At 40.2% G+C, this 138,673-nt stretch overlaps 2 protein-coding genes across 2 annotated transcripts; one reads left to right on the top strand and one right to left on the bottom strand.

Annotated features, from left to right (window-relative positions):
• Positions 1–17,105: 17,105 nt before the first annotated feature.
• FANCB (FA complementation group B) lies at positions 17,106–32,215 on the bottom strand. Its single transcript, XM_064475077.1, has 9 exons — positions 32,055–32,215; positions 30,365–31,403; positions 29,231–29,383; positions 28,633–28,725; positions 24,559–24,687; positions 23,516–23,682; positions 20,968–21,422; positions 19,593–19,830; positions 17,106–17,596 (listed from the first exon to the last, which is right to left on the bottom strand). The coding sequence occupies exons 2-9, from the start codon at positions 31,298–31,300 to the stop codon at positions 17,176–17,178; spliced, it is 2,592 nt and encodes an 863-aa protein (XP_064331147.1). The 5' UTR covers positions 31,301–31,403; positions 32,055–32,215; the 3' UTR covers positions 17,106–17,175.
• A 101-nt stretch (positions 32,216–32,316) lies between these two features.
• MOSPD2 (motile sperm domain containing 2) lies at positions 32,317–70,356 on the top strand. The gene is made up of 15 exons (XM_064475065.1): positions 32,317–32,455; positions 32,649–32,715; positions 41,620–41,775; positions 42,520–42,606; positions 44,408–44,562; positions 50,138–50,198; positions 51,395–51,433; positions 52,472–52,596; positions 57,158–57,328; positions 60,198–60,310; positions 64,026–64,122; positions 64,951–65,047; positions 65,713–65,842; positions 67,622–67,724; positions 68,263–70,356. The coding sequence occupies exons 1-15, from the start codon at positions 32,447–32,449 to the stop codon at positions 68,407–68,409; spliced, it is 1,557 nt and encodes a 518-aa protein (XP_064331135.1). The 5' UTR covers positions 32,317–32,446; the 3' UTR covers positions 68,410–70,356.
• The last annotated feature ends 68,317 nt before the right edge of the window (positions 70,357–138,673 follow it).

Genomic DNA, 138,673 nt, shown 5'->3' with positions numbered 1-138,673 from the left:
TCCTTGCTACGACCTTCTTTGAAGTAGTTGTAGAGGGCAATAAGGTCTCACCCCACGCTCCTTTTCTGCAGGCTAAATAACCCCAGTTCTCTCAGCCACTCCTCACAGGACATGTGCTTTAGGCCTTTCCCCAGCTTTGTTGCCCTTCTCTGGACATGTTTCAGCAACTCAATGTCTGTCTTGTACTGAGGGGCCCAAAACTGAACACTATTCGAGGTGTGGCCTCACCAGTGCCGAGTACAGGGGCACGATCACCTCCCTGCTCCTGCTGGCCGCGCTATTCCTGATACAAGCCAGGATGCTGTTGGCCTTCTTGGCCACCTGGGCACACTTCGGGCTCATGTTCAGCCAGCTGCTGACCAGCACCCCCAGGTCCTTCTCCACTGCACAGTTTTCCTGCCTCTCTTCCCCAAGCCTGTAGTGTTGTACCAAGCCTGGGGTTGTTGTGACCCAAGTGCAGGACCCAGCACTTGGCCTTGTTAAACCAGTTTACTTCAGTCCATTGATGCATCCTGTCCAGATCCTTCTGTAGAGCCTTCCTACCCTCAAGCAGATCAAGACTCCTGCCCAACTTGGTGTCATCTGCAAACTTACTGAGGGTGCACACTTTCTTCTCATAGTGTGTGTCTTCTTTGCTTGGTATAACAACACTTGAATCCATTTTACTACTGGAAAAGTGGGAGTGCCTATGCATTTAATGTTTTGTTCTTCTTGTTATTCTGGTGCTTCATCACACACGCTCGCTTCCCTTAGTACTTTGTTCCTACCAACCTTGATGTTTCTGTTACAAATCTTCCCAGCCTTTGGGCTCTCCCAGGTTCTGGGCAGCCTCCCTACCTGAGGTGAGGTACAGGCACAGAGGTGGCTGGCACAGCTGTATACCTGGCTCCAATTTTGCGCAAATGATCCAAGCAACACTTTCTGCTGGTAATGGCAGCAAGTGATACACCTTTGCTTGTGTTACCTCTACGTGCTCTTTGGTGGATGATGCAGAGAAGAACTTTGTATTGGAAAGAATCTGAGGGTGTTCATAGGTATTTTGTACACCACGAGCCTTAGCGATGGGGGTCTCTGAGAGCAAATGCTCTGCCCCCTCTGAACGGTGCAGCCCATGAGCTTTGGTTGCCGTGACTGATCAGAGTGATGGGCTCCATCCCTGCCGGGAGAAGTTGGCCCTGGGAACCACACAGCTACCTTTGCTCCTGCGAACCCACGCAGCCAGCTGGACACGCGCTGCCTCTGCACACGACCAGGGTGGGCCCATTTGTTCATTTTTACGTCTTGCCTCAGGTTAGTTCTCAGTGACTCATCTTGGATTAAGTGCCAACAAAGATCTTCACCATGTGGAAGGTGGTTGAATGAAGACCAGAACATGTTTTGGTTTGGAGAGAGGAAAGATATGTTTCTTTATCACCATATATTTCTACCCAATCAGCTTTTACGCACATGCATGGTACCCTATAAACTCCATAAATCTTTAACATCTGCAGTGCCTACAGCAATGCAACACAGCCTTAAAGAACTGATGATTTTCATTTTACTACTCAGGTCTATATTATTAGATGAATCGAGCTCCAGTGTTCAGTAGCTATAATTTACAGTTTTTCTTTAAGTAAAGACTGCTGGGTAGATCTTTTAAAAAGGGGTGAAAAACAGCTTTGAATTGTACAAATTGCAACAAACAGCTAGCTGTATGTATGCCAGTATGTGCCACGGGGAAGATGGATATTATAAATGTCCTGGGATTCCATTTCATCGTCTTATAGTAGCTTTTTCCCCACCACTGCATCCTCTTCAGTAATGGTGTTAAATAATGCATATGTAATTTTGTTGTTTTACGCTGTGTTTTGCTTCTAACACCAGACTGGGACTGTGTTTCCCTCCCTTCCCTGAAATTCATGGTCGAGGATACAGAAATTCTATCAGTTGTTCCTGAAGCATTTGAAGAATTACAAAATATTGTCTGAAGCACACACCACCTTTTTGTCCGTGTCTCTTGACTGAATCAGATGGTCAGACATTGTCGTGCCATCTGTAGTACGCCCTGCAGGTGGATGTGCCATGCCAAGAGATTTTGTTTGACAGCCTTTATTCATCAGATGGGTTTGTAGGCAGCTCGTTACCAAATGATGAACTTTCCTGTTTCTGGTTAATTATCAACTTCAAAGTCTGTTGGGTGAGATCAGCTCCCTTATAAATGACTATAGGTTCCTGTAAAAAGGACTTTTTGTTTCCCTCGGTCTTCTTTTTACTGCACCATTTAAAAGTAGACCAGCATTTCAGAAACTTGAATCACAATCATCTTTCAGTGTTCTATATAGATAACTTAACTGAAAAAAAAGAGATTAAAAAAAAAAGATTTGCCCAAAATAGATAAATAGATGTACAGTGTACCGGTCAACTTTGATAAATTCTTTGTTTCTGCTCTAGCACATTCACACTATTAAGATGAAAGGCCAAACCCTCTCCTGTAACTCCACAGACATCAGAGAAGTTGCAGAGAGAAAACTTTGGCCAGAATCATCTATAAATTAACTTTTCTCTCTTTTCTATGTGAATATAATTATATAAATATAAAAATTAGTTTGAAAAATTCATGTATTTCTCTGCTAAAAGTTGTGCTCTTTATTTTAGGAGTTTATAGCTTTCAGGCCAGGCACCGTTTTCTTCTGTGGCTGGAGATCATCTATTGCATTTTGGGCACTAGTTTATTTTCGGAAGCTATTAGTTTCATTTACGATCTTTACCATTCAGAGCTCCATTTCATACAAAGGTGGGTGGATGAACAATTCCTTTTCTTAACATCTTTCTGTGGGTCAACAGAAGAGAAATAGGTGCAGAGAAATAGCAAATTGCATCAAGAACAGTGGTGCATCAAGAAAGTGAGCGAGCAAAGAGTCAGATGCCATTAGACACAGTTCTCAAAAACACTTCTCATGCCAAGCCAGAACCAGGGATGGCATTTTACACCTGGTGAGGCACTGGATTTGCTGGCATCGCAGCAGTCATATAGTACACGTGAAATTTGTATTCCAGGTTGGGTCAGAGCAAGCATCAGTAAAGTGTCCCAGAAAGCTGTGTAAGGGAGGAAAAATTATATCATCCGTCTCGCTCATTGCACAGACCTGATGGAATCGGATGCCCCACACTGTCCTCTCTTAGCAGCGTAATACTGTCATCCCATGCTGACAGTGTTAGATGGTACCAACCACCAGCAAGCGCAGAGGAGTGCTGCCACAGCACCCTTCCCAGGGGTAGAAGCACCAGGTGCTTTGCCTGCTCTCTAGGGGCCATGGTCTCACTCCTCACACTGCAGGGCACACTTTGCCAGGTGAGTAGCTTTGAGCATTGGGTTGCACAGTCCCTCCTCACTCAGGGCTGACAGCAACACAGTACACCCATAGGTACCAGTCCCACAGGGAGGCTTAGCACCCTGCAGGAGCATCCAGACAGCCCCTGTGCTGCACAAATGCCGCTCCCCATGAATGCAGGTCAACCCACAAGGCTGATCCCTGGAGGAGATGCTCCTAGTTGGCATGAGGGTACCATCAAATGGGGAAATTCAGTGAAAAGATGCAGTGCTTGATAGTGCAGTAGCATACTGTCATGGTTTTAGCTGGGGCAGAGTTAATTCTCTTCACTGCAGCTGGCACAGTGCTGTGCTCTGGACTTAGTAGGAAAACAATGTTGATAACACACAGATGTTTTGGCTGTTGCTGGGTAGCGCTTGTGCTAGTCAAGGGCTTTTCCAGCTTCCCATGCTCTGCTGGGTGCACAAGGAGCCGGGAGGGGAGGGGGCACAGCTAAGAGAGTGGATTCAAACTGGCCAGAGGGATATTCTATATCATGTAACGTCATGCCCAGTGTGTTACCTGGGAGGGGCTGGCCGGGGGAGGGAGGCAGCAATCATGGCTTGGGCACTGGCAGCATCAGTCGGCGGGTGGTGAGCAGTTGTATCATTTGTGGGTTTGGTTTTTTTCCCCTTTTTCCCTTTTCCTTTTTATTATATTATCATTAATGTTATTATCATCATAATCAATATTATTATCATTATTATTTTATTTTAATTATTAATCTGTTCTTATCTCAACCCACAAGTTTTTTGTGTGTGTTTTTTTTCTTCTTTTTTGTTTTTGCTTTTGCTCTTCTGATTCTCTCCCCCATCCCAGAGGGATGGGGGGAGTAAGCAAGCCGCTGCATGGTGTTTAGTTGGATGACTGGGACTGAACCACGACAGTCCTTTTTGGGCCCAACGTGGGTCATGAAGGGTTTGAGATAATAAAAAACCATGACACCTGCAAGCGTGGGGCTCCTGGTATGAAATCATAACAGGGAAAACAAGGCAATTCCTTTCCACAGAATGGGTTCCGCCTTTGCATTGCCTCTGCAAGCAGAATGACGCAACACGGGAGATAACATGTCTTTGCAAAACACAAAAATAACTAAAGAATACACAAACAGAAACTCCAGAAAATATTTTCTTTGGGAAATGCATCTCATCAAAATTAAATGATGCTTCGCAACTGTATAGTGCTCTAATTAGGAGATAACAAATTTATGTGCTCTCAGAAAGCATCAGTTTTATAGCAGACTTCTCTAATCACGCTGATAAACTAGCTGTCTTTAAATACCGTTCTAGCCGCGAGTTTATTGCACGCAACGCAGCCGTGTAAGCCATTACGTGCAATTCCTGCTTTAATCACTAGGTGGCATTTGGAGGTGTTGGAAGAGTTCCAGTTCGGATGGCAAATGAAATGGAGTGTTACTTCTAGGCATTTATTACCTGGGCACGTGCAGCGGGCTGGGAAGTTTTTTTGTTTTAAATGCAGGTCTGGAAGTTCTTACCAGGAAAAAAACAACCGTGCTTTACAACAATGTTGAGAACCAGTAGAGAAAAAACATTGGGGAAATAAAACGCTATGAGGGAAATAAACATTTTCCTACGCACGAATGCACCAAGTCCCTCCCTCATCTCTCATATGGAAGCCCCTTGATTTTTTGCTGAGTGGCAAAGTACTAATAAAGACAAAAAAGTATGTAGCTCACATCAGTTACTTCCCCATGCAGTCATCTGTAGACATATGACTGTTGAGATGTCCCTTTCCCTAATATTTGCAAAAAACCTGAAGCAAATAAATGAACTACTAGGTGTAGGCAAAGTAAGTAACAGTGTATTTATTCACCTGAACAAATACTAGACTTCATTAGTATGCTTTAAGAGAGCAGCCTCTCAGCTGGTTTCCATCAGAAACTTTATCTTCATAAAGCATGTTACAAAGGAGCATATTTTACATCTGAGGAGGAGGCCATTTCTCAGAAAAAGTCCTGCTCACAAGCCTTTTATTGAGCCATTTATTTCCTCTGCCCCCTTCAGCATTGGACCCCTTTTCCCAAAGGCTCATAAACATGCAGCCAGGGCCATGAACACTAACCGTTGCGTTAGTGAAGTTGTAGAATTAAGGTGATTTGCTACCTTCTGCTTTACATCCCTCATGCTGGTTTATTTCTCTGGTGAAAAGCAAGAACTGAAACATGAATTCCAGCTAAAGGTGAGATGGCTGCATGAGACTAATGCATTAACCTACTCACCGCAAATGATTCCTCACCTGCATCCTAATCATCACACACACACTGCCAATCTTCAGCCACGATGTCAGAAATAGTCCTTTCCCGATGTGTTTGCTCTTCGGTCTGCCGCCTGCATCCACCCACCGCCAGCAGAGTGCTTCAGAAATGGATCCATTTCCATTCTGGGAACAGAAAGTCAGACGGTGCCGCTTCGCATTCAAACTGGAAATGGAGATGTTTATTTTTCAACATTGCAAAGTGATATCTAACCACCCACCTCATAAAAAATTATTTTGCTTCAGGTTTGAATCACAGAGTCCCTTAGCTGGGTCGCTCCCAGCCCAGCAGCAGCTGAAAAATGACTGTGCCAAGGCTACCCAGGCTTGTGCGTCCCAATCCTGTGTGTGCAAACAGATGAATACACAGCTTTTACTCTGAGCCATCAGTAAAGTACTCCCAAACTGGAATATGCCTGTTAAATTTGGCAAACTTTTTTTGGTAGCTATCACTGCATGGAAGAAGCCAAGACTGATGGAGAAAACCAAGGATTTTTATGAATTGGGTTGTGTTGAGAGAGAGGAAAATTAATCAAAATAACTCACAGCACAAACCTGATGCTCTGTTACCAAGCTCACAGCGCTTCCAGAGATATAAATAAACCAGCAGTGTAGTACCCTGCCACTGTCACTTTAGCAGTACATGCAGCTATTTATATGCATGGGAGCACTATTTCTGCCACTGCATTACCCAAAGCATTACCTCCGCTGTGACGTTGCAGCCGCAGCAAAAGCCACCTCCCTGTGGGCTGGGGACACAGGGCACTCGAGGCTAGCGCAGCCCATGGCAGCTGCTGGCAGCGGGTAGAGCATCCCCAGTGCCACCGAGTCTAAAACCCCAGGGAAAGGAGGATGCAAAAAGGCTTGGGCTAACAAAACTCCAGTTCAACAAGCACCAGGCAGACCCCTCTACCCCAGTTTCTGCTATTATCACTCCATAATGACTTTTATCTCCTTCACCTTTTAGGCTAGGACTGGAGGGGTGCAGAGGAGTGACCGAGTGCTCAGCAGTTGGCGCCCCTGGCCCTGTGACACCCTCCAGCCCAAGCCCAGCAGAGAGGCACTCCAGAAGCACCACTTGCTCAGGGTTGAGATCTCAGCTGGACAGCATTGCACTAGGTTTTTTTGGAGCCATCATGCCTGCTCCTCTGGTGACTTTCAAAACACTTAGTGGGCAAAACAAACATGAACCCCAACGAGAGGTGACCCTGAGGTCTGCCAGTCACTGCAAGTGCTTTTGGTGTTCTGTTTCATGCCACGCAAGAGTGAAACACCTTCAACAACACAGACCATGTCAATACTAACCAAAACAGGGCCATGGCTGCTCCCTCTTGCTTCTGCCTCAATAAGCCTTTTTCTCCCAGACTTGTGGAGCCAGGTACGCTGTCCCCCAGGACTGGCCCAGTCTCCCCACCCCGTGCCCTGGGACCACAGGTGAGGACCACCCGCTGGCCTCGGCCAAAACTGTGCTGGGAAGTGCTCATGCACGCTCAACCCTGGAGAAGCACCATCCCCATGGCCGGGGATCCCGGGGACTGTTCCCCTCCAGCCTTGCCTGCCGGGGAGCGACTGCAAGGTGGCTCCCAGCACTGACCTCCTCCTCCCTGGCAGAGCACGGGCTCCGCAGGGGGAGCGCAGCGAGACTGTCGTGCTGGCAAGGCAGGACGTGGAAAGCGGTTTCGTGGTCATGTAAAACTTCCTGCCTGCACTGCTGATAAACGCAGCCACAAAAGGTCGTCTTAAAAATTCTTTCTATCATTTTAAGACAGTCACCGTACAAACAACCTCACTTACAGCACCATCTGCTATTTTGCGTATCCACAAAGACCAACTGCAGACAGATGTGCTTTCAGTGAATGAGATCTTAGTCTACCATTGATTATTAATCAGTAGATACACTGCAGGCTAAAGTCAAGTAATTGTGACAGGGAGATTTAAATACAATTTTATTTATTCCAAGAGTATTTGAAGGGCTATATTTGCCAACTTCAAAAAATATACTGACATCACTTTTTCTTTTGGAAATAATATTTCATTCTTCAGGTATCAAGTGAACTGCACTATTCTTTCTTCAGTGATACAGTCTTGATTTTAAGACAACACAAATTCAACTCTGGTTTTTTTTTTTCCTTCAGAAAACACAAATCTGCAAATGGTTTTGTAATTGCAGTATGTTATAAATGGAGAAGCTCAGCACAGTTTACCGAGGTAAGATTTGCTCTGATTCAGAATAGATTGATAACGGATTCCAACATGAAGGTGAGGTAAATCAATGCATATCACCTGCAATAAAGATAAGACTTGTAAACTGATGAGATAAACCTTGTTTAAATGTATAAGAAAGAGCTGAGGAATTTATACACTTTTTTTTTAGTAAGTCATATAAGGTAACAATGTCGTTTAGCATCAACAGATGCCTTTGAAGCATTTTATCAGGATCAGCTATCTTGTAGAAGCTTCTTAAGATAAATAGCAGGTTCTGTACTAACATCACTATCTACACAAGACCACAGACGCATATAAAGAATGCCTTAAAGCAAGCAAGCTCATTCCCAAATTACAGTCTCACAAATCACCTCAGAGTACCCCACAGCTAGCTCACTGGTGGCCTAATGCTTGAGTTCTTCACCTTGCAAACTCATAAGAGAAATAGCTTAACTACATTGATTATTTCAGTATAACTTTTACTTAATAATACGTGTGACAAGGAAGTTGTGTGATTTTTGAGTAGGAGGGTAATGTCCAGAAAGCTCCTTATTTTTGGGTTGGCACGCTCAAAGCAATTTGATAATTCCTTCTGGAGATGTTTAGCTGAGTATCAGTAAGGACTATTTAGCTTTTGAATTACTCTTTGTGTCTCAAAAACTTTATGTTAGAATTTGGAAACATGAATGCCTAAGCGCATCTTTATTCCTTTGTTATGATATTGAAAGAACTTGAACCTAAAAGGGAAAGAAAAAAAGACATAGAGTATTTCTATAGTAACTTGAAAAAGGAATGGCGTTTCCTTGCCCTGAAATTATATGTAACCTTAATGATTTCTCGTAGTTCACAACTGAAATCTGCTTTTCTTTTCCAGCACACCTTTGGTATTCAAAGCACATGTAGTTTAGTATTTGTTCATTCAATCCTCAAAATGTGCAGTTTGCCATGAAGATTTACAACCTGAAATAGCATTATCAATGACTACAACAAGCTGTATTGTTACTTTGTTGAATACAGGCATTTTATTGACCAGTTTTATTACAAACTATTTCAAATAAAATTGAAGCATGACATCTGTTGCCAGCGTAAATAAAAAATAAGTAAGCACAGAGATTCAAATAAACAGTGACTAACTGCAAAATAAATGCAAGTCTAAATTTATTGCTGTGTTTATAATTCATTTGTTCTCTGCCTTTAACTTCGGAAATTCAGCCGAGTTGTATCTACTAAAAATTTACACTAAGTCCTGATAAAAGCCTGGGCAAAGGGGTAGAATATTTGTGAATCTGGGCCTGTGAAAGCCACTCAGCCACCCAGCTGAGATGAAAAGCAGGTTCTGAATCATGACAGTGATGTCCAGACCTTGGAAGCTCTCAGAAAGCCTTGCCATTGTCTTGGACAAGGCAAGGATTTAACCCAAGGACCGTACAGGGTCTAAAATGGAGTTCAGGGTGGGGAAAGGGGGGGCAGTGGAGAACAGGAGGCATTGCGCTGTATCCCAAGAGGTTTAAAAATTGGCAGAGAGGAAGGACAGTTATAGCTCTACACAGATGAATTGCCACCTCCCAGCCATATGAAAACAAAACGCTGGCGTGTCAAAGATTTTGTGATTTTTAAAAACAATGATTCTTAGTTTTCGGGTGTACAGCAAAAATTAAATACCGCAGCTGCAACACTAGCATGGGATGTAGGTGGGATGGGTTGAACAACCCATGTTAAGAGGGCATTAGAAATAGTACTGGGCAAGATGATGGGCCACGAAGGGCACATGGCAACGTGAGGAGTTCTCCCCAGATTAGCTGTATCACTGGGTAGGTTTATACGTGTATAAGCTGCCTAACACGCCACAAATTCCAGTAATTTAAAAAAAACAATGCACTTCAGATGGTGTTAAAGTAATCATTATTATACTCAGGCTATCCGCAGTCACTTAAAACATTCAAATCCTGGATAATTGATACCGTTAATGTGCTACTGTTAAGACATGCTACTTATTTAGAGAAGGTTAGTGTGGATTTTTAAAGTATCCAATTCACTCCAAGTGTTTGCAACAGACACTAAAAAAGAGTACTTAGTGTAGAAGGACTCCATTTCAAAATTACAAGAGTCCTCTGCTCTTCATCCTCTTTTTGACTACAACAGGTCAATTTATCAAGAAAATACACTAGTCTGCACAAATTCCTATCTCTTTGGTGGGAAAATAGAGTAGGGATTTAGTCTTTCCCCAAGCCTTTCCAGTAATTTCCTTTTCTTTTTTTTTTTTTTTTCTTCCAGAGAAGATTATACAGTTTATGTTATTTCAGTGGATTATCTAATTACAACTTCAGAAGACAATATATTAATGTTTGGGAAAAATGCGATAAGAAGGGTTCATTTATTGGTAATCTTTGATGATTTCTGCCAAGTTTATTTCATTGTGCAATCCTAAAAAAAAAGGAACAGTTTTTAAATTAGCAATTTCTTTCTGAAGTAAGACACCCCAGTAATAAAGTATTATGTTTTTTTACAGGCTCTGGGTGAAACGTACCAATCATCAAGCTATAATACGTACATTCAGAGCACATTTTTTAAAAACCTGAGCTACTTTGAAAAGAACGAGACTGATACATTTCCATAAAATCACTAAAAGCTGTCCTCTAACTAAAATCAAATGTTTATTGAGAAAGTGGTATACACTGCTGAGGTACTTTGCATTGGAATAGTTCACTGAGCTTTGCAGTGAGATGAAAACACTAAGATATTACTTCAGGAATATAATTTTTTTTTCATTTCTGCATTTGTGCAGGCACCCCTCTGGCCAAGTGGCAGGTAAAGTATGCTGCAGTGCACGTGACTAGAAACCACATGGAGTAAACTGAAATTATAAATTCTTGAGAGCGTTAGTTGAATAATCACAACTGAAATACTGTGTTTGAGTAACTAAATACAAGTCATGTTCCTTGAAAAAGTTAAGGGCATCATTGGGAAAAAATAATCCCAGTGAAGCCATCGGCATTAGGTGAATGGTGATTATCCCCCACTGGAACCTATAATTTCGGCTGTTCCTGCTGAGGTGGCAATTACTGTTATTCATAGGATGGTGGTTGTATTCATCTTCCTGTCTTTAATTCACAGACAGCCTTTGGATGGGGCAGTGAAAGACAATCCCACTCTTATATACAACATGACTGCTATGTTGACTCCCCAGCATGGCTAAGAATTTGTAATCTAATGAATGTCACCGCAAATGTCATCGCAAATAAATTAATTCTTACCCACGCTGCGTATCTGAAGAAAGTTCATGGGACCTCCAAGTCCAACATCTGCTTTTGAGGATTATTTTAGACTATGCTGACAAAAAAAAAACCAAAAAGCTGACAAAGAGCGAAGAGTGCTGCACTGGTCCAACTGTCTCGTATCATTTCTTCTTAAGTTGTGTTGAAAAATGTACATACCTACAACATTACATGATTTGCTCTGATTTCTATGATGTAACTATCTTGTGCAATTGATCTGGGGGAATTAAAGAAGCTGGTACACATTAGCCACATTTGGAGACACCTGGATGATTCGATCATTAAGAAATTTCATAATACTTTGGAAAAAGAAAGGAGAAAGATTCTGCCAAAACCCCCAGAAATTCAGTCCTCTCTGGATTTCAACAAAGCTTGTGTATTAAAAATTCATATACAAATATAGATTAAAAATTGTAGTAGTACACTAACACATCTAATGAGTGCTGAATTTTCTTTAATAAGGTTGAAAAGAGGCAAATTTAAAGCAAAGATTTAAAATATTGTAGGCAGCCCTAAAATCCACTGTCAATAAGCAGAGCTGAATTAAGAAAGAGCCTTAATTGCAGAAAAAAAAAATCCAACAGCTTATTATCATAAACACTCCTCAGCTGGGGCCAGGGGTGGGGTGTCAGGGGTGCAGACGGGAAATGTTTTTTCTATGTTACAAAATTAATTGCTCGGATACCCCAGGCACTTGCAAGCTTCATCAAGGTGCGTTTGCACCAGGAACCTGACTTTTTATCTGCAGACTATCTATTTTAACAGAGTTATATCCCTTGGAAAAGAAAATATACCTGTTTCCTACATGATAAAGCAAGGCAAAGTTAAATTTTGCATTTTAGAAGTGATTATCTTTTTGGTCTTTAGCATTTGATCACTGGAGCGAGAGGAGGAGGGAAAGCATGAAGGCTCTCAAAATACACGGTCAGCAGAGCCTGTGCAGAGGGAATAGCACAGACTGTACAGAAACAGCAGACTCCCACCAACCATGAATTTTAGAAGTTTTTTTCAGCTTTTGCTTTTCCCCTCATGCTTGAGAACACTTCAAAGGCAGGATTACAAAAGAAGCCATCACATGTTCGGTTCAAAACTGTAACTGGGGCTCTGGGGGGAGGAGAGGGCAGGTACAGAGGCAGCACACTCTGTTTTGAAGGACTCAGTACAAAGCACTTACCTTTATACCTCTCTGCGCAGGTAAGGATCACAGCCGGGCAAATGATTCACCACCTCTCCGCTTAGACAATAAGGAAGAGGATTAGTTAACCTGAGACTGCTTTGCCAACCTGTGGATCTGACCTAAATACCACAGTTAAGCAACAGGGTTTTGTGAATGTAGGACTGCAGGCAGGAACTGGACTGATACAAACCTCACACTTTGGCAGTCTTTGCTCTAACGAAGTGATTTATGAACATGTAGCTGCTGTCTGGCTCCTATAAATCATGAATTTCTCAACAGATTCAAGGGGTAAGGTTGTCTCGTACCAGAAACCTGAGGTCACAGAAAAGACCAAAGTAGTAGCACCTCCTTAAAGCAATAATTATTATGACTAAACAGCAGCATTAAACCTCCCACTCTTTTGCCTTTCCCCTGGGAGGATTTGGTAGGTAGGGCTTTTCTCTTGGCTAGAAACTCCTACTACATACTGATCAAGATGATCATCTTGTTCTTACCCAGTGGCATGCCTAGAGTGCAGAGAAGAGTACTCACACAACAAAAGTGGTTGTAGTTGACAAAGTACAAGAAAATGCCTAAACCCATGCCTTTATATCTAGCCAAGATTTTAAATTCTTGCACCGGCACCTATCTTCCACTTGTTTAAGACTTCATCTCTCCCAAGGAAGTAAGGAAGGGAGGAGAAGAAAGCTGCCACTATTTGGATACTCTTTTTCCTGACCCTATCATTTTTGTTAATAGTCTCTAATGAATAACTCACTCATGGATAAACATGCTAGCATTATTACTTTGTCTTAGCAGAGTCAGCATGACTCAGAAGTGAGCAGTCATAAGACTGTCACAGTTCCCAAACTATCAAAAGCTGTGGGAAAACAAAAATCAGCAGCTGAGAGAGAAGGCTTAATTCTCACTACCACGAAAAACCCATCAGCCTGTTGGGTGATCTGGAATATATACATACACACTCACGCAGAAACTTAAAGAGGAAATATTGCTACCCAACAGAGACTACTCTAGAGCAGACAGGTTTCTCCTGCCTGAGAACAACAGAGAAAAATCACTGTAATAAGTAAATTCATTTATTATACCAACTTGGCTGGAAGAACAGAGTTCTTTGACACACAATCTTTCTTCTTAGGGCCTTAAATCATGCCAACTTTAAAAGTGCTAAGATGGACATAAGTGCATTTAGGCATGACAGCTCATCCTTCCTATGCCAGGCTTCCCTTTTGCATCCCAGCCTTTTGAAATGAGTGGTAATAGAGCCATTGCAAGCTACACATCTACACGCTGATCACTGCCATGGCCACAGGGCTGGAACCATTGCTATAGATACCTGCCAGAAACCACTGACATCTGCTGGTTTTCAGAAATCAAAACTATGGCTTTTTGACCCTTTGGGGTCAAGACAAGTTGGCTCTGGGCATAACTTTACTACCTTGTCAAAAGTTTATACGTGATAAAGGTCCCTTCTGTGCGAGTTTGTGTGAAGGGGTTCTACAGCTCTGGATAAAAGAATGGTTACCAGCAAGCAGCAGCCTGCGGAGGTGATGATTACATGCTGAGGAGCATGTGAAAGTCTCCCAGGAACTGGTAGGCTCTGGAGACCTGTTGTCCTGTTAAACCCACCAGAACTGATAAATTCAGAACACCAAGAGCCTGCTGGCTGCATACAAAGCCTCTACCCACATTAGTATCAACCATGGGTTGCATTAGCTTGGATCACATACAAGCAGGTAGCGGTTGCTATATGCAGACAAAAGTCCTACAGGATTACACACACCTGATGAAGTAATGGATTCTCTAAGGGACTTTCTGAACTACCTACGTAGGAGCCGGAAGTCCCAGGGGTTGGGATTGGCCTCCCAGTTCTTGCTCCTACAGAGTAATAATGATTCTGTGAGTAAGTGTGTTGTGTGAATAGTTATATGCTATTAGTAACAGCTTTAGTAACAAAAAGCCTTCTGTTGGCTGTGCTCCATATCTCTCCCAACTTTATCCGCTATCCTGGAGACGAGAATGTACAGAATCAAGCACCCGACTATGTTCTCAGTTATTTCTTAGCAATACTAAACCCTAGTAACTGGGACTGCTGCTGCCACTAACTGATTTTATTTCTCAAATGACTTGCTCAAAAAAGTACATGCGGAACTCACTCTATGCAAGAACTCACTTCCAAGACTGTCTTGGAGGTCCAGAAAGTGGGACTCCAACTGTTCAGGACAGAAACACAGCCAGCCAACATAACCAGTTTTCCTAGTCTGTGCAGTTTGGACTCTCCATTTCAACACCAGCATGGGCTGAGATTAATCATCACTATAGACCACATAGACTGAAGGTTAGCACCTTTGGTTGCTTTTACTTCTGAAAGGCAAGTTTAGGAAGGCAAATATCTCTAAACAAAATTCCTGCTGCTGCCACTTGAAGATAAGATTCTAGAGAGCCTGAACCTTTGTTCAAACCTGCTCCATTTTCCCATGATTCCTGGCCAAAAAAAACCCACACCAGCAGAAACCTTCCAAGTATTTCCAGCAGACCTTTAGATTTTGGCACGGAAAAATATCTCCCATGCATATGCAATACACCTACCAATTGCATCACTACCACTGAAAGTTGTGCCATGTCATTATGCATTACTAGTCTGTTGGAGAACTGCTCCCAGGAATCTTAGAGCTGTTAGGAAAGCTTTTAATGATCTCATCTGATGACATGCAAACTCGGCATTCATGCCTCTGGAAAGACTCTTTGGTAGGAACTTGTTGTATGTGTTATTATCCTACTTTATTAATTTCACTTGTACACTTCTGCGGTTTCACTGTTTGCTTCTTCTAAGTAACAACGCCATGGAATTCGAAACCAGCAACTTCTGCCCTTCACAGCTTCTCTTCGTTTGTCCCACTCTAGTAGTTCCATAAAGGGATGCAAACTGAAGTGGAAGTTGCTCTTTAAAGACAGACAGACATATCACGGTTAGTTAGAACATGACTCTGGGCTGCTACAGTAGTGCTAATAAAAATCAACTGCTGGACTGTTTACACCGGTTTGCATAAACTCCTGAGCTGAACGGCAGCTTTGTTGCTCTCAAAGTTTCTGCTCAGCTGGTTTACCAAGGTCCTGCCCTTAGCTGCAAGCCACAGCATTACACTTGTAGATTTTGTTGTTTGTTTGTTTTATGTAAGTGTTTATAATCAGGAACTGTCTTCTGGAAATTCCAGTGACAACCGACTGCCGAGCCCTGACATCAAGCTCTTAAGCTCTGACTATGGGCTGAACAGAACTGCGGCTTAACAAAGTTTTTTTTAACAATTCTTTCTCATCCACTAAACACCGAGTTTCAAATACCTGTAACAATTTGTTAAGGCATTCTTGATACCTTGATGCAAAAATTCCCAAAAGAGGATACATTTAATATTTTTAATACCTCAAAAGTGAGACTAATTCACTAAACTGGGTTGAACTTATAAAGCACAGTGTTCTCTCATTTACTGGTTGTCTAGCTAGTGTTTTGTGTTCACTCCTGTTGCCAATATGAGAAGATGCCTCCGACTGAAAGCCACCGCCACTCTAATGCTTCTGGAGGACACACATACAGAAGTTTAATTCTGTATCTTTTTTTCCATCAGAAAGATCTTCTGAAATGCCGGTGTTCCTTTGAGTCAATAAATATCTTCCATTCTTCCTGCCAAACTTTTGTCAGAGTGCATACTGCAGATGTTAACTATTAAAACTTTGTTTACATGAAAACTGAAAAGCAAAAGTTTGACAACTTCAGAAAAATGACAAAACACACTAGGAATGTTTTGCTCGCATAAAACAGAGACAAAAGGAAGCAAATTATTGTGATTTGGGGTTTTCTAAGCTTTCTGCCCTCACAAAGCTGAAAAATGATGGAAAAAATTATTAAAAAGTAACTACCTCAGCAAATAGTACCTGCAACATCACTGGCAGTTCTCTTCCTGTATACATAGGCGATATCTTGTTCAAACCAGAAAAGGAGGAATAATAGGCAAAGGGTTCCCCATTATTTAAAAATCCTGAGACAGGCCAAAACCACTGAGAGCTAGTATCAGCAGACAATCATTTATGACTCAGCGAATGTGCACACAAGTCTTCTGACACTGAAGCTAGGTTAACATCCAACGAAGGACAGTTTCCGCCACAACTTAGCAATAAGATTAGCCCTGCTGCTACATTCTGAGTGGAAATGGACATCTCAAACCTGAAGGTGTTTCATTACAGAGTGAATCTTCATGAGTTCTTGAAATTTTGTAAGAGGCCTGATCTGGTTCTCCAGCTCCAGTAAATACTCCAAAATCTCTCAGGTCTGAGGGTGGACTTTAGAAGACAGGGCTGCAAGGTCCAGTCAGAGTTTTCTTCCTCCGGTGGTACCATTAAAAGTCATTTAAAAGGCTTGATGTGTCATGAAGATAAGCTGCCTCTTCTTTGAATTTGTCAAACCTCACACTCAAATTATCAATTAAAATTGGTTGCTTAAGACAGCTGCGGAAATTACCTAAGAGTTCTAAAAAAACAGTTGAAGTTTTACCTGTGTAAACAGATGTCTTTCAAGTTTAATAGGACTAGTTTAAGCAGTACATGCTTGTTAATCTTTTTAAATATAGTTCATTTATAGTTCAAGAAATTATTTTGGAATAGGACTTATTAGAAAATACCTTAAAAATAATATTTTTGAAATCTGTAACAAAAATAATGACTGCTATCTAATAATACTAAATTCTTGCCAAACCAGCTACAAGTCATCAACCAAAATACCAATATTTATCTGTAGAAATAACTGGGCTACAGAATAAAAAGTAATACAAATAACCATGAAACTAAATATTTAATAGTATAACTTTAATGAAAGTTTATTGAAAATAAATTTAGTGAGTAGTTTCTATGACTTGCTCAGTCTCCACACAATCATATCGGTATTAAGCTGGGCTTCTGTTATTTTCAAAGCAATTTCCTGGTAAAGGGCACCGTTCATTGTCCGATTCATACTTAGCGCACACTCTTCCCGTTCATTCCGAAGCAACTTTCTGAACTGCTGAACTCCTTCCTCACTGTCCAGTAAAGCTGCCACAGGAGCATCACTGATTTTCTTGGCAGGGTCATTCCCCCAGGTCAAACTGTTTTCAGCTTTACTTTCTTTTGAGAAGAACGAACTTCTTGAGGTAAGCATTTCTTTTTCCAAAGCCAGTGCTAACTTCTCAGTAAGTACACCTTTGCTTCCACGTCTCAGGAGTTTTACATCACAGTTTGGTGGAAGAACCCTAGTAAGGCTATGGAGGCACTGGAACAAGACAGTCAGATTTCTGTAAAATAAGATTATTATTGTTATTATTAAAGCTACCTTATATCTTCAAAATTCTATAGTGGAAAATAAAACAAAGCTACTTTAAATCAAACAGGGAAAAGCTTACGCTGATTTTGGTTAAGTATTGGGTACTGTACATACAAGAGTAAGCAACAGCTTTCTAATGGTGTGCACACTAGCCACTGTATGTCAAGAGAACCGACAATAAGCAATCTTCAGCAACAAATATTCTATGCTAAAATACATGTCCATGATTAGGGTTACATGTGCATCACTTGTTTCTTTAAAGAAGCAATTTATTGTACATGAAGGTCACACGCAATAACACAAAGGAAATGTGGTGTTTGGCCTACATTTAGGGGCAGAAAAAAAGTCACTTATATTCATAGACTGTCACTAGCAATAGGTATGTACAGCAGGGCTCTTAGGTGTCCCACAGCTTGTCTTTTTCAAATGGTCACTGCAAAGGGAACACTGCACTTAAAAATCAGACATTCCAAATTATTAAGAAACCATGATAAAATAGTGTTGGTAATCATCAGGGAAACTACTGTCCTGGATACTAGTGTAGCATATGACACAGTGTCAAATTCCTCATTCTAAGAGGAATGTAGAATTTGTCCAAAGTGTTATTCACAGATAAACTCCTCAGAAAATGTCTTTTGATAGGGGTGGGCTGGGTGGGGGCAGGGAATCTCAGGGGAAAAAAAACCCCAAACAAACAAAAAACCCAACAAAACCCCCCAAAAAACACCAAACCACCCACAGCCCACCCACCAAAAAAACCCAAAACCCTAACCCAGAAAACCCCACAAGCATCCTTAAGCATCTAGTTTGCTCACACAGATCAGAAAGGCATTTTTCTTTAAAAACTACATTGAAACAGAAGTACATCTTAACATTGCACTACTTGTAACAGATATGGTTTATTTTGGTTCTGAATGGCTGTGAAAAATAATAGTCTGTAGCTCCCGCCTATCACAGAGGTATCCTAGCTGGATAAAAAACCAACATAATAATCAGCATAAACTTGCGGCTCACTAACTTAATACAAAATTGGATCAAAAGTGAACAGTATCAAGTAGCCTAGCTTTTCAAGAGGAATCAAAAGTCTTGAGGCTTAAAACTTTGCCGATTGATTTCTTAACCATTTCAGCCTCTCCTCTTACATGAAAGACAGAAATCAAGTCCCAATTTGAGTAAAAGATTGAACCTCATTATGAATTAGAGACTCTTAAGATATATACCTTTTCTTTCTTTTACTTTTTAAGCTTTAACTCTTCAGGACAGGCAACATTTGTCAATGCTGGAGAAGTTCTTTTTATGTTGTGAGCCTTATTCACCTAAATCATAAATTATGGCATTATTACTAACTTTTTTAGCATAGTTTAGGAAATTTTAGACATGTTTGTCCGAGAATCTACATAAGTAGTCATGGAGACTCTTCAGATTGATTCCTTTTCAAAATCATGGTAGCTAGGAAATAAATATATCAGAAACGTACAAAGTTAGACAAAATTTATGTTGCAGTACTAAACTACAAAATGGCATTGTAATACATTTAAATTTAGTATAACTTGAGTTTGTTGTTGCTTGTTTGGCAGCTTTTAATGTTTGCTTTTAACACCCCCTAAGGATTTTTTTTTTAAAAATTAACACATTAAAGAAAAACTATATATTATACTAAGAATAGTGTAAGAAAAATGAATATAGAATTATGATGCAGTGAAATGAACAAAAGAAAGTACCAAGGAGATATTAATGGAGACTAGACTTGTTTTTAATTCAATGTTCCAGCCTAGACAAAATTAAACAACGCAGTTCGGGTTCTGCCATAGCTCCAATCTGAAAGTAATTCTGTTGTTGCTGATGGTTATTAGATCATCATATTGGAAGCCTATCGATTATGATTTTGGCTGTGGTTTGTGGTATAAAAAATAGCATAAAGTATGTATGCAAGATGAATATAATCTACGCTTTTTGAACAATTTTACCTGCAAAAGAGTGTTAGAACTCCTTCAAATGGACTTTTCAGGGTCCAGTTAAAAACTGTACCATACATATTTCCTGCTTTATGACAGAATATATTGTCATGGCATTCCTTAAATGGTGTGCACTCCATTTCTCCCAGTAACCACGAATTTACTGGAGTCAATGTGTAGTCAGAAGACACAATCTGGAAGGAGAATCTGACAGATACACCAAGAATAGCAAGTATATCCTCCATGGAACCTGCAAGAAAATACAGTAAAAAGATTTTTGATCTAAATAGTTTGATTGTGTTGCATGCATTAAATGTACTTAGTTTTTTGGTTCACACTCCAAGTTTTATGTGAAGTGTTTGCACCTGCATTCAGGTGTTCTTTGGAAATTTTCTCACCTAAATTCTTTTACCTACACTTCTTTCAAGCAAAATAGCTGATTAACAGAGCACTACCTATATAATGAAAGCTCTAAAGATAAATGCCACTTTGAGAAAAGAAGGCTATTAATAACCTCCTGTGATAGTAAGATGATGTGAGCTTTAGCCAATGATACAGCATTAAAGGAAGGAAGAAATTAAAATTCATTGCAAACGACCAAATGGATATTTCTCACCATGAGCAATAAGCCCAGATCAAAAATCAGTTCAGTCAGGAACATTTCAGAATCACAGAATGGCAGGGGTTGGAAGGGACCTCTGGAGATTATCTTGTCCAACCCCCCTGCTTGAGCAGGCACACCCAGAGCAGGGGGCACAGGAACGTGTCCAGGCGGGTGTTGAATGTCTCCAGGGAAGGAGAATCCACAGCCTCCCTGGGCAGCCTGTGCCACTGCTCTGGCACCCTCACAGGAAAGGAGTTCCAGCTTGTGCCCGGTGCCCCTTGTCCTGTCACTGGGCACTACTGAAGAGTCTGGTCCCGTCCTCTTGACACCCACCCTTTAGATATTTATAAGCATATAATATTTATTAAAAGGAAAATAAGTGAACTGAACAGATGTGTAGATGAGGAAAAGCTTCAATTCCTTTGGTATCATTTAAGAGGTAATACTATGTCAGGAAAAGAAAATGTATCTAATCAACAGTACCTTTTTATAGAAAAAAGCAAGCTTCAGCATTGTGTACTGAGACTTACATTCAAAATTAACCTTTGCAGATACATTTCAGCACCAATGCTAGCACAAAACCTTACAGCAACTCACTTAACATTTTTTCCATTTTGAAAAAAGTTCCATCCTGTATTTCACTCAGCTTTTAACTCCCAACAGGTCTATGTAGTTCATGTTCAGAGAGACAGATGTGATTACACCTTGAAAACTTAGCTTAGCATCACCTAAACAGAAGAATCAGCCATATATTTATGAATCCAATTATATCAATCCATTTACCTGTACAGTAACTGTTATCCTTTAGCATCTTTACTGAATATTTTCCATCTGAAATATCTTCCAGACTTAAAAAAATTCTCCCACAGTGTACAGTAATCTTTTTGCTCTCCTGTAAACTATCCTTCTGATGTTTTTGTTTCTTCGCATGTAGAAGAACTACACAACATACACGATGAAATGCCAATAATGGTGCGAGGCTGGTAACAGCAATGACTGTCTTTGCTCCATCCATCTGAACCCTTAAACACCTCTTAGGAAACTCTTTTTTCAGATCATTCTTGCTACGCAAGTCCAACTTCAACTTTTTCGGAGGAGGCTCAATTTCACACGAGGAGACAGCCAATGCTGAGAAGGCTTTGTTCAGCTTAATGATTTTATTTTGACACTCAATAGTTGGAGAAATCGAAGAGAAGTCTCGATCCATCACTAAAGATAAACTGACATCACTCAGTGACCTGTGAAAAATCCATATAAGATGGCTGCACTCCCAGTTTGTATTTTGCCTTCTGACAAATAACCAGAACTTTGCAGATATATACAGACATTTAAGACTACCATAAACTCCAATATCATTCCAGGATAAGTCAGACTGTGCAAAGAGTACAAGTCCTTCAAAAGACTATTTCATCTAAGCTTAGTACAAAGATTTTCAAAACGTGGACTGAATTTTCTAAGAGCTTCTAGGAGTTAGATGCCTCATTTCAACCGAAATAATTTGGATGTCTAATTCACCCAGAAAATGTGAAATATTCCACATAACCCGTGAATATACGCTATGACATTTATAATTTATTTTTAAAGGCTTTTCTTTTACTAAAAACCAGATACAGAAAGCATCAATTCTGCCCTCTTTGAGGACTAAAAGCTCTTCTGATATTCTATACGGTTTTAAAGATATTCAAAGAAAATTGAATGCAGAGAGTAAAATAAAAAGTTTAAAATACTATTACCTCAAACATGCAATTATTTCCAAAATATTTAAAGTACTTAATTTATTCAACACAGGGTTCGTTCAATGAAATCCTAATATTACTGTTTCAGATACTCACAATGAATATTTTATTCTGTCAATCAATTCAGTCTCAAGATGTCACTGGCATCTGAAAGTCTTAAGAATGTCTAATTTTCTTTACAGAGAAGTATCACCACATCATAATGCAATCTAAAACATCACTGCAATCTTGCATTAGTAGAAAGCACAAAAATAATCAATGAAGACTTACAAGTGTTGGGAGTGGAGAGAAAGCAAGCCCTTTTCCCCCAAAACACAGGCCTTTGTATACAGTACTGAACTGGAGCCCAGAAGACCTATCTGCTGCTAGCCTACCAGGTAACCTTTGACAAATGACTTCATCTTCACACATCTTTTCTCAACTGTTAAAATGGGGGAGAGGGCAATATTGCTGCTGGTTTTTAAAGAATGGTTCCAAATCTTCTGAGGATTTCTGAAGCTATACAGAAATTAAGTATTTTGTTTTCGAAAACAAAGTCATCATCAAAAAAGATAAAAGAATAAACACTGGAAAGGCAAAAAAATCTCTTGCCTCGGTGGCTCTTAACAGAGGCTGTCAAGATGATGAGGTCAACTTTCTTATAAAGTTGTAGCAATCTGGCAGTTGAGAAATAATATACCCGCAGCTCCAGCAGAATGGCCAAAGGGCGTAACAGGTCAGCTCCCTCACAACCACTTGAATGATTTTCAGTGGCATCAATAGTCTTTAAGCTTACCCTAACACAGCCTCAGTTACACTGCTTGTGGGAATATAGGTCAAAAGGTACGTTCTGACTCCACCAAAGTTTACATTGTAACAATGCATATCATAAATTTATGTTTCATGCAATCATGGTTTTTTTAAAAACTGTGTTCCAAATTAATTCCCTCCCTGTAAGGGCGAAATGACATAAGTAGTGTATACAACTAGAACTAAGCAATTAAAATGAACAGAATAAACAAATCATTTTGAAGGTTTAAGTATTATACAGCTGATTGTACCACATAAATTACCCAATATATAAGCTTAGCAAATGTTTCATTTGATTGTATACTGGGCTGAAGCATAGTTCAATTAAAAAGCTCAGTATTTATTAAGGTGATCAGAAAATTTAGGTTTTCTTTTGCACTTTAAGCAAATCACTCTTAAGGGACAGCAAGATGCTAACAGTAAGGCATCAGGAACTGTGTAGCTAGGACAGAGCTTTATCTACACCACATATTGATGTCAGCACAGCTATGTCCGCATGGACTATAAAGAACCATAACTTTTGTCAAAGAAAACTCTGTTGTAAAAAGCCTCCAGTAATGATGTGGTTATACTGACAACTGATTTTTGGCTATACAATGTATTTTTTTTGCACAGGACTAGAGAGAGACAAACAGTGGCAACAATACTGACAAAAACACACACTTGAAACACTTTATATACAGATATTCAAAATGAGAAAAGATCAAAGCTCAAAAGTCCACTCTTGCTACTGCAGAGCTTAACCTGCAAATTCAGTTTCTAAAAAAACTACTCAGTGAAATTGTTTGGTAAATTTATATACTTACAAGTAAAATGATTCAGTTAGTTTTACTCCAACTACCAAGCTGTCACCCACAACACGCTGCCACAATTTCTCTTTGAAGTGCTCTGGGACTTTAGACGCCAATGATGTCTCTTTACTAAGAGAATGAGGAGGATTTTCTACATCATCCCAGAGAGACACAAGACCTTCCTTACAGAAAAATGGGGTTTTAGATAAGTTAAGTGGAGATATTGGTCCTTTTTATACTGTGTTACTTCGTGTTTTACCACAAATGATTGCTGGAAGTGCTTTTAAGATACGTAAAATAAAAATCTATATTAACTAGTTTAATCTCTACAACAGACTCAAAATATAGAATTGCATTTTCTTAAAACACATGACATGAAAAGCACAACTTGTCCCCTCCTTGTAAGCATCACGTGTATAAATCTTGAACTGTCATACAATTAATTGTCCAAAGAATATTTAAGGTACTAGAATTTATTTTATATTGCTGCATTGATTGCTCGAAATTTTGTTGTCTAAACCTGGAAAGGGACCCAACATTAACTGAAAGGGAGATCAACTCCATTTCAAGTAAGTTAGGAGGCTTCTTCTGAGCAACATATTAAGATAACATTTTCCCAACCTCCACCACCTTTTCAGCCCACAGTTCACTCTACACCCATTATAAAATCAGTCTTGCTTACACAGATCTATGACAGCTCATTTTTTGTAACATGTTAGATCACAGACAGATATTCAATATCTAGGCAGCTGTGCCAATTAAGACTGTACAGTCCCCCTATTTTTTGTCACTAACTCTTTCTTAGAGGTTACTTCTCCACACAACTCAGTTGTCAGGAGGTATTGCGCTAATCAATTTCAGTAAAGACAACTGAATTTACTCGTATCTACATACATGGACAGGTTTAGGTAACGAACAGACTTAAAAAGCAGATTAATGAGTTTTCATAGTGGCAATCCCATCCCTACTGGTGAAAGTATGAAGTGGTTGAGGGAAGCACCCCCTACAAATGGCTTGGCAGAATTCAGAAGCGATCTGTACTCTCTTCTGCATTTTACCTCTGTTGCGCTTGGTAGAATATGGGTTCTTTCTTCAACAAGATCTATTAATGCTCTGCAGGATTCAACAATAACCTTCTTTTTGAGTCTTAAATGCTGCTGTAGCTCTCGAACAGAGGTGCAACCAGCCTGTAAAAGATAAAAATTATTATTAGACTTATGCTTAGGTCTACTCTAAAAAAGTATTGATACTGAAGCTACCAAAACATCTTTTCAGCTTTCCATTTTCATGCAAGTATCACAAGTCAAGATCCTGGTGTTCCTCAAGTAATGCTTCTAAAAATGTTTGTCAGGCTACTCTGCTGCCAAAATGTAAATCTAAGAATCCTGGCCTCTCAATATTAAGCCTGGAGTTTAAGATAAACATCTAAGGTAAATTTTCTCAAAGTATGTAGGTATTTAAGCCTCCATTATTATTCCTGCTTCACTTTTCCATTGATATCTGTTTCAATTTCTTCTCAAGACTTGTACTGATTATTGGTCAAGTAAATATATTGAAGAGTTGACAGTTTTTACAGACAGTTGACAGTTTTACAGACAGATATATATGCAGACTGTATCTCAGTTTACAAAAAAATAAAAAGCGTGCCAGCACCAGCTTCTTAGATTTTAAGAAAGCTCCTCAAAAGCTATTCTCTGGAAAGCAAGAACCTGAGAAGTCCAATGCTGCCAAGGAGAGCACAAAGCTCACTACTGGAATGCAAAAACAAACTTCCCCACCCCCCAAAAAAATCAGGATCAATCATAACCAGCTGACAAGCCTGAATAAAAAGCACTTCATGTAAACAAAGCGATGCCCTCTGCTCAAGCTGCAATGGCAGAGGGCATTTACAGCAAGTACCACTCATCATAAGTTCTGTAAAAAATTTGACACCTACCAAGCATCGTAAATACCAGATTTCAAGCAATAATCCAGTGCCAGACTTGAGTCAGGAGACGAAAAGGAAGAATTAAGAACAAAGATGATTCTACAATACCTTCCTAATCAAGGTCATCAGAATACCAAATCATTACTTACTTCCATTGGTGAGCAACTCCTGAATGAACAACTGAGAAACAGAAAGCAAATGGGGAAGCACAGACTGAGAAGCAGTCAAAATGGCCAAATATTCACTGATGTATGCTTGCTGACCAATCTGACTTTTGCAAGCCCTTTCTCCTCATAAAGCAACGCAAGAGAGAGACCAGAAATTTACCCCATGGCAAACACAAGACTGGGTAGTGCCCCCCATCAACTCTCTCTGGAACAAGAGACACACACATCCTTTCTGCCCTATACCAAGATGTACTGCAAAACAAGCATCAGCAGAAGTCACAATCTTTGCACCGTGAAACTAAGAAAACAAAACTACATCACCTTAAAATAGAAAGTAAACATCAACATAAAAACAAGGCAGTCCAGAGCCAAACACAACAGAGCTGTGGGTAAATCCAGCATGAATAGCAGAACAGATGAATCACTGTCAAAAGCAAAGCCAATTAAGGCAGAGGCTTAGCAGTAAGTAGAACAGCCAAGTGCTCTGACACATTGAAATTGAAGTTGCAGTATTCATAAATAAATAAATTAATACCCATACATACAGAGCTAAAACTACTGATCCAAGAACTGTGTCAATTTTACAAAGGCAAGAATATGAAAACGAAGATTCACAATTTAAAAGACTAAAAAACATCAGGAAAAACAAAGGTAAAATGGGAGAAGTAGAAAAAAAAGCCACAAGGAAACATAATTCAAAGATCAATAGGCTAGAGCTGCTCACATGGTAAATAACTGGTTCCATGTTTTTCAAGTGACTAAAATCCCTTATGAAAAAATATCAAAAAGTAAACAGGCAAATCCACAGCAACAGACGAAAAACTAAATACTGAAAACTTACACTAAGAATCATAATAAACATCAAATGTACGGAACATTTCTTAAATAATTTTCTACCCATCACCAAATCAGCATTATCAGAATGAGAGCAGAACAGTTAGATGTTGCAGCAACTCAATAAATCAGCAGTAAAGATTAAAGAATACCTGCCACAACACAGGCAAACTAAGTCAAAGGAAACAAATTAATCATTTGTTAAAAGAATTTGGCATTATAATCCTTATAAAACTGTTAAATACTTGGGGGGAGAACAGGACATTGGACATAAAATGACACTTCTGACTTATGGTATTTCTGCCAAACAGTCAACTAAAACCATGACAAACCCTGTAACCTCAGCTGTTGTAATGTAACTGCAGCATTCTGCCAAAGGAGGCAGATACCACTGGGGTATCAGAAGATACCAAAACAAGTGTTAAAGAAAAAACACCTTCAGAGGATAAAAGACTGGATTCAGGCTCAAAAGAACAGTTCAAAAACGCACAGACTGATATATTTTTCAATTTCACTACCTGCAAAGTGTAACTTCTATGGATTACTGTGTGTAACTTAAATGCAGCCCACTTATATGCAGGGGACCATAATTCAGTCCTGCTGAAGTTTTCACATGACTAAGAACAGCTACGCAGATGTGAAACAAGAGGTACACAACAGAGGTATGAAAAAGGGCTGCATCTGCTATTTCATTTTGCCCTAATATACAAGATTCCATAATGACTGATGAGACATGATTTGATTACAGATTTCTAGATGACCTGAATTTTGATGACAAATATCAAGGGGCACCACTCCCTGGCTAAATAACATTTGTAAATTCCCAAGCTAAGCAGGATCTGTGAATTATTGCATCAAAACAATCATCGGATGACAAAAACCAGCAAGAGTACTTCACTCTTCAGGGAAGCATACAGAACAATGGAGATCTCAACAAGGATGCAAAAGTATGGTTCAAAATATCTGCACCTACTTCCAAATTCATCAAAAAAATGTGCAAAATGAAGAACTAAAAGTGCAGGGTTGGAAGGGACCTCAAGAGGTTGGATATTAATCACAGTTCTACTTTCTTGTGCCTTCCAGGAAGGAATAAAACCTGTTGTCCAGTGTTCTCCAAACAGCTTTTATCTTTTAGAATATGTATAATATCTCTTTAGACATCTCTTTTGTAATTAGAAAGGCTTTTTCAGTCTTTCCCTAACGTGTCATACTCCTCCCTTACTCCCAGTACTAAACTTTTGCCAGTTAATATGCTTCATTTTTAAAAACTGCCGCAATATCCTACTTCAGTTTTCACTAATCCTCAAATGATGATGGTAATTACCTCCTGTCTCACTTAAAGCACTCTTAGCAAACTAACAACAGCCTCACATCATTGAATCAATGAGATTTATGCTATCTCCTAAAGTTTTGTTTTTTAATAATCTTCCTATTTTGTCAATTATTGCCTGTTTGGTATAGGCCAATGCATAAAACTGCAAAAGAACATCTTGAAGAGGATGCTGGGTGTTTACTAACAGGATGAAAGGTAGAAAGACAGGCAATTATATATTCCTATTGATTACTTGGACTCTGGCAAGTTCTCCCCAGCTTGTTTTATAAATGATGCTAATTAAAAGGACACACAGAGCTTCACCTACTGTATTTTGCAAAATTATCCTTATAAAACTGCTAATAGCAGGAGCAAAAACATCAGCAGGTGGTGAAATAACCATGGTCACTAATTTGGACAAAAGTAAGAGCCAACTTGACTGAAGTTTGTGGACAAAGAAACAGACCGTAACACACTATTTTCAGGATTAATTGCCACTCATCGGCACTCATTGCGAACATGGCATTACACCATCTCAAAGTATGTAATGTGGAGCAAAAGAAGTAAACGTTCTAATTTTATTAAACTGATATTTAAACATCTATGAGTAAAATTACTGTTATGAAGCTTTGACAGGATAGCTTCCGCATTATTTCAAAATTTTAATTAAAATTAAATTAGACCCTTCCAATTACCCAAATGCATTTTTAACAACTGTGAGTACTGAAACACAGACTACCACTGATTCAAGAACAGATAATTAACAATGTTGTCTTCTCCCTGAACCACTTCTCCAATACAAAGAGTATCATTAACCTCACCTTTTAGATAATGTAATGATACAGAAAAGTAATTTGGACAAAATATGGAGGCAGACCTACAGAGTACAAACCTGTAATCTTATTTTAAGGGCTTGGACAGTAAGCAAACCATTCTCTTGCAATCCTTCTGCTGCAGGAACATCATGTTTGTAATTAATATCACTCTAAAAAAGCAAAACAAAAGCCCGCATTAATTAAAAAGCTGAAAAGAAGGTACAAGCTAATATACAGCATTATAAAAATCTGGGGGAAAACACAGAAAACCAGCAGAAACACAGTACGCATTTTAAAAGAAATATCTTCTGAAAGCAATTACAGTTTGATAGCATATAATGGAAAGACCCAACTATGAGAAGATAATTAACAAGCACTATGGCCTTAATTAAGAGTTCTTAGCCAAAAGGTAAGCAATGTAGTAAACCCTTTACATATGTGAAGCGTTTTCAATTGCATTAGTTTAATTTCCCAAAATATGTTGATGCTATCAAGGACGTAGAACAAACTTTTCAAATATCTTACAACAGGGTGGGGAATATCATATTCAAACTTCAGAGCATTTCACAGCTCACATCCAATTTCACTTTGCACCAATACTTTAACGATTTGTTGAGGTTTTCTTAACTTAGTAGGCACAGACTAAGTAGCTGAGAAAAGGCAAACTGAACTTACTGCATAGTTGACCTCTCCAAGATCGGTTATTTTGAATGTACTTAACACGTCTGTATTGGGTTCATCCTTAAAAATCAGTAACAGTTGATCACTTCCAGAGCCAATAAAATCATCCACTAGAACAGACTTTACTTTTTGCCATTTGGAAGCCACCTACAGTAGAAGAGGTTTTAAAATACATATATTTGAACAAATCCTGTACTTGAGATTTCATTTTGGTGAAGCTTGCTTTTTATCAAGAGGCAGCCAATTCAGGTGTGTGGAATACAGTATCTGAAGACATTTCAAGCTCTCACTCTTACTCCATCATTCAGAGCCTATGTAACTCTGGGAAAAACTAGCCATTCCTCTTTAGAGATTACTTTCCAGAATACAGGCAGCAGAGAAGATGACATTTCAGTGTACTCAAACAGCTGAGTAGCTAAATGTTGTATCATTTATTTAGAACCAGTAATACTTGAAGATCAGTTAAAGACCTTATACCTTTGACATTCAGGAAGATCTTTGTTGCACTGCATACTTAAACATGCTTGAGAGGTAAAGACAAATTTTTACAATAATGCTGACGACTAAATAGGACAAACTCACTTCCTGAGTTATGTAAGTCTTCTTGACAGGGTATTACAAAATCCTAGCAGTTAACTTTGCCTCTCCTGACTTTAGGCAACAAAAGCAAGGCCGCCTCTTGTAATTCTCATGAAACAATACTTTTTGTTACTAGGAAGTGAGACTGAAAAGGTTTTTAAACTCCAGTGAGAAGTTAATGCTTTGGAACGATATCAGTTTACTTTCATTTTAACACAAATTATGTAGGCACGCTCATAACTATCTTCTAACTTAAAGTTCTCATACTATAGAAGTTTTCAATTAGTATCAGAAGGTTGGCTCAGATCCATAAAACGTATTATGAAATAACAGAATCCAGGGTTTATTTTCAGATATATAAGCAGGCAATGAAAGCAAAACAATTTCACACTTTAGACAGGTTATTTTAATAGAAGCAGCAATAACAACAACAACAAAAAAGTATAGAACTTAAACATGCAGCTTTTCAGTTGCAGAAACTTCCAATAAGACAATATATACAAAAAAAAGATACAGTAGAAAAAAGGAGCTGTTTAAAGCCACAAATACCTGTAAGCTGTCCCTCCTCTGTACAACACAGATATTTCCGGAGGCAAAAGACACCATAAATAGCAAATCATTGCTACTGGTTACAGCTGGTTTTACTGAACATGGATTCTCATACGGAAGCTCACAAACACCTTTAGGGAGACCATCCTGGAACCAAATAAGCTGATTCTTGTGGGTTACAGCAACAAGGGATATTCGGAGCTGTTTTTTCACTATCTCATTCTTGCAAACATAGACAGAAGACACCACTCTGCTGTAAGCACGAGGCATAAAGCATGTGCCAGTGAGCATTTTTTGTGTTTCAATTGCATATCCAAAGAATTCACTACCCCAGATGGCTCTGTCTGAAGTGGAAAACTCATCCTCATCTTCATTCTCTGGCAGGCAAGCTCTTCTTATCCCTAAGACAACAGTACCTTCATCCTCAATTTCGCCTGTCCACACAACAGAAGAGAGCTCAACAGGAGCACTTAGAACCATGCCGGTGTCACAAGAGATGTAGAACAGCTTGTTGGCGTGCCTCCACAAGACTGAAGGGCCAGCAAATAACCTGATGTCTTCTTTCAGCTCATAATCCAATTTAAAATGAAAGGACTGCTCAAATTGATTTGAACTGTGAAGCAACAATAAAAGGTATTTGACAACATTGTTTTGTTTTTTCTTTTTAACCAAAATGCAGGGAAGAATAATCCCTGTTCTGGAATCCGTTGTGCAGCTACAACAAATTATTTCAGTTTTGAAGTGACTGGCACGCATGCTGAATACTCCAGAAGACTTCTGAACAAACAGCTTAGTGTCTCTGTTGAACGCCATTCTTCTGACACATAAATTCGTTGTTTTATCAGCTGCTCCCTCCACATGCTTTGCTTTTGACAGCTGAAATATAAGGACTTCGCCATTGTAGGACAAGAATTGCTCTTGCTCACCTGGAAGCATCTTTATTTTTATGTATATTCCTCTACAAGAAAACTGTATGTGCCTCCATTTTTGTCAGGATTATGTCTCTGTGGAAGTTTTAACCTATCTGGATGTTTTCCATCTACAAAAGTGAACAACAAAAAATTAAATCATTTTGGGACCAGCTGAACTGATCTCTAAGAAAAACTATACATTGCAAAGCAATGACATAGGCTATAAATTGAAAATATGAGGCCAGTATGTGCTTTAATCTCACAGATTAAAATGAAATTAAACACCATTAATACAAACTGAAAAAAACCATACACGCACTGTTTGTGCAACTGAATTGAAGGCGTCGGTTTCACAAATACACTGGAGTGGACTGAAACAGTGCTTTGGATTCCCAAGTTTAAGAGCCTTCACTCAGGTATAGGCTTTATTAATAAATAAAATTCATTCTTAGATCTGTAAAACCTTTTTAAGGAGAGGACTGCCTGAAGAAGAGTCCAAATATTTTGCCGCCCGGACAAGCCCGCGGGGACCCAGAGCGAACCGCAGCCGCCTCACCAAGTTTCACTCAATTTTCGGGGTACGAAGCGACACCCCGCGCCTGGCCCAGGCGCCCCGGCGGGGGGCTGAGGGGGACCGGGCAGCTAGGCACCGCCGCTACCGCCCCCGCGCTCCCCATGGCCCCGGCCAGGCCCCACCGCCCCCATCCCTCCCCGAGAGCCATTAACAACCGGCCCACGGAGAACCCGCGACCGCAGGTTCCGCGTCGGCAAAGCCTTACCCGGCTCCCGAGGGCGCCCCGCTCCCGCCCCAGCTCCGCCGTACGGCTGCCGAGGGGGGGGGGAGGGAGGGAGGGAGGGAGGGAGGGAGGAAGCGAAAGGAGCGCGCGCCCGCTCCAAAACTCCCGCCACAGGGGGAAGGATGACGGAAGGGGAAGCAGGGTCGGGGACCACGCCCCGAGAGGGGGCGGGGCCGGGAGACGGGGTGGGGCTTCTGGGTTCGCTCAGAAGCCCTGGAGAGGCGGGGCGCCGGGCAGGGAGGCGGGGCGCCGGGCAGGGAGGCGGGGCGCCCCGCCTCCTGCTGGGGTCACGCAACGCCTCCATTCCCGTTTCCCTCAGTCCCTCGCGGGCCCAGCTGCAGCCGCGCGGCCGTTGCGGGCGGCGCCGCCGGACCATGGCTGAGGTGGGTCCCTGCCCTTATGCTCCCTCCCGGCCGGCCTCCCCTCCCTAGCCATCCCCTCTCACAGGCAGCGACTCGGGGCCGGGCGGTGGGGACGGGAGGACCGGGCCTCTCGTACAGGTGAGGGGCTGGGGCTGTGTCGGGCCCCGGCCTTTCCCTTCCTTTCACGCCCCTCCCGTTTCTTGTTTCCCCTCAGCAACGGCAGGATAAGACCGCGCTGGTAAGCGAGACTAGGCGGCGTTTCGAGGCGGAGTATCTGCCAGGTGAGCACCTCGGTGGTGGCTGGGGGCGGTGGGCCCAGCTCCGTGGACGTAGTCCCTAGGGCTTGCCCGGTGTCGCTTTTTCCCCGTGGGCTTCCTGCATCCGCGGTTTCCCGGGTGAGTGGGTGTTTCTGCCTTTACTTCGGGTGGCCGAAGCTACCGGGTAGGGGTGGTGCTCAAAGCACGATGTTTTCTCTGTTGGCTCTTGCTGTTCTCTTCTCTCTTGGGCAGTAAGGCATCTTGGGCAAAGGTCTGTGTCCTTTTGACTCACAGTTACGTTTGGCTGGCTGTAGTGTGGGGTCTGGGATGCTGCTGTGCTTGCTGCTTTTTGGGCATAAAACATGGAAGAAAAAAAAATTAATTCTGGCCTCAACTAGTTTGTCAAGGAAAAGAGTTGTTTTTCTAGAGTAACTTGACCTTTAAATTCATGCTGGCCTTAATTAAAATTATGGTGCGTGTTCAGCTCAGTTCTTAAGTGTAGATGCTTTTAAACTTGCAAATAAAGGCCAGGAGATGCTGGGGGTGCCTAGGGGGAAGGGAATACCAGGATAAGCCTAGAGGGGTTTCCTTTCAAGGTTGATTTGCATTGCTTATGATGGAAGAATATATAGTAGTAGAGTATGCTAACAACTGCAGTAAGCAGTATGTTTTATTATGACTGCCTAAAGGCTTTCTATTAAAAACATGCTTCTATTCAATTTTTAATGCAAATACAGTAAGAGCCCGGTAGTAGGAGTTGCGTGTGCCTCCTTTAATATGAGCCTCGACCCTGCAAACACATGCCTTGCTTTGATGTTCCTGACCAGAATTAGTGAGGTTACCTAGTTATCACTTTCACGTAAGGCTTGCATGCTTCTGTGACTTCTTAGTGATTGGCTATCGCACTTTTCATGCAAACTTTGAGGGTCTTGAGAGTGATACAGCTTTGTTTCGTAAGGTTGCCCTGCTCACTTTTACAAGGAAACTACTTTGGCCTTGGTTAGAGATGACCTGTATTTCTGGCGAGATGCCAAAATTATTGCAATAGTGTCTTACCGTTTGATGTTTCTATGTGAATACAACTCAGACTCAGGAGAGTAGAGGATCATCTTAAATTTTAAATTCTTTTGGCTGTTAATGTTTTCAGTTAATGTGATATTTACTTATCATAGGTGATTAATCTTGCTTTGTATTCTGTTATCCCAACTTAAAGTCATAGAAAATTACTCTGGAAAACCTAGAACTGCTCTGGGACAGTTGCTGCTGAAAGGGAGTATTACCTTTTCAGTTGAACTATCCCTTAGAATCTACAAATTCCACAGGTTTCTCTAGTTGTAATGAAATCTCTGTTTGGCTGGTTCTTACAGCCATTAAAATAATTGAATGCTGTTGCAAGGTAACCTGTAATCCTATATGCAGTATTTTGAACACATTTTCTCAGGAAGCCCACTTTTGGGTCGTGATTTAGGGCTCTTAGCCCTTTCAAGAAATAGGATTAGCATTTTTTGGAGTTGAATTCTTAAATCCTGTCGAATTTGGGAATGCCACAAGCAAATGAATGCTGTTATGTCCATTTCAAGTGTGAAAAACACAGGTGTTTAGTTTTATTGTTGTCCATCAGCCTTTACTGTTTATGTTCTAAAATGTATTCTTTTATGCTTCTTAATTGAAAAGAGGTGTGGAGGTGTATGTATGCAGGCACCCCTGATCATGTGACTTTCTGTGTTCTAAAGGTACAAATGATTGCTTCATATCCAGCAATTTTAGTCTGCTTTCAAAACTAAAAGGTGCTGTCAAGGCACACTGATACTTTCTGTGACCACACTAAACTTCCACAGAATTGTGGGCCTCTACAGAATGAACCTAATTCCATTTAGAGATGAGCTTCAAGTGTTAAAATTTGAGCAAAATTTTCAGGTAGTTCTGTTTCTGGGGGGTGCAGCCTCCACTGTTTTATTTTCCCTCTCAGTAAAACAGTGTTCCTGATCATTCTAGAAACATGGTTTTGTATTACGAAAGGGTTCTTCCATGTAATAGAACTCATAGTTACATGGTTTCTCCCCCATGCAGTGGGAATTGTTAATGCTTACAAATGTTGTGATGGTCTTGCAGTAATGTTTATTTTTGTTGTGCAATGAAAACTTAGAGGGCCTTTGAAATCCTGGTTTTTTTGGTTAAAATTATCTATTGGCAGTATACAATTTTAGATTAAAACAGAAAATACACAAGTATGTTAATATTATATTTTTCTGAACCAGCTATTAACTGTGGCATGTAACACATGTTGGAATATTTCACACAAAAGTTACAACCAAGTAATATATTAGTCTTGACAGCTTTCAAGGTAGGATGGGAAAAGTTTTGTTCAGCAATTGAAAGCACCAGAAATCTGTTTTCTGAATTATACAGTTGTTTCATTTATGCAACTAAATCAAAGAATAGTTTTGATAGTAAGATACAGTTTGGAAAATACAGCGCCAGAGAACCTTACTGGCTCATTTCCCTGAAGCTTGCAAGAGGACTTCCTTGCTGAAGTTGTTGAGCAAATGTGGCTATTGAGGGGCTTCTAGAAGGAGAAAGCTTGGCCGTTGTGCGAGCTTATCTGCAAAACAGTATTTAATGCAACGGAGATCTTGTGTCTGTGTGTTTTTTCTCTTCAGTTTTCTATTTCTGTTTCTATTTTCTAGCTGTATTTGAAAGACATCTTCAGCTCTCGTGAGGAATGCATATCCCTAGTAACTAAACCCTTTCCATTTCAGTATTGGAAATATGCTTTTAAAAAGTTGCTGTTAGTCCAGTAGACTAGCAAATGCTGTCTGATGTGGTAGGCTGACAGCACTTTATCTTTGCAGTTTGGGACCTAATTCCTGGTTTGTCTCTTTGGATTCTTTGTGAGAGTTAGTGATGTAAATGATTTGGGTGGTGTGACAGGAACAATGAAAACAAAAGATTATTTTCTAGTACTGACTGGTACTAACAATGTTTTCTAGCAAACAGTCTTGTCTTTTTATTCAGTCCATTTTCATTCCTTTGAGGATTTCTAAAATTAGCTTTTATTTCTCGGCTGTTACTTTTCATTTTAATGTTACAGTGGAAATAATTTATAATCAAATCTTAGTAGATTTTTTTCATGCAACAAGCCTTTTCCACACGTCCTTTTGCATATTTACCATTTCTTATTGCCTGTATTCCCTGCCCCATTTGCATCCTCTTCCTTCTGCTTTAGGCAAAGCTGAACTTTCAGAAAAAAGATTTTGCAAGAGAGCTTTCACACTCCAATTTAAAACATTAAAGAAAGTCATGATGAAATTTAAGTCAGTAGCAAAATGTGTTTTGTTAATTATATTGGCCAACTGCAAATAAAGTTTTAGACATATGGGGCATCCTCAAAAAAACCATAGCAATATGACTATTGTAGAAAACTCTCTTAAGTTAATGTTTTCAATACCTGCTTATGTCTGTTTATGCTCTGGAAAAATCTATTTTCCCTGATCTTGACTTTCAGGCTGAGAAATGCTGGAAGGATAAGATAGGAAACATATGGATAGGGTAAACCCCATGCTTTTGTAGAAAGCTATGTGATATTGATGCTTGAGCTTTCTGCTGAAAGTAGTTTTTATTGTCACTGAGAGCATTCAGTCTTGCTAGAAGTTTAAATTTATCACATCTTATGGAGGCAGATATTTTAAATGTTTATTGTCCCTTGATTTTGTTGAAATAACTCCCTATTGGGTAGAAATAGTTTTTCCTTAATCCTTGTCCCTGTGTGCCTACTGACCTTCTTAAATTGTTTTCAGTCTTGCTGATATTCTTATCTAACAACTGAAGGCGCACCTACACCTGCATGGCTGTAGTACTTAGCTTATGTTAGGCATCAACAGCCAATTAAAATGGGTTTCCCCTTTCTAGCCGAGGTCAGAGGAGTAATTATGACCAGTTCAGACCAAAGACTTCTTGGCTGAAATAGCTGAAGGCAGTAGTTAAAGGGAGAGACTTTGTGTAATGGAACACTTGACATACTTTGCGAAGTTCCTTTTTCCAATTTTTTTATACAATAAAGTGTTGTGGGTTTTTTTTCCTCTGCTATTCAAAGGTATGTTGTTGGTATCCCTGCTTAGGTTTGTGTATGACTTGTTCTGTAATACTTTTCTAGATAAGAACAACTCCTTTCAGGAAGAACTCTTACAGGTTGTGAATTCTGAACTTTTGTGGATTATTTTAGTGTTGGACTGCAGCAGTGCTGCCTGTTTTCCAGTCCTGTAGTCTTTCTTCTATATTCTTGTTGAATGTTTTCAAATTTCTGTTTTTCCTAAAGCATGAATGCCAGAAGAAAACAGAGCACTGCAGCATTGGTCTTCTGGTAATGTAGATGGCATTGAAAAAAAAAAAAGTGAAGTGAAGGGATGTTAAAATTTGGGCATCAAAGAATTTGATGAATTCTACCTGTCAGTGTGTTGCAATGAAACTTGTGTTCATTTAGTTTTGCATGATTCTGGAGTCTCTTTCAGAGCAGTTGTCTTGTGTCATTCAGGGTCTTCTATGTTGGAAGATGGTAATTAAGTCAGAGTTTCGCTGTAAGTTTCTCAGCTTGAAGACAATTATTAATAGGGCAGAACGTGGTCACAGAAAGAACAGAGCTCCTCACTTAGGCAAGAAAAAAGGAAGGTAAGTAATAGGAAGAAGCTGCTGTTCAAACGGAACTTCTTCTGTCTTCTCCTCGTCTTCTCACTTGACCCCAAAGGTTCAATGAGGAAATGAAAATAACTATAAGTAGCTATTTTAAAAATAAGGTTAAATAAAATGGTGAATTTTGAAATGATTAAAGTTCTGTCTAAGACCTGGTCAGTCTTCTTGCTCACTCAAATTTTCCTGAAGGCCTTTTATCTAAGGGAATGAAAAGAGCTCATTTTGGCTTCTTCTCCTTGCTGTTGTCACTGTTATTCCCTCATACTTAGAATTTGGTTTTAATGCTGTCTGGTAAATATCAAATTTGCTAAGCAGGTTATGCCTTCTCTTGTTCTGGATCTGAGTCTTGATTAGTTTCTATGCAGCTTACTGGTTCAACAGAGAAGTCTTGCAGCATCCCAGTTTTGCCTCTTCCGCTGGCTGTGGAACTGTTCTGGGATGCAGTAAGGTTTGACTCTTTTGGGCTGAGGGACAGTTGTCTTAACCACAAAATGTTTCACAAAAGTCTGGCACTGGTGTTACATTTGTGGTTTTCACTAGCTCTTTCTGAACAGAAATAGCTGTGAATGCTGTTCCTTGTGTTATTCTTGAGGCAAGGGGGGCGTGTTCCAAATACCTTATGAAATTCTGTTTGTTTTGGACTTAATTATAGAGATGTCTGTGTCCCTGAGTAGAGGGTGACTAAACTTAGAGTCTGGACATCTTAGTGGCAGTTCTGCATGTGTGAATGAACAGGTGCTTAATCTTCTAGTAAGAAAAGCATCAGTATATGTTTACAGATATCCTAAGTGGAGCCTTCCTAATGGGCTTGGAGATTGTCCGAGGTAAGATCCTTCAGTTTATAGTTTCACCTGAATTTCCATTTGGGTGCCCCTCAACTTCTGTTTCCTTTTGACCTAAAAATTGTTCAGGATGTGTTTAAATTATGTGTTGAGAGTACCAAAGGTCTAATTTCAACTAATTCTATTTTGACTCCAGGAATTTCTAATAATCCAGTAACTGCAGTCAAGTGTTCCATGAGTGATTTAAAATTAGAAACATTCAGATTATTTCACAGCATAGTTTGAAAACAAGTTTCCAGATGTCTGTAGAATTATGGGAAATGCACAAATTTGAGGAGGAATTCCTCCTCTGAATTGACGTACTTTCAATGACTGGATTACCAGAAGGACTCCAGCAGTTTTGTATCACTCTGCTTTGTATGTGTGAGATAAAACACCTTTCTTTTGGGTTCACGATCTCATTCTAAATTTTATTTATTTTGTAGGAAGAATTGCATAAATCAGGTAAAGTTAAGACAGTAATCAGTACTGCTGTTGCTCTATCAGCCTTGTTAACTTACTTGATTGTAATACCGGCATTTTGCAAAGCAAAATTTGAGCAGTTGTTCCTGTTTTACTGTGTGTTGTAGTATATATGTAAATTCAGGTTATATGCGTCCTCTTGTTAAGAATTTAGTTGCTGGAGAGAAGAAAAATAATTTAATATTTTTTCAACTGTCCCTATCTGAATCCAGGTGGCTTTTCATTTTGATATTGAAAGTTTGGATAAAACATTTTCTCCATTCCTCTTTAATTTTCTCAAAATAGTCATAAAGTTAAATTTCTGGGTTTTAAATATTATCTAAGTTCAGAGTTTGGGAAAACTTTTTAGTGGCCCAGAAACGTGTGTTCTGAGGCATGTTCAACGTGATGATATCTGAATGTTTGTATATTATTGCTTGATACAGCATGCATTATTCTGTCATTCTGACAGTTTCTGCTCTCAAATAGATACTGAGAGCAAGCAGAGCCTCAGAAAGCAGTGTGAAACGTTTCCTGTTAATTTTTACCTGGTGGTGTGTTGTTTTTCTCTTTAATGACACAGTACTCAAATCCCTTATATAAATAGGATATATATGGGACTGATCTCAGAAGAATACTTGGCTGATTGATTAGCTGCAGTGACTCTTAACTAGAAGCTAGCGTGTGCTAGAGGTTGTTAAACCAAGTTGAAGTAAGGTAGCTCATGCACTGGAGACGTGTAATACTGATGTTGAAGTAAAACTTTGCTCTTGCAAAACCCTAGTTTGCTGTGGCTATGAGTAGCTATAAATGGAGTGATGAGTCAATACACCATATTGAATAGACCATAGCATAGAATAGCTAATACACCATGTGTAAGAGAAGCCAGTGCTTCTCCTAACTTCAGCTGACTGTGGATGTGCGAGCTTAGTTACTTACTGTAAGTCACCGCATCCCTGAAGGGCATTTGGCTTGGAATGCGTGTTACACAAAGAGAGGCTGTGGAATCTTTCTAACCTTTTGAGTATCTGTGACTGAAAAAGGTACTTAGCGACCTCTTTGAACTTGGAAGTTAGCCTTGCTGTGGGCAGGAGTTAGGACTGAGGTGACCTGCAAAAATCCTCTCCAATGTTAGTTTTTTATGATTCTAACTTGAAACTAGGTACTATTAGTGTTTCTCAGACAAAACTGTCAAATCATAAATCATTGGGGGAATAATTAAATTTCAGACAAGCAGTTGAGACTTTACAAAATCTAATACCCAAAATCTTTGCAACTTGTTCCCTCTGTGGTTGACCTAGAGCCACAGAGAAGTTAAACAGCATTTCAGTCTTGTGCTGAGTGTTCACTTTACTGGGCTTAGTCAGAATATAGGGAATAAGCTGTCTGATGCAAACATGGAAATGATGAGAAAAGGAAACGAGAGAGAGTTTTAGTGGACTAAAGGCTTTTGGGCAGAGAGGAGCAAGTAGGAGACTTAGATTAAGGAAAGTGAGATTTGACTGTAGGCTTGACTAAGGAACAAGGTAAGGTAGTGGGATGGGATCAAGGTAAGGAGAAATTTGAAACCTAATGAAGAAGGAACTGAGTCGATAATGTATGTGAGAAGCAGTCGGATGTGAAGAGATGCATTGGGGGAGTGCAATTATAATAACTCTTAGTGGATTGGTGCATTTAAAATGGGTATATTCTTACAGTTATATCAACTAATTTGTGACAGAAAACAGTATAAATCGAAAGGCAAGTAAAATAGGTCATATCTTTGCATGTAGGCCAGTAAAACTAAAAATATTAGCAGAATTTAATGGTGTCTTTTTCTTAGTGTCTGATTGAAATATGTATGCCTAAAGCATCCAGTCACAGTTTTAAATAGTTATTTTAATTATGATGGCCCTGAAAGTAGTTATTTAGAGCTTATTGCTTTTGACAGAGGAATAGTCTTTCCAGTATGTGAAAATTAACATCTGTTTTATTAACAGCTGGTCTTAACTTTTTTCATGCTAATAACAAAAAATAATGTGAGTAGTTTAAGAGCTTATGGTTTTTTTAGTAGTTAGAGAGATGTGTATTAGCATCTGTTGCTTTCAGAAGCCAGTTTCTGTCATGGGCTCTTACTACATTGCAGTAATGCAGATTTCCAGACAGAGGAGCATTGATCTGAAGACTGAGCCTTTGTGCAAGCACAATAAAATGTGCTAAAATAAAAAAGTAGGTCTGCTTAGGCATTTGTGTTTTACAAGCTTTCCTGTTTATAAAATAATAATAATAAAAAAGTAAGTAGCAGCAGCAACTCCTGTTTCATCTGAAGTACTTCCTAAAGCACGTTAACCCGTTATCCTGTTGCTAATCCATTTCAAGAAGAGTTTGAGACTTGGGGGTTTTGTACGGCTTGAGTTGCTTGTAGTTTGTGTTCAGTAAGGTAACGATTTGTAATAACTGTAGAATGTGTAATCTTCTTAAAGAAAACAATTTTGTTTAATTCAATGATGTGTAGTTCATGGTCAAAAGTAGTAATTTTAACGTTTGTTCCCTGACATTTCATTGACATGCTGATGCCTGTAAGCTTGAGAACTCAAGCTTGAACTAGGGATGCTTAATACATACCTTCATCAGTATGCAGATTCTTAGACTATATACTAATTTATGTTAATTATAGAAACCTGTTTTAGAAGAATTATACCTGCCTTACACACACCTTCTTGTTTTTCTAATGTTTTTTCTTTGTGTAAGAATCACAGAAAATATTCTTTTAGTGAGAGTAACCTTGTAGTGTTCCTAAATATCATCACAGTAGATAAGTGCTTTTAATCATTTTCTTATGCTATGCTTTGTCTGCTTAAGTTAGAGACTGCAAAAGAAATCCTATGTACCTAGTAAATGCTTATATTGAAACTTGACATGTCTCATTTTCATGTTTTCATAGCTAATGCTATATTCTTACAATCAATTTATTTGCTAGATAAATCAGTTAAATACGATTCTAGAGATGTGGAAAGACTTCAGCAAGATGATAAATGGGTTGAAAATTATCTCATTTGGCGTCATGATATTGTGGATGATACATTAAAGATGATTGATGAAAGCTTTCAGTGGAGGAAAGAATATACAGTTAATGGTAAGCTATGCTATATAATGATTTTGATCATGTATGTTGCTTTCCTATTGCAATACAACTGATTTCTATATGTAGTTTCATTAAGTACCTTTTAAAGGTTTTGTGAGTACCACAGAGAGCTGAGCAAGAACTTTCCTACTCTGATTAAAAAAAAAAAAATTAGAACTATTCCTTTTTATGTTTACCAGTACTGTCTCACTGTTTTGTTGTGGCTCCATTTGTCTATTGAAAGCTTGTTTAACAGGAAGGAAGGTAGCTGTCTCTTGTTTGGTCTTTGTGCATTTGTTAGAGTGGAGTCCTTAAAAAAGCAAGCATCAACAAAAAACAGGGCTCTGTTTGTAATAGCAGCACTGGTCTGACACTGTAGGTAGAGTAGATCTGTTTGTGCTGTGACAATCTTTGGAAGATGAGCTTTATCTACAGGACTTCACAATCTGAATTAAAGGATAGAGCGAGAGGGGCTGCAGATATAAGCAAAGATAAACATCTGCAGCATTTTTTCTTACATCAATTTCTTATTCTTATTTCTTCCTAAATAGATCCTACTCTACAACATGAGAGGAAGAAGGTAGCAAAGATTTCAAATGAGTTCAGTATTTGCATTAGTTTAGTAAAGGCCTTGGAAAGTTATTTAGAGAGACATTTTTGTATTTTGTTAGACTTCTGCATTTTTCATTACTTCTATTAAGTTACAGTGTGATTATTGATATGATTACTGAAATAATCTTTCATTTGGCTTTGCAGACTTGACAGAATCTGTCCTTCCAAAGTGGTTATTTGAAAATGGTTCTCTCTTTCTGCATGGATATGATAAAGAAGGCTATAAATTATGTAAGTTCCACAGAATATAATATCTTCCATCATTAATAATTATCTTTTGTTCCCAGCATTATAGTATACATTTTGAAAAATAAACGTTTTAAAAAGAGAAGTAGGTACATATTGGCAGCTGTTTTTACTAAAAATGATGAGAAGTTGGTAATTTGATTTGAGTATCTCTGAATCACAGAAGTGGAATGAGGAAACTTTATCAGCAATTTTCAAAAAATCTTTTGAAAGATTGGAAAGAATCTTTTTTGAATTAGGATAAAACTTTATCCTAATTATAATGCAGTTTTTAACTTTCCTGCTGAAATGCATTGTTTCTGTATCTACTGCAGTGAGTGTATGACTAGTATAAATGTTCATTATTACAGTGCATTGTCATTGATTTTCTAGCAGCCCACATTGTTTACTTGCAGTCGTTCACAGGAGGTCTGCAATAGTTTGCTTGTTTTATTTCTTTTTATTCTGATATCATTGGAATGTTCTGTAACAGCTGAGAATTGTTGGAGAATGAACTTTCAAGTCAGGTAAATAATGCTTTCTGATTTTATTGTCACTGAAACATAACTAACATCTCAATTTTCTATACCTGAAGTGTTCCTTCTGTGAATGTTAATTGGGTCAGAATATCTGACTTGGTATGCAAAATCAGATTGTATCATAGTTAAGAGTTCCTGGTTAGTCAACATTTGAGAAGTGTGTTTCTTGGGCCGCATGCTCCATTCTCATTTTGTTATGTAAAATAGACATTTTAAAGTATAAAGTCGTTCTTCAAAAATTATTGATTACTTTCACAAGAGTCCTGTTTTTTGCATAGGGGTATCTCTTTGAAATTCTAAATTTACAGCATCTAGTTCATATGCTATGTTTAAAAAAAAAAAAGGTTGTTTCTTTACATGAGCCATGAAATATTATTTATTTGCAATTGGAAGTAAAAGATATGGAGAAGAAATCTGTTTTTGAGTAAGACTTCCCAGGTTTCAGAGAGAAAAATATTAGAGTATATTTAAAATTATTTTCAGGGGTTGTCTAGTTTTGGTATTGTAGAAAATTTTGTCTAGTTTTGGTATTGTACCAAAAATGAAGGCTGCTCTTTAAATTGCTGCCCTGAAGAGTTCTTCTATCACTTCTTTGTATATTCAGTAATTTGGTTTCAGATGTTTTTATAAAGTCTGTAACTTTGAAATATGCTACTTTTGATGGAAAAACTTGTCTCTGCATAGCTCATTTCTTATTCCAGAAGGGTATGATTGGGCTTTCATCTATATAATGTTGCTCATGGTCTGGATTTTTAAATTTTATTTTAGAAAGGTTCATTGCTTTTTTTTATATAATTCATAATGTGTGTATAAATGGTTTTTCAAAACACACCAGCTACAGTGCTGTAGAAAACTTAAGCAGGAGAAACAGATTTTACAACCACAACAATACTTACAATATTATGTTCTGCATGTATTCTGAGGACCACGTGATTTAATTTGAATTTATGAAATAATAACCTAGATAAGGAGTAGTCTTTAAAGACATGAAAAGTATTTTTCTATTCCACTGTTTCTTCTGTGCTGTAGTTTTTTCTTTCCAATTTTTGAAAAGTTCTGGTATAAAAAATGTGGGCAGGAAAGAGGGGTTCTGTGGAAAGGTATGCAGTTGTTTTCTGGCTGTTCAGTGGCCTCAAAATCAGAAGTGTAGACTACAGACGCAGAGATGTTAATATATTTCAGTGCATACTGCATAGTTATTAGCATAATGTTTTTTGTTATTTTGGATCTGTTGTTTCAACTTTGGTGCGTGTTTTTCTCCTCACAAGTTTGGTTCAGAGTGAAACATCATACAAGAGATCCTAAACAGCAACTTGAGAAAAAGAAACTGGTAGCTTTTTGGTTAGAACATTATGCCAAGAGAGATCATGGAAAGCCTTTAACAGTGGTGTTTGACATGGCTGAAACTGGAATCAGTCACATAGTAAGTATTTTTATTGTGCTTTTCTGATTGCTTTCTGGGTTATTGAACCTGTGTCCCCACAAAAATGGGAGTCCATGTGCAGTCCCTGACACCTAAATAACTTAATTGCTCACGTCAGTGATAGGTAGGGCTTCTTCCCATGACATGAGCAGTTTCAAAAATCTTTTGTTACATATTAAACTTTGTCTTGTACAGCCCACTTGAAAACTTGCTTTGGTGACTGAGCCAAAGTGACTATATACAGTAGTTGCTAACCAGCTTGGTTTTTCAGTCGTCATGGATAAGAGTAGTAGAACTTAGCTTTTAATCACCCAAAAGGCAATAGGCTGAGACATCTTTTATTGTGAGTACAGTTGCTGCTGTTTCTTCAACAGCTCTGTTCTCATTGTCATAATCTTTTTTGGATGAATCGGTCAGTCAAGAGTGAAGGATGGAAAAATGCAGTAATTCTTAAGCATTAAAACCCTTAGAAGCAGTGGCTGAGATCTTTGAAAATAATGATCTGTTCTGACAAGTCAGCACCTTTAGTTGACATTCTGAACCTGGTTCTGGTTCTCCATCCTCCATGCTGTCCAACATCCTGTTTAATGTCCAAACATCTAACAGGATGCTGTTCCTGTACATTTAAATTATGTTTATTTCTTAAGTCCCTGCATGTATCTCTCTCAACCCATTGAATTTTGTTGGGAAGAAAAGTTAGCTGGATGCAAAAGAGCAGTTTATCAAGCAGGCATTTCTTTCTGTATTCACCTTAACCAAATATATTCCAAGTCTGTCTTTTCTCTTACTAATAAAACATGTTTTTACAATGTTGAGATTAATATGGTGAAGAAATCTGCATGGTCGTTGACGTGTACAGGTAAGAAAAAATGAGGGTGTATGAATTTGAACAGATGTGATAGGCTTACAGTTCAGAAGTCTATCAGACTCAAGTTTACACTTCTTTAGAAATAGTATCTTAACCCCCTTTGCAGTTCCTTGTCCAAGCTGTCAATTTTACTCAAGACTCCTTCGTCCAAGCTTGACTTTACACCTTTACACAAACAAGAGATTCCAACTTTTTATTCAGAAGAGGAGACATTTCTCTTGGGAAAAGTTTTTATACGTTTCTAGATATTCTTTAGGACTACAAAATCAAGGAGGTGCAGCATAGCTCAGTTGTTTCTGTAAAAGTGATGATTATTCAAAAAGTTGCAATTAGATAAGAAAATTCTAATGATTTTAAAAGTAGTATTTTACCTTTGCCTTTTACGTAATTGTAGAACTGAATCATTACAGAAGCCAAGAGGATTACACAAGTTTTGGAAACTATTCCAGAAAACTACTTTCCATTTTTACAATAATTTACAAAATTAGAAGTTTCATAAATTTTTAAAACATTCCAGAATTAAGTACTTGAAAATCCATGTTCTAGGTATTTGAAAACAAGTATTAAAAAAAAGAGAGAGAAAAAGAATTCCATACCAATTAGTCACATGTCAAGGCAGTAGTCTGCTTTGGGAATTACTTAGTGATTTATTGTAGTTATACATAGAATTGGGTTAAGTCCCTGCCTGAATTAAACTTCAGTTTAATTTAAGTTTAGATGCTCATTGGAATTTAGCAAATTGTTCATGTATGTTACATGAAACTTAAATGTATTTGAGAACTGTTCCTGAACTTATGGTCTTAACAGTTAAGTCCTGTACCTATATGGAAAAGTGGAAGACTTAACGTGATTTGTGGGGTTTTGAATTTTCAGAAGCTTTTTTTATTGTCTTTTTGGCCATAATATTTCATAAACTGATACTGAAAACATTGCTGTGAAATGTTAAAATTTCCCTCAAACTCCTCCCCATGGAAACTACTGGTTAGAAAACCAGTATTCAAGTATCTTTCATTTTAATTAAAGCTTTCACAAAGCACATAAGTATCTGCTTTTACATGACTTCTGGAATTTCATAGTGTTTGAGGATACTCCATTATTTGCTTTTGCTTCAGTGATTTTTGCACAGTCTGAACCTGTTGTAACTTGGCATCCATACACCTGCGTTTCTTTGAAGGATGCTAAACTACTGAGTTTGTAGATAAGTAGTATCAACATTATAGCATGTAGAGTAGGGTTTCTCCTGGTCTGTCTGAATCAGCGCATTATGGTATTTTTCATTATGATGTAAAAGTGCTATATTATCTATTTCAGGAGGTAAACAATTGCCTTAGTATATTTTCATTGGGAACAGTTTTTCTGAGATTATGCATTTCAACCTACAAAAATACAAAGATACAAAGAAATAAGTTTGATTCACTTGTTTAAGTACTTTAGTAAACTTGGGATAGGGATCTTTTGCTGATGTCCATTGGTATTCATGTGTCATTTGTATCAACGCTTGGATGAGGACCAAAAGACAAACTGCTCCTTGTGGAGTTATTTGTAAATATATTGCAGTTGAAGACAATATTGTCAACTGCGTGCTGTGGGTTTTATTTTCTGCGGTTCTTTTTTACTTCCCTTGCTTTGAGGTAGAATTTTTGATTCCAATACTTCTCCCTTGTCAGCACTCATATGTACACTGACTGGTTACACACTGTCATCTGGACTTTTTGTATATTTTCTAGAAATTTTTTAATACACATTTTGTTCCTAAGATTGTTTCTTAGTTGGATTCAAGTGTGTCTTATTAAAATCTCCTGGTTCAAAAGCTGCTCTTGTCATAGACTGGAAGTTGTGGTTAATATCTGGATCACTAGATTTACTTAGTTCTAAGTGCACCGGGTGTGATCTTCGTTTTATGTTGTCATCTTTACAGCGAATCTTTAAATTTACCAGATCTGTCTGGGTTTTTTGGTTGTTTGTTTGTTTGGGGTTTTTTTTTTGGGGTGGGGTGGGGTGGGGTTGGGGTTTTTTATGATCCATTTTAGGTATGAGTCTGGGCATCAGCTTGTGTACAGCTTTACCTACAGTTGCTCTTAATACAGTCTGAATGATACACTACTACTATCACCAGTAGAACTCGATCTGGTTAATGGCATAGAATGAAGCTGCAGCTTACCTGTTGGGTTGAGGTCCTCTTCTGAAATCTGAAAATTAAAATGTCGTTATTTAACTTGTGTATATTTAGGAGTGAATGTACGTTGTAGTATTTCCCTTTGGGTCTGGTTTTCTACCTATTAGTATCTTTATAAAGAAAGCATAAATGTAAACCCATAGTTTACTGCAGGCATCTTTAAGATTTGATTTGTAGAAGCTTGTTTAGAAGATGGGAACAATATCACCACCTACATTTTTACTGATCCTCAACTTAGGCAACTTAAATCAGGGTGGGTTTTTTTGTTTGATTTTTTTGGGGGGGAGGTGACATTTGTGTGATTTTAATATAGATAGATGAAAATCTGCAGAGTTCTCTGTCATTCTCTTTAGCTGCATTCAGTAGTGAAAAATACATTTTTAGCACCCACTTTCAAGAGCAGAAAGAATCCGTTTTAGATTGCAAGTTCTTGCCTATCATTAGATATTTATAGATTCACTCTAATAATTGAAAATCCTATAGACTCTTCATAGGTTAGGAAGAATATTATATTTCTGTAGAATACTGAAATTTTCCTTACAAAAGCCATACTGTCCTGTTGTTCTTACAGGAATAGATAAAACTTGTATCTTGTTAGTTCTATTTTCTTGTTGTTGTTGGTATGGAAGGAATGCATTTAAATATAAGCAAAAAAAAAAAAAAAAAGCTTGCTTTCTGGCTTTTCCAGGAAAGATGGTTAATGTTACATTAGGACCCTGCAGCTGTGCAGTACATGGCCACAAGCTTTTGAAAAGATATTTTGACAAATAAATACAGTGTAATTCAGTTTTGCAAGACAGTATTGCTGCTCTTACCTGTGCCTTGAGAGCTCTATATTGATACTGGAGACATGGTTCTATATAACAAGAATAAAGGATTGCAGTAGTTTCCTTCATGTGAAAAAGCAACTTGATTTGGGTTTTGTGGAGTATATTCTGAAGCAACTTCTTTCCAGTGTCTTTGAGATTACATCTCTGGGAGTCTCAGAAAGTGCTGTCCATAAGTGTCTCATTGTACAGACTTGCTCTGTAGTTTGTGGATTTATCACAGAGCAGGATTATTTTTTAATGTCTGTTTTTAGCCATGTGGAGTAATTGATAAAATTTATCCTGAAGGAACTTCTTTCTGAAAGAATTTCTGAGATCTCTGCCAAAGCATACTTCATTTGTTTGTTCCATTGCTATGGACATCTACTATGTCAGCTTTTATGATCGGTATGCAGCCAGGTAATTCTGATAGCTCATGCCTTGTCACACCAGTTCAGGTAACTAGAATAGATGCAGTTATTGAATGGTCTGCTGAAATCTGTACTTCTAATTCCAGACTTTCATCAAAATAATGGATCCATCCTCCTGGTATCTGATAGTGCTGCTTTTGGATAGGCAGTGGAATAAAGAGCAGCATCCTTGTTAACGCTCAGGAGATTCTAATCATTGCTCGAAAATCCATTGCTGAGTTTATGCTGTTAAATGAAAGATACTGCATTTGGTACAAGCAACAGACAACAGTTGGGATAAATGTTTCTATCAAAGGCTACCTTCTGTCTCCTACCTAAAAATATCAAGCTTTCAGTTCAGTTAGTTTCTAATTACTGAAGCTACTAATAAAGCTTTCAGGTTGTGGGTAATGCTCTTATACAGGGTGCTGGGTTTTTCTCCTGTCTGTCCGCAAATGTTGTAATAGCGTGTTTGCATCATATTAGAAGCCTGTTCCCCATAGCAATTTACTGTTACGACAGGCTTGGATCCTTCATTGGCAATGTATCTTCTACTATTTCTAAAAGTCTCCTTTGTAGTACTTTATTGTGGAAAGGCATCTCTGATTTTATTATCTATACCTGTTTCATAAAACATCTTCTTTGCCCTTTACTGGGCAGTCAGTTCTATTATACCTGGATTTTATAATGGAGGCTTAGCTGTGCTATTTTTGTGTGACCGCTCATTGGATGGAAGCATCCTGAAAATGGGTGGTATACAAGCAGTTCCTTTGAGTGCTGCCTCTGCATGCAATTTCTTTGCATACTATGAACTAATACTAAAACCAAAATTTCTCTTAAAAGTGAAACTTTTTTTTTTCTCTGGAAAATGCTGAGTGCAATAGTATATTGAACAATATGCAAGCTAAGTTATTACAGGGAGATTTCAGTATGTTTAGTGCTCTCCCTTGTAAGGCTTTAAGTTAATCTGTCAAACTTCTTTAGAGGTAAATGTTTATTTTTCCTGTATCTTTCCTATACAGTTTAAATCCTGTGGATACTCTGCAGTAGCTTAGATACCTAACTTATTGCATTGATAATAGGTCTGTTGACTTCTTTCTTAGATCATAAAGTGAAGTTTGACCACAATCCTGCAGCAATTTAATGAAGTGAAAAGCATTGCGCTGAGTTTGGATGTTAGTAGGATGTGTAAAATTTGAATATAGATGATTACAGTAAAAGTATCTTATGCCATTCAGTATATACCTTCGCTTAACTAAGCCTCTGTTTTTAATGTTTTGATTTACATTGTGTTTACTCTGTGCTTTTATTTTAGGACTTGGATTTTGTTCGGTTTATTGTCAACTGTTTTACAGATTATTACCCAAACTTCCTCAGTAAGTATTGTATATTACACCTTAAGCACTGTAGACTTGTGTAATAAGAGCATTTCATAATGTTGCAGATGATGGCAAGTCTTCTTGTATGTGCTTTATGTGGTAACTACATGGGACACGTGGACATTACGGATTCAGAATACTTTTGTGCTCTTAAGTTAACATAGCTTTGTATTGTAAATAAACTTCACATTCATCAAAAATCAGCTGGGTTTTCAGGAAATAAATCTAAGACGTGTTTTTAAAGATTAAAATTTATATAAGCATCTGGTAGAACTGAATTGGCTTGTTTTTTCTTTTGCTCCTTGTTACCTATGTAGAAGCTTTGCAAATTTGCATGAGTTTGTGTTCTTTAAGAGTCTTCAGGGAACAAAGAATGAATGGCTATAGAAAATTTTAGGGAGCAGTGGTTTACTCTGAACAGATTAAGGCATGTTTGTGTGCACACTTAGAAAAACCTGAGTATTTGCCTGCTTTTTTTTTTTTGTGGATGGGCAAACACTGAATAGTTTTTGCCAGCTCATCTTACATGAGTTATAAATTTTAGGTGAAAATATGTCTGCGAATATTTAAATTCTGTACAGCAACTGCTTAAACTCTGAATATTAGATTTCAGCTTGGTGATCAAAGTTCAAAACCTTGCCCAAGTATCAAACATAAAGGCAAGTGCAACATCATGTTTTTGGTTTTTTGACATTCAAGAGAAAAATTTTGGGACACTTCTGAGTCAAAGTACTAACTTCTTAGGCTTCTCTGCTAAAACAAAGCAAGCTTGTAAAAATGTAGATTTACAAAGACTCTTGCTATTTTCCTCTTTGGGAATAAGAGGTGCTTCTTTTCCATTCAGTAGTTGCTTTTCTAGGTCAAGTTGAGATCTTGCCTTTCTCCACCTTATTTGGGGTGATTACTTATTAGTAATGGTATGTCAGAAAAGTAGTATCCCAGAGAAGTATATAAACAGTGTATAACTTAAAACTTTATTAACTGTTTCCTACGCAAACAGCTAATCTCTTCATCCAGCAACAGAAATAGGTTTATACATGTTAAAAACAAAATTTACTTCTACAAAGAAGTGAACATAGAGGTTTCTAAAAAATTCGCTTTTTATATGACCATTCTTTCTGTCCTTCCTCTTAAACAGAGAAATATGTAACACTTGGTATTAAAATTATTTCCTTTTCTTTTTGTCTTTTCAGCAAAGATAGTCATCTTTGAAATGCCATGGATAATGAATGGTGAGTTGTTTGGTTTTTGTTGGGAGTTTTTTGTTTGTTTTTAGATCATGATAACTTTTTAAAATTAGCATAAATAGGAGGCATTTTTTGTGCTCTCTGTAGGTGCAGCTAAATGGTAGAATTTGTTAAACATGCATCTTTAAATCTGTCAATACTTTTTGGTTTTTCTTCTAGTGTTGTACTTGAATCATGCTTTAAATGGAGTCCGTATTCATCCTGTTTATCTTTAAAGCTTGGGAGACCTTGATAAATAGTTTATTCCTTGAATGTTTCCAACTGTAGTAATTTTAAAGTTCATGGTTTAGGACTACTGTTATCAGTAAATGATGGACACTTATAACCAGCCAAAAAATAAAACACATAATTTAAGATAGATGCCTGACACAGGACACTGATATTGTTACATATGTTGTGATGTGTGTACTTCAATAATTATCTTTAATTATAATGTACAGGTTAAACATGCTATTCCTGTATTTTTACCATATGAATAAATATTTTTATGCTGCCTTTATATTTTTCTATATATTCATGTTTTACCATCACTGAAATAACTACGGTGTTTGAAAATACTCTGTAGATCTAAACAAGTGACCTTTAAAGCAGCAACACATTTCAGCTAGGGAGAATGTGTACGTGCCTTTCCCAACCTCCCTCACTCAGATTTGGAAATACAATTGCTTTTACCCCCGAGTACTTCCTGGGCTAAATTCCAAGATGACGAAGTTGTCATTTGTTAAATCAAAGATACTCTTTTCATGGAAGTCTGTGGTCTGTCTGCATTCATCTATGGAAAAGTGCATGTCCATAAAATATTTTCTGTGTAAATAATATTCTTTTCCTTGCACTGTTCATCCCCAGTACAACGGATACTTTCAGAGCAGGTCCCGCCATATCTTACAGGATGTAGTTCACTTGTGTTCCATAAGGTCTACCAATACACTGAAAAAAAAAAAAAGAAAAAAAAACAAACAAACAAAAAAAAAACAACCCACCAAACCCCTTCCTGACAACTTACGTATACTTTTTTTTTTAAAGCTGCTTTTAAAATTGTGAAAGGTTGGCTTGGCCCAGATGCAATAAGCATGTTAAAGTTCACGAACAAGAGTGATGTGCAGGAATACATCAGTGGAGAGTATCTGCCACCTCACATGGGTGGAACTGTAAGTATATTAACATTTCATGGTCCTTTTGTGATAGATTGAGATACGCCTGTATAAATTACCTATGTAGGACACAGAGTTGGCACTTCATGGGTGTGAAATTTCTTGAAATTGTTCTGCCAATGATAATTTGTAAATCCCATTAATATAAAATGGATTAACTTCATGAGGATTTGATATCTGGCAGTCTTAAGTACAGAAATAATTTTTCTGAATCATTCATCCACTTTCAAGTCATTGGAAATCACTTAGTTTTTCAGACCTTTAAAAAAAATTATATTTTGAGTGTCATTCTACTATTCCCCCTCCCCATCTGATGAGTTAGAGATTATGCGTTCATTTATGAAACAAGTTCTGTGAACAGAAAAGAGCTTTCATGGCCCTCTGAGATTTTTTTTTTTTTTCCCTCCTGCTCCAAAGCTATGATTCAGTAAAGACAATCATATGGCAATTATTTTCTGTTTGTTGGCTTTAGGGCTACGTTTAAAGACATGGCTGTAGAAGATTCCTTTTTTAAAGAGTATATTAGAGCTCCAAAGAGTATGCTATAATTCAGTATCGCTTTGACAGAACCCAGATCCTATTCTAGTGCAATTTAAATAGCAAAACAGCACAAGCATCTTGTACAACAGGTTTCATTTTTCACAAAGCTAGTAAATTAGTTTGCAAAATCTTTATAATAGAATTTGCAGAAAGAGGATGTTTTTCCTTTTAAAGTTTCTGTAGACCATTTATGGTAATGGAATAAGCCCACTATAGAGGAGTTATTTTTACTTGTTCTTTTCCACTTTTTCTTCTGAAGTGGTTTTGGACTTACAGCAGTAACAATATGGAGAAAAGAAAGACTCTGCTTCAGCAACAGTAGGAGAGGCCATGTTCCTTTAATTATAAACTCAAGGTAGAGTTCTGGTAGCCAGAACATATGAAACTTCTTTTGGGAGCATGAAGATTGAGGTACCTTGGTTTTTATTTGACTGAAAGTAGCAGCCTTTAAAAAGTGCTTTCGCATGACAATGTTGGAGAGAAGATGATACTGTCTTTTTCCATAGAAGATTGCTGCCCTAACTCCCCAGTCTCATATAAGAACTTTCTCATATTAGAGAAAGCTGAAATTGCTGAACTTCAGGATGGGGCATTGACTGAAGGGCTGATGATGGCTGAAGTAGCTTCAGAAAGAATTTGAATGGGGTGTAGTAGTGCTTCTGGGCCTAGCTCCCACAGCATTGTCCTATTGTTGCAATAGAGGGGAAGAAAAAAAAGTTCTTTTCCTCCTTAGAGCTGAGTATATCCTGTCTACTTTTTAAACCATCTTATCTGATAGCTAATTACATCTCTAAAGAAAGAAGCTTGTGGCTTTGCTAAATATCCTCATTCCAAAGATTTCTTCAGTGCATACAGTGAACTTTTCTTGATGGGGTTAACCTTGGCTTCTCTTCAGGCAACTAGAGTCTGAAGATAGAATATATTCACCAGTATGAGTGTTGTCAGGCCTGTTTTTTAAGGCATTATCTGACTTGCGCAAATTCATTCCCATCACTTTCCACTCAAGCGTTTGGTTTTTCGGGTTTGTTTTGCCTCCTTCCAACTCTTTTTCTGTCATCTTTGATTTCCACACACTGAGGAACATATCATATTTGCAGCTAGCATAATGCAGTTAAAGAGCACAGCGTATCTGTTCAGCCTTTTTTTTCAACACAGTAGCCATAAGTAGACTCTCATCCTCTTTCTGCTGTGTGTCCACTATTGGGACACATCTTGAAAGAGCCAGGTCTTGCCAGATGCAAACAACCTGTGGAGCAGGTCATTTGGCTCAGTACTTTGGGGAAATACAGAGAACGTAACTGCAGTGGAATCTAGGTATCCAAGAAAAGTGTTACAGGCTAGTTTTGGAATTAACAAAAATCCATTTTGGAAATAAAATTAATAACGTTGAACTTGGAGTCAATTATTACTTTGCTTAATCAAGAGAACAGTTCTGTGTCTCCATTGGAAGTCTTCAAGCTTCAATATCTCAGTCAAGTTATCTTTAAATATATTTTGGTTTTATTGTGTCTCAGGGTCTCTCAAAGGTGAATCTGAGGCTTTCCTTAGCATGAATATCGTTTGATCAAGGATTTTCTGTCAGCCAGCTGAGAAAAGAGGAAAATAACCTGCTTGGTTTTAGACAAATAATGGACAAAGGTTTCTCCAGAGTATCAAAAGTATTAAAACTAATTATGGAAAACAGAAGCTTGGATTTTGCAGGACTGTGGAATATAAATGAAAGTTCCATTCAAGCCCTCATGAGTATCTGTTGGCTGTGGCTGTTGCCATACTGCTAATCAAGAGGATTATGGATTGCATACCATGTACTTGGCCATGAGTGGTTCTTGTCTACACTGCACAGATGCCCGTCTCTTTATAGTAGGTTTGTCTTGGAGAACTTGCTAGAATTGACCAAAGCAGATGTAGGAGCAACCTAATGATAAGCCATCTGGAAAATTAGTGTTAGGTGCTCAAAAGCCACTTGCTAATCATTTTCTTTAATAAACGTATACTAAATCAGTGTTTTCCTGGATTCCAAATCTGCTGTATCCCATGTTCTACCAGTTCCAGCTGTTGATATCAGTGGTGGAACAGGGCAGTTCTTAAGACATACGTGTTTCTGGCAGGCCAGGGAGATCCCTTGCCTCTTCAGTAATATTTTGTGCAAGATTGATGTAGATACAATGTACACACTGATGAAAGACATGTACATACAGTAGGGTTTTAGTCTGTATATTTGTCCAGCTTTCCTTTGTCAGAGATGGACAGTTAATCCTTGTTAAATCCAAGACTTCCTCCACTGGTGCCAGTGTTGTTCAATATGTGTACTACATTCCCTGGGTGTCTGAATTGATAGCCTATAGCTTATTTTCCTGGAAGGACCTTTCATAGGTCAGTGGCCTGAAGTTAAGACATCACCTAGGCATTTTGCATGTGATTTCATGGCCAATGTGTACGTGTAATCTTAGAAAATATCACTACTGTGATAAAGTTCTCTACCACAATTGCCAAACACAGTAGTGTAAAGTTTCTACATCTGCTATAAAAGAAAGCAATTAGAATTAATAAATTATTAGGATTATTCAATGCTATGTATCAAGCATTGAATAAATCTGTCTTACTCACCTGTCTGAGTTTTTACCCTGCTAGTAGATAACCCCGTGTCACTGAAACTTTGAACTGTTCCCACGTGTCCTATGACTGGATCCCAGGGAGAAGAGGTCAGCATTGCCTTCCTCAGGAAGCTGTAAGAAGCAATGAGGTCTCCCTCAGCACTCCTTTTTTCCCAACTAGACAAGCCCAGAGTCCTTAGCTGCTCCTCACAGGGCATGTTTCCAGCCCTTTCCCCAGATTTGTTGCCCTCCTCTGGGCACGTTCAAGTAGCTTAACGTCCTTCTTAAATGGTGGGGCCCAGAACTGCACGCAGTACTCAAGGTGAGGCTGTGCCAACACTGGACACAGTGGGATGATCACCTCTTTTGACCGGCTGGTTATGCTGTGTCTGATGATCTCCAGGACACAGTTTGCCCTCTTGGCTGCCAGGGCACACTGCTGAATCATATTGAGCCTGCTGTCAGCCAGCACCCCCAGATCCCTTTCTGCAGGGCTGTTCTCCAGCCACTCCTGTCCCAGTTTATACTTGTGCCTGGCATTACTCCATCCCAGGTGCAGAATCCGGCATTTTGACTGGTTAAATTTCATCCCATTGATCATTGCCCAATGCTCCAATCTATCTAAATCCCTCTGCAAGGCCTCTTGTCCCTCAAGAGAGTCAATAGCACCTCCCAGTTTGGTACCATCAGCTACCTTGCTAATGGTGCATTCAACTCCTGCATGTATTACATGAGGTAATAAAGCTATTTTGAGAATGTTACGAGTATTTCTAATTAACAAAAACTGGGTTTTGTGGATCCTCCAATTAAAAAAAGGTACCTTTACTGTAGAAGCATTGAGAACTTAAGACTGCTATTTCTGTGTTACTTGGGTGTCTTGAATATGGTCTTTAAATTGATCTGGCATTCCAAAGACTGAGTTGCAGGATATGTTAAAGGTCCACACACTAAGTTAAAACTTGAGGGATTGCTTGGGGTTGTTTTGTAGTTTTGGTTTGGCTTTTAAGCTGTGGCTATTATGAAACTAAAATACAAAGAAGAACTGAAATCTTCCATTACTTTTGGGACATTCTTTAGAAATAGCTGTCATAAGTTTTAAATCACATTTCCTAGAACTAAGATCAAAACTTCAGCATTAAGACTCTGAATGCTGATACGCAGTAGGCCAGATTCTACAGTTCTGCTGTGACTATAAGTAATAACAGTAGTTACGATTTAGTGGCTTCATTAGGTAACTGTATTTATTTGTCTATTAATGATGATAAAATAAAAACACAGGTGTCTGACTTAAAATGGATAAATGAAACATGTAAGTCATGGGAAACAAAAATTAATTGATAGTATTTCCATTTTAAAAAATACTAGAAAAGGCACTTTTCATCGTCCTAAATAACTGGTCTGTTAAAAATCTCCTTATGTTTTAGGATTCTTTCAAGTACAGTTATCCTCCATTGGTTGATGATGATTTTCAGACTCCTTTATGTGAAAATGGACCCATTACTAGTGAAGATGAGCATGAAAGTAAAGAAGAGATAGATGCGGACAGCAAAGAGACTGGGGAGCTGAGTGAAGAACAAAACCTTAATCAGAAAAAGGTATCTAACTCTGAAGGTTGAGGCAAGTGGGACAGGAGGGGTATAATTTTTGTTCCCTGTCAGGCTTTTACTTTGTGTGTTGATTTTTGGGGTTTATTGTCTGGTGTCCCGTCCTGCCCCACCCCACCCCCCTTCCAGTTTGACAAAAGAACCCAGTAAAACTGAAAATTATACTTGCAGTTTCAACCTTGCTTCTTAGCCTGTTAAGACCAGTTTCATGTTCCTGAATGAGTAAAATGTGTACTAAATATTTAATGTATCTGGATTATAGTGAATGTAAGGTGTCACTTAAAAGGTTTTTGTGTTTTGCTTTCAAAGGTTACGTCTTTCTAGTCGGTTTATTTTTAATCTTGGGATATCTAGTAGTGTACGTCTTAAAATACACCTAGTTTTCTCAGGTGCTTAAGTACGTACATGAGAAAATACTGACAGTTCTATTTATAATATTAATTTATAATATTATTACATTAATATTAACTTATACTTTCCTGGATGTTAATTTGTTTTCTTAAATTATTGATAAACTCTTAATGTATAAAAGTTTTCATTTAGTCTCGGGATAAATTGTACCCCTAATCCATCAATCCTGTTCTACAGTATAATCTTCCTGCAGTGGTGTTTATCCAGAAAGATAAAAGCATTGTTTTACAGAAGTCTATATGAAGTTATATATAGTAATATGCAATGATAGTCAGTGAGGATATAGCTCTTGAAAACAGTAGGAAAATCTGAAATTCATTGCTTTAGTGCCATAATTAATTTTGGAATATGAATTGCAAAACTTCTGTTAAATGGAGTAGAATACTTTAATATCACACTTTCAGTTTCATTTACTGTTTTAAGTTTTTGTCAGAATAATTTGAAACACACAGCTTACTTTAAGGAGTCCAGCTGTTCTTTGCAACTTGGCCAGCTATTAAAAAAACCGTAATTTCACTGACCTTAAAGTCAAAAGAAAACATTACATAACCATGGTGACTTCCTGACCATTGGACTCAGCAGCTTGTTCTGGTTGTAGCCCATCTTCCAAGCGCTGATTCTTAAATATGGAAATGAGGAGAATTCCGCTTCAGTGTGAGATGCCTGTGGTCCTTAGTAGCCTCAGTGTGTGTTTGGTTTTAATTTGCTTGGCTGACTTCAGCTTTCTACTTAAGGTTTCGCTTTTTGGGTTTTTTGTTTGTTTGGTTTTTCCCAGTCTTCATGATTTGGTTCATGGTATTTTCTCACGTATACAGTGTAATCCAGCTGCTAATCAATCTTTTCAGTAAACTAAGATCAACATTTATGCTTATCATGTATCAATTAATATTAAGGCATCCTTAAGGCCTTACCTTTTACACACTTTTAAAACCAGACTGTGTGTCATCATTGGTGGTACTGTTTCTGTAAAAAGTAGATTGTTGTTTTGCTTCAACTCACCATTCTTCTGTTCACATATTTAAGAATAATACTTGCTATTTCTTCTGCAGCAAGTACACCATTGTTTGCCACTTCAATGTTATGTTCTTTTCCAAAATGTGTTTTTCGGAAATGCCTCCCTTATTATCTCAGAATGGTTGGCATTTTTTATTTCTAAATTAATTATTTTTAACCTGGTGGTGTCTAAATATAAACATTCAATTTTTTTAATACAGCCAGCTTCCAAACTAACAGATTTCAAGTGATCTGTGAGATACAGTCTTCATTATTTACTGCACTACCTCTCTTTATATGCAGACTCTGATCATCACTAGGAATTCATCTTATTTATTTTATATATGTAAGCCTCATCTTATCCCATAGAAGGGCCTATTTCTTTCCACAGAGTGGAGTGAGCCATGAGTGATAAACTTGGTTAGTAAGTGCCTGTCCTGTAGATGCTTCCACCTTTGATGTGTGCTGTAATAACATTTTCTCTGGTAATTTTATTTAGATTTATGTAGAATAAAGGCCAACACATAAGTAGTGTAGTGTATTTACACACTAACATTTTACTATAACTGTAATTATTAAAAAAAAATCAAATTCCTGTGTGGTTTCTTTTTATAAAACCTGTTTTCTATATAATCTTATATTCATTTCATTGCCATACTTCAAATTTACATAAACCAAATTCTCTTCCTGTCTTCTCTCTGTATTTTAAGTGAAATAAAAACAAGCAAACTGTTCAGCTAGCTGATCGTCAGTCATGATGTCACTAATTCTTTCAGTCTTCTCTGTCTCCCTCCACCCACCCGGTTTTGCACTTAATTCCAGAGTTCTTGCATTCTTTCTAATAAGATGTCCAGGGCTGCTGACATGTATTTTCTTAATGCAATAGCAGAAAACCTTCAGAACCTAAGATATCTGGAGTTTTGGATGCACCAATTCAATCAGCATTATTTCTTTTTAAGTTTTCCAGTACTTCAGAGTTCCATCTAAAAGCAGTGAAGATATGTTTAGTAACTCTATAATACAATAAAGTGTGGAATTGTTGTTGTGTTTTCTGTTGGGGTGTTGTGTTGGGGTGTCTATTTTAATTGACAAGTTTTGCAGTGGAAGAGTAATATCAGTGCTTTACAGTCTTAAATATTTGAAGTACTATAACTGAATGTGTCTGGAGTTTTCAAAAATAACCAACTTGGGCATCAGGAAAATACATGGTGAAAAAAACAAAGCAGAAGTTTGGTTACATGCCTGTTTAATACACTATGTAACTGCTATAACAAGTCGTTTTATTCAGGGAACTTCAAGCAGGGAATTCATTCAGGGAATGAATACATTTTAAGCTTGGTCTGTAACATATAAATTGTTGAAACAAGCCTCCTCATATTCTTTGAAATACCTGCATGATGCTGTAATGTGTAACCCAGGTTTCTAGTTAATCACTGTAACTATCGTTTTTACTTAGATGAATTCTGTAGAACAAATTTCCAAATCAGAGGAAACTGACAAAACAGAGATCAAACCAAAAAATGCAAAGAAAGCATTAACCACTTTTAAAGGACCTTTATTACACATCAGGTAATAATATTCTTTAATTTTGTTGTTTTTACAGTGTGCCTTGGACACTTGAGTAGTGAACTAATTGGTTTTCAAAATAAACTATTTTTTCAGACTATTAGAGGATAATATGTTAAAACCATCCTTCTAAGAATGATTTTTTACAAAGCTCAAAGAATTTTTCTGCTTTTATGTTTTTCGTTAATCTTTTGGTGTTACCATTGGCATGCTTTCTGTACGAATTAGTAGGTGTACATTTCATACAATCATAGAAGCGTTTCATGGTTTCATTTATATTGAGAAACTGTCAGTGGTTTTAAACTTGTGTTTATCTTAATGAGAGCAGTGGTTTGACATTGATTGCATTGGCTTAAGAAAAACCAATGTGTTTTACTAAGACAGCTTTCACTGTTAAATCTTGCTTGAATTCTCTTAAGACAGTGTAGATGTCTACACTAGTAGTTTGCACCAATTAAACTTAATGAATGGGTCCAAATTATTTTGTGTGGGAAGTGCTCTGCATAAATGGGCATATCTGCTCAGAAGATTTTTGTCATCCAAGATGCTTACATCTTTTAGTTAATCTGCTTTTTTATCATTAAACTAGGAAAAAAGTCAATTAGCCAATATCACTTCTTCTTTTCACTGCCTTTCAGGTTAAGATGCTTATTTAGAAATTGATTCAGATGTTAACTTTTATTTTCGCTTCCAGTTTGCTATTACATGAATGAAGAAAATACCTAATTTATAGGTAATTCCTTAGCTAATTTTGTAAGTGCTGTACTGAATTAGTTTTGGAATGACATTGAATAATGACATGCTCATTAGCATCAAAACATATTTTGTATGTGTCAAATTTTCTTGGTTTTGAAATGAAAGTTACCTTTTATAATCCTTTGTGTGAAAACCTCCTCTGCATAGACTTAGTTTCTTGTATGGCAGGACAAAGGTATAGACTGAAGAACTGTGATTTTAAAATAATGTTTAAAATGTTCTGTCCCTGTGACAGAAGCAACTGTGTTCTTCCATACACTTCTTTTTTTATAAAAAAAAAAAACCAAAACAACCCACCACCACACAAGAAAACTAACAAACCAAAACCACAACAACCAAACAACCAGAAAAACCCCAAACAAACAAAACCACCCCTCACCCTCCAAACTGTACCTTTTTTTCCTCTTAAAATATTTCCAGCTCTACCATTGGAATAGAACTGTTGGAGTTCACGTAAATTACATGAAAGAGCAAACTTAGTCAACTATAGAGGTGCTAATACTCAGAGTCTTGCTGTCATGGAAAATAAAATATTGGTGTCTCCATTTTCTTTGCCGTTTAGTGTTCTTTGTTTTATTTTTTGGTTTTTTTTTTTTCTGTGAGTATTGTGTTCTGGTTTTTGATGTGGTTTTTTGTTGTTGTTTAAGTAAACTCTTGAGAGTATGCACATTCGTTGCTCTTCATTGATAATTAACTCTGTAGAAGCCAGAACTAGTTTTTATTTCCCTGGAATCTTTCTCAGGACACTGAACTAAAATATATTGAACTGATGATATATAGTGCCATTTATAACTAGTCACAGGTACCTATCTCAGAGACTGTAAGCTCTGCCAGTATGATTAGCTTGTGTCCTCGCTGATACCAGCATTGCCCTGTGAAGGGAACAGCCTACAACCTGACCGGGAAGCTGAGGCAGAGCAGCTCTGGCACCATGAAATCGCCAAGAACCAGCAGCCTTTCTGTGCCCCTCTAACTGCTGCTGCAGAAGACTCAGTGAGGCATTCTTGGACTGCGCACAGGGATATTCCTTACTTATCCCTATACCTAACCTTAGAATTTGTTGGCTCTGGTGTATGGCCGAAGCTGGTTACTTGTACTCTTCCGTTTGCTGTGTTAGTAGTCACGCTCACAAGTCATCTGTCTCTTCCTGGTTCAGACAGTGATTGCATTTGCCTTGTATACCTTACTGTGAAAGATTGGTCTTTATTGGTCTTCCTCCTCAATAAATGAATATATTTGGTAAGACAAAAAGCAGGAATTTACTTGCACTGTCTGGCAGAAGACTAGCTCCTGTTGTGGTGTATTTTGAGATGAGAATTTGTAGTACAAGCTACAGTGGCTACCCCCCACACATCAGATTAAAGTAAGTGTTTCTGTTAAAATTAAAAAGCTTAGGCATTTGTTTAAAATAAAGCACCCCACTCTCCCAACAACTACACACCATCCACCACCAACAGTATGGAACTGGTTGGTTGACTCCACAGACAACATGCATGCAGCAGTGGCCCTCAAGCCCCATTTCTCTTCCCCTCTCCTTAATAGCTACAGTTTGTGGAACAAGAAAGATCAGGCTTTGGCAGAACATTCCTTTCTTTGAGGTCTTTTTGTGGCTTGTTTCAATGCTAGTTAATGCTTCATCTTGCAGCTGCTGTAACACACAGCTGCAATAGCACAGTACTAAGATAACCAAAATACTTTGTAACTACAATCCTTCCTTTCCCCGGTGGTGTTGGTTGCTTAAGTTGAGAATTTGGGAACAGGAAAAAAACTGGGGAGATGGGGATACAGTTACCCTATTAATCTGTTTTAAATCCGTCAGTTTCTTGCTTTCTGCCTTACTCGGGCAGACCTCCTTCTTCCTCACTAAAAAAGGAAAAATACGTTTTACCATGTGAACTGTCTAATACATTAAAAAACATAGCACCCCCCACACGCAGTCACCATTGGATTCCTCTTCTAGCATGGGTGTTCAGGCTTGCCCTACAGCACCCAGGGTTTTTCTTCTCAGCTGATACACTGGTTTGTTTAAGTGAGAGTAGAAAGAAGGATTGGTACTGTAAAAAGGAGGTCTTTTGAGGAGGAGGTCAAACTAACATGAAATTGGCATTCTTAAAAGCAGAGAAGGAAAAAAAAATGCTTTTTTTGAAAAAGGCTTTCTGTCAAAAGAACATGTAGTTCTGTAGTACTGCGTAGTGAGGCAGATCTTTGTGTACTCCTAACGTGATATACTGAAAGAAAATGGTTTTTTACTTGTTACTTGAGTTTTCTCTCAACTTGTAGTATATGAGCATGCCCTACTTCTTGCCTAGTTCATTTGAATGCTTATTCCAAAATGAGTTGTTAGTTTGATATGGTTTAAAAGACTTCATGCATGTCTCTCCTAATTGCACAAGAATATTAAAAGCAAGCAATGACTTTATTTATGCATGTGTCACTAGATGTGAAGAGTGACTCATAAGTACAAGTGAATTTAGCTGTAGTGGTTGAAATGATTGCCACTCGCACATAGCTGCCTGCTCCTCTTACGTGTGCACTATACCCATTACAAGGATAGATGTATGAGGTGTAAATTACTGCCTGTCTGTGACACCACCTTAAAGTCTTTAGTATTAGCATAAATTAAAATTAATGATGGTTTCCCGTAACATACTACTCTAAGATGCAGTGGCTAAAATGACTGTATATATCTGTTGGCTATTCCTGCTGTTGCAGATGGTCAAGCTCTTCCAGATGGAAGAAGTCAGGGGCAGTAATCAGCTGAGGCAGCTAGGTCCACTTGTGGTCATGAGTCAACCCTGAGCTTCACTACAAAATTTCTGCATTTTGTTTTCACGGCTTTTTTGATGGAAAACTGTAGCTGCAGGGTTAAAAGTATTCTATTTTGTAGGTGCGGTCATTTTTCTTCTATGATATGTTGTAAAGATAGTTTGGATAAACTAATTATTTTTAAATTTCTTATTAGCCCAGCAGAAGAATTATATTTTGGCTCCAAAGAAACTGGAGAGAAGAAATGTTTAATAGTTCTCACCAATGTCACGAAAAACATAGTGGCTTTTAAGGTAAGTATTTTATGCATGGCCTGGTTTACTTTACTAAATATGTAATATTTTCTTGTTTTGGTTAAGGAGGAAGGAATACTATTAAACCTGCTTTTCAGTCTAAATTTTTTATTCTGTTGTGATGTTTGAAGCAGACCAAATAAGTCTTCGGCTGAATTTGTGGCTATTATGTACCACCCCAAAGGGGATAATCAGTAATACAAATCTTTGGTGCACTGACTGAAAAAGAGCTACAGGGATAGTTAGTTCTTTAGTGAGAGTCTAGTATTTCCCGAAAAAGACAGGCTTGAGCGTTGAAAAGTGATCTCTTTAGAATTTTTCTCCTTTTTAAATCTTGGCTGGGAGTAAGTTAGTAATACTCCGAAATGGTGCAGCTCCATCTCTAAATGTCACCATGAAAAGAATGAATGCAGTTATGTTTGCTTCAGAAATACTGAGTTGACTTGCCTTTTGGTTTGGTTTTCCACCAAGTTCCTCATCTTTTGTCTTCTCTGCACACACAAATAACCAAAGTTTCCATACTTTTATATTAAGAATTTTAATAGATAGTCCATTTGATTTTCTTGGCTCTTTCTTTGCAATATATAAGCAAGAAAAATAGTGTATGCCAGAAAAGAAAGGATAGAAGTGATTGAGAGAGAGGAAGAAGTGAAATATCAGTGTCTGATTACTCCTACAAAATAAAGTATTTTAAAGACTGTATGTATTGCCATGTCTTAATATTTAAGTGTTTGGGAATTTTAGTTATTATAGAATGAGGGAGGTTATGAAACAATCATAGTTTGTGCATGTTTTACTATATGCTCACTTGGTATTTTCTGTTTATAGGTGAGAACAACTGCTCCTGAAAAATACAGAGTTAAACCCAGTAACAGCAGCTGTGAACCTGGCACATCATTGGATATAATAGTCTCTCTTCATGGTGGTAAGTACAATCTTAAAATCGAATTTTTAAAAAGTCTGGAGAAGTTTTATTAAAAGGCTGACTGCTCTAGATACTAACCTTTGTATGTACTTACTGGGGTGTAAGGCCAGCTGACACCCATGTCTACTTGGCTGTTGTATGAGAGTGTTAACATTTATAAAAAAACATGGAGCTCAGGTAGCGTTTGAATAATGCCCATACTGATTTATTGCTCCACTTAGGCATAAGGAGCTGTTGTCTGCAGTCCATTCTGTTTCTTGTATTAAAAAAAAAAAAAAAGGCGCAGTAGCAGCTGTCTCACTTGTGCTCTGTTAGAGCGGGAGTTTATCTGCATAAAGTCAATTTCTTAAGTTGTTGCAGGTCCAGGTGAATTTGCTGGAGAATGCATTCTTTACCTGTTGTCCTCTCGGTTGTCCTTGAATTGTTCAGGTGAATCTAGATCTGCTAAAATGAAACTGTAGAATTTTGGGAAAATTCTCATCAAAATTGTTGAGCTTAAGAGAATGATTTCATTGTTTTCATTTCCAGTAAGTCAAGTGTCTGATGTCCTGCAATGAACAAGGTCTCATTTTAAAGTACTTTTGTTCAAAAATGCTTCTCTACACTTTGTAATCTTGTGATTTTATCCAAGCACACTTTCACCTTTTTTTCTTCTTTGAGGGCAGGTTTTGCAGCTTCTCTGCAGGATCGTTTCCTTATAATGGCAGCAGAAATGGACCAGTCTTCTGGAGCAGGTGTACCGGAACTGGCTCAGTTTTGGAAAGAAGTGCCTAGGACCAAAGTGATGGAACATAGGTGAGCATATGGTTTTCTGTTGACAGGAGGGTTTTTTAGCCATTATCATTTACCTGATTTATAGCACTTGCATTTCATAATCAGTGAAGGATTCTCCAAACCCAATTGTGTGCTTACTGACTAAAGTATATTGCTGAGGCTTCCACTCTTGTTTTAACTGATTAGAGGTGTTTTTAATGCATTAAATGTCACGGTATTCTGCACGTGCTTTTCTTTGATTTTTGTTGTTGTTCTTGTGCTGATTCAGAGTTAAGTGGAAAGAACGTGAATGGCTGTGACAATACACGTGGACAGTAGATTTTTTTTTTTTTTTCAATAAGAACGTGCCACTTGAGTTTTCTAAAAAGAAACAAGCAAGAAACAAAAAGAAACAAGAAGACACCAAATGTAAATTTGTTTCCTAGAAAATATTAAAAGATGCTTCCTTTCGGCTATGGAAAATCATAATTTTATAGAAAACTTCTGTAAAACCTATCACATGTTCCTATATGTGTGTTTTCATATTTAATGGTGAAAAAAATACCACTAGGAAAATACGTTTCCACACACACTTTATTAAATATACCTGTTACTCTTTCTCATCTCTTCATGTCTAGTTTTATCATTGTACATTTCTAGGAAAAGTTCGTTGTAGTTCTTTCATCTAGGAGTCTTTTTTTTTCTTTTGGAGCTGCCTTTAGCCCCACATGGCCAAAATTAACATGGAAAAAGTATTTTTGAGACTTGATGCTTAAGCCATGCTCTATCTTGGCTTCAGATGCTTATCCCTTGCTTCCTTGTTAAACCAAATCTCCATCATATGACAGACTTTAAGCTTCCTTGCATAAATGTTGCAATTTTTTTTAAGACAGACCCTGAAACAATAGGGAGAGATAATTTGATTACATTAAAATCATCACGAGCAGTGTGTGCCATGTCTGTACATTACTGATCAATACAAAACTGGCCTTTTTTATTAAACCTAGATCAAAAGTAGTGGAGAATATAATTATCGTCTCTTTAATATTATATGTGCAAGAGCTTTATCTGAGGAATCTACTTAGATTTTATTACATGTATTTGTCCCTTTTTTTTGTTTGTTTTGCCTTGTCAGGGAGGTTTTAGCATTTCTCTTTCCTTAAAATAGAAAAACACCACAGCCTGAATTTAACCATTTCTTTAGCAAATAAATTCATTCCCACACTAATTGACCTGCATGTTATCAGAGGAGCTTGTGCTGCATTTTATAAATTGCATAGTTTCCACTATCTTCAGTTGTCATTTGAAATTCTGTTCCTGTGTATTCAACTGTGGAAGAGGTGGACTCCACGAAAAATGTTGTTGCTAAGGTTTAAAATGTAAAGAAAACCATTATTTTCTCTGTTGTTCAAAGATTGTTGCATTTCTGGTGTAAGTATTTGACTGGAAAATCCAGTGGATCCTGCGCTATGAATTTAAAATTATTACGATATGTTTTAACTGAGCATGCAGATAATTTTGATCTTGCTTTCTATATCAGAAGCTGTCAAAATGTAATCGGTGGACTGAGGAAGCCTTCTTAGGCTGTCATTGCAATAGTCCCTGCTTATTGCAGGAGGTTGGACTAGATGACCTTTAAAGGTCCTTTCCAGCTCAGATGAGTCTATGATTCTGTGATTCTAATAGTAATTAAGAAAATTAATCAATGAGAACAGATGATAAAGTACATATAATAACTGTTAGATGGGCTGTTTACTATTAATTATACAAAGTTACATTAAATATATGCCTTTTGGTGTGTGCTTCTTTCCCCTGTCACAGGCTCAGGTGTCATGTCATAGAAAGTAGTAAGCCTTCTTCTCTGACATTAAAAGAGAACACATGTAATATTCCAGCAAAGACCAATGAAGATTTACACATACAGGTAACCGTGTATTCCTTTGTGCTGAATATTGAACAAAATCATAAAATATGATAGAGGTAAAAAGAATTTGTACTAAACCTCTTTGGTACTTTGTAAATTATACTATTGGAAAAGATCAGCAGTTCAAAGTAACTAAATCAGTGATAGTGATTTAATTATTTTGTTGAATGGTAATGGTTTAATAAAATACTACTTCCAATGGAGCTTGCTCATTCCTCTTCTGTATATTGCAGATCTGGGGCATCAGTGAGCCTCAGCGGTATCTTTTGCTTCCTAGTGTAAAGATGTCACCTGCTTAATATAGGCAATATAGGTTATCCATAACTCTTAAGATTCAAGGCTTCTTTAGTGGAACAGATTCCTGAAGTGTATGGTGATAGAAAAGGGATCACCGAGAGATCACTAAGAGAAATCTTCCCTTTTTGTTTTTCTTTTTTTTTTTTCAGTTGTGCTTATAGTTATTGGCTAAATAGCTCTAAATTAACAAGTACTTTCATGTACAGTAATTCTAATTCAATGAAACTGTTTCTATTTCCAGCTAACTCAGTTACTGCAGATGAATAAAAGACTTCAGGAGCAGATCGATAACTGCCTCTGGTTCCAGCAGTTGTCAGTTGTTTTATCATTACTATCAGTTACTGTTGTTGCCTTCTGCTTCTACCTGGTGTATCCCCAGAGAAGCTAAAAAGAATGGCTTTGCACTGGCTGTGCTGCCTGTGGTGACTGGGTGGAGTGGAAGAGATTGCAGTGCTGCGCTCAGATTCTGGAATTGCCAAAATGAGGTTTGTGAGCACACAACAATGAACGATGATGCAATTTCTAGAAAAACGAAAACGAAGAAATGGATGACCAGCAAAGGAAATTACTGAAAGTTGACACTTAAAACAGTGCATGAAGAAGATACAACTCAATAAATACTACTGAACTGGAAGGAGGAAACCAAATACAGCAACATAATTTAAAACTGTTAAGGTTTTTTCCCTCTGATCAACTACTTTAAATACGATATTTTGTTTCTTTTCATCATACTCATTCTTATATCTGAACTACTCTCATAGAAGGTGCAAGCAGGCAACTTAAGTGCATTCTAAAGGTTACCTTGTTCAATCAGGAAAATTTACAGATATTATGTAGTACAGGCAGATTTTTTTGTATAGTCTAGGTACATGCACATATAAAGGAAGATATTTGTTAGTAATTATTTTGGTAATTCAGGCTCATTGCTTTAATTGGTTAAATTCCTTATTTTTGTGCTTTTTCTGAATGCAAAGTTATTGAAAATATTTCCTACCAAATAGCGTACATACAGACGTATTGACCAGGACTATAACCCTTGTGTGATCCAAAGATAGTAATGAAATAATCACCATGAGACACCATTCCTATTCTTTCCTTTTTTTTTCTTCTTTATTTTTTCTTTTTCCTGTTTTTTTTTTAAACCAACTTGTAGTCAAATTGCAGGAGTGCGAGAGTTGACTTTTGATTACCTATTACTGGTTCATAAAAAGGCTAATAAACAGTCAGTGTAAACGTTTATTCTGAGATGTGCAATATGCTTAAGTTACAGATGAATTTATGAAAAAGGCGAGTCAAGTCAGGAAGATTGTTGAAGGCAACATAAAAGTGTTACATCTGCCATTTCTCAGAAACTTGTAGAAATGGCGTACAAAGCTAGTGAGAACTTATGCTAACAAGGATTCTTTGTTACTCCTTGCTGTAAATATGTATATTAAAATGATAAACACTTGAAAGGAGACTGATGGTATCTTTCATCCATCTAAAATTTTCACTCTTGATGAGGTCTAAAAATCTAAAATAATTTCTGTACTAGAATTAATTTTTGCTACAAATTAGCTTTGTAACAGATCCTTTAGTTTTGTCTGACTTCAATAGGTAAGAAGAGATTATTGACAAAAAAGAAAGGTCATACTCTGCTTCTGTCTTTTTGCTTACAGTATCTCTCCAGTGTGTTGTAGATGTAGTATCATTTCCAGGAAATAGAAGAGGGCAGTTTAAGAAATGCAATAGTAAACTGATTAACTAATAGAGCAGAATATTGTTCAATATGACTATTGAAAAAATTAAAATGTAAAAGGCAAGTCTACAGAACGGTTTGGTGCACAGTCTTCGGGCCTTAATTTATACAACGTTTTGCTACATCTGCATTTTCTTGATTTTTCACTAGTCTCGTTTCTCTTCAGTCTCTTCTCAGAATTTTGTTTTCTTAATGAGTTGGTGACTTATATTGCTCGTTACTTCCTATGAAGCTGTTATTTAGGCTATTTTCATGTGCATGCAACTCAAATGCTTTGCTTCCAACAAAATGAGTTGTTGTCTTGTTGAGAAAGGTAACGAAGTAATTTGTAACCTTAAGATAATAATAACCATGCTATTAAAATGCCAATTCCTTAATTTGAGTGGATTGAATAGCACTTTACTGTAAAATTACAAGAAATATATTCTTAGAGTCTTTGCCAATATGAGTATTTTAATGTTTGGGTGCTTTCATATATTTTCAGTATTTTATTACTATGTTGGTATTTTCTTTGTATGATGAATCAGATGAACCTCTTTTCTATTTTAATATGTTTTAGAAAAATACAGTTACAAAATAAATATGAGGAAATACGTAGTCTTGAGTGTATAGTCTTTTAAAATTAGCTACATTTCCTGAGGTTTTGGTTCTCTTGTTAGTCTGCAGTTACTTAATGGGAAGGAGGGGTCAATACAGTAATGGCCATAGTCTGTTGCGTAATAGAGGTTGTGATGATACTTGTCAGACGAACGTAAAATGTTCTCAGGCAGAGTGCCTAACGTAATAAGACAACATGTAGGATTGGCATGTAAACACTGCCGTGACACAGATAATGCAGATCCACACAATACAAATATGTACCTATCTCTTGGTAAAACTTATTTAAACATCTCACAGTAAATGGGAAAATACATATAAGCAAAAGAAGAAATGGCAAAGTGGCAGCGTTTTTTCTTAAATAGAAATTTCCAGAAGTCTACTCTGTATTTTTCTTCTGGGAGAGTTTCATTATTTCTATCGTCACAAAACATGGTGACCCATCAGTTCTTCCCCAGTCGTCAGTTGTTAGTAGTTTCAGGTTTTGTTTGCCCACCCTTGGAAACAGGTGCCAGCCAGTCCATTTTGGAAGGTTTTGTGTCGAACACCCGCGGAAGTTACAGAGTGCACGGCAGTACCATGACTTGGTGTGATACCCAAAACCTAGAGAACAGGCAAAAGATTGTTTTCCATTTTCTTTTTTTTTTTTTTTTTCCACAGTACAGGAAACACAGTTTATAAATCTGGGCATTTTAGAACTTAGATAATTCACAAAATAGGATTTGTTTACATGAACTATCAAGAGATAAGGTTTGATTTTCCTTTCAGTGTAGATTAGCAGTAAATCTTGACTTTTACAGACAATTAAGAGACAGCAATGACTGTAATCCCAAAATTTCCTAGAAAGCAATTTTTGTGCCCTATTCTTAAGTTCAGTTTTTTACTTTATTAAGGAAAAGATTAGATTTAAGACTTCACAGACAATACTTCGTGCATCATCTCTTCTCTACTTCCCGAGTCTTGCTGTGGGATTGCTCCGTAACTGATTTGTCTCTAATGTCTGCATTCAAATTCTCTCAAACATTCGTTCCTGCTTCCAGATGTTAGTCTGTATGGCACTTGGCAGCTGTATGGGGTTTTGTAGAGAGCATTTTAAGTCACTGTGCTGTCTTGGGGATCCTCGTACTTTCTGTGTAGTTGGACGGGCAGCATAAGGGTATAAATGCTCTTCTGTTCACAGAGGACAGTGTTAGCTCTTTCTTTTTTTATAGCTTTTTTGTGAAAGTGGCCATTCAGTCAGAATGATAGAACGAATTCGAAAATTGACCAAACACCACCGTTCTGCAGGGTGCGTAGCAGGTGGCTGTAAGAATTCACCGGTGTAGATATTGTAGTAGTTCCATGGGGTATTGTGTCTGAGACACAAAGATGTCTGTATTTACACTGTATGTGTTAGTTTAGGAAGAGAGAATCAATTCTAATTACCCAGGAAGAGCAGGCTGAGTGCTCTTTTCTGAGGATAAAGAAGACACCTTTAGTCAGTGTCTGAAGCGCGTGGCTTATTGTTCCCTGTTTCCTGGAAGATGGCTGTCTGAGGGATTAGGGACTTGGCATTATGGCAGTTGCTACATTTCCACAATGTATCTGTTAACACAGGTAAGTGATTTTAAGTTGATTCAAATTAACAGTGCGTTTCAGTATGCCTGTCTTTTGGGCTCACTTCAGCATCAGCAGCTCCTGGCTGTGTCCTGCAGCTGTGAGAAGCGTAACCTCCCATTTTCAGTTTTCTCAGTCATTTCAGTCCCTTGCTTTTCCTTCTTTTATAGCGAATGTCTACAAGACCCAACTTGAAAGATAAAGTGCAAAAATTCCGCCTTTCCAGAAGCGTGGCAGTGGTGAGAGGTTCTCCTTCTTTGTAGAGGAGGTGAGTGAGGTCCCCGTGCTGGTCTTGGCTGAGGCTGATTTAGGTAGTTTCCTAGATCTGTGCAGTTACTGCTTTGCTGCTTCGGAGTAGAAGTACTGAAATCCCCAAGTTGCATGAGCAAAGAGTAAGCAGCTAACAGATTTTTGCCAGTCGGTATCAGCCCCTGGTTTATTTGCAAGACTGGGGCATCAACCTACCTACTTGGCATGCTCTGAGTCACTTCTGTTTTCCTGAGGGCTGAAAGAAGCGCTGGGCTAACAGCTGAAGGGCGCTCAGTTACTGCTGTATGGTTGCAGCCAACAGCGCTTGGTTTTTCAGCTTGAAGTAGGCAATTCATTCCGATGGTATTGCTGAAGTTAATACCTAAGTCCGAACACAAAGCCCTTTCGGAGAAAAGAAAACTATTTATCGGTTGCCAGTCGCTGTAGTCTTCACCATAGTCCAACACATAACGACAGCCCCCCCAAAGGGCTGCTACGTTCTTCCTCACTCCAGTTTAGGGTCTCTTGATCTGTCAGTAATACCTTCTCCATTCTATTTTAATTCTCTTACTATCTTTTGTGCTATATTAACACTCTGTTGGAGTTGGTTGAAATTTGGGGAAACCTGAATATGAAAAAAATATTTGTAACTTCTGTTTATTTATCTTGCGTTTTCTTTGGTCAGCAGTAGAATGTATTCGTTACTTCACTGTCACTTGGAGCTTTTTCACAAAATATTTTTGGAGATTTTGCTTCCTGTTAAAAATATCTTGTTAGAAGGATGGTAAATTATGTGTTTCATTCATCTCGATTAGCCCATGAGATCTGCCAACACTTGATGGTGATTCAGCTGGCAAGAAGCAGTGATTTCCCTGAAAGTATTCAAGGATTTTATATTTTTTTCCATTTTTCAGAAACATTAAGTCACTGTGCCTCTTTTTTCTTTAGTCTTGATCAGACCTTGCTCCTGAAGTAAATAAATCTACACAAACTTACTTGACTGAGGAACAAAACACTTGGCTATTGGAACTTAAGAGTAGAAACAGTTGAATATGTGCTCTCTGTTACAGACCCAGCTACAAATAACAGGTTGCATCTACTCATGTTATTCCAGTACATGTGTGCATACTGTGAAGTAGCCACACGGTAAAATAGCGTTGCTGCTTGATGAGAAAATAAGTGATGAAGATTCACCCCACGTATCAGTTTTATCTAGAAAGTCAGGAGTGCAGGGAGGAGCAGTGCTGCATAATGAGGTGCTCTTCCCGCAGCAGCTAAGTGTTCTCTCTAGAGCAAGTGTTCCACTAATTTTGGGCCCAGAAGAGGGAACAAAAGCAATCTTGATAGGTTTTGGTTCCGAGCCAGTGTGGTTTCCTTAGATTTGCAAAGAAGTGCTTTGGACGTGAGACCTCAAAAGTCTCCAGCATCAGTCCCACCATGACCACCATCCCATTTTGTGTTTATCATGAAACCTGAATTAAGATATCCTTTGGATAATGATGATGTAGTCTAACAAATCCTGTGTGGGGTTTAATTATTCAAAATTACAATTTTCGTGTATTTCCTCAGCCCTGTATCTGTTAAAATTGTTGCCGGTTTCATTTTTGACAGCTTGGAGCTCTGTCTGAACACCTGCTCTTCAAGCCCCAGGGAAAATGTCAGAAATGAGGAACATCATTTAAATAAATATAGATGACAACGGTAGTGTGAAAAAGAAGCATAAACAGAATTTGTTAAGCTTTTATTTTCTAGAACGCTACAATTGATAAATTGCTGAAAGGAAAAGCCAATCTGGGCAAACACCACAGATGCTTCATTAATCTGGTACAACTAACACTTACAGATTGATGCTTAACCTACTGGCATCTGAATTACTATAATCCCCATGCCCTGGCAGGCGTTTTCTTGTATGCGAGTAGCATTTGCCGTATTTTCCTTTTTCTTATCATTTTTCTGGAATTCAAACTTGCAGCTGATGGTGATGACTCACAAAAACATTTTGTAGTGCTTTCTAAAGGAAAGCAATATTTTCTTCTTGAGTTCACAGTTTGATGGGCTTTGTTCTGCGGAAAGGATGTTTAAACACGGCTTCTAAGTCCGGTCTGGAATTCGGTGGGAAACCTGAAAAGGAATGCTCATTCATGCTAATCCATTGCAATTTTTAAATACAATCCCAAACACTTAGGTGCTGATGTATGTGTAATCTCAGATATTGCTGTCTCAGCGGACATTGTAATTGACACAATGCTTCTTCCTGCCCCTCACATTGGATGCACGTTGGAGTTTGGAGCAGGTATTAAGTCATTTATTTCCTGCTCATTCAGAAAATACACTCTCACATTCCTGTGCTGGCTGTCGTGTTCTTGTATATGGATGGGGAATATAGGGAACCGGTACAGCCACTCTGATCTGAGAGTCTTCAGAGGGAGCATCTGTTTACTCCAGCAAGTTTCCAAACTGAGGAGAAATTGCAAAAGCATCAGAGGAAGAGGATCTAATTCTTTTCAGTACTTCGGGCATGTGCAACTGCTGGAAACCTTGAGAAGTATTAAACGATAAATAAAAGGTGAGGTAGCCAAGGAAGGAGCTGTATCTCGGTTTTGTCTGCTCTAAGCTCCCATTGGAAGAACAGGGTAAGCAAGTAGATTTTGTGCTCTGTCCATTTTCAGTGAGATTTACCTTCCATTCACCATTTCACTTTGGAAATACATATGAAGTTCTTTAGTCGCCTAGATGCCATCTCATAGCCGTCTGGCCCAATGGATGACAAAGCTTGCAGATATCGAACATTAAAACACAGGAGTACACCTCCTTGTTAAAATTCTCCTTAGAATTATTTACTGTAATTGAAAATACAATGTTTCTGTTGATCCCTGGGAAACTCAAGAATGTGTGGAAAAGCTACCCCATGTTTGCGGGTGATTCACAGGTGAGAAGGAACTTGCTCATTCTGTAATGTCTCCTCAGCTTTGTCTTCAGTACTAACCTGTAGTATGTGAGCACTTCACTGTCTTTTCATATATTTATCGTAAAAGAAGTCCTTTAAAATACGTTGGTCCTATTGCCATTAAACACAGGGAAAATGAAGGTCCAAAATAATCACATTTGTGACTCCAGCTATAATGACTGTGATCAGTTTAAAATGAAGAGAAGCCAAAAAAGCGAGATGAAATTATGCATCAAAACAATTTGCCAGCTTTTAGACCAGGCAGATTTACTTATTTTGATCTACTCAAGGATCAAAATAGAGCTGGGACACATTCATAGAGAAGATAGAAGCTCTCCTCTCTGATTAAAAAAAAAAAAAAAAAAAAGAACATTTATAATTGAGAAGTAGTTTCTCTCCTTGAACATCATTTTGGATGAGTCGGAGAAAACAACAAGAGCCGGTGCTGTGCGACACATGATGTGGTGTCTTCTGATGTGCTTCTGCGCTCTACCAGAGTGAGCTACGATTGCACGGAGCTGAGAAACTGCAGTACGTGGCAGGACACAGACTGCATTTCAGGTGATAGTCGAGTGTTTTGACATACGTTGTGGTGATTGACTTCTTTATACAAATGAAAGCAAAATCTTTCAATGATCACTTCTCATGGTGTTGAAACAAGGATATTTGCTGTAGTATTGCTCAGATGACAAGAGCGGTGGGGAGTTGCATACAATTAAAAAGCACTTTATTTTTTTGTGACGTGCTCTACTTATACTATATAGAACTTTCCAAATTAGTTTTTTTGCCGTTTGATTGTAATATAATATGTATTAAATTTTTTTTTTTTGTAGAGTATTTCCAAAGTATTTTAAGAAACAGAGTTCAGGATTTCAGGAACACTTTAAAAGGTTGAATTTTGTGTCAACATTACAAAGGAATGTTAACACCAGAAAAGTTTTTCAAAGCAAATAAATAGTTCCTGCTAACACTCCAACATGCATGACTGGTGTAGAGGGCTAATAAAGTCAGTTAATTAAGGTGTTAGGATTTTGAGAACTCTTACAGTTACAAAAGAAGGAGAGGTTTTAAGATGTCGATACACATATTACCAACTTTGCTGCAAAAATGCATCTTCCAGAGTCTATTATGAACAATAAGTGGGATGACGAAAAAAACAACGGGAGGGATTAAAATAGACAAAGCAGCAATTCCAGCCCTGTAAGAGGCAGAATCTTTGGGACCCACTTCTGAAATTCAGGGAGCCATACATCTGCTTACCAAAGCATCTGTTTCTTCGGTAGAGTTTTCTAGACCTGAGTCACACTTCAGCAAAACAGGAATTGCTAATGAAGCGTTCTTGTCTTTTGCATTAGGTTACTGCTTATGAATCATCAGGAATGGGAGAGATGCACAGATAAACCTCTGAGGAAAATGAAGTTCTAACTTGATTTGTATTACCAGACCGTTTAGGATAGGTGTTTCACGTATGCCTACAACGCATCCTCCTTCCTGAGGACAGACTACAGGGAGCTGTCTGGAGGAGTGAAACCCTTCTGTCCTTGCTTCGCTCAGCACGCTCTGAAAAGGTGCAGGAGGGAGATGTCGGGGCACTCAGACTTGAATACCTCCCCTGTGACAGTACTGTAAGTTCTTTCTCCTAAAGGAAGCACTGATATTAAGTGAAATTATGTAGTTATCTCAAATCTCAAATGAAACATGACTCCATTTCCTATTTGTTATCACTTCCAGCAGCACAACAGCCATTCTAGATGCTTGCAATTGTATGTTCTCTGATGATAAAGCCCTGCAAGTCTTCCAACCTCATCCACTTTGATCTGTGCTTCATTTTTTTGTTGCCGCAGCTATTTCTCAGCTTGAGGTAGCAGCTGCTTCACCCACACACACTATTTTCCCCCAGACCAGAACATGGAGAGAGCTGATATCCAGGCACTCACCAAAAAACACAGCAAAGCCAGGTGCTTTTCAGACTGGTACCAGAGGCAGTCTGGCAGCACAGGAAATTTTTCTCCAAGCCAATGTTGTGTTGTCCATCTTGTATTTTGTATAATTATTGTATGTCCATCAGTTCTAATTGTACCAGCACTACTGGTTGCTCAAGTGAGAGACAGACTGAAGGAAAGGACCTGACTCGCAAGCCAGTGACTCAGGGGATGAACCTGTTGGTTTAATCTGTCTCACCTAAAACCTCTTCCTATTCTGTTTATATTGTAATAAAACAATGAAGACTGAAAAACCTGAAGACAGGGGTTCTTGGTATAGTGGCTGTACAGAGAAGACATACGTAGATTTGTGTCAAAGCTCTGGGTGATTTGGTATTCAGTCATGACATGCAAGTTAAGCACAGTGCAAGAGAGACCCCTACTTTTCTTCGAGCCTTTTTCTAAGGTATTTTTCTAAGTACTGTTTTGCCTGCATGAGTGAAATTTGCATTTGAAAGACACCCATCAGCAGATGGGCTGTTTTGGCCCCTGCTTATCAAGGACCGTGCCCAGGTAGTATGTGCCACGTGTTGTCCTCGTGCAGGACTGAGGCAGATGCCTGCAAATTTGCACAAGTGAGGCACAGGAGTGACAGAAACCTTCTTATGCTTGCTGTGTGATAGCAAACGGTAGTTTTGCTGTCCTCTTGGAGCAAATGAAACACCCTTGAGGAAGCAGCAGTCACAAAAAAATGTGGCAGTGGCTTAGAACCGTGCTGTGAAAATGTTGTCTTGACTAGCAAAGTCACCCATAAGTCAGTACCTATGTAATGATGGGCAGGTGTACCTGTGAATGCCCTTGCAGGTAAATTTGGTGGCTCTCAAAGCAAAATACGTGTTAGGGTTTACAACCGTGTTCATAAATGCAAGCATCTTTCTTGCCAGCCTGTATGGGCCAGAGGGCAGGAGACCTGGTTATGCTGCGCTGAAAACACAGCCTGGCTTCACCAGAGGGATAGCTGCTCTCGTATTGTCTCCCAAACAGATTTCAGTCTGGAAGTGCAATGATGCTCCAAACAGGGCTCTGTCATGCCAGAAAAAAAATGGCCTTCGTATGTTTATAACACTGGACGATTTTTAGGCTAACAGTGAATTGATCCTCAGGAGAAGTAAAAGGAGAAATAGGGAAATATTTAGTGATCAGATTTCCAGTTTTGTCAGTATGTCCCTGACATCAGCAAAGAGACTGACTAGATACAAAACCTGTTTGTAGAAGAGTACAATTTTGGTTGCAATGTATCAGCTAAAGAAAAATAAGTCACACAAAAACTGTAAGGACTGCAAATTGGATTTGGGCAGGAGCCTTCTACCTACCTCTGCTGAAAAGAAAACAGCAGTAACAACTACCAGAGCTAGTTGTGCCTATACTGATGCTACTCACATCCAGTTACTGATATGAATAGGGTATTTCAATTTTAAAATAAAGTACAAAAAAACCTCACTTGTTGAAAAGATATACATGACTGAAACTGATGCTCCTCTTTACTTACTTGGTACCAAAAAGCAATGTCAAACATCATCTCTGAACTGATGACCAAAACAGTAGGCAAATGGTATTTCAAGTTCTTTATTCTATATTTTAATATTAGATCAAATACTTCTAAATTAAAATTTGTAGAGTAAAATTTCTAAATGGGTGTATTTCTCCTCCAGGAAATGTACAGAGTTCTGCAACAGGAAAATGAGTTACAAACTCTCTATCCAGTGATGTAGCCCTTCAGATTAGGGATCTGTATCTTCTTTGAGGCTAGGGATATATTGTGCTGTTACTTATGACAGGGTTTCCTTCCAGAACATATCTGAAATCTCATAGCACACTCTGCCAGAAGCTGTGGGAGAAACTGATAGACAATTCCCAATATAGTTTGCCACATAGTGCTGTAGGATAACGGAGTAAATATATTACTGAGTTAGAGAAAATATTTTATTTGTATAAGTTAGTATGTTGCTGGAATTTAGACCTGAGGGGCCCTGGGTAAAGGTGGTACTGCAGGAGTTTTGGAGGGGTGGAAGACAATTTTAGGTTATTGAATTCAAAGGACTTACTTAAATTGTCTGGAAGCTGAAACAAAAATAATAAGTGTGTCTACCACATGGCTCTCAATCCAGGGACACTTGGTGATGCTGAAGTGAAGGGCTGGCACCCACACTGCAGGCTGCCAGGAAGGACGGGGGAGAATGGCACTGGGTGCGTCTTTGCTGGCCCTGTCTGTAGCTCAGGAGGCGGAAGGCAGTGCGGAACAAGGAGCCCAGCAGAACCCAGGCAGAGGTTTGCCTGCAATCTTTTGTCTAATGGCTCTGTGTCGGACTTACATAAAGTGTACTGTAATTGCTAATTATGATAATCTTCAGACACTGAGGGTGATCAAACATATCAGCCTAAAAATACAAGGCTGACATTACAAGGAAGTGATTTACCCTGCTTTGGTAAGCTGGCGCCTGTTGGAAGAAGGGAGCGGTTCCAGACCATTACGTCGCACCTAACATTGCTGCTGCAGTGAAAAGCAGCAATTTTCCCAAATTCATGCTGAAACGAATCTGAACTGTCCTATCAGATCTACTTTGCAACCTGATTATATAGGAAAAACAACAACAAAAAAGACTTAAGTCTTAATAGATATATCAAAAAAGACAGGATTAATCTCTGTCAATATCATATCTTAGAAACATTATATGTAGATATTGCATATAATAACCATTTTATTACCACAAAAAAGAAAATATTTTTGTAGATGATTAAGTTTTCTAACAGTGAAGTAGAACCTCCTGGTTTTAGAGCTCCTCAGCTCCCCTTCCTGAACGGCTGGTAAATGACTGGGACTACACTTGCACGTACACTAGTAACATAACGATGTCTAGTGGTCTGTCAGCACAAATGAGAGAGTTCTTGGCTGTGTATAAGCACTATTCATAATTTATAACAATTGTGATGCTGCTGAGTGCAGACCTGCTTATTCTTCAGTGTGAGACTGATAACTCTGGTATGATGGAGGAACTGTTGTGTCTCCCATTGCTCAGCGCTCTGACTGCAGACTCCGACATGTTTGAAGAACAGGGAAAATCTCTCAAAGGCATGACAGCCAGTAATATTAACTTGGTTGATCTAAATTAGGCAGATGGGATACCCAGTGTCACTGGCAAAAATGACTCCGTTCCTTTACAGAAAATGCTTTAAACCCAGACCTGAGTAGTACTCTTGCAATATCCACCAGGAGACTCTATGTGCCGATCCAGTGAGTTTCACAGGTGTTTTGAATACTGCTCTCTGCTGTATCAACAAAGTCTGTGTGAAGGCATTTCATTTCAGAGAGATTTGTAAAAATGACAAGCTGGGGAAGAGAGTGCTCCTTTGCAACGTGTGTTGACTGTCAAAGAAAAAAAGCCCTTGAAAGTCTAGAAACTAAGAAAACCTGTGCTAAAGTTTCTGATGGAGAGTGAACACATTGAAGGCTGCAAGCTGCTTGAAGATGAAGAGTGGATAAGCAAGGTGGCTTTCCTCACAGATATTTGTTTTTTCCTTTGTGAGCTTAGTATGAGTCTCCAGGGCAAAGATTGCCTTTTGCTGTGCTGCGTAAGGTATTTTCTTCTCCTGTGTAAAACATGCAGACTTCCACATAGGAATACAAGCCACTTTCTTTTTTTACAACAGGTAATAGCAGGAGGTGTAAACTGTAGGAAATGAAACTACTTCACTCTTAAAGTCAGGTAGACCCAACCCTGAGGCCTTTGAGGTAGAAAAGAAGAGTTTCTGTTCACTGCCTCAGATGCTGATGCTGACAAACACAGGGTGCTGGGATGGAGGGACCATCCGTCTGACCTGGTGTGGACATCCCTGAGAGCTTGGGTTACAACATCAGAAGTAAGAGCAGGTTTTACCGAGTGGAAATCTGGCCCACCGGCTTTGGTCTCTGGTCTGAGGAGACCAGATTAAAGTCCATGCTCTGCTCCAGAAGGCCTGCAGGTCTCCTTGCCTTTCTGTGCATCTGCTTGGAGGGGAGACTAGTGATTCTCTGAACCAGGAGCTGGGGTAATCAATACCTAAGGACTGAGCCATTCATGGGCTGTGGTAAAGGGTTTACACATACCTCCATGTGGACTCTGAGGGACAAAAACCTGGCTGCAAATAAGCATAAGCAAGAAAGAATAAATGCCCTCTGTGAGGGCTGCACAAGGGCAGAGTGTGGACCCTGCTGGCCTTTGCACCATGGGGATGCACAGGACGCATGTCCCAGGTGGCAGGAGGGCGGCCATCCCTTCCCATCCTTCCCGGAGTGGCAGCACTGCAAGCACAGAGGTAATGGAGATCCCCCTCGCCTCCTGGTTCTGTGTGTTGTGTGATGGCTTTTATCCATTGTGCCACGGAGTCTGCTCCAGGGGAAGCATCTTCTGCTTCGTTTTGTGCTATTTCAGCTTTTCAGAACATAACATGCCCTTACCCATAGGCTCCTTTTTTCTTCCTGAGAGAAGATTTTTAGGATTTCTGAAGTAACTGCTCAACTTCTTGTTTTCTTTTTGTTTTCTTTTTTCATGGTGTACACATTCATATAGGTTTTATATCTGACTTAAACATCCATAGAAACAAATCCTTGCAATCAATGAAGTTGGTATCTGTCTCCCCTTAGGATAAGTTTAAAACCAAGTACCACTTGCCTCTGTAAATGAAGTATCTGACACTATCAACCTTATTTTAGGAGGTGTTAGAGAGCACAGATCATTTAAGATTCAGAGAGGAGACTCTGAGGGTAAAATGTAACATATGCAGACAGCTTTGCACAGTTGGTTAATTTCCATGTTTTAACAGGGGTAGAAATAACATGTTTTATTTTCTTTACCATATTTACTTGCACCACTCTTGGCCATAATGTTGCATCTCTGCACACTGTGACAAGGCCCATGATGGTATTACCTGGAGTTTTGCTGCTGGAGAATTTGGGTTTACTCAAGTGAATGAAGTTGTGTATATCAATAAACTTCAGTTGATTAAAAAAATAATAATAACTTGCTGCAGTTGACTAGAAACTAAAATTGGATTACTGTAACAAAGCACCTGGTTTTCTTGTCTTTAGGAGACTTATATACGTGGGCAGGGCTGGATGCACCGTGGTATGGACACACCAACTGTGGTATTATACTGTTGCCATGTTGTACAACCTGCACTGTGCACAAGCCCAAGGCCATGTTCCTCTCATGGTGTGCGAGCAGTCTTGGCCTCTGCCAGCAGCTCTGGCAGGGGATCACCAGGGAGTGGAAGAGGCAGCAATGGAGGCATGCAGCTCTCGGGTGAGGCTGTCCTGCTCAGTGACTGACACCGACAGGCAGCATTGTTCCCTTTGTGCCTGGATGTGCTGTTGGGCATGTCCCTGATGGTCAGGTACCCTGCGTGTGTCCTGCCCCAGACTCACGGGAGGTTGCCACACCTCTTCCCGTGTCAGATGTCCCCTGTGCTCTCAGTGGAGACAGGAGGCAAGAGGGAGATCACATTTCTCATGCAAACAGCATCTCCTGTGAGAAGCACCGCTGGTGCCTGTGCACGACTGTCTTCAGGCCCAGGCTGGAGGCTGATGTACCTCAGCATGCTTTGTTGCTTCTGGAGCTGGGGGTACTCAGCACCTCCAAGTAATCCCGCTTACCCTGCCTTACATTTGTTACCTAAGGAGTCTCCTTCACCCCCCCACCCAACCCTGATAAAAACCCTGCCGTTCTCACAACAACTCATAGTTTTCCAGAAATCAAGAGTAACACCTGGGCTGTTACATATGTTCTGTTCATGATTATACATGCACATATGTCATATATCTGTCTATCCGTTTATCTTTCTGTGAATCTATTTATCTATACACTTCTATTTGCATAAGTACTTTATTTTTACCCATTTCACCAGCCTCTGCAGCACAAATGTCAGGGATTTCCTGCATTGTCTTTCAGCAGAGAAAGAAAAGTTGGGAAATGGCACTCTTTCTATATATGCTTTTGCCCTGATACCACTCGCTATTTCTGCTGTAACATAGTGAATTTATTACCGTTATTTTAGACCTTGAATCTGAATACAGATATAGAGTATTAGTGATCATGGCCAACAATAGTCAGAAGCATGAGAGAGCTGAAGGGGTCAATGAAAGTTGCCAGAAGTCAGGCCAGGCACAAGGTTAGGGGAGCCCTGGGGTACTGCAGAGGACCTCTGCTGAATTGCTTTTCCCAAGGCTCTGCTGCTGGAGAGAGATTAGGCCAGCCTTCATGAGTAAATCTGCACACATCCCTTGGAAGGACTCTGAATAGTTGGCCATATGAGCTAGCAGCACCCAACCATGGTATGGCATCCATCCACCCTACTGATTCAGAGCAGGACAGAGCAGCTGCGGGGAATTCACACCCATCACTGTTGTCAGCCTCCGCGTGCAATACTCATGTGGCCTCCTGGCTTTTCCCTAGCACGGTTTCTGAGGTACTTGCAGGAGTCCCTCCTGCCATCTTCGTGCCAAAGGGGGTTGCCTTTCCCTCTGTGGGTTCATACAATATGGAAGAGGAGGATGTCCCACAGCCTCCCTTTCTCTTTCCTGTGCAGCAGTGAACATACTCAAAGTATTTCTCTGATGAAGGTTTTAATCCTGAGATTACATTATTCACCTTATATCTTTCATAAGGCATTCATTATTCCATGAAAATACTCTTGGCCAGTTTCTTAGAAAATCTGTATAGTACTTCTGGAAAGAATCAGTAGAGGAAATAGTAAAACTATTGCTCAAGCTAGAGAGTTAAAGACTTTTTCAGGATATTGCATTAAGCAGATAAGAGTCAGTCTCTGGTAGTATTAATGGTACTAAGCAACATGAAGGCTCTCTCACTAACCTGACTTCACTAGCGCCTTTCCTGTAGGCTTGAAGAACATTTTGAGTCTCAGCAAGCTTGTGAGATTTCAGGAAGATGGTCTTCCTATTGCTGTTTGCTGTGACACAGGGAGCTTTCTAGTAAGAATTCAACTCTCTGACCTTATACCATTAACTCAAGAGGCCTTCCTTGCACTGTGTGTAGCACTGAGACACATGCATCCTTCAAAAACCTTCAAAGATGAGCACAGACAAAGCTTTGGAGAGCATGAAAAGCACTCTGATTTCTTCTCCAGCAGAGATGAGTGGTGAACTCCTCATTTCAAGATTTGTTTTCTATCTTTCTTCCTCCTTCTCCTCCCCTTTCCATTGCCAGTACAAAAGTAAGACGACTTTGTATGATGGGGATGTACTGGGGAGATGTGAGCAGCCTCTTCCAAACATCTCCACATGGTTTTAGTCTATGATGCCAACATCAGGTATTATAATTGGCCACTTTCACCGAGCAGTAAAGCTTTACCCTTGGTAACATTGCTATTATACCACTGCTCCCACTTCCTGGATTAAAATCAGAATCATAGAACTGTTTAGGTTGGAAAAGTCCTTTAAGATCATTGAGTCCAACTGTTATCCTACACCACCAAGTCCACCAAATCCTAGCACTGCCACCAGCAGAAATTACTAAGGAATGTGAGTGTAACAGATACATGCAGAAAAAGATATGTGAGCTTTTCTCTGTTGCTTCAGAAAAGCAAGAAAGCTCAAGATGTCTTTGGGAAGGATTTCAAGTGCTGCCTCCCAGGCCCACAGCCATCAGGGCAGGATAGATGATGTGTGTGATGTCTCCCTAGGAAAGGGATGACCTTCATTTGACAGGAGTCAGCAACAGTCTCATAGCCGGAAAACCCAAATCTCATAGAGGTTGCTCTGATATCAGTAGAAGCTCAGAGGAAGTGCAACGGTAGTTCTCCCCTTTGAATGAAGCTGGAAGTCATGTCACATGTACCTTCTTAATTTCTTTTCTGCCCGTTGAAGGGGACATATCTTTTTTTTTCTTCTTCCCTGATCCCATATGCTTTGGAGATATATATATATCATGTATGCTGCATTTTAGCTGCACTTGGCTGATGGCTTTTGCAATATAAAATCCATGTCTTTTTCCAGCCTTGATCAAGCAGGTTGTTTCACTCTCTAGAGAATATTCTCATCAGGGGGTTTTGCCCAAAGGTATTTTTCAACAGCGGGAAGTTGTATTTTGTCCAAACCTGATTTAGAAAGGCATGACCTGATTGAGTCTACCTTGCTTCTGTAGCCTGAACAAGCTCATGACTTTTCTCACTCTGATGTCCTGCAATGTTTTGCCCTTGGTTGGCAAGTACGATGCTTCGAGAAGAGTGTACCCAGCTAAAACCAAACCGAATACAAGCTATTATTTCCTCTACCTCCTTGTGTCTTTTCCCCGTAAAGGTTGTGTTCAAGGCTGTTTCTTAAACACAAGTGTTTATAACAGCATAATGACCCCATCTAAGCCTGGCAAAGGATGGGAAAATTATAGCAGCGTCCTTTGCACTGATACTTGGAAATTATTTCACATTACTGTTCTAGTGGATTCTTTATCACTTGGAAGTTCAGGAACATAAGGCTCATTTTCTTTAGGAATGGCTTCTATGTTACTTGTCAGCTATTTGCTGCTACTGGCAATCTTTAATCTTTGCTAGGAAAACTTTCTTTTCAGCTAGGCTTCAGAAGATCTTGCTCCTATTGAGAGATATCCAGATACTTACCAGTGTTTTAAAAATCTTCATGACTCTTCAGTGAGGTTTTTCCTCTTGCTTGCTGTAATAATAAAAGTCCTGGCTCATAACACTTTTTGGTGAAATTAGTTACCATTCAATATATTTTTTACACTGCTTTTGTTTTCTATTTCCAATCCCATTATTGTTCTCTGGGTAAGGCGGTTGCAGGATTATCACTATAGTCATTAATTTCACCCCCTAAAGTGAGGATTTACTGGGAAACACTGAGCATCGAATATTTGAGCTGAACATAGAAAACCTGTCAGCTGAAGACCTGTTTTCCATATGGTGCTGGGATGCAGTAGCCTCTCCTTAGGTTTGACTCCAGCGTCAGAGTGAGGTGCAGAGCCTGGCTGCTCGGAGGAGGACGTTTCACTGGAGACAGAAGAATGTTGTGGGAAGTGGTCTGAGTCAGGCAAGGACTCACAAACAATGTGCTGGGCTACCTCGGATGAAACAGGTTTAACTGGAAAATAGTCTTACTAATAGTGAGGACAAAGCACAGTAGAGCAGCTATGGCAGCAGAAGCTGCATGACAGTTGGACTTGAAAGATGGTTGGACTTGATGATCTTAGAGGTCTTTTCCAACCTTAACGATTCTATGTTTCTAAGGCAATGGATATGGCCAGAGCCACCTCTTGTATCCCCCAGCTGGGCTGGAAGGGAGACGGGGCACTGAACTGACACTTCACAGAGCAGCCGTCAATAAAATCAGTCCCCTGTGGGTCTGGATGTGGCTTTTGCCAGCACTTCCCTGCATTTAACACTCAATTTTTTACAGTGAAAATGAAATAAAGGGTGTTAAATGACTCCCAATTTAGCTCATATAATAGAAGTGTCAGACTTCAAAGGAGCCATTAAAAGCCCTGCTAAAAGCAGCTGCTGGGCTCAGAGCTGATAGGGAAAGAAGAAATGAAAAGAAATATAAAAGTGCTGGGGGTGGGGGGAAGCACTGCAGGATGACAACTGTGTCAAATACAGTGGGGACAAGGACAGTCATTCACTTGCTGATACTTACAATGTGGCAGAACTTTATGTTCATGAGTGAGAGCAAAGTGTATTTAATTTTCTGTTCAGAAATATTTGTCAATGACACAAGAACTAAATTAATAAAAAAAGACATGGAAAGTATCCATTGGATAAGAATAATACTTAAAACTTGAATTTTGACATAAAGTCATAATAGCAGTGCTTACTTAAGCTTGTTTATAATGATTCTTTTAACAATCATTTTAATTATCCTTCAGTATTTGTATTGGCTGGCTGACAGCCTGTGACTTCTATTTACACAACTAAGTCTGATAGTGTATTGCTTTTCTTCGGTGTCCACATTTTGCTCAGGCAGAAATCACAGATAACAGGAGCTATTACCAAGTTAGTGGCTGAAGGAGTTAACACTCTCCTAAAATAGGGCTTCAAAAGGAGTCAAGTGATGTAAATCATGTAATACACTTACATTTTCTTAGTTTATCAGATAAAATAGTGGAAAATTCCGTATCCTGGTGCATATAACATACTTCAGACATCTCACAGCCTTTTAAAAGTGCTGGTTTGATGCAAGTTGTCAGGTAACAAATACAAAATCACAGATTAATATGAGAAAAAGGGATGCCAACAAGAGAATGGGAGCTATAGAATCACAGAATCACAGAATAACAGGCTGGAAGGGACCTCAGGGATCATCTAGTCCAACCTTTCATCTAGTCCAATCACATGGACATGTGTATAACCTCCTCTGGTCATGAAAAGTGGTGGAAAAGAGTAGCCCAGGCACCCTAGATACTACATGGGTGGAAATACAGAAAATTACTAAAAATTTTATGCATGCATAATTATGTGCAGAATTAGAGAAAGATTAGGATACAAATGGTTTACAGGGCTCTCATTTGCCACTGATAAAAGGTCTGGACTGCTGATAAAAATATGCAGTTGGCATTACTAGCCCAGACAGCATTATATGTTGGGGCAACACTACTCAAATAGCTAGGATAGTTTTACACACCATTTTTAAAAATAACAGGGAAAAATCAAGGAAAAACTCATCGGGCATAGGGTAACAGCGCTTCTGTAAAAAAGAACAGACATTGAGTATCAGTAAGGCTTTGCCTTGTGTTCCTGTTTTAATTTTAATTGATTTGTGTAGGATACAATAGTTTCAAGTTTAGAAGAGAGGGAACTCATACGGTACTTTGAAAATGACATTGGGTCAAGAAAGATGAAGGCAATGTCATCAAGAAATCAGACTAGAGGGCTGCACATCAGGAACCTCTGCATCTATTACTGTGTCACCTTGTGAGGCCTCACTGAGGTTATTTCATCTCTGTGTTCCGGCTCCAACCTTTCCTGGATATCACCTTTGTCATTAGACTTTTTTGAAAGTTTTGAAAAGGGCAAAACTTTGATTGATTGAAACTTGATAATAACTCCTTTCTTTTAGGAAACACATTTGTAAGAGACGGTGAAGTCAGGTCTTCCCATGATGAGAAATTGTGACTGTTTAGTCTTGTCAGTGAATACAGTCAGAAGGTTTATTTCAAGTTGTCAAGATATACAAAGGAGGGCCCCCAAATTCATGGGGCACCAGAAAGAGTAAGTTGCCTTGTCATACCAAGAGTATCTATCTCATCTCCAGCTCCATAGTATAGAAACAGAGGAGAAACATCTCCAAAGCCTTTGCCAGCAGCTTGATGGCAAAACCACTGTGGCGAGCTGTTGTGGTTCAGCCCCAGTCAGCAACTAAACACCCCGCAGCCGCTCACTCACTCCCCCCACCCCTCTGGGATGGGGGAGAGAATCACAAAAGCAAAAGCAAAAAAAACCCTGAAACAAAAAACTTGTGGGTTGAGATAAGAACAGTTTAATAATTAAAATAAACTAATAATGATAATATTGATTATGAGAATAATAACAACAATAATAATGTAATAAAAAGGAAAAGGGAAAAACGGAAAAAAAGCAGAAACACAAACGATACAACCGCTCACCACCCGCCGACTGACGCTGCCAGTGCCCAAGCCATGATTGCTGCCTCCCTCCCCCGGCCAGCCCCTCCCAGGTAACATACTGGGCATGACATTACATGATGTGGAATATCCCTTTGGCCAGTTTGAATCCGCTCTCTCAGCTGTGCCCCCTCCCCTCCCGGCTCCTTGTGCACCCAGCAGAGCATGGGAAGCTGGAAAAGCCCTTGACTAGCACAAGCGCTACCCAGCAACAGCCAAAACATCTGTGTGTTATCAACATTGTTTTCCTACTAAGTCCAGAGCACAGCACTGTGCCAGCTGCAGTGAAGAGAATTAACTCTGCCCCAGCTAAAACCATGACACGAGCCCTTCCCCTGACTTCTCCAGGGAGAAGGACTAGGCTGTGGGCTCTATTCTACAAACTGTTTAGGCATTTTACAGTAATTGTTGATTTTTAGATTCTCAAGCTTGAAGTGGGAGTATAATTTAAAGCTGAACTCCTTTTTCAGTGCATAAGTGGAGGTCAAACTCCCAACCTTTTCTGATGATGCCAGTCTCATCCACTGTCCTGTTGGCATAAAGGATGGATGTGCAGATGACTCTGGTGGGTGATAAACTAGTACAAAGCCTATCTAACCTTGAAACAAGTAAGAATGATAGTTGTGCAAAGTATTTCTAGGACATTTTAAAATCTTTAAGATAAAAGAAATACAAAACTTCAAAATGTAGGAACTTCGCAAAATTATGTACTGTGGCAATAATGCAATCTCCAAATCCTGAGTAAAAGATGTCAGGGAGTAAAATCTAGGCTTACTGATTTAATTACACCACAGTAAAAAACATATTAAAGACAGATAACATCAGCTCTGCTCTCTTTTATTAAGTATCTTTACACATACATTCTGGGTTTAGCTGGTTATCAGGTACCATGATGCAGCAGGTACACCTTGAAGCATCAGTGGCTGTGCATGAGGTCACGCTGGAGCACCTCAAAGCGTGTGGCCGTGGACAAGCCCAAAATAAAGCAGGTATGCACCTGGAGGGACTGCAGCCATGGATAAGGCCACGCTGGAGTAGGTTAACTTCTGAAGGGACTGTGGCTGTGGGTAAGGCCACGCTGGAACAGATCTATCTCTGGAGGCATTGTGGCTCATGGAGAAGGCCATGCTGGAACAGGTGCACCTCGAAGCAACTGTGGCTGTGGATAAGTCTATGCCACAGCAGGAATGACCCTGGAGAGGCTGTGGCTCATAAATAAGGCTCCATTTGGAGCAGGTACAACCCTAGAAGACTGCAGTCTGTGGATAGGTCCAAGCCAGAGCAGGGACAAGGGCTTCATTGCAATGTTAAATCTGATGGTCTGGTCCAAAGGGGCCAGGGGTGGAGACTCTAGCGGAAATACCTTTAAACTGTTGTAACCCAGGATTTGAGATGGATGTTACGGGAGTTACTACAGCAGGACAAACTTGTTGCTAGCCAGGTTATGAGGAAGGGGAGGAGTTCATTGCAATGTTAAGCCCTATAACCTGGCCCAAAGGGAATAGGGGTGGAGACTGTAATGGAAATACCTTTAAATTGTTGTAACCCATGATTTGAGTTGCATGTTATAGGAATTACTATAGCAGGAACCACCTGAACCAATGAGAAAGAAGCCTTGCAAGTAGCAGTGCAAGCGCAACAGTGACCCAACCTGAGCTGGCTTTGGTGCCCAGTAACTCCATGCAAGACACCACCTCTCCTGCCCTGAGTGACCAACATAACAGATGGAGCCCAAAGTCATGGACTTAATAAACTCAGTTGACATTTGGGGGCATTTATGGACATTTTAAAAATATTTTGTAAGGGTGGTCCATAGACTAAGGGAATGATATCTGTATATTATATTATATCAAAAAATGGGAAAGAGAGTGGTGGTTATATTGGATAGTGTGGTAGCCGAGCATGACACAAACAGTATAGAATAAGGAGTGGATACTGTAATGGTTTTGGCTGGGGTAGAGTTAATTTTCTTCATAACAGCTGGTATGGGGCTGTGTTTTGGATCTGTGCTGGAAACACAGTTGATAACACAGGGATGTTTTCGTTACTGCCGAGCAGTGCTTACACAGAGCCAAGGCCTTTCCTGCCCCTCACCCCACCCCAGCAGCGAGTGGGCTGGGGGTGCACAAGGAGCTGGGAGGGGACACAGCCAGGACAGCTGACCCCAACTGACCAAAGGGATATCCCACACCATATGGCATCATGCTCAGCATATAAACCTGGGGAAGAAGAAGGAAGGGGGTGGGGATGTTCAGAGTGATGGCATTTGTCTTCCCAAGTAACCGTTACGCATGATGGAGCCCTGCTTTCCTGGAGATGGCTGAGCACCTGCCTGCCCATGGGAAGCGGTGAATGAATTCCTTGTTTTGCTTTGCTTGCATGTGTGGCTTTTGCTTTACCTATTAAAATCTCTTTATCTCAAGCCATGAGTTTTCTCACTTTTCCTCTTCTGATTCTCTCCCCCATTCCACTGAGGGGGAGTGAGTGAGAGGCTGTGTGGGGCTTGGTTGCTGGCTGGGGTTAAACCATGACAACATAACAGGAAAACCTTGCTGTGAAAGATGCTGCCAGCTGCTTGGTAAAAGACTTGAACTCAGATAATTCAGCTATCTTTAAAATAGAATAGAATAGAATAGAATAGAATAGAATAGAATAGAATAGAATAGAATAGAATAGAATAGAATAGAATAGAATAGAATAGAATAGAATCACACATCATGGATTTATCCACAGCCACAGATACTTCGAGGTGTACCTTCTCCAGCATGGACATATTCTTAGGTCACAATTCCTTCAGCTGTGTACCTGCAGTGGCACAGACATTACCACAGCCACAGACATTTCAAGATGCAGCTGCTGTGGCACAGGCTTATCCATGGCCACAGATGCTTTGGGGTGTCCTGTTCTTATGTGGACTTATCTAGAGGTCACAGTCCCTTTGACTGGGTTCGCACTGGAGTTCCAGCCTGTCCAGTATAGCAGCACAGAAACAGCAGCGATGTCCTGGCCACCTGCCAGCCCAGGCACATGGCCATTGCTGTTATCAAAATGTTCCCAGGCACAGCACAGTAAGGTGATAAGCAGCACAGCACTACCACAAGCAGCGAAAGCAAAAAGCAGCCACTAAGGAGCACTAGGCTGTAATATACAGTAAGGTAAACCAGCCCAATGGAAAGCACAAGAGCCTGTCAATTAGTAGCTAAACAGCAATAACAGCTATAAATTTGATTTAGAACATTCCAATCAAACCTGTCATTATCTCGACCACTTTGAGCCCCATGTTGAGTGCCAAAAAGGACTGTTGTGGTTTAATCCCGGCTGGCAACCAAGCCCCACACAGCCTCTCACTCACTCCCCCTCAGTGGAATGGGGGAGAGAATCAGAAGAGGAAAAGTGAGAAAACTCATGGCTTGAGATAAAGAGATTTTAATAGGTAAAGCAAAAGCCACACACGCAAGCAAAGCAAAACAAGGAATTCATTCACCGCTTCCCATGGGCAGGCAGGTGCTCAGCCATCTCCAGGAAAGCAGGGCTCCATCATGCGTAACGGTTACTTGGGAAGACAAATGCCATCACTCTGAACATCCCCACCCCCTTCCTTCTTCTTCCCCAGGTTTATATGCTGAGCATGACGCCATATGGTGTGGGATATCCCTTTGGTCAGTTGGGGTCAGCTGTCCTGGCTGTGTCCCCTCCCAGCTCCTTGTGCACCCCCAGCCCACTCGCTGCTGGGGTGGGGTGAGGGGCAGGAAAGGCCTTGGCTCTGTGTAAGCACTGCTCGGCAGTAACGAAAACATCCCTGTGTTATCAACTGTGTTTCCAGCACAGATCCAAAACACAGCCCCATACCAGCTGTTATGAAGAAAATTAACTCTACCCCAGCCAAAACCAGCACACCAACAGAGAAGTAGGTATTTGCTGCTTCTAGCCACCTCCCCAAGGAATCGTCTTTCTTAGACTAAAGTCCTATTCACCACATTATTCTGGATACCAGGCAGCTGTTGCCTTTCATGGTGTACACAAATAAGTAATTAGTTCAATGTCTTCTACAGAGACAGCCCAGAAAGCAGCCTCATAATCTCAAAATACAGCTATATACAAGCATCAGCTATTTGATTTCAGATAATAGCATAAATATGCAAATCTGAAAGGTGAAATTTTTACCTACTGTTTATTAGTTACATTGTGAAAAATGCCATAATTTCTTTGTATTTTTTTACCCTTTGTGACTAGTTCCTTGGAGATGTTCCTTGTCCTACATCTGGATGAATGTCTGTTTACTGAGATTCACAATAAATCTTTGACAATATTGCAAATCAAGGAACTGTGTTTATTATTATCAAAGGATATTAATTTTTATAGTATTGAGAGATGACAAAAGAGCTGGCTAATCTGTGCTGCTACAGAGTTATCTAGCCCACAAGCCATAAACAGCATCACAACTGGAAGTGAGAACCTTATGGAGCAGAAACAGTGCAGGAGGTGCAGAACAAAGGTTACAACCTGTGCTTGTTACAGCCATGCAGTCTCTCTGGAAAATGTATTTCTTAATGAAAATTGTTTCATAATGGAATTTTCTACAGAGTGAGATTTTGTAATACAGGTGGTGAGGTGCTTGCACAAATCTTGAGCACGGCAATTGGCTTTGCTAATCGCAAAGTCTGGGAGGCATGCTGGTTGGTTTGGAGAGTATAGTTCCTTCCCCTCAACAACTGAACATAAAAAAAAATCAATATCACTTCATTATTTTATCATATAACTAGTAATAAGAACACCAAATAACTCATGGTAATATAAACAAAAACTTTGTTTCTTCCCACATTTTAGCTGCCATGAAGTTTTAAGTCTACTTGTGGAAATACGTTTATTCCCTAAAGAAAAAACGGGATTTGACACCAGCAGTAAAAACTGCATTTCCCAATATTTTCTACTCAAGATGCCTGACCTTAGACTTGTCAATAAGCTTCCTTAGATATAGTATCAAGATTAGTTACACTTTCCATCTCAACTTTTTTTTTTTCCTAAGAAGCCTTTCTTTCCCTTATATGCTAGTTGGTGGCTAACAGTGATCCTTGACATCGATTGTCAGGCTGATTTATATTAACAGGATGAGAAGGAGAGTTTTCCTAGGCAGTTCCCTGTGGGATGTGTCACTGACTTGTAACAGCAACTGCTATCATTTTTAGGAGCTGCTTTCACCAGGCCTACAGCAAAGATGGTAAATAACAATGACTGCGAGCAGTAATGTCAGTGTTTCTTGACTGCAGGTCTTTGTCATCACAAAACTATGCCTGCAGAAAGCCTTAATGACTTCAGTGAAAACACTTTCAGGTAACTTTGTCCAGCGTTGAGGACAAAGAAAAGGAGACAGAGAGAGAAGAACAAACTTTGTGAAACTTTGGGCTAGATTAATTAACTTGTCAATGACTCACTCATATGTAATAACAAAGAACTTAATTTCATTTCTACTGTCAAATATTGGAAATTGCATGCACCGCTCATCACATCACTGTGCATCTAAGCGCTAAGCATAATTAATTTATATACTTATCTCTTTAAAAAATCCAGACAGTCATTACACAAACTTAATCTGAGAATGGAGGGACAAATGTCTCACCCATTCCTGGCTTCTTAATATTTCTGAGAGGCAGATTAGGTGTTACACAAACTCAAAAAGGTATTGTAAGTCCTTTGATCCTGAGGGATCACACAGACCCTAGTTCATAGGTGACATGCAATAGTAGACACAAATTCCATGTCTAGTAGAAGTAATATCTGATATGCACAACTAGAGGCATGAAAATTTTGTTAATATCGGATTTTTTTCCTCAACAATGTACAGGTGTGAAGTGGTAAGGAAAACAGAAAATGCATACGAGAATGAACTGGAGTTGGGAAAAATGGCAGGACACTTTTATAACAGAAAGCTCACCCGATAGCACAATTGCAACCGGTGGTAAAGGCATGTTTAAAATTTTGAAAAATAAAGTCATAGGATATTTAAAAAAATATCCATGTAAGTGTATTGCCATTGCTTTTAAAGGAATTGGTCTAAAAAGATTTACCTTTACCCCTAGACCATCACAACTCTAACCACACTATTGCTAATTAGGTTTATTTATTTGTTTATTTTGTTAACATGCATTATAATCACAGAATCACAGAATGGTAGGATGCTTTGGTTTTGATTGTGTCGTGAGGTGCAACACAGACATGTGCAGGAAAACAGTTTGAACTACTCTTGGGAAATCAGTGCACAGATGACAAGGCGCACAGATGATGAAGCAGTGTTGCAAACCACCGTGCCCTTGGTGGGGAAGCACAGCTGGCCAGGGGGAGCTGGGGCTGCCTGGTGTGCAAGCAACATTTGGAGGTCAGTATGAGGCAAGGCTGTGGAGGCAGGCAAGCATGGCCATGCGAGGACACTGGGTCTCACCTCCACGAGCAGCAGAGCTACCCAGCATGGCTGGGCTGTGATCCCGGCAGCATCTGCTGTTCATGGCCATAGCATCACCTGCCAGGGACACCACACTGTTGGTGAGAGCCTATTGCCTACATGAAGATGAATGGTGCTGTTAGAGATGAGCCAAGTAATCCAGGGTTTTGTGGTATGAAATAGGCACACATGACATAGGGAATGTGGGAAACTTTTGTTCTCATGGAGAAAAAGCTGGGTGCCAGGCAGGGACACCTCGAGGCCCGTATTCTGGCAACTAATTTGCACCCTTCATTTGGGCTTGCATGGCAAGGTTTTGGTAGCAGGAGTGGCTACAGGGGTGGCTTCTGTGACAAGCTACTAAAAGCTTCCCCCATGCCAGATAGAGACGGTGCCAGCTGGCTCCAAGATGGACCCACTTCTGGCCAAAGCTGAGCCCATCAGCAACTGTGGTAGCACCTCTGGGATAACATATTTAAGAAGGGAAAAAAAAAACCCCAACCTCCTGCAGAACAGCAGCTGGAGAGAGGAGTGAGAATAAGCAAGAGAAACAACTCTGCAGACACCACAGTCAGTGAAGAAGGAGGAGGTGCTCCAGGTGCCAGAGCAGAGATTCCCCTGCAGCCCATGGTGAAGACCATGGTGAGGCAGGCTGTCCCCCTGCAGCCCATGGAGGACCCCACGTGGGAACAGGTGGATGCTTGAAGTAGGCTGTGACCCCGTGGGAAGTCCGTGCTGGAGCAGTCTGTTCCGGAAGGACTGCATCCGTGGGGAAGGACCCCGACTGGAGCAGTCTGTGAAGAGCTGGAGCACGTGGGAAGGACTCATGTTGGAGAAATCAATGGAGGACTGTCTACTGTAGGAGTGACCCCACCCTGGAGCAGGGGAGGAGTGTGAGGAGTCCTCTCCCTGAGGAGGAAGGAGCAGCAGAGACAATGTGATAAACTGACCGCAACCACCACTCCCTGTCCCCCTGCACCACTGGCAGTGGGAGGAGGTAGAGAAATAGGGAGTGAAGTTGAGGCCAGGAAGAAGAAAGGGGTGGGGGGACGGTGTTTTAAGATTTAGTTTTTATTTTCTCATTACCTTATTCTGATTTCAGTGTTAACAAATTAAGCTAATTTCCCCAAGTCGAGTCTGTTTTGCCTGTGACGGTAATTGCTGGGTGAGCTCTCCCTGTCATTATCTCGACCCACGAGCCTTTAGTTATATTTTGTCTCCCCTGTCCAGCTGAGGAGGGGAGTGATGGACTGGCTTTGGTGGGCACCTGGCGTCCAGCCAGGGTCAACCCACCACAGCCCTCTGTGTCACGATATAGATTTCAAGCACTACTAATCAGAGTAGTGGATTTGGACAAGTAGCTGAAGATATACAGGAGAAATTTTGTCCTGTTACAGGCCAGCTGACTCTCTATGTCTCCATCTGCGTATGATTTTGTGAGGAGGGAGGAGGAGAAATGGTCTTATAAAAATACAAAGAAAACACACAAAATAAGGGTCTTTTGAAACTGTAATAGCATGCTCATGCTTGCATAACTAGAGTTCTCTGAGGCAGGCATCCATTGACACCCTGTAATAACTAGGAACAATAAGATACCATGGTGATTAAGTTGAAACATTAGGACTGAGTCCCAGTGCTCTTGTCTTGTAAGGCTTTGTTCATTTACAGGCTTCCGCCTTCTCTAGTATTTCCTATATCAGAAGATGTTTGAATATTATTAGGCCCTTCAGTGAGAGAAGCAGCATAGCCAGGGGAGAAACAAATGAAAGTTACCAACCAACAGAAGCTTTTCTGCTAGCAGGAGCTGACCAGGATGTCCCCAGAAGAGTGCTGTGGGGCACACAGCAATGCTCTCAGCTCTTTTGAGAGCACTGCTCCATCTGTGCATATTGGCATGCGCTGGCCTCCTAGTTTTCCTCCCTCCTTTTTTTTTCCTTTTCCCTCAGCTGTTTTTGAGAGCTGGTGGGTTGATCTCATGTTTACTCATCACTTACTACAGAGATGTACCCTTTCTCATCAGCTACTGTCATCTTCAGCCATACTATCATTACTGTACATACCAATAAACTTCATTTGAAGGTCCACTAAAGTAATCTGTCTGAGCGAAAGGTTCTGGGGACATGAGCAGATATCCATGTCTTCACCTAAGTATTCATGTAACAGTAAGTCCAGAAAAGCTGGGGTGTGGATAGTCACAGAATCATAGAATGGTAGGGGTTGGAAGGGACCTCTGGAGATCATCTTGTCCAACCCCCCTGCTTGAGCAGGCACACCCAGAGCAGGGGGCACAGGAATGCGTCCAGGTGGGTTTTGAATGTCTCCAGGGAAGGAGACTCCACAACCTCCCTGGGCAGCCTGTGCCACTGCTCTGGCACCCTCACAGGAAAGGAGTTTTTCCTCATATTCAGGTGGCACTTCCTGTGTTCCAACTTGCGCCCATCGACCCTTGTCCTGTCATTGGGCACCACTGAAAAAAGCCTAGTCCCATCATCCTGACACCCACCCTTTAGATATTTATAGGTATTTATGAAATCCCTCCTCAGTCTTCCCTTCTCCAGGCTGGACAAACCCAAGTCTCTCAGCACTGTCATCTTGGTAGCTCTCCACTGGACTTGCTCAAGCAGTTCCACATCCTTCTTAAACTGGGGGGCCCAGAACTGGACACAGTACTCCAAATGTGGTCTCACCAGGGCAGAGTAGAGGGGGAGGATAACCTCTCTCGACCTGCTGACCACACTCCTTTTAATGCAGCCCAGGATACTGTTGGCCTTCTTGGCTACAAGGGCACATCGCTGGCTCAGGGTCAGCTTGTTGTCCACCAGCACTCCCAGGTCCTTAACAGAGCCGCTTTCCAGTAGTTCAGCCCCCAGCCTGTACTGGTGCCTGGGGTTGTTCCTCCCCAGGTGCAGGACCTTGCACTTGCTCTTGTTGAATTTCATGAGGTTCCCCTCGGCCCAGCTCTCCAGCCTGTCCAGGTCTCGCTGGATGGCAGCACAGCCTTCTGGTGTAGCAGCCACTCCTCCCAGCTTGGTGTCATCAGCAAACTTGCTGAGGTTACACTCTGTCCCTTTGTCCAGGTCATTGATGACTGTGTTGAACAGGACTGGACCCAGCACAGACCCCTGGGGAACACCACTAATGACAGGCCTCCATCCAGACTCTGCTCCATTGATCACGACCCTCTGAGTTCTGTTGTTGAGCCACTTCTCAATCCACCTCACTGTCTTCTCATCCAACCCACACTTCCTTACCTTGCCTGTGAGGAGGCTGTGGGAGACATTGTCGAATGCTTTACTGAAGTCAAGATAGACAACATCCACTGCTCTCCCTTTGTCGATGCAGCTAGTCACAGCATCGTAGAAGGCTATCAGGTTGGTCAAGCATGATCTTCCCTTGGTGAATCCATGTTGACTACTTCTGATAACCTTCTTGTCCTCTACATGCCTGGAGACACCTCTAGGATGAACTGCTCCATCACCTTTCCAGGGATGGAGGTGAGGCTGACTGGCCTATAGTTTTCCAGGTCCTCCTTCTTGCTCTTTTTGAAGATGGGAGTGACATTTGCTTTCCTCCAGTCCTCGGGCACCTCTCCTGTCCTCCACGACCTTTCAAAGATGATGGAGAGCAGCTCAGTAAGAACACCTGCCAGGTCCCTCAGCACTCGCAGGTGCATCCCATTGGGGCTCATGGATTTGCAAGGATCCAGTTTGCATAGGTGATCACAGACCCAATCCTTCTCAATCGATGGTAAGTCTTCCTTTGTCCCATGCTCATATAGAGGAAATGTGCCCATTCCGTAGTATGTCCCTATTACAAAATGGTTAATAACGCCAGTCAGTTCTCCTAGTCTGAAAATGTCATTAAATAAATTTATCATCTTGAGAGAACCATGTTGGACTGAGTCCTCAACGGTAACGTCATCTGTGGAGTTTTGAAGAATTTCATCTAAATAATTTCAAAACAGTATTTGGTGTCTGCAGAGTGGGATTGGTGCATTAGAGTGGAAAATGTCTAAACCAGACTGTAGACAGTTTGTGACTTGATCACTAAATGACAGTAGTTAGCATGGTAATAAGCTGCCTTCTGGTAATTCTTTACAATAAGTGGCAAAACATTCCTAATTTCTCCTCTGTAGTGTAACAGTTGCATTAGTCACAATTAATTACACAGTTTCTCTCATGAGTGTCAGACTTACATTAATTGTGTAATGATTTATTTGGCTTCCCACCATGCAGTAGCTGAGGTGGTGTGCAACAATTTAAAAACAACAGTAGAAAAAGGCACTACAATTTATCTATAAAGTGCTTTCGTCTTAGGTAGCAGAGAGGTATTGGGGTGTGTGGGGTATACAGTTTGTGCCTCTTAGCTTCCCAGAGGAAGGCACACACTTCCATTGAACCAGGTACACATGAACTGTGTATATGTACATGTGTATGTACACGTGAACAGTATATCGCTGTAACAACAGCCAGTACAGCAGCACCCCTTGCCAACTGCATGTATTAGCGCTCATTTCCACTATGGAAAGGAGGTAAACCCTGTACCACACTGGGGGAGGAGGGTGACTTGTCCTCCAGAGAGATTTTCTCTGACTCTCTCTTTCACAAGCAATATTACCTTCCATTTTAAATGTGCAGAACAAAACACAGCTTTTATTTCAGAGTCAAAAAGTTGGGAAACAAAAAGAAGATGCAAAGCACCTTTAGGGAAAGAAGATATCCACCTGGAACCCGTCTGCATATGAACTGGAGTAAGAAGTGGTATGTGTCTTTTATTACATTTACAGCGTGCAGTGATAGTTTTCATTTGAAAGATACAGTGCACAAAAAAGCAACCTCCTTCTGGTACCATACGCATTCTTTTGGTACCCAAAGGGTACCATTCCAGCCAGTGCCATCCGCTTGGTGTCCAATCCACAGGGACTCCCACTGGGCTATTAAAAGTTGTATATCAGTCCAGAGTGAGAGTACTTAAGCAGCTTTTTCTTGAATATTCTCCACATTAGCTATGCAGAAGTCGTTCATCCCAAATAATTAGATAAGAAACACGAAAATTGAAATCTTGATTTACTAAACCACACATTTATTGATTTATCATATTTGGGAAATATTCAGCAATGAAGTATCCAGTGCAGGGCTTTTATCCTTCTGTAGTCTGGATCACTGTTGTTGGAAGCGACTTCCACATGGGCCAGCGAGTTGCCTTACCAATGCTGAGCTCTCTCTCTCTTCATGTTGTGGTTGCAGGAACAGGCTCTTTCTTGTAAGAGAAGTTTGAAGCCCTAGGCCTTTCCTCACTGGGCCATGTGCTCAATGATTCAACTTCTTATTCATCTGAGAAACAAGCATCTAGTCTAAATAATAGCAGCAGCACAAACCCACCACAACTTTATTTACATCCTTGAACTGGTTCCCCTTCAGTTACAAGTCAAAGAGCTTTCTTAGGCATTAACTCTGTCATGGTTTTAGCTGGGATAGGGTTAATTCTCTTCACTGCAGCTGGCACAGTGCTGTGCTCTGGACTTAGTAGGAAAACAATGTTGATAACACACAGATGTTTTGGCTGTTGCTGGGTAGGGCTTGTGCTAGTCAAGGGCTTTTCCAGCTTCCCATGCTCTGCCGGGTGCACAAGGAGCCGGGAGGGGAGGGGGCACAGCTAAGAGAGCGGATTCAAACTGGCCAAAGGGATATTCCACATCATGTAATGTCATGCCCAGTATGTTACCTGGGAGGGGCTGGCCGGGGTAGGGAGGCAACAATTGCGGCTTGGGGACAGGCAGCATCAGTCGGCGGGTGGTGAGCGGTTGCATTGTTTGTGGTTTTGGTTTTTTTTCCGTTTTTCCCTTTTGCTTTTTATTATATTATCATTATTGTTATTATCATCATAATCGATATTATTATCATTATTATTTTATTTTAATTATTAAACTGTTCTTATCTCAACCCACAAGTTTTTTTGTGTGTGGTTCTTTTTTTCTTCTTTTTTGTTTTTGCTTTTGCTTTTGTGATTCTCTCCCCCATCCCAGAGGGATGGGGGGAGTGAGCGAGCAGCTGTGTGGTGTTTAGTTGCCAGCTGGGACTGAACCATGACAAACTCATAGCATGCTTACAGGAGGATCCCCAAATCTATTCCTGCTTTGGTCTGAAGTGACTGACTGTAGATAGATCTTTGCAGTGCAAATTATTTGTTGGGGAAGGCATATGGAGAGGAAAGTTTAGGTGTTTGTTATACATGCAGAATAAGGAAGTAAGGATTTTCAATGCGGTGTGATACAAAGCAGCCAACAGACCTTTGGTGGGGTTCAAGACTCAGCTGTTACTGAGAGGGTGCGGATAGAAAGTTTTCATGTATTCTCTTTGGAAAGACCTAACCTAGACTTTGCACCAACCCTCATCTAAAATCCTCTCATCTTTAACATGCTTTAGCATCATTTTATCTCTCTTCTTCCTCTGCACTTCCCAAATATGAATTAACTTGTGTACAGCAAAGACCAAGAAGTTAACTGCAGCCATCTAACATTAGCTGGAATAATACGTCCGAGCAAGATGTGCAGCAAGGTTTATGTAGCTTCTCTTTCAAAGCTTCTCTGCCCTGCCCATCATGGGAGAAAGAATAATGTTTCCAAAATAATGCAACCAGCCTTGTTTGAGCCATTGCACCGTGGAAATGCCCACTGGCTTCACCTCACTTTTTTGGATATGCACATAGCATGGAACTGAGCTCAAACATCCAAATGTCAATGAACCAATGAGATTCAGAAGGTTTCCGCTTCTCTTCATTCTTCACCTTTCTTCTCCCCATCCTGCTCCTCACTCTATTACCTGAAGCTAATGTGGGATGCTGGGACTTCTGCACTGTATGCCCCATTTGCATCCATGTGGCTACTGAGCCATTCCTCAGAGGCTGGACCTCTGTGTCTGCCCCAACACCCAATCCTTTTTTCTATTATTTTTTTTTAATGCGGCAGAAAGTATCAGAAAAGTTTCCGAAGCAAGTAGACACTAAAATGTCACTGGAGCTTAAATAAGAGCAAGGAATTTTCCTGACTTCTAATTTCTAAGAAAGGTAGAAAGCTCTGAGGCTATTTCTGAACTTTTTTTTTTTGTTACAGATCCTGGACCTCTGTTCATCCATATTCAGGGTTTGGCCACAATCTGTTTTTGACTGCCCATCCCACATTACCACAAATGGGGAAGGAGAAAAAGGAAGAATAATAAGTGTGTGTCAAAATTTAGCTTTGATATGCAATCCTAACATGCCCAGTGCAGCACACATGGATCTATTGTACATGTGGGATGGGGTAGGCTTAAGTTTAGGGTTGGGGTTAGTATTGAGATTAATAATACCAGACAACTAATGCGTTCAGGAAGTTCTGTAAAACCAGAGTGAAATTTAATGCTGGAAGGGAAGAATGGTTGATGGGCAGCTCTGCAGCAAATGGGAATCTGTAGGGATCTTGTGACTGAATCATCTTTGGGATTAAGATTAAGTTTAGGACCACGAAGTGTAAGAGCTAGCCTGATTCTTAGACTCTGCAGGACAGGAGGGAATGAGCAATAAGAGCAAGAGAAATTTTAAGAGTAAACTGTATTGCTTTAACGGTCCAGGCTCTCAGTTCCACTGGACAGTGGTCAATGTTATGTTTAGGGGTAGCATTCAGGAGTTTATCCTTCAAGATCATCATGGCAGTATGCGACGTGATGCCGTTAAGGGTTAGTAGCATACCTCTAATTTAAGCTCCAAATCAAAACCTAACTGCACAACCACAGATTACAGTCAACGCCAAGTTACCAAAACATGGTTAATCCTTGCCACCACTAGCCCTTCACCTTAGCCTAGGGGACTGGATAATGCTGCAAAAAATATTGTTGTATCCTCTTTAAACAAACCCAGGTCTAAATATGGATCTAAAGTCTGCCCAAACCAAATCTAAATATGAATCTAAAATCTGTGGTTTATTTCCTTATTTATTTATTTATCTGAGTTTTTTTGTTACAAGCCATAGGAAATTAATCTCCTGGCCTGCCCTAAGGGGCTGAACAACTTTGAACAATCAGAATTGCTTTTCTGTGTATACTGTCTCAAAATATGCCCTTAACCACAGCCTTCAGCTATAGACCCTAACCTGGCTAAGTACTATGTTATTTAACCATGTTTCCCCATTTTCTAATCTTGCAACAGTACTGTTTGGTTTTACCTAACAAACTCAAGCCTGACACTATTCCATTTGTTATGTTGCCAAAATTTATGAGGAATCACCAAGGAAATTGCTCTTCAAGTCCTTTTATCCTGAATACTGACCTAAATCCCACAAAAATAATGTTTCCCATGCCTGGTGACAGCAGCACTAGTTTCAAATGATCCCATAAAAAGCACCACTATAATCTCCATGGACTGAAATGAGAAATGTAGCCATACATCATTGAAGGATTAATGCCCAGTATCTTTGAAACCCTATTGAAAAAAAAGCTGCCGTCATAGTTCAACCAGCCTTCCAAAATTCAGCCAAAAATAATAAAACACCCTCTCAGCCTTGTTGGTCTAAGATGTTTTCAAAAGCCTGAATACTTTAAGACTTACATTAAGTCTCTGAAGATCCTGGATAAAAATCTAATGAGTCTTTAGACTCCAGTCAGAGTTAGGATAGGGGGTGGGAAGGATGAACTAGGTTAGTTAACAGGATCTCACAATTAGACTTAGGGGAAGTGTTATTTGTGATTTTAGCCTTTGCACAGTCTGAGGGACTCAGCACATACTGAAACACTTTGCTTTTCAATGTCAGTTGTCTTGAACCTATTCCTGACACCAGTGAATGCTCTAGTAACACCTACCAACAATAAAACTGAATCCTGGCCTTTTTCTAAATGTTAAAACTAACTTCAAAGCCATAGTCCAGTGACTCTAACAGATGAAAAATTATCCCTATACCAGTTGACCCTGCTGCAATTAGTCCTCATTATATCCCAGTGGCCTTCATATCACAGTCCAGTGACCTCTGTCAGACTCTTGATGTTTGTTGCATGGTCATCAATATTTATCAGCCAGCTTTGCCCCTTGGAGCTTGCTGCATCGTGGATGGAAACCTAACTCTTTAGCCCCTTTCTGTTAACTGTGAGCATAACTGTACCTCTGACTACACCCTAGCCCTAAGCTTATCCATAATAATCAAAAACAATAAAGTAGTTCCAAATAACCATCCGCCTTTTTGCCCTGTTTAGCCTTGCAGGATCAGGCAATGAAACTGCCTCCTCAGAAAATTTAGCCCCAGAACTGAATCCTAGGCTAACATCATAAACACGTGATCATCAATAACCACAAAATTTTCCATAAACTTTGATTTCTGACCAACTTCTAACTATATTATTCCTCCTAGCCATGTCATGTGTTAGATGCAGCAATAAAACTCATCAGTAATATATTCACAGCCTAACCAGCTTTAACCAATATTAGCATATCACTCCTTTGACACAGTGAAAATTAAAACACATGCCATTCTCCCTTTTATCAGCACCTTTCACTAGTTCAGGCAGTAATGCAGGATCTGCCCTTCCTCCTTTCCCACACCCTAAACCCTGCTTTAACCCATGCCTTAGCATTACAGTGCAACATCTTTGTTCTGCCCATCCTTTGCTCCTTGCTAACCCCAGCCCTCATTTGGGCTGCATGGGACTGAGAGTGTTTCTCAATTCACCTAATGACAGTAATCCTTCTGGCAAGCCTTCACCCTAAAGCAAACCTATACTTAATACTCTGGTGACTATCATCAATGCTAAGCAGATGCCATTTTTCCCTGCCAGGGTCTGCCGTGCCAGGTAACAACAGTTAATCTAGCTCCCTGACCCTTGTTCTCCCAAAATCTAGCACCATCCTGCAGTGACTTGTTTTGAAGTTATTCACCTTGAAAGAATCTCACTACACTCCATCAATTCTCCTGGGAGCAAGCTATAAACTGTATTCTTCAATTTCTGCTGTCCTAAACCTTTGCTTTTACTTTCCTCTAATATCAATCTAGCAATCCTTGCAAAGAATGAAAGTAACATTATATCATAAAATTTTATCACAACCAGACATTCTGAGGGGCAATGTAGAGGCCAGAAATAACCCTGCATCTTCTGCCTTTGCTATTAAAAATCATCCCTCTAGTCCCAGTTTTAAATTTAAATATAAACATATAAGCCTGACCTTTCATTAAACTAACTTAACACAGATGTCTTTTCAAGGAAAAAGGGCAAAACCCAATGACGAATCTAGCTCCTCAGCTCTTTCATTGCTACATGTGCTCTTAAATGCATTCTCTGACCTGATCTTTAACGCTCCTGTTAACACCATTTGCCCCCACCAAACCTCATCCTTGCTTTGCTAATCTTCCATTTCCCATGCAAATCCAGCTGTACACCTAGCTTTTAAGCTTCGGTAGCCCAGAGCCTAATCTAGTTACAAATCAAAATTTACCTTTAGTGTTAGAGACCAGTGACAGCCATCTCCTAAAACCTAAGTCATTCATCATGTTGGCATGACCTGCCAACAAGCCTCCTTCTTCAGACTTTTACTGCTCAGAAGCTCAGTAGTGATGCTGGTGTAGCCTCAGCTCTGGTCTCAGCCATAGCACATCTTGGAATGAACCAAAAGTCACTTGTATTTTTCACCGTCCATCATCACCTTAAAGCTGCAGGCCTTGCAAAATCTACCAGAAATTTTTCTGGCCCTGTTACTCATAATGCCAAACTAATCTAAGCTCTAATCTATTTCAAACACCATCTAACTCTAGCGTTACCACTATCGCATGTGTGACTTCTCCACCAGATATCTAAATGCAAGTAATTTGTTGTTCCTCGCAATAATCCCTTCCAACCATACTACGATTTTGATGACTGGTCAACAAGCTTATGTCATCAGTTCATGGTAGCTTAAACCCTAATTTTGGCACCTGTCACTGCCTTAACTCTAACTCCTTCCTAAGGCTGAATACATCATTTACAGTGCATCGATATTACTTTTTCACCTTTTTCTGTCCATCATCCTCATCATATTCACAACCTTCACTTTGGGCATAACAATGGTACAGAGTCCCTGAATTGCTCTAGCTCTGGCCACAGGCTGGAAGCTATTCACCGTTTCCAACATTATGTCTTTCAAACTTTAAAAATGAGCTAAACTCCTCTGCCTGTGATGTCCAAGCCCTAACCAGTGCTAGCACCAATAGCAAGAGCCTTTGGTTCTTAGTAAATCTCTGGGAATATAAAGAAAATATTGGTCTTTCTAAATGCAAATTAGGTCTCAGCAGTTCCTGCCTTGGTTGCAGCAGTGGGTAGTACAATAGCTAGAATTTATTATTTAGTCTAGTCTAGGCATCCACAACAGACTCAGATCCCACACCCAGAAAATAAGTCTACAGGCTTTCAGCTGTTGGGACAGCCGGCACTTTTCACATGAACTTGGGCTGTCAGGCACTCAGGGCTGCAAGACAGATGGATGACTCTGTGTGTGTGTGTGTGTGTACACCCATGATGCAAACACAAACGTTAAAGCAGTGCATTTTGGGCAGTTTGGAAAGCTGCCCAAGCTTTCCAAATTCTGCCTAATTCCAATTCTGCCTAAGCCTCACTGTAGGGGGAAATTTTATTAAGCAAGACCTCACCCACTGTGTGTAAAGTTATGTCTGTCATCCACACTAGAAAAACAGGTTTATTTCCTTTTTGTCAGTGCTGCAATGTCTTCTCTCAATAGTTTTGATTTACCTCCAGCATAGCTGACATATGCATTTTCACCTTTCCTTCCTTGGGACTGCAGAAGCTTTGTTGCCATATGCCAGGTGTCAATGTGCATCACCCCTGTCCTGAGGAGCATATGTATTTGAACTGGCAGTGTAGAGAATTGACATTGGGCACAAGTAATCTATGTGTCACAGCTTTGGCATGTCACCTGTCAGATGATGTTCCTTAATGAAGCCCATTCATTCTTACCAGATGGGCCACTGAGGCAGACATCAGCCTCTTCTGCAGATGTAGCTTGAAATTTAAGCCCAGTGATCATCGGGGAGAAGGGGTATTTTTGATATCTGAGAATGAAGGAAACGGCCAAGCCCAGTTCTTGCTGAAGTCTGTGGCAGTCAGCAACGACCCTGGAGTCTGGACTGCAACCAGCGTTATTATCTTTTTTAAAAAAAATAAAAAATAAATACAATGTGTCATTCAATCAGTTTTAGAAAACCCTGAAACTCATGAAATCAAAATAGCGCTGTGGAGATCCGGGAGTTTGGTCTTCACAACAGCAGGTAGCTTCTGTTGAATCATGGAGATATTTGCCAGGGTGAAGTGGGTTATTTTTATCATAACTCTCTTTCCATTAGTACATTCCCTGCTGGCTTGGAGGATTATATCTATTTTGGCTTGGAGGATTATACCAATTTGTTTTGCTACAAAATCAATAAAAATAAAAGCTAAAATGACAATTAAATCCAAGAAAGCCCAGCTGGGAACCATGCAAAATTCCTCTTTTCTAATTAAAGTCTGTGCAAACCACAGCTTTACAGAGGCATTAGGGAGGGAGGGAATAAAAGGAGAATGTTCTCACTAACAGATTTACTGTAGCTGCCTTTCTGGCCAAAAAAATTACCGCAGAATGTTAACCCAGCGCTTTAACAAGCAGCAAGGCCTGCAGGGTCTCCCTCTTTTTGGGAAGGGGAGGGGAAAGGTAAGACTGAGTATGTTGGGGGCATATATACACACCATCTCTTGCTGTTGGGCGTGAAAACCTTGCTGTGTGCCCTAAAGACCAATGAAGTTAGTAGGAGCTGATTTCAAATGGCTTTGGATGATGTCTATAATGTGATTAGGAAGGTGCCGTATATGGCAGTTAATGTCTCTCTCTTTAGTCTATGCAGCAGCACTGTCTGCTAAAACTGCTGTTTTGGAGCCAATATGCAAGAAAGTGGGTGTCTGAATAGGAAAAAAAACAACAATGGCTTTCGGTGAACACACCATGGTAGGCTGCTGCCTTCAGCTTCTCGTGTTACTTCCCCTGCAGCCACTAAGTAAAGCTGCTAGCTCTCTTAAAAAGCCAAAGAAATAAAGAAAACCTCAAACAACCACAGCAAAACCAAAATCAGACAGTGCAAGAGAGTAAAATACAGATAGGCACAACTGTGAACTGAAAAGAGGAAAGAAAGTGTCATGCATGGGAGAAGACCAATGAACTTTCAACTACAGCAAACTAAATGTGAAAGGAGAAAGACCAAAGGAGGATACAGCACCCATATTCCTGTGGAACTTGTAATGCTCAGTCTATGGACAAAACAAGCCACAGACCATCCTTCCATATCAGTACCTTATGGTAGGTACTGATACACCAGTGAGTAATGCTGGACTGTTTTCCTCCACCTTAGTCCTAACTTTACTTCTGGTTTCAGCACCAAAGCACAGTGTCTTGACTGTTGGCTGTCACCAGTCTTACATGGTAAGAAGACTCCATTATTAATGTTAAGCACTATTGCTAAAGCTGCTGTTCACCTTTAGCAGACAGGCAGAATGAGATGCAGTTTCCATATCGCTAATGCATTTTATATATGTTACCAAGTGCCAGACTAGAGCTGCAAGTCATGAAGTGAATGTAGAATGCCTGTCTGTGATGCTGCTGCCCTTTGAACAGTCAACATTTTTTACCAGTGAAATGAATGTGTGCACTTGAAAGTTAGCCCTACAGATTGCAAAAGTTTTCACCTCAGTCAGAGAGGTATTTTGCACCAGTAATTTTACAATGGACGTGTTCCAGGCATAGCACAAATAACACTTTCCCACTGGAAATGTTAGTTCTATTAATAATAGGCCCTGAAAATGAGGATTTTGGCCTCTAAAAGAAGGACTAAGCACACTTGTTTGTTCTGACATGGGCTATTAGGCTGCATGCATTGACACCGCAACTCCTAATCACTCATGCCTGGAGATGAAGAAGCCAAAGCAAAGCCTGCTCTAGAAGGACACAGCGATGAATGGCACAGGCTTATCTCTCAGGCATGTCCTCTCCATTGGACATACAGCTCTGCTGAGTAATGCAACCTAAACACCCCAAAGTGGCAGAGGTAAAGCTGTCTTTCAGAACAAGGTTATTTAAACTGACAGAAGTACTCTTATGTCAGCATAATTAAACACACACTGCAGGGTTTGCTGGCATGGCTGTCATGATGGGGACGAGGAAGATTTTTTTTTCCACTGTTTTCATTGATATTGAGCTGTTGGCAAATTTTACAGTGAAGACCACATTTAGGAGAGCAAGATTATACTTTGCTTGAGAGGTCCTCCAAAAGGAATGCCTCAGGCATAACATTGGGATTGGTGCTGATTAGCTAGTTGAGACAAAAATTGTAACTAACCCTGTGAGCTTCAATAGAGTGCATTTGCTGCTTGTCCTTCTCTAATAATATTCTGGCACAAACCACCTCTCCCCAGTCCAATGTGCTGGTTTATCCATAACTCCAGTAGTTAACCTTGATGGTCTGAAGAACATGGCTTTAAATTTGATATCGTGTTCATTTCTATCCTTTGCTGTCAAAAAATATTAAATCTTCCCTCAGCCACTTGCTTTGCATGGTGAAAGACAGATGGTTGTGCTGGATCATGCCACAGCAGAGCAGATGTTGTAATCGAGGACCCAAGAATTCTGCCAAATTAATTAGACTTTTCCACTGATCTGGATAAAAAAAAATCAGTGCACTGGCATTTCAAAGGGGTCTTGGTTCTAATCTATACCACCCTGCCAGGCTCCCTCCTGTGAAATGTAGGTATGATGGGGTGTTCTTCTAGGGCATCATATCAGATGACTTTGAAATAGGGTAGAAAGGTAGTAGGTGGATATCAGCTCCTTTATACACCACCCTAAAAGGTATATAGAAGCATAATCTTGAATTAGTAGGGTAGAAAGATCTATGACATATATGCTCCCATATCCAATATATTTCTGTATCTTGGAGAACAAAATTGCCTTGTGTCTAGTATTTTAGCTTAAGTCTTTGTCAGCTAAGCTTTCCACGTACAAATCCATGAAATACAAAATATGTACATTTTTTGCAGCATTTCACAATCTTATTCATAAGGGCCATAAGTAGTGCTCAGCATCTGTATACCTATTTTTGCCTGATGGGAGCACTGGTTCAGAAACACTTGATTCTTGATATAGGGGGAATACATGCCTGAGGAACATAGAAGGTTTTTAAAAAGAAGGTTTTGGATACAGTCAGTAAGGTATGGACAAGTATGTTATTGCTGAGCTGCACACTATAAAATAGTGTTCCTTTTTGTGGACCATATTTCTCTTTGGTGCAACACCAAAGCAAATTCTTTCTGCAAAACATCAGTATCCTCAGGAAGATACCTTCAGAGTTTGAAAAAAACCCACAGTTCTGAAAATATAACTTTTCAATAAGAAACTCACTGAGAAAGAGTCCCTATGGTTTCTCTGATTAGCTCCTTGCATTGTTAAAAAGGATCTCTGCACACAGAAAAGTTTAAAAATGCATCTATTATGGCAAGCAGGAGGACTTCATTGTACAGTTGGACTTGCATGTCTTCTTTAATGTATTTTTCTTCCTTAAGACTTAGGCATCTATTTTGATTACTACAGAAAATATTACGTTGTCCAGGACTGTCTTAACATTTAATGCTTTTCCATTTTACCATATTATTCTAAAATACTATAAATCAATAAGTAAAACGCCCATGGCTGACATTTTTTTTTTGTACCAGAGCACTGTTTTTTCTGTTTAGAAACTGAAACTAATGGGCTACGTCTTCAATTCGTGCAAAGCTGTGCAGCTCCAGTAATTTTGATAGAAAGATGTCAATTTATACAAACTAAAATCTGACACCATGACTCTTTGTCACGCTGCATAACAGTCTGTCTGATATCATGGCAGTGCTTAGGTAGTTTCAGAAGCTGTGGCATCAAAAGCATGTCTAGAAAACACAAAAGCTAGTATTGTAAGGGTTGCTAAAATGCACAAACTTTGCCAAGGTTTATGATGCTGTAGCTTATTAACTTTTGTTGTTTATTCAATATGTATGTCCTGGCTGATTCTCTGGGGAAGGTAAGAGAAGTCAGGTATTTTTTGAGAAACTAAATTAGTTAGCAAAAAATAGCCTTTCCCCTGAGTATGACAGAACTAAGCAGGGACAGCTTCCTTGCTCCTCAGGTCTGAGCCAGCCCCTGCAGCCAGTGCCTGGAGGAGCTCCATTGTGCCGTCCGCTTTGGGTCCTCTCCCAGTGCTTTGCCCATCGCCTCTTGCTGGCCCCTCTTCTTCCCTGCACATGACTTCATCCACAAAGTTCCCAACATCTGCCTTTGCAGTTGGTGCTTGAGGAAGCTCCTGCCCTTCTCCCCAAGACACTTCGTGCTCAGACCCTCGTGGCTGCGGTACTGTTCTTCAGCTCAGACTCCATAAAGGAAAAAGTACTTAATTTCTCCTTAATTCAGCCAGAAGGAAAGATCTCACTTCCATCAGCTTATGTCTAAGGCCTGTTATAGCCCAGGGATCAAGGCACACTAGCTGTCTACTGCTAAAGATTTCAGGATCACAGTGCTTGGCTTACTTGAGTGACTGTGTGTTTGGCCATCTGTACAGATGCACTGAGCTGCTCCTTTTACCCAATGACAAAGAGACCTCAGCTGCCTGTGCACTGGAACTTGCCTCCAACCACAAGTGCTGGTTAAACTGGACTCTGAATCCACAGCTGCTTCATATTCTCCTGACATACCAGGAACCAGTTACGTTTTGGTGCTAAACGGGGCTAGTGATGAGACTATTCTCCTCTCCTCCCTCTGGTAAAAAAGCCATGTGCCAGCCATCAGCCAGGCTGACGCTGCACACATGCGCGAGGTCCTAGCATCTTCCATGTTCGTTCTTCCTAGCAAAAGAAGCTTGCCATTTCCTTGGCCTCAGGGAAGGTGTGCCTTCAAACCCACTTCCGGCTTGAAGTGAGAGACCCAGACGTGAATCATACAGAGGTGTATTCTTATCTTGAGAAAATAGGTCTGAGTCTAGCTCCTGTGCTGGTCCTCAGGGTATTCCTCAGCAGCATGAGATCAGCAGGTAGTCCAATACGGGTTATTTCAGGATGAGGTAACAATTTCCCAGCTACTCATAGCGTGTCTTAGCCATTAAAACAACCCTCTGGGCAGCTGCTCGGTCTCCTTGATATTTCTGCTGTGCTAACTCTTCAGAGGGAAGCCTCCTATGAAAACAGTTCAACAAAGTTAGTTGCTCTGCCCCACTGACCTTTTTACTATGTAATGGCTGGTGGATTTTAGCGTTTAATGCAAATGAACCAGGGAGAAAGCTCAGCTGCTGAAGTCTGCCTAGAGATGAAAGGCTCTGAAACTAAAGTCTCCAGTACAGCAAGCAAACACCACAGAGGGAGGGTTTGTTGGCCTAGGCAAGAAGCTGGTGGCAGGACAAGGAGACGCTGCTGAAGCTGTCACATCCCAGCCCTTTAGACAAGTAAAAGGCACCCACCTCACCAGTAAAAGGCAGCCCTTCAGTGTGGGCAACCACAAAGACGGTCGCATCAATAATTTCCTCTCATTGCCCACCGTGTTTTCTGTTAAACACACATTCTGAGTGTACTGATCATTAACTGATCGTGTGTAAATCAATGGATTTTTTTCATATATGGGCATGCAATGTTCCTTTATTTTAACATGTTTTCTTCCCTGGCTTGTCTCTGTTAACGATTATTATATCTTCAGGGAAACTGGCAGTTTCTGGAGACTCGCTAAAAATAGGAACTTGCTTTAAACATATATCAGAAAACATTAGCACAGCACGAGGGGTTTTCTTCCTCCCATACTTTCAGTTGTAACTAGCACATCCTTTCTGGTACCATCTTTTGGAGCAATATATCACACCTTCATTTTCATAAAGGAAAATTTGCACCTAAGCACCAGTGACCTACAGTACTAATCCATTATCAGAATGCCATGGAACTGATAATGCCCTGTTGTCGCAGCATAATCCATCACTGGAGCACCTGCACTGAAGTGTTTCTACAAGGTCCCTGAATAATCGGAAGGGATTTCTGCCTTCCAAAAGAAAATAAATTTTACATTTTTCAGGAAAACATGTTTTCTTTGTCCCCTGAAATTAAAAAAAATCTTCAGGGAGATGCAGCATTTATATTAAATCACTATTTATTTTATGAGGTCATTTCAGGCTCATTTGAAAATGAGCTGTTCCAAAATCCAGATCTGGCATTAAAGATAAACATAAATATTTGAAAAACAGATAATTAAAAATGTAGTGGAAAATGTCAGAGCTTCGTATAGTGAAAGATGTGAGATGCTGTGTTCTCTCCCTATTTCTCTTACTTCATATATTATCATCCTCATCTGAATGCCTGAGAACATAGATACTTTCAACCCGACAACAGTTGTGCAGTGGGGATTGTTAGTCCTATTTTATTCTTTTTCACTTTCTAGGTCAGAAGAAAGTCTGGCTTTAAAACAGATGCCCTAAAGACCGGAATGCACTTTGTCTTATCATTCGTTCTGGATGCATTTATAACACTGAAAAAGTAGCCAAGTCCTGAATCCCAGCTTGGAGAGGAGCTTATTTCACTTCCCCTCACACTTTTCTGTTGTGGCGCATCTACCGCAGTGGCTCATAGAGGGATACCCCAGCCTGCTCCAGGCAAGGTCACCAAGTACCAGAAACAGCCCAGCCAGCGTAGCACAGGGCTCCCTCCTGGCCAATTTTCTCTGCTCAAGAAAGCTGCTCCCACCGCCCAAACTGGTTTGGGTATCTCTGCATTGTACTTTGTCCCTTATTAGTTTTTACACCTGACACATCTGACTCCTACCTCAGCTAGTGAGTCACCCTGTTTTGCATTCTGGGCTTGGTTTTGCTTATGCTGGCTCTACTCAGCTGCAATTCAATTGACTTCAGTGGCATAACTCCTGAGGCTAACAAGGGACAGAGATAAAGGCATCTTTACTTCAAGATGAATGCAGATATGAATCCACAGCCCCCTAATGAGGCAGCTGTGGAAATGTCATAAATTAGGCTGGCTATTCTCAAACCATGTTTATCAAAAATGCTGAGGTATCCGTAAGCAGTGATTGGTTCCTTGACTTCTTAAGGAGAAAGATGCACCCATAGAGGTGTGCTGCTTCCCTGGATAACATCAATTAAACAGCATATCCAGCTGCTCCGATTTCCCATCACTGACAGGGGATTTTAAGACTGCTTAACTGAGACTAGTACTGAGCTTCTACCATGTCTAGGATAAAGGATGCCCTCCAGTGCAAAGGCTTCTGTCTGCACGTGGGGTTTTCTGAAGTGGTGAAAGCAGTGTCTGCATTTCTGCTGCGTCCAAACCAGAAAGCACTAAGCTGTGTGGGAATAGGAGCTCCTCAGTCCTTCACTGCTGATGACCAGATACTAAAATCTTGTATGATAATGGTTTCCTGGGCATTGAGGCTTACTGGCTCCTGTACAGAAGGAGAAAAGGAAACAGATCGACCAGCCCAAGTTTGCGCCTCTCGGGGCTGCAGAAGGGTGCAATGAGCCAGGGATCCCTCTGCAGGTCCCTGGTGCGGAGGACTGTCAGGGCGGGTGGCTGCAGTCATGGAGGTGTGCCTCACCACTAAGATGTGATGTTGTGCTTTTGTAATATGACAACAGCTGTGGGTCCCTGGGACTGAAAGGTTTATTTTGCTGAGCATTGAACTGACATGTTAGAGTTGGTTCCTACCCAGAGAATATTCCCACTGGAGGTGAGCAGAAGAGAGGCAGTGGGAGGCAAAGGGCAGGAGGAATGGCTCTGGCTCTGTGGCACAGCCTGCACTAGGACTCAGGCAACTTGAACTCCTGTCCCCATTTACTAGGGCAAATACTCAGCTTTCTTCATGTGACTCTTCCACACAGGTGGTGTTGCAGCACCAGACACCAGTGGTTTGCCTCTTCTTCTAAAACACTGGATAGCTTTAGAAATATTCATTGCTTGCACTGTAACATGTAGCACACTGCCAAAATAATTATCTGCTGACTTGAAAGCAAAGAAGACCCTTTATTATTCTGTTCTTCTGACAGCCAGAGCTAGGAACTGACACGTAACTCTTCTGCAAGAAGAACTGGGAAGTTAGGAGAATATTTGCAATTTCAAAGAAGCCTCAAAAAGACTTCTTGCTTTTTAAAATTTTTTCCCCTCAGGCCTAATAAGTGCTTGCAATAATCAAAAGTGCATTTTATCACTTGTAATATGTTGTCTCAAAAGGCAACAGGAATCATCTATTCTCCTTTGCTACCTTTTTATGACAATATTTACTATTGTGTATGCATACATATGAGGGTATAGAGACTGGCTGGTCTTTCGACAGTACAAGAGAAAGACTTGGACTTCATTGCTGAGCTCCCAGAAAGCTACTAGCTGGCACTAGCAATTTATTTCTCCTCTCTGTAGTTTTTCTTTCTCTCCTCAAAGCTTCACCAAGACAAAGAAATTAATGATTATTTAATGATGAGTGTTTTTAAACCCAATGGTTTATCATTTAATCTCCAGAGCAAAATCATGTCTTATATGAAGAATAACTCCAATAAGACCAATGCACTCAGTGAGCTCCAAAATGACCAAGTTAAACAACCTGTTAACATCTTGTCCAAAATAGAGTATTTTGCATGAATAGCACACAGCAAATTCAGCAGTCTTTGAGCAATGGCTTCAGACAAATGCGAAACATGGGTGATTTGCGATCTAGCCAAGGCTGGGTGAGGGACCTGGGAGCACCTCCGAAGACCCTGTGCATTGTGCCTTAGGGAATTCCACACAGTGACAAGCTCTTCCCCTTTTAACCCAAAAGCCTAATTTCCATAGATTGCATACCTAATCCTCCACAGCATCAGAAAAACAGGCTTTGCACCACTCATCTCTTTCTCACAGACTCTAGTGGGGTTTTTCAATCTTTTCTCCTATGAATACTTTTTCAGCTAGGGTCTCCAGAAATTCAATTTAATTTTATCTAAGTGAATTTCTGTCTTTGGATCAATCTGTCTTGCGCACTGCAATACAGTGTACAGACAGCTAGACTAGTTTTGTGTCAGCTATACCCAGTACAGCAGTTTAGCCACTGGAGCAAACAATGCTGCACAAATTTACTCCACTGAAAGTCTGAGTGAGCATGACTATGTTGCTCTGAAGTTTATTTCAGGCACACTTTCTCCTGTCATCTCTTTCCCTGTGCATTTTGGGTTTGCTTTGTCAGATCTCATTAGCTGTTATTGTGGAAATCATATTAATTTATGCTGAAATTTAAGCTTTTGTAGAGCCAGAACTTCTCAGCATCACACACATTATACCACTAGCAATACTAAGAAAATTGCTTGCCAGCGTAACACCAAACAGCAGCATTATTCTATTTGTAAAACTAGATTCAGATAGATCAGACAGATAGATAGATTCACAGCTTTTAGAGGCGTGATAACATTGGGTGAATCCTCTTGTGTGGCAACAGTACCTAAACCAGCGAATTTATTTTCCCTGGAAAAGCTCTCCTGAATGTACATTACTTGAGTTAGAGAGTGTTAGTAATGAATGTTCTTAATGTGAGGTTGAAATATCTTTGATCATACAACAAAATGAGATCCTCGAAGATGAAAGACCTCTCTGCTGCTAGATAACTGGCAGAGCCTGTGGAAATAATGATCACTTACATTTAGCTACAGAAAAGAGACTCCAAACTTGGAGTGAATGAATGATAATATCCATAAAATTCACACAAATGCCTCTAATGGCTTCTGTGATTTCCAGTGTCAAGTATCTTTTGAGAAGGTGGAGATAGGTAGGCACAAAGGGTGGGTAGAAAAGACCCCCTGCAAACTGTCCACTGTCTGCTTGACTTGGTGGGTGATTCAGAGTCAACAGGACACAGGTGAGGAGGGGAACAGAAAGCCAAAGTGGCCGCCCACAGGCGATTTAGGTCAATATGCTTACAGCTTTCACCTCCTCGTTTACTGATAAACTGGAAATGTTTGCTTTGCAGTAGTAGTAAGGTAGTTAGGCCTTCAACCTGTGGATCTGCTAACAGCACAGCCACCTGGAAAATGTCTCTGCTGTTCTGCCTGGCAAACTTTCCCTCCTTGCATGTAACCGCTCTCTTCCCCATTACTGTCTCTTGGTGAGGGGATCCTGTTAGTGAGGCAGGGATGCTGGCTAGGAAATGGGGTACTGATATAAATTAATATCATCAGGAGAAGATGTATGGTGCCAGGAGAGCACTGCTGTCAGGCACACCAGTCTGAAGCATGGCATGGCTCTCCCTGCCTCTGCCATCGCACCCACGCCTGCTGTGATCCTGGGGCGGTGCAGCCTGGCACACGGGCTCTCACAAAGCTGCCCCTGGTGTTTGAAGCAGTGCTGTGAACTGGAAACTATAACGAAGACATCTTACTGCTTTTAATGAACCTATCATGGTTTTCCTCTCCTTTGCTGTTTTTTAAGTAGAAAGTCCTCTCCAGACCTGGGAGAGCTGGGTGCCATGCTGGCATCTGCCCACTGCAGGGTTTCATCGCACCCTCATAGGAAAAATATTGCTTAAGAATTCATCCATCTCTCCTGTTTATTACTCCTCCATCATTGTAAACCTTTATTTATAATATTTTTGTTTTCCTCTGAGATGCCTAGTACAGAACCTGCAGCTCATGAATATAGGCAAAAAGAGAGCCAGGTTTGTGACATACCCTTTGACAACTATAGCTCTTCTTTTGGTGTTAATTTGGCAATCCCCAGGGTCCTGTGAACTGTTGTATCTTTTCTCTAACATGCCAGAGGCTCCAACCCTAACTTATGGCAGGGTTTGCAAGGAAGACCTGTGACAGCAGCTTTGCTGGTATTTTTTGTAGTTGTTCCACTGGAATAGTGTCCCCTGGGACAAATCAGAGGATTTTACAATACTTCTAGTGTCTCCAGCCCATCTACCCGCAAATGAAATATAGTATGAACCTAATGCTAGCAATCCAGAAAAGTAATAGGAAAGTTCAGGAGACTTATAAAGACAAGGGCCTTCTTGTCCTGAAAACACCCTTGTTGACCTGTAACAAAGAAAGACAAACTGAAAGCTGCAGAGGAACCAAAAGGATAGGTGATTTCTGGATTTCCATCACACCTCCCAGTGTATTCTTGAAGGGACAGAAGCACTGCATCACCCTTTTCAGTCTGTCAGAAGGGATTGATTTCTAGTATTCCTCTTGCACTCCCTTCAATACCCTGTCTCTGCTATGGAAATATGTGGCTACACACACACTGGCTAAATATACCAATATAGCATATATAAACCCATACACCATGTGGTGTACAATATGGAATGCTCAGAATACCCAAAATCAGAGATGCATGGGGAGCGACACAAGGGATTCCCTCCCAGGAGCTGGACCTTGATGCTGCTGAAGGCTCTGCCATCCCAGGAAGGCTCAGGCTGGAGACTCTGCACACCAGCTCTTAACGTGCTGATGGAGTAAAGGCCTAGTAGCAGTATTTAATGCTCTAGCAGTACTAGATAGTTTTGGCATTGCCATCCCTCTCACCCAACAATATTTTATTTAGCAGTGTCAGACCCCTCCCTTTAATATAAGCAGTCATGGCAAATGAATCATGAGTCTCTCTATATGCATATATTTGTCATTCCTGATCTTTAATAGTTAAAAATAGACGGGCATGTTTTGTATTCCACAGGCATGAAGCAGGTAGATGATGACTGAATGCAGCTGGGAATTCATCTCATTTAGTTCAAGCGAGATGTATTATTCATGTGTAGTCAATGAGAAGGATGAGTAGTCAAGCTTGAGAGTCCATTAAAAAAACAAACACGGATCCATGCAAACTAGATTGGTTGGAGCTACTTTGTGTTCTTCCAGACTGTGGCTACAATGTGTAGCTCTGACTGAAGTCAAAACTCATGATCCTTCTGAGGAGCCTTTGGAAATGGGAGGCTGGTGACAGTGGGAGACAGAGAGTCCTTGCACATAACAAAAAATGTAAAGAGCGTAAGGCATGACTGCCATGGTTGCCTGGAGCCATTAAATTTAAATGAAGTGTAAATAAAGTTAAACTTAAAGGATTAAAGAAGGTCAAGATCTGTCAATTCAATATTGGCAATAGAGCAGACGTGTTCAGGCAGCGTCAGGTTTTGAAGCTATCTATGAGGATCAGGAGTCACAGAAAATCCACACCAGCGGCAATGACTGGTTTTCTTCTCTCTGGCTTTCAACTGAGATTCATTTTGCACAAGCCTGAGCTTTCCTGGCATCTCTGACAAATGTCCACTGGCACAGAGACAAACACCTATTTCTGGGTAACAGAACGCACTCTTCCAGGCCCTGGTGCAGAAGGCAGTGGCTGCTTGACTCCTGGAAGGGGCTTTAGGTGATTGGTGAGATGCTGGGTCAGGCCTGATGTCCCCCTGGGATGCCCAGTGCTAGCAGAGCATGAGGTGCCCCTGGCATGCCTTCAGCTGCCTCAATGTCGGACACCCAGGGCTCAGTTTGGGCACTCCTGAGCAGATGTTGGGTACCTGTATGTACCACTGTTGGTACCCACTCACGTGTGATACCTGTGTAAATGTTGTGGTCTGTGAGTTGTGTGCCATCCAGGATAACATTCAGCTGCCTACACAAAGGTGTCCAATGTCACCTGAGATGCTGTAGCATGTCCTGACTGGTGTCTGACTGCTGGTCCAGGAGATCACTGGCACCCTGTAGGCCCTGTGCCATATCTGCTTGGCTAGCAGAGATGTCTCAGATGCCCTAGAGTGCCTGAATTAGATGCCTAGGTGTAGGTAGCTGATCTACTGCCCTGTATCTATGCTAGTTACTCTGGGATCCTTCCTCTGTTCTGCAGCTACTTCCAGAACATGCTTTATCGGATCCAAAGACGGGATGGAATGGGTGGCTTTTGTGAAGTGGGTGTCATGTGCAGAGACTGGCCTGACCCATGAAGGATCACCTTCTCCAGCTGAATGGCAGTTATCACCCAGTTCACTCTCAGGATACCGAAATGGGACATATTTGCCAGGAGTTACAGAGAAGCACAGCAAACCTTGAAAAGCAGCCAAGGATGGCATGTCAGAAAATTTTTAAGCTTTTCTACATCCATGATATACCAAAGGTCAGAGCTGGATCTCACTGTGGATTAATTCCTTTGTTAACTTTGCGTGGAGGGAGTTTATTTTGAGAATAGGTCTGGCAGATGGGTGCATATTGCCACCAGTCTGCTTTAATGCTTAAAATCAGATTAGCAGAGAAAAAAAATCTGTCTCTGGTATGTACAAAGACCTGAAATATGTTCATACTATTGTGGCTGTCTGTATGTTCTTCTATCAGCAGTTAATAGTTTTCCCTCTCTTCCCCTCCTTAGAAAAGTACAAATCCTAAATAAATGCCTGGACCAGGAATCACCCCGTGTCACGACAGCTGGCCCATATAGGAAACATAATTGGATTCACTTTACACTCCCTTGAGGAGGTAAGAAATTCTGAATATAATTAAACTGAATTAATCTGTTTGGTATTAACAGCACCATATTTAGCTTTAGCTGAAATAGGATGCTATGTCTCATCAGATAGACTCTAGGCTGCCTCAAATCAGCCGCCTGTTGTGTCAAATAAAGGATAGAACCTGAAATCCCCCATAGGCTGGATGCTGTGCTTAGCAAACACTCTGATTAGGACACCCTTTAAGGACAGGGGACGTGCTTTTCACTGGGGTCCTGTGATGGCTGCAGAGTGAACACAAACACCACACGTGCCATGTGCCAGCCCATAGCCACAGACCTCTGACTATTCTAGCCACAAACCCAGCCCAACTCCTCACCTACTGCCCAAGTTCTCTTTATCCAGGCAGTTCGGCAAGGGAAAAGGTGTTAAGAGAACCATAGCATTGGCCACGAACAACAAGGGGGCCTTCATTCTCCAGTGGCAGGAACGCGATATGCCTTCACCACAGCGCCTTTCTATGCAGTATCTGTACATTGTCAAACTGGACGGAGACCCGCAGCAGGCTGGTTGGGAACTGGAGTTCATGATGTGTATGAGAAGAGGCTGAGGGAAAACGGGCTTGTGTAGCCTGGCAAAGAGCAGGCTGAGGGGGCAAGTGGTTGCAGTCTTCTTCCTCTTGAAGGGGAAAGATGGTGATGCATGGTCAAGAGGTAACAGTCAAAGCTTGCAGCAAGAGAAAACCCTGCTTGGGTATAAGGAGAAAAGTGTTTAAAATGGCTTAGCACTGGAACAGCTTACACAGAGGAATTGTGTCACCTCCATCCCTGAAGATTTGCATACCTTACTTGGACAAGGCCCTGAGCAGCCTGTCATAACTTTGAAGTTGGCCCTACTTTAAGCAAGCAGCTGGACTTGTTCACCTCAAGAGGTTTCTTCCAAAATTAATCTTTCTGTAACTTTATGATTTATTTATACACACCCACACATACACTCAGTGAAATGGTTACATATATTCTAAATGATTTCACTGAGTGTTTGATGATTTAATGCATAGTGATGTCTTAAATACCCACTTACCTGTAAAACTGCCCGTATCCTCATCATGTGTTTGCCATTCCCAGGGCTATACCAGTTTGCAAATGATCTCTACTCTTTAGGATAAGTTGCAAAAATATATATTGCCATCTGCAGAGCAGACTTGATTCAGCTGAATGACAGGCTTCTTGTTTGTCTTAGCCTGCCAGCATCAGGAACGTCCAACGCTGCTCCATAATAATCAGCCCAGATGAACAGTGGAAGCAGACAGCCTCCCTGTTACTCATCATATTTACTTCATGATCAGCATGCACAGACATAATGCATGAACATGCAGGTGAAATGGGCTTGATCAGCTGTTTTGTGGGTGACTGGACGGGAACTTGCATCATGAGACCTCACATCCACCTTCAGCAATGCTTTCTGGTGACTGCAACGCTCAGGTGGTGAAACACTTACAGAAGACTTACCCTTTGACCTTCCTTGTTAGCTGAGATGATAGATTTTGGTGTCTCCCTGCCTGTGAATAGTTACTTGTAAAGTATCTATTTATTTCGTGTTTTGAGAGGTAAAGAGAGCAGGATGGGATGACAATTTCACACATCCTTTGTATGCTAATAATGAAATATCAAGACTGCCTGCTGGCAGATGCTAACAATTAAAAATCTGGAGTGAGATATTATCAAGAAATATGAAAGAAATGTTTCAAAGAAAATGCCTGTGGCTACTTCTGAGGCAACTGCATGGATCCAGGTGAAACACTTGCTCTATAGGAACAATACAAAGCTCAAATATCTGTTCACCCACTTGAGAATGTGAAGCAAAATACTCTTGAGAGTCATACAGTGATTTTCCAAAAGGTTTTTTTCCCCAGTAAATTTTTGAAGTATAAAATGCCTAGGTAAAATTTGTAAAAAGAGAGAGGAGTGTAGTAGCCACAGCTTGCTTCTTTGCAAAATAGATAGCTATAAGAAGCAGTTTTATTCTCTTTGCTTTCCTATAAAGTACAGCTACAGTATTCCAGTACTTAAAGGCAGCTACAAAGAGGACAGAGGCTCTCTCTACACAAGGAGCCATGTGGAGAAGAGAAGGGGCAGCAGGTACATGTTGGACAGAGGGAGGCTTCACCTCAGTATAAGAAAAATTTTTTACAGTGAGAACAACCATTGACTGGAACAACCTCCTCAGGGACATGGTAGCGTCCCTGTCACTGGAGGTTTGCAATTTGACAGGGCGCTATATAATCTCACCTAGGTTTTCTTTTCCATGAAATGTTGGCTCAGATGATCTTTCAAGGTCCCTTCCAGGATGGGCTGTTCTATGGTTTTACAATCCTACTAACTCAAACGAAAGTAAGTCAGCAGCAGTGTGTATCTACTGAGGTTAAGGATACTAAAATACGCTCTTCATTTTGAAGCAAAGTCTAATAAACACGGCATAATCTGACTTTCTTCTAATAGCAATGTTCTATTTATCAAACGTGAAATGTTTGATCCTCTCTGCTCACTGAATTTAGGAAAATAAAAAGATGAGAATCAGATGAACAACACTTGATATAGAAATTGGTAACAGCAGGAAACTTGAGCATAGAACCTCGTTTCAATGTAGGTGATGCATTTTCATTGGAACAAAATCTGCTTAAATACATGTATTTCTATTCTCAGAAAGAAAGAACAGTCAATACAGAAAATTAATTCCAGCAAGATAATTCACTTCCAGGGAATAATGGAATTATTGAATTTCTAGTGAAGAGATGTAATTTATTTTTCAAAAACTTTTCCTGGATATAAATCATGTTTTGTAGCTTATTGGTAGTCTGATCACTAGCCCTGAACTTTAGACTCACCTTCACATGCCCAAATAACATCTCCAGTGTTTGTCTCTCTGATCCTCTGGAGATTCCTCTGATCCTCTGGAGGTTCAATTGCTCTTGCTCAACATTGCTAAAACCAACCTTGGTCCTCCTCCACAATTCCTTTTCTCAGTTGTTATATGAATAGCAGATACCCCTGTTACCTGCCAACTTCTCCAAGCCAAATTTCACCCAAGGCTCTCACTCCTAGCTCTATTTCAACATCATGGTTTCTTGTTGCAGAACATATCTGAATCTGGCTCCTGCTGCTCATCCACATGGCTAACGCTGCTCTCCTTTCTCAGCACCTGCAACTCGCTCCACTTGCTTTTCTGCACCCAGACTTGCTCTGTCTCTATGCACACAGAAATGCTGCTGCAAAAATTATTTTACTCCATGTTTTGACCTTGTTGTCCTGCCATTTGTATCTGCCAGGGTGGGGCTAAGGCATTGGACTGGGGGTCAGGACATGAGGTTAGGCATGGAGCCAGGGCTGCCAGACTTAGGCAGGACCTGGGCAAGGGCCAGAACCAAGTCGCAGCTCCTGCATGGTGGGCCGTGCACCAGTTCCTGCAGCTTTTTCTCAGACGTAGAGAACAGCATTTTTGTCCACAAGTTCAAGGTCCCTTCTGCCCTACTTCACTTCTGTATTATTTCTCACTAAGAACTAAGAAGCTGATTTCCATACCTGGGCTTCTATAATTCGGTTATTATTATATTTTCAAACAATACTTTTTTTCTTTTACTTACACAAGTCTCCAGACACGGGAAGCTCTCACTCTACCAAGCCACACCATGTTCTCCTAGAAATCCCTCCTTAATTCTCTGTTTAGTCTCAAACTACACAGAAGTGCTTGATAGATTTTTGACTACCAGTGTGCTAAGATCACTGTCTGATATGCTGACCGATATTGACTTATTTTATCTTAGTATTCTCCAGACTGTCTACATTTCTATATTATCACTTGTCCCACATTACAAAGTCCTTGGGCTAGATCTAAGCTCTTTCCTATCTTTGTTTGTATACCATTTATCACAGTAGATTCCTCCTCCGTGATCAGTATTCCTAAACTCTTGGGCTATATAAATAATACTGCTTTATTGCAAATGCTAGCAAAGCAGCTCTTTGAATGAAAGCCAGGCATGAAATACAGGCAGGTCATTCCCAGCGATCCAGCTCCGACAGTCAACTTCCCCCTTTCAAACATTTAAAGCTCAGGTGTGGGTTGTACGCTTGTGATTCTTCAAAGCAACGTGACTGTGGAGATTTATGCACCTCTTAGTCCTCCTTCTCTTCCGATCTGATGATCATGGAGCAGTAGCTGAAAACACTGATAGCACCTGGGAAGCCCAGCTGAGATTAGGTCAAGTGTCATATAGATACACTGGCTGAAATGCTGATGTCTGCAAGTCAAAAAAAAATTGTCTTTGACTACAGCAGAGGCAAGATTTCACATACAGAAATTCAAGCCAGCAATGTCATGAAAAATTGCAGAAGAGAAGGAATGAATTAGCTAAAGATGTGACTGAAAAGAGGACTACACCATCTGCCCTTTTGGAACCTAAGTATAAAAACTAAGTTTCCAAATACCTTGTGCCAAGGAGTGCCTGGGAGCCATTTGGAGGCTGGAGTCCAAAGCTGGAGCCGGAAAGTTGGAGTTGGGGTAATGGAGGAAAATATGTTTAAAAGAATATGTTTTAAAATATTTGAAGTGTTTAAAAGTTGAGTGAAACCAAAGTCTTACTTTCCAAATGCTCAGGATCTTGGATGCCTAACTTCCGTGGACATCCTGGAGAGTTTGAAACATAAGCACCTTTAAAAATCTTGTCGGCTGCCTACTTAAAGCCTTAGCCCTTTGCTAGACAGTCCTCACTAAAAACTGCTATTACAGCACTTTGGAAAAGTTCTCCTTAAGTTGCTTTATAGCCTGAAAGAGTGTGTGTGTGGGAAAATCCAATACAGAGAATGACTGTCAGGATTATTTTGCTCAGCCATTCAGAGATCAGTGCCACTGGTCACAAAAAGATATATCTGAGTAAGAATTGCCAGAGGGTGAGTCCTGTACTTGCAATGACCAGGACCGGGTGTTGGGCACAGAAGATTAGCCTGGAAGGCAGATATTGGTATTCCTGTAGTTGGAGGGGACACAGGTCCATTCCTGTCTTTGTTAACCTACTGTATTAATTTGGTGATAATTACGCCTCGATGATAATATACTCATTTCACTTTACTGTTCCTTGTGTCATAAAATCAAGACACACGCTGCAGCAGAGCAGTGCAGTAATGAGAGATCTTTGCTGTTAAAGGTAATTTCATACTCTCCCATGTAAGGGAATTACTGTCTTCGGGCTTTCTGCTCATTTTATGCGCTTTAAATCTAGTATTTATTATAATATCTAGTTTCAAATAAGACACTGAAAGTTTACATTTTTTATTAAGGAGGTGCTGCAATTTTTAGGGGAAAATCAGATTTGAAGATCTGAAGGATGCATTAACATTTAAGGTCTTCAGATACTCTGTCGCTGGCTATGTGGAATTCACTCATGAAAATGTCAGCGGAACACATCGTCTCACTCTGTTATTCATTGCTTGATAGGAATTCAGTCCTCCTGAATAAAGGCTAGCTATAAATTGAAAAAAGCCTAAAATCAACCCCTCTCATTTCAAATTAAGGCCCTGTAGACAAATATTCAAGCAAAAGCAACTGGTGAAACCCTTGCTAAAATTTAAAGCGGAAGGGGCCTGGCTCCAGCCTGCTGATCTTGCTGGTGGTTGTGCCAGGCTGTCATGCCTGCCCAGCCCCTGGGTGAGCCGCAGAGCCTGCAGGCTCCTGGCCGTGGGGCAGAGGTGACCAGTGCTATGGGGCTGAGCGGGACAGCCTGAGAGGAATAGGCTGCTGCCAGACATGGACCATGGTTGGGCACCCAGGAGGGTGAAGGATTTTCATGATGCTCCCTCTGGACATCACTCAAGAGCTTTTAGCACTGAGTTAACCTGCTTGGTTATTAGTACTAAAAGGTTCTTATTGCTATCACTACTAAAATAGCAGCTTCTCAATACTGAATGCCAAATACGTGTTACAGGCTCCTTCTTCCAGCCATCTAAGGGGGCAAAGGCCTCATTTGCCAGCTGTATAAGCCCATGCAGAATGGTATTGATACCCTGACAGACATAGCTTTCTCTACATTAGAGGCAGCAACTACTAGTGATGCAAAAGAAAAGGGAGACGACTGCATTTCCCCTCCCTAGGCTTTCTGAGGTGAGCGGGGGCTGGTTGGCTGTGCCAACCCCTCGTTTTCCTTCTCCAGCAGCCTCAGACTCCAGGTAGAGCTGAGGCACAGAGCAGCTGTCATCTGTGTCCACAGGTACAAATATAAACCCAGCCTGAGTACCAAGAAATCATTACTGGGTTTTTGACTGCCTCAACTCCTTGCCCTTGCTGTGCCTGGGGAAGAAAATAGGGCAGAAAATGTGACAAGTGTGTATATGGGTTTGAACAGGAAAGCCAAAAGTATCCCTGTATTTGCCAGTCCTCTAATTTATCACCTTTCCCTGTACAGCAGCAGATGTGCTGATAAACATTCACAGCTGGCCTATGGATGCAGCTGGTACAGGAGGCTTCTCTCAGGCAAATCCCAGCTATGCTTTTATTCCACTGCCCCCCCTTCACTACAAGCCATGTACTTCTAAGCTGTAACCACTGGGGCAGGCTTGGGCCTGAAGCATTGACCTGGTAGAGACCTCAGCTGGAATTGGACTATGTCCAATAACAGCTGGATATTTCTTTTTTATTTATACCTGCTTTTTATCTTGTTTGTTGCTTGTTTTTTGTGCAGCTGAATTATTTGCACTTTCCATCCTCTGAAGAAACATCCATTGACTGCAGTGACATCTTGCTTAAAGGAAGGTGCTGCTGAGCAGAAACTACAGCTGCTGCGGGGAACGGTGTGTTGCTGTGCCCAGCTGCTGATTGCAGCCAACAAGTTATTTCAGTGAAGGTTTCTGGTTTTAGACCAGTGGGAACCTGTGATTTTCAGAAAAGCTGAAAGAGCTGGCTTTGTTCAGTCTTAATAAAAGAAGAAGAAAGGCTGTGGGAAGGTCTCATTGCTATCTTCAGCCATCAAATAGAAGGTTATAGGGAAGACTGAGCAAGGCTGTGCTTTGAGGTGGGTGATGATGGGCCAAGAGGCAATGAGCACAAGTGGCAACAAGGGAAATTCTGATTCTGTAGAAAGAAGTATTTTACACCAGAAGGATTGCCAGACACTGGTACAAGTTGCCCAGATGGTTTGCAGTGATCTCCACCCACAGAGACTGTCCAAACTTGACTGGACAAACCCCTCAGCAACCTGATCTCAGTTTGCTCATTATGTGCAGGGGGTTGGACTACGCAACCTTCAGAGTTCCTCCAACGAAAATGATCCTGTAAATCTCTCCTTACAATTTTCTGTGTTTATTCAGCCAGAGGTGACGAGTCCTGCTTTTAAAGATACAAATAGAAGATCTCCTTCCAATAAAGCTGTGCAGGCACGGATACACCTTGACTGAATGTCCATGAGAGCACTGAGGGAAATTTTGCACAGGCAAATGCTTTTTGCCATGGCAGGTATGGTTTCTACAGACGCCCTTCTCAGTGACATATCTGTCACAATCACCTCTGACTTGCAAGAGCCTTTTGCAATCAGCCGCTGCTGGGAGCTTGGAGACCTTCGCCTGGGATACACCACTGCCTGGAAAAAAACCTGTATTTTCCAGCTTCCAGGTCTAAAGTTACGGCGCATGCATTGAACCGCTGGATGCCTCCCTGTGCACATCTCAGGGAAAATGTATGGTGATTAGAGGTTAAACCTTTCACTGGAGGCTAAACTAGATCAAGAAACCATGCACTGGATTTGGGCATGGAAACCCATGAACAGGAGTTACTGCAGCTCAAATATATGTGAGACAAGCGTGTGGCAGCTTGTGAATCAAGGCCAATATTCATACCTTCTTACATCCTTCTAGAGGTGTCTGTGCCAAGATTCTGGGGAAAGATTACTTTAAAACAAATTTCTTCTATATTTGGTATTTATTTTTTATAACTTGGTAAGAATTTTAGACCCTCAGTAACTTAAGGTAGACATTTTAGGTCATTTAACTTTTTAGATAATTTTCACATCACTGTCATACTGCTGCAGGTTGGAGGTTGTAGGCACGGCAGGTTAAATTGGTTGAAATGTCATTTTTGCTCTCGCAGGGCTAAACAGTTGACTGTGGTCAACATAATCCATACAGGATAACTGGCTTCATCCTGTTCTCTAAAACAGATTTAAATCTTTTATTGGAAGGGTGATAAACGAAGTGAAATAAAGCACAGTACTGGACATTTCTATACTTAATGGTAACATACATCTCAACAATTCCCGTTTACTTCTCTCCATTTGTATGGTCTTTTTTTTTTTGTCTTTTGACGAAATCTCCAGAGATCAAACTGTAGGAACCTTGTGGTCGTCTGACATCCCAAAGAAATCCCCACTGCTAGGACAACTTAACTAGAAATTACATTTTTAAATTTCTTCAGGATAAGGACAAAAGTAAACTGACCTTTTGAGAAATTTATTTAAACATTCCTATAGCACATACTTAAAGCCAAGTTCCTCTACAGAATATATGATTAAATCTCTGCCTAAATTCAGGCTTCCTCTTTTTCAGGTCAATTAACTGACCTCTGGAGCTGCCTGTTTCTCTCTGTTGGCTACAGAGAAGGCTGGAGATGATCACCTTTCTACCTGGGGTGCCAAAACTTAGGGTGAATGGATCTGGATGTTGATTCTCCATCTCTGAAGACTTTGCCTCTATTTCTTGCACCACCTACCCACAGGGATAGCAGAAACCACACAGCCAGGTGCAAGTGCCCCCAGGGGACCCTCTGGGAGGGCAGGGAGGCTCAGTGGGGCTTCCCCACAGGAAGGGGGTGCAAGGTTAAGGGAGTGACATGAAGAGGGAATCCCAGAAAGCATTGCAGAGAGGGGGCATGTCTGACAATGGTGGAGTTGATGAGGGGAGTTGTCTGTCATGAGGTGCCAAATGTCACACTGCAGCTTCATTTGTGCATGGTGGACATTGTTGAACCTGTATATCTAGGTGGGACTTATCCAGTTCTGCACCCAAGAAAAGTACAAACCGTATTTGAATTACTACATGCACATATTTAGATGTTGAGCAGCGTGTGCTACTACATGCTCAATATCTAAATATGTGCATGTAGTAATGTGGAATTTCATGGGGACAGAATTGCCTCATGACCAAAAAACATGAGCTAACGCCACAGCACGGAGTGCCAGTGTGAACTGTAGGTGACAACATTCACCAGATTGTGACTGCAGTCTCCCTTTGTCTCTCTCCAAGTTTTGGGGAAAAAAATTAAAACAGAGCATCCAAATAGAATGGCTCTCTCATCAACCAAAGTATTTTGTCTGTAACATGCTTTCCATGTTATAGATTTTATTTTCCTCTGTCGTGTTTGAAAAAGTTGGAAAACAGGTGACTGCAATGTGCCTTAGGAACTTGGCAAGTCAACAAATTCAGAGAACTTCATGACTTTATGTGTTTGAGTGTTTTTAATTTTAAGTCAGATGCTCCTAGGTTCTTCCAGACATAATTAGGAAATTTATGGCTTCAGGATTTTGCTTTTTACTTTGAATAGATTGTGAAAAATAATCTTGAGACAGCACAGTAACCTTGCATTATAGGAATGGGCTTAAGGTGATTAAGGTGAGGCTGAGCAAGAAGATGGAAGTTGTATGTAACAGAAGCTGCGGAGCTCATACAGTCTAAGCCTCTAAAGGTTTATCAGTGGCAGAAATAACTTTGCAAACCCAGGAGGGTGTCTGCAAATGAATATATCAATACTGTGTACCAGATAGTGCGCTAGGTAACTTGAAAGTCACAACTGATTTCTGAAATCCTGTGCATTCACAAGCTCTACCTCATTAATATTTATATTGGAGTTTGATATGACCTGCAAATATTTAGGGTTTAATTAGGAAACATTTTAATTAAGGAAATGTGTTTTTAAGTGCTATTTTGAGTTCATCTGGCATAGAATGGACAAAGGTTGACGTTTCTAATTATTCAGGCTGAATAAAAACACTGGTTCACAGAGAATTTCAGAAAAGTACAGTATAAACCTCGCTGATTGCTCATGGATACCATAGTAGAAGAATGTCACTCAAAAATGACATCTGAAATCTTTTTCATGCTTAGGACTTGTATTTAATCATCGTATCAGTGTCCCAATATCAACTATGCCTGAGGAATAAGTATCTGAAATTGTCTTTCGCATGACATCAGCTAATCAAGGAAGGTCCATAACATGGTTTTGCAAAGTAAAGCCCACCCAAAGTGCTGTTTCTAAGGATTGCCTCAAATCCAGAAGTGCTGTTAAGAGCGACAGGTCACTGACAGCCCTGTCACAGCTATCAAGGTAATGGCCATTACCCACACTTCCTGTGCATGGCAGTCCTCATAATGCCTAAATTACTGGCACTGTCCTTTCTGTGGTAACAAATAAGCGCACCTGTAGGAAATGGGCATGTGGGAGGTAACTGAGAATGAGAATGTCTTTGGTTTTTGATGTTGCAGAAATCTGAAAGGAAGAAAATGCATGTGAATGGGGTCTTCTGTGTCTAATTCCGGACACTGTAGGACATGGATTTTCCCTTTGCCTCTACGCACTTCTCCCAAAATATCCAGGTTTATAAGTCAGATCCATAAATATGTAAAAGTGGTGGATTCCTATTTAATTTTCTGATCCCTGGTTAAAGTAATGGAGATTAGGGCATAAATATCTTCTCTGGATCTCATTGGGCTCTCCTCACAAGTATTGAATGTGTGTAGAAAGCAGGTTAGAAAATAAATGTGTACTTATTCCTTCTAGTTAATTCCCTAGGTAATGATGTACCCAAAACTACATTTACTCTGTTCTATTAGAAAACATATCTTATCCCTTTTCTTCACTTTTAGTCACAACAGAAAGCCTATAAAAAGTGGTAATACCTGAAATTTTCCGAAGAGGCTAAAACAGAAGCAATTAGAGACCTCGTAAGACGCCTACTAACTACAAACCAGCATATTATTGTTGCACTAGATCCTACAACTCCTGTTAGAAACGTGCTAGAACATCCATTGAGCTGAATAAGTTGAGCATAAGAATATAAATCTCACTGATTTCTGTGTAGTATGAATTTTCTGTTGAGAAATTAAATTAGTTTCAAGGCATGCTGTGAAATACAGTACTTCCACAGGTAGAAGTAGCTCTTTCAGTGAAGTCCACCTCACAGAGTAAGAAGTGGTGAAGATCGCTACCGATTCTTTTTTTCCAGGTAAAGGCAGCATAAAAGGATATTTAAATTAACATTAAGGAATGAACAACTGTGGTTTAATAATAATATTATCATTTAATAGAGAGGAACATTTCCCTGAAATGGTGGGTGAAATGACAAATGTTTCCTTGGAGGACATTGCAAGCACTTTTTAAATAAAAGTCAAATGAAAAAGAATAATATCCTAACTTGTAGTTAGAATAAGCACACAAGAACATGCCAGTGGTAGGGGGCATTGTGTCATTAACGGAGAATGGTCAACAGAAGGTGTGGCAGGAAGCACGTTGTGTTGACAGTGATGCTGCTGTCATTTAAGTTCTTGCAATGAGATACTCCTCTTTTAATAATTGGAGTTCTCACTCTGTGTTTAAAGATAAGGAAAGGAAACTTCCAACAAAGAAGTTATTGAATGCTTATAGACTCAAAGTTCAGCTGACTGTTTACTGAAGAATGCCACCTGAAACACAAGAGCAGAAAGCTTGTGGAACTATGGCTTAAAAGTATTTAAGGCCCACAGCATACACTGGAGCGAGAGGCACAAATTTCCTTGTTTTCCATGACATTGTGATCAGCCTCTCAATCTCCAGTCTCCCAAACTGTGAAGAGAACGAACAGCCACAAACAGGAGACTAAAACCAGTCCTGTTTGCTAGGCTCACCCTATTCAGTACCCTGGCAGAGTATATTTTGGAACCTTTTCCTGTTACTGGGTCCTGAAACATGGTTTTATGGACGTATAGAATCCCATGTAGAACGTATAAGCACGTTGCCTAACCAGTTGTCTCAGGAAACCCAGCAAGACACACAAGGACAATGAAATACTTATAAGCCTTCTCCACATCCCAGCCCAGGCACCACAGCCTGATCTCCCTGTTACAGAAGTAAGTAGAGAGGATGCCGTCTTTTTCTCCAGAAAAACATGGGACAAGATGTTTTCTCCTTTTCAAAAACGTAGCAGGGACTCCCCTTCCCACTGAGCAGTGAGGTGGCAGGTTTTATCTGGAAATTCTTTCTCAGCTGCACAGCAAGTCGCCCACAGCCCTGTGACTTTCTTGCGCTGCAGCTGAAGTGTAACTGCTCATCAGAGAGGAATTACCTTACAAACCAAATCCCATCATCAGCTTTGACACCGTACTGCATATGTAGTAAGAAGCAGATAGCCATAAATGATTATCCATGCTCTGTACATCCCACTTGCAAGCCGCCTTTGGGAAAAGCTGTTCTAGTAGAGGACTATATTAAAGATAGGGAACTCTAAAGAAGACATAGTTACTTCTTTTTCCATAAATCACTGCACTAAAATTTAGAGATTGTCAAATGTGCCATATGCGTTTGTGCTAAGAAACTAAGAAACATTTAGTTTTCTGTGTTCTGCACTTTTACATTTCCCAGGTCTGAAGCCATTTGAGATAGCCATCATTTCACCATTTGGCTGAGCTAAATCATTAGCATGTAGAGAAAACAAACACTGCTCTCTCTTGGACACTAGACTCTTGCCTTTGATGTTTCGTTGCTTTTCTTTCGTCCAGAGTAAGCTCTCTGGACATAGACTAGTGATATTTTTCTTACATATTGTCAGTGATAAGGATGTGAAAGAAACATGTAATACAGAGAAAGAACTCATAAACAGTATACATTAATCCCTTGAAATGCTGAAGCTATGTTCATGCCAATAAATTCATCTTCACTGAGGCACAAGACTGTACATTAACCACTTTATTACACAAGCTGTAGTAGTGGTAAATTCTATTAATGCCCACTGCCTTATTTATTTATGTGCCTTAACCTTTCATTTCCCTGCCTGAGACTCACAGGTGTCTCAAAAGTACTGTATATATATTCAGCAGCCCAATTTAGAGCTCACATGTTTAATGCATAGAATTGCCCATGTCCTGTCTCTTCTGTTTTATCTACAAGACATAAAGTGAGAGTAGTCAGAATGTCCGTCTAGGAAAGGTGAGATCTGGAGTCCAGCCCTGGCTAAGATAAATATTTAGTATGCAATAGTCACATTTAATATTTATGTCTTAATTATTTAATCTTTAAAGAAGAGAGGAGAGTGACTGTAAACCGAGTCTCCCATGTGAGCCAGCTAGCAGCCAGGCTTCAGGGTCTTCACATTCCTTCTCTCTGACCTGTACTACAGCTAACTGTTTCCACAGCAGTGGATTAGCATTGTTAGCAGGGTAAGTTTTGGACTAGCCCACCCTGAATGTCAGTCTGCTTGGATTGCAGCTATACTGACAACCTAAACTGAGCCAGTGAGTGGGTCCTCCAAGGACCTGTTCCACAGGCAGTTTGGATGCAGCACCCCTGTCTTTGGAAAGGTTAGAGCGTGTAGCTGTGACCTCAGGATCTGTGCCATGCCAGGTGTTGGATGATTTTACTCATTAATAAAGTCACAGCCACGGCACCCTGGGCTCACTTAGGGATGAAGATGAGGTTCTGATTCTGTTGGTTTTCTCCTAAACATCTTGCTGCATCCCTCACATCTTGGGTTAGTGTTGTGACATCTTCTTGTGTTTCAGCTGTGTCTTGTGAACAGGGGCTGCATAATGTGCAGATTCCCATTGCGTTGCGAAGCCACAAGTCCCTGCAGCTGGGTTCTGAGCACTGGGGAGCCACACCCCTCCCGCAACTTCTCTTGTTTCAGACAGTTTTCTCACTCATTTCGCTAGCTGCTAGCTAAACAAATCCTACTTGTAGGATACCAGATATACCCGTGGCTTGCCTGTGAACTCTGGACACCCAGTGCAGGGCTCCCTGAGGTACTGAGACTGGCAGTGCCAGGCACTGCAGTGCTGAGCACTGCCATGTGCAAGACCCAGTTTAAGCGATTGCTGTGAATGTACTGTATCAATGTAAAAAAGTATGAAATATGTGTAGCCATGATGGAGTTGCTTCTTGGTTTTCTTATTAAGAACCACGTGGACATGTGGCACAACAGAGTCCAGTCTGCACTTGGGGTGTGATACTAACATACAATTTCTTTCTACTTCACCTCTTATTGCATAATCTGCTCTATATCAGTTCTGCATGATATCATGATAATGCAAGACTTTCTTATTTTGGTAGACCAGCCCCTTGGCAGGGAGCGACTCTCTAGAGTTTAAACAAAGCAGCTCTGGTTTATCAGCTAGACAGATAACAAAACATAGACTATAGGTAGAAGAAAAAAACCCTCATCTTATTTAAAACCAAGCCAAAGAAATAGTCTCACAGATGCAGGCTGAAAGCTTGACCGGTGCTTAAAGCTGTAAGTTCACTGGTACAACGCTAAGGTGGCTGGCTGGAGTCTCTGACATCTCATTATCTCAACATAATGTTGCATTACTCTAGTGCACAATCTGCTGTTGTTAAGATAACTCTTCAGGATGTGAGCTGCTCTTTTTTTTTTTTTTTTTTTAACAATGCTGCCGTTGCAGATGCTACTGGTATATTAAAACACCACAGGGTCACAAAAACTGCTCATATGAACAAACATAAACTAAACATATATTAAACACTCTCAAAATTGGTACAAAATGATCTGATGGTAGCTGGTGTCATTACATTTGCAGCCTTTTGGACGACTAACCAAGTAATGCTATATAACAGGCTGACTGTGTCTGTCATCAAAAGAAAAAGTTGGCTTATTCAATGGCAAGAGAAAAACAGAAAGCAGAACCAGAAACAGCATTTTTAAAGGGAACTAGCAGTCTTCTGGTTTGTACTCAACACTGCGCGAACTGTCTTCAAAATCATGTTATAAAAGTTTTTTCCTATTTATAATGGGAAATGAGGATATACAGTTTATTTATACTTGTGATTTATGATTTCTAATGTCAAATGTTAAAGAAATGACAAGGTTTCTGAACTCTTAATCTTTTCAGCCATTAGATTGGGAAGTATTTCTAATACATAGTATTGATTGATGTTCTTTGTCTATTTGATGATTAACTCCTGAAATCAATTTGGAGATAACTTACTGCAAATTGGTTTTGAAAATAGATCAAAGAAGGATTTCAGAATTAATTTCTTCTATTTTCTGTCATGCTTGTCCAGTAATCTGAATAAAGAGGATTTCAGAAGACAAGGATGATTTAAAGTGGATCATTGGTAAGACACTACACAATGTTTACATCTAAGAGAGAGAAATAAGTTGATCCTGCATCTCATTTGGACTCTGAGGAAAAGATCCATTTTCATCAGATTCTACAGGTAAAAACAAGATAAAGACCGCATTTCACAGTAAGAAAGTGTGATGCATCTGATTAATGGGATATTTTTTTTCTGCTTCTGGAGTGTGGGAGTTGAAAAAAGTAGTCATAATTATGATTAAAGATGCAGTAAGTACTACAAATCACATTACACACTCTGAGAAGAGTAAGGGCTTTCCAGACAAAAGAACATTTAGAATAAAGCACTGGCTGTAATTATACAGATACTTTTCCTAACACAGTGCTCCTGCCGACTTCGTAACTTCATTATGCACTGATGCACTTAATGAATGTACCATTGCACACAGAAACAGTCACTTTGATGCTGTACCCCATGGAACAGGTTTGGAAACCTACCTCTGTGTGGCTTGAATGATCTTGAAAGAAAGTAGGGGTTCATGACCTGGTGTGCTTAAAAGGAGGCCAGCTGTCAATCTAACCTTTGAGGCATGGGCTGTTGCAAGCCAGTAGTGTGGTGGAGGGTGATAAACCTGTGTTTGCATTTCAGATGACACTTTTATATAAAAGGAACAGCTATAAATAGTTCATGGAGGGTTAATTAATGTTACCAGCATGCTACAGACATAAATAGATAGATACATGTACTCCAACAGAAGGCAGTAGATGGGGATGAGCTACTGTTTTAGAAACCCTGCTCACCTGTTGGACTTACTCCAGCTGGCTACAGCAATATATTAAAATGCCTATTAATAATGTAGATAGATGTAAGCTAAATTTATATACTCCAGGTGACTACAGAATTCCCTACAGAGGTTTGAGTATATGTTTGGATCACCTCAGCCTGAGTTGGGAGTAAAAGTCAGGTCCCCTGACAGCCCTTTGTTGCTGTAAAAGCAGAGGGCAAGGGCAGGTGTCTTACTGGAGAAATGGGTTGTAAGAGCCCAGGTGCATGAACACAAACATCTTTCAGTGCCCTTATCTGCAGCACGGCTGTGGAGGAGCACTGGCTTCTGGTTTCTGGACTGGTGCCATGTTTTAACGATTAAAAATTCATGGGCAATTCATGGAGCTATGACTGGAGGGACTTCAGTCAGTCCCTGTACCAGTACGGTACAGACATCATCTCACTCTCTCTGACTGACCCAGGTGATCCGCAGGGTGATACATCTGGAAAGAGGGAGTACGCACTCACCCCAAAATAGTCTCTGGCTTCTTCCTCCTTTGCAGGTAAGAGATATGTATATGAACTGCCTGAGGAGGGTGAGGACAAAGGTGAATCCAGTTTTCCTGGTGTATGCAAGGACACCTTCACTCACAGGCCATTTGTAAAAGGCAAGCACTGCTCTTTTGAAAAAGCAGAGCAAAGTCTTAGCCAGCTTTCATTTGCTTTGGGAGACATTTCGAGTCAGGGTTGACTGTCTTAATCTCTGTACCTCCATACTGGAGAAGGCTGGTGTTTCAAAGCTTTTTGCTTCATCTTAAAGATGAGCACTGTGCAGCCCTCCCTGCCGACGGGGCTGCTCTGGATCTCCATCCTGCAGTGCCCACGGTATCAGATAAGCAGTAGAGCTGCTTGACATGAAATCACCTCTCTCGATTAAATCTGGTTCCTTTGGTCTCAAGGTGTACTTATTTCCTACATGTTACATGTACTTATTTCCTATGGCCTGCTAGCCATAGGGCAAGTGGAGATGGACACATGTGTGTATGGGGTAGAGAGCGGAGGGGAATGTGGACAGAGGAAAAACAGGCTGTGCTAGCCCAGATCACCATTAGTCTCCTAGAACACAGCAGCTCCTCGTTCTCTGGCTTTTCAGCAAAGCTGAGGTGAATATGTTTAGAAACCTTTTTTCTGACTGAATGGGGACTAACTGGAAAGGTATACTTTTAAATGAATAAGACAATTTTACTCTTTCACAGCAATTTTTTTCTGGATATTGCTAAAAGTGGTCCTGTGATGTCTACCTACATAATTAACCTCTTGCCCACTTCAGTTTTCCTTTTGTAAGCCTGCATCTGCTGCTGCTACACATGGGTAGGATTAATCCCATTAAAAATGTTATGCTAATTAGAATTTGCAACTGACCTTTCATTTTCACATGGACTGTGGCTTGCAGGAATCTTTTTAACTTATTTTATTATAATTCTTCTGCTTAGTGATAGCTGTACTGTTCCCTTCAACAAACCAGCTGAAAAGTTCTCTCCTTTCTATGGGATACACTTTGGTTCCCTGCTCTAAAAGGGGCTCCAATCAATCTTTCATTCTTTTCTGAGAATTACAGAGGGGCTAGAGACAAGGTTTTCCTGAGTCTGTGTTTTCTGTGTGCTACTCTGTTAGAGACAAATGCAAAGAGAACAAAACCAAATCACAAACGCACCAGGTATCACTGCACTCCCTGACCTGTCTCGTGTGTCTTTGCCCCTTCTGTTATCACTGGGGCATCTCTATGGCTTATGTGAATGGGCTTCTTCCTGGAAAAAAACTTAAGCTCCATCTAGAGTATATGTTTGGATTTACAATGGAAATTTACAGTAGGAATTGTAGAAAAAGGCCCACTGGCAGAGGAAAAATTGCACAGGCTGGGGGGAATAAAAGAGGTTTTATT

The sequence above is a fragment of the Phalacrocorax carbo genome, chromosome 1 (genome assembly GCF_963921805.1).
Source record: "Phalacrocorax carbo chromosome 1, bPhaCar2.1, whole genome shotgun sequence".
NCBI lineage: Eukaryota > Metazoa > Chordata > Aves > Suliformes > Phalacrocoracidae > Phalacrocorax > Phalacrocorax carbo.
This window is presented reverse-complemented; position numbering and strand designations above follow the sequence as displayed.

What these genes read in the sequence shown, in the direction of transcription:
- FANCB (XM_064475077.1), bottom strand. Translation starts at nt 31,300, where the DNA reads ATGCTTCCAGGTGAGCAAGAGCAATTCTTGTCCTACAATGGCGAAGTC. An exon ending in CTAACTGAATCATTTTACTT is followed by an intron (nt 21,423 to 23,515) that starts GTAAGTATATAA and finishes GATTTTTCACAG; the next exon opens with GTCACTGAGTGATGTCAGTT. An exon ending in GTTCTAACACTCTTTTGCAG is followed by an intron (nt 17,597 to 19,592) that starts GTAAAATTGTTC and finishes CTTATTTTACAG; the next exon opens with AAATCTGACTGTCTTGTTCC.
- MOSPD2 (XM_064475065.1), top strand. An exon ending in TAAAGAAGGCTATAAATTAT is followed by an intron (nt 42,607 to 44,407) that starts GTAAGTTCCACA and finishes TCTCCTCACAAG; the next exon opens with TTTGGTTCAGAGTGAAACAT. An exon ending in AAAACATAGTGGCTTTTAAG is followed by an intron (nt 64,123 to 64,950) that starts GTAAGTATTTTA and finishes TTCTGTTTATAG; the next exon opens with GTGAGAACAACTGCTCCTGA.